Source organism: Lactuca saligna, chromosome 7, assembly GCF_052625555.1.
Source record: "Lactuca saligna cultivar CGN05327 chromosome 7, ASM5262555v1, whole genome shotgun sequence".
In the NCBI taxonomy this organism is placed as follows: domain Eukaryota; kingdom Viridiplantae; phylum Streptophyta; class Magnoliopsida; order Asterales; family Asteraceae; genus Lactuca; species Lactuca saligna.
Genome location: NC_136423.1, coordinates 177,140,776 through 177,284,509, shown reverse-complemented (window position 1 = coordinate 177,284,509; position 143,734 = coordinate 177,140,776). Strand labels below are relative to the sequence as shown.

The 143,734-nt window shown below is 35.7% G+C and overlaps 14 protein-coding genes, 1 non-coding gene and 1 pseudogene across 17 annotated transcripts in view; 7 read left to right on the top strand and 9 right to left on the bottom strand.

The window, feature by feature from the left end:
- The window catches only part of LOC145006362 (polyadenylate-binding protein interacting protein), a 4,257-nt gene extending 740 nt beyond the window's left edge, over positions 1-3,517 (bottom strand). Inside the window, exons 1-11 of one of the 2 annotated variants that reach the window (XM_078965449.1) lie at positions 3,067-3,517; positions 2,151-2,272; positions 1,899-2,059; positions 1,663-1,756; positions 1,495-1,529; positions 1,219-1,345; positions 860-1,108; positions 685-777; positions 544-594; positions 376-463; positions 1-209 (exon numbers count right to left, since the gene is read on the bottom strand). The exon at positions 1-209 is cut by the window's left edge and continues 149 nt beyond it. In XM_078965449.1, the coding sequence (XP_078821575.1) occupies positions 184-209; positions 376-463; positions 544-594; positions 685-777; positions 860-1,108; positions 1,219-1,345; positions 1,495-1,529; positions 1,663-1,756; positions 1,899-2,059; positions 2,151-2,272; positions 3,067-3,241 (1,221 nt within the window). In that variant the 5' untranslated portion in view covers positions 3,242-3,517 and the 3' untranslated portion in view covers positions 1-183. The remainder of the gene's footprint in view (positions 210-375; positions 464-543; positions 595-684; positions 778-859; positions 1,109-1,218; positions 1,346-1,494; positions 1,530-1,662; positions 1,757-1,898; positions 2,060-2,150; positions 2,273-3,066) is intronic. The other variant, XM_078965448.1, reaches the window with a different exon arrangement.
- A 5,299-nt stretch (positions 3,518-8,816) lies between these two features.
- Positions 8,817-13,917, top strand: LOC145005132 (DEA(D/H)-box RNA helicase family protein). The gene is made up of 8 exons (XM_078964184.1): positions 8,817-9,292; positions 10,240-10,512; positions 10,616-10,939; positions 11,412-11,603; positions 11,789-11,944; positions 12,219-12,643; positions 13,013-13,170; positions 13,410-13,917. Exons 1-8 carry the CDS (start codon positions 8,924-8,926, stop codon positions 13,748-13,750), a joined length of 2,238 nt encoding a protein of 745 aa, XP_078820310.1. The 5' UTR covers positions 8,817-8,923; the 3' UTR covers positions 13,751-13,917.
- Positions 13,918-15,604: 1,687 nt separating this feature from the next.
- On the bottom strand, positions 15,605-18,969 carry ATRBP45C (RNA-binding (RRM/RBD/RNP motifs) family protein). The gene is made up of 6 exons (XM_078963037.1): positions 18,444-18,969; positions 17,852-18,353; positions 16,777-16,832; positions 16,568-16,698; positions 16,221-16,497; positions 15,605-15,870 (listed from the first exon to the last, which is right to left on the bottom strand). Exons 1-6 carry the CDS (start codon positions 18,786-18,788, stop codon positions 15,868-15,870), a joined length of 1,314 nt encoding a protein of 437 aa, XP_078819163.1. The 5' UTR covers positions 18,789-18,969; the 3' UTR covers positions 15,605-15,867.
- Positions 18,970-39,529: 20,560 nt separating this feature from the next.
- On the top strand, positions 39,530-42,734 carry PAP18 (purple acid phosphatase 18). Its single transcript, XM_078963991.1, has 5 exons — positions 39,530-39,763; positions 40,706-41,374; positions 41,509-41,697; positions 41,975-42,063; positions 42,409-42,734. Exons 1-5 carry the CDS (start codon positions 39,545-39,547, stop codon positions 42,608-42,610), a joined length of 1,368 nt encoding a protein of 455 aa, XP_078820117.1. The 5' UTR covers positions 39,530-39,544; the 3' UTR covers positions 42,611-42,734.
- A 1,422-nt stretch (positions 42,735-44,156) lies between these two features.
- LOC145005731 (glycylpeptide N-tetradecanoyltransferase 1 pseudogene) lies at positions 44,157-46,151 on the top strand (annotated as a pseudogene). Its single transcript, XR_013662663.1, has 2 exons — positions 44,157-44,266; positions 44,719-46,151. The product of XR_013662663.1 is annotated as a glycylpeptide N-tetradecanoyltransferase 1 pseudogene (transcript).
- Positions 46,152-47,205: 1,054 nt separating this feature from the next.
- LOC145004289 (Transmembrane proteins 14C) lies at positions 47,206-48,582 on the top strand. Its single transcript, XM_078963181.1, has 3 exons — positions 47,206-47,590; positions 47,818-47,905; positions 48,355-48,582. The coding sequence occupies exons 1-3, from the start codon at positions 47,392-47,394 to the stop codon at positions 48,425-48,427; spliced, it is 360 nt and encodes a 119-aa protein (XP_078819307.1). The 5' UTR covers positions 47,206-47,391; the 3' UTR covers positions 48,428-48,582.
- Positions 48,583-48,893: 311 nt separating this feature from the next.
- On the bottom strand, positions 48,894-53,334 carry LOC145004287 (uncharacterized). Its single transcript, XM_078963180.1, has 7 exons — positions 52,928-53,334; positions 51,895-52,035; positions 51,187-51,552; positions 50,695-50,940; positions 50,305-50,397; positions 49,862-50,062; positions 48,894-49,397 (listed from the first exon to the last, which is right to left on the bottom strand). The coding sequence occupies exons 1-7, from the start codon at positions 53,276-53,278 to the stop codon at positions 49,182-49,184; spliced, it is 1,614 nt and encodes a 537-aa protein (XP_078819306.1). The 5' UTR covers positions 53,279-53,334; the 3' UTR covers positions 48,894-49,181.
- A 19,458-nt stretch (positions 53,335-72,792) lies between these two features.
- LOC145007489 (F-box/LRR-repeat protein At3g58900-like) lies at positions 72,793-75,058 on the bottom strand. Its single transcript, XM_078966418.1, has 2 exons — positions 74,138-75,058; positions 72,793-73,068 (listed from the first exon to the last, which is right to left on the bottom strand). Exons 1-2 carry the CDS (start codon positions 75,056-75,058, stop codon positions 72,793-72,795), a joined length of 1,197 nt encoding a protein of 398 aa, XP_078822544.1.
- Positions 75,059-78,889: 3,831 nt separating this feature from the next.
- Positions 78,890-81,459, top strand: LOC145007093 (F-box/LRR-repeat protein At3g58900-like). The gene is made up of 4 exons (XM_078966086.1): positions 78,890-79,025; positions 79,456-80,507; positions 80,598-80,753; positions 80,843-81,459. Coding segments are annotated over exons 1-4 (1,407 nt in total). The 5' UTR covers positions 78,890-79,024; the 3' UTR covers positions 81,041-81,459.
- A 3,637-nt stretch (positions 81,460-85,096) lies between these two features.
- On the top strand, positions 85,097-85,200 carry LOC145007828 (small nucleolar RNA Z103). The gene has a single exon (XR_013663190.1). It is a non-coding gene; the product is annotated as a small nucleolar RNA Z103 (small nucleolar RNA).
- A 3,182-nt stretch (positions 85,201-88,382) lies between these two features.
- LOC145005845 (F-box/LRR-repeat protein At4g14096-like) lies at positions 88,383-90,228 on the top strand. Its single transcript, XM_078964962.1, has 3 exons — positions 88,383-89,393; positions 89,535-89,693; positions 89,778-90,228. Exon 1 carries the CDS (start codon positions 88,461-88,463, stop codon positions 89,307-89,309), a length of 849 nt encoding a protein of 282 aa, XP_078821088.1. The 5' UTR covers positions 88,383-88,460; the 3' UTR covers positions 89,310-89,393; positions 89,535-89,693; positions 89,778-90,228.
- Positions 90,229-105,679: 15,451 nt separating this feature from the next.
- Positions 105,680-107,356, bottom strand: LOC145007488 (F-box/LRR-repeat protein At3g58900-like). Its single transcript, XM_078966417.1, has 2 exons — positions 106,397-107,356; positions 105,680-105,964 (listed from the first exon to the last, which is right to left on the bottom strand). The coding sequence occupies exons 1-2, from the start codon at positions 107,354-107,356 to the stop codon at positions 105,680-105,682; spliced, it is 1,245 nt and encodes a 414-aa protein (XP_078822543.1).
- A 1,440-nt stretch (positions 107,357-108,796) lies between these two features.
- On the bottom strand, positions 108,797-111,057 carry VPS22 (EAP30/Vps36 family protein). The gene is made up of 7 exons (XM_078965651.1): positions 110,888-111,057; positions 110,685-110,795; positions 110,419-110,554; positions 110,007-110,161; positions 109,475-109,582; positions 109,177-109,266; positions 108,797-109,066 (listed from the first exon to the last, which is right to left on the bottom strand). Exons 1-7 carry the CDS (start codon positions 110,936-110,938, stop codon positions 108,962-108,964), a joined length of 756 nt encoding a protein of 251 aa, XP_078821777.1. The 5' UTR covers positions 110,939-111,057; the 3' UTR covers positions 108,797-108,961.
- A 2,861-nt stretch (positions 111,058-113,918) lies between these two features.
- LOC145006537 (small ribosomal subunit protein bS1m-like) lies at positions 113,919-114,954 on the bottom strand. Its single transcript, XM_078965615.1, has one exon. It carries the CDS (start codon positions 114,829-114,831, stop codon positions 114,217-114,219), a length of 615 nt encoding a protein of 204 aa, XP_078821741.1. The 5' UTR covers positions 114,832-114,954; the 3' UTR covers positions 113,919-114,216.
- Positions 114,955-126,670: 11,716 nt separating this feature from the next.
- LOC145005226 (putative folate-biopterin transporter 4) lies at positions 126,671-130,673 on the bottom strand. Its single transcript, XM_078964289.1, has 7 exons — positions 130,436-130,673; positions 129,872-129,999; positions 129,564-129,785; positions 128,538-128,993; positions 127,899-128,096; positions 127,094-127,231; positions 126,671-127,008 (listed from the first exon to the last, which is right to left on the bottom strand). The coding sequence occupies exons 1-7, from the start codon at positions 130,514-130,516 to the stop codon at positions 126,747-126,749; spliced, it is 1,485 nt and encodes a 494-aa protein (XP_078820415.1). The 5' UTR covers positions 130,517-130,673; the 3' UTR covers positions 126,671-126,746.
- A 1,586-nt stretch (positions 130,674-132,259) lies between these two features.
- Positions 132,260-133,599, bottom strand: LOC145004011 (Pollen Ole e 1 allergen and extensin family protein). The gene is made up of 2 exons (XM_078962916.1): positions 133,405-133,599; positions 132,260-132,598 (listed from the first exon to the last, which is right to left on the bottom strand). The coding sequence occupies exons 1-2, from the start codon at positions 133,547-133,549 to the stop codon at positions 132,315-132,317; spliced, it is 429 nt and encodes a 142-aa protein (XP_078819042.1). The 5' UTR covers positions 133,550-133,599; the 3' UTR covers positions 132,260-132,314.
- Positions 133,600-143,734: the final 10,135 nt, after the last annotated feature.

The window sequence follows — 143,734 nt, the reverse complement described above, 5'->3', positions numbered from 1 at the left end:
TTCGAATACCCAAATATATTAAATAAAGAAATATAAAAACTAATTCCCAGAGTTAAATTCTCTTATTGCACTACATTCCATTTCATGTCAGCACAATGCATGACAGGTTATCATTCCTTGAGATTCCAGTTCCTTTGGCAAATTCCATTCCTTCCAGAAACATTATGCGAACCAATCACCCCATCAATTTCTTGGCATGAGACGAAACTCTATTTACATATATATATATATACACATAATAAGGGCATTTACGTCTTTTAACAAACAAGGAAATGAGTGAAATGGAATAGTGGATTCCATGAATCCGATGGAATTGAATTCCAACAATTAGACAACCACACAAATCATGGAATGGAATGTGATTGATTACATTACCTTGGTGTTTAGGGACATGTACTTGGTGTGGAGTCAAGATAGAGCATGTATTCACTTGAGAGAAACCCGTCGTGCTCGGGACCACATCCTTCAAGAAATTTAAAAAAAAAATATTAAAAATTGTCCTTTGTAACAAACGGGACCCACCAAAGGATTGAAAAATCTTACTTGAGAGACTGGATGAACATAGACAACCGGTCCAAATCTTCCAACCATTACCTATAACAATCAACACACAGATCAGCAAAACCCTAAACAACTACAGATAGATTTAGATTTACAGTATAAAATAAAAAATGAAATGTGTACATTTTGAGTGGCGGGTTGAACATAGGTTGGTGTAGTTTGATATTGATTACTATATCTAACCGGTTGACCTCTATTTGTCATATATCCAACAATCTACAACCAAAAATTTAACAACATACAATTTCAATATTTTGGATTTAAATTTAACAATCCAAAATTTTTCATAAAAACTTACAGGTGGAGGATGATGTTGTTGTACATCGCCACCTCCATTTCCACCATACGGAAAAAACTTAACCGGTAAAGAACGAGGAGCATACGGGCTGATTTCAACTTCCGGTGGTGGTGCCGCCACTTGTACCGCCGGATAACCGTCCTGAACGTATGCAAGATTTGCTCCGGTGGGTATCACCGGAGGAGTAGCTGATCTTTTATTTGGAAACGAAGGAGAAAATATTTTTGCTCCTGGATTAAGTTTAAATTCCTGAATAAAAAGTTAAGTTTAATCAGTTTTGAAAAAATTGATTATGAATCGTATTATATGCTTCAAATATATATATATATATATATATATATATATATATATATATATACCTTAGCAGTTTGATTAGAATTTGGGATTTTTGAAGTGATGGTTTCGGTTGGAGATGATGATGAACTCATAATTGATTCCTTTTGGTTGTTGGTTTTCACCCCATTACTTTGATAACTTTTCTTCTTTCTGCCATAACATAAGCAATTCATTTAAAAACTCAGTTTGTGCAAAAGACGTGAATGCCCTTTTTTGTCATGTTCATTACACAGGACATAAATTGCAAATTCTCGATATCCCAATTGTGAAAAAGACGTAAATGCCCTTCTCATCCTCACCTGTTATCATCTGAATCCTTCAAAGCTTCTTCTTTCTGTAGTTTATGAAGAATATATTAAAGATTGCAAACGAAACCATTACATAATCACTTTCAAAACGCAAATCCAAATACCCCTAAAATTCAATTCAAATATATATTCATTCATCAAATTTTCCAAAAATGTCACCTTTGTAGAAACTTTAGCATCTGCATTTTTATTGACTTCAAGAGTATTATTGGTTGAGTGAGTAGGAAACCCGTTGTCAGTTCCAGACAAGCATCTGCACTAATAAATATGAGTAACAACATATTCCATCTGAATAAAGATTCAAAACAATACTACAAAACAGAATTACAATAGCTTAAGATTTCCATTAAACTATTAACAAATTTTCAAAAAAAAACTTAAAAAGAAAGACATACTTTGTTTGATTAGCTTGAGGTTGGTCAACGTTTGACTTTGTGGACATTGTTTTATTTCCTTCAGTCAGTTGAGTTCCATTAGAAGGGAAAGAGCATGCAACTGCCCCTGTATCATCCCCTGTTTCATGTCCAGCAAAACCATCTGCTGGAAGCACTACTCTCTGAACAAAAAATAATAATAAAATTAAATAATTTACTTGTAATAAAGTTTATAAAGCATAAAAGATGTAAAAATGATAAATGTGGTGTTACCTTAGCAACCACTTGGACAAGATCCTCTGATTGAATTATAAGTGTTCCTATCACCCCCTCGTTTGCCACATTTGAATCACAACTCCCCTTCTTGATCATCCTTGCTTGCTTCAACACAATAGCTACACCAATACACAATGCAATCTTAAATAAATAAATAAAAAGATAAAATACTTTACTATATAACAGTAATCAGTTTCTAGTGTTTGGATAACCTATTTTTGCTCATGATAATCCTATTAGTTAGGGATCAAACTTTGAACAATCAGTTTTTGATACTAGCTGCAAGCCTGCAACTAAGGTTATTTTCTAACTATATATATCTTCTTATATCAGTTTCTTCTTTAAGATCCTTAGATAATTACAAGTTCAAATGGTAGAAACACATTTAATCACTATTTAATAAACAGTGTTTTATTACACCTAATCATTTGCTTTTGATTGTACAATATCACATAATCACTTTCATCTACTCGTTATGATACTTCATCCATTTGAGAAATTTAGAGACTTTAATTGAGGACACACTGATTTACCCTAAATGGTATGATTGATTACTATTAGTTTCTAAATTATTTGTAAGTTCTAGCAGATGCTAATGGTGGAAAAACAAACTTTTCTATTTTCAATTGCATTTGAAGATCAAGTATTGACTGCAAAAACTTATTCCAATGGAAATTATCAAGAAGCCTAATAGATTCAGATTCATAACCAAGACAAATGAACATGCAACTTTATAAAACCACCAAAAAGTAATCAAAAGATACCATAATTATACAACTTTTCACCATTGTAATGGCATTTCAAAATCAAATATCGACAAAAAACTACTATTGACAAGAATTGCGAAGAACGAATCAGGAGATTCAGATCATAAATCAATAAAATCAAATCAGAAAAAGAAAAACCTACATACCATAACGGTCGTCAACACAGGCAGTGTGAAAGATTCCAGAATAGATGGACCCATCCTTGATGTGAACGTCAACAGAGAGGCCAATGATACACATGGTTGTTAAAAGCAAGGCATCGTTTACCAGTGGCGATGATGATGGTGATCTTCTTTCATCTTCTTCATTCCTCCAACCCATTTTGAAATGGCGACGTGACGTTGTTGTTGTTGATTGTATTGATTTGATTTGATTTGATGGTGGTGTACGTAGTATAAAGTGAATCAATCGTTGTGAGTTGAAGAATCAGAAGCGAGAGAGATCTAGTGGTAGATGTAGTTCTTGAAATATAATGACACCATGGATGGATTGGAAGTGTGAGATGTTAAATCGAATTCTTTCGATTTTACGGAAGCATTTTATACCGGGGCCGGATCAGGGCGGCTCTGTCATCATATTGGAAGTCGGGGATTTGGATCGATTTAAACTTTAAAGTAATAATAATATGGGATTTAGGGTATAATTTATTCAAATAGAAAAGGGTGAATTTCGGCTTAAATTGCATGTGAAAAATAATATATTTTAAAATCCATATACAATGTTTATACTATATATTTATTTATAATCAATAAAACAAGTATGTAAAATACAATTTTAGTTTTGACAGGCCACAAAATTGCAAGAATGGTCAATTTGGTATGCCTAAAATTGGCACTTTGGTTAAATAGGTTTGGACTGACACTCATAATCAGTGTTCTAAAAAGTACGCCATGGCGTGAGACACGGCGTCGCCGTTACGAAAAGCTTCATAACATTGCTGTTAGGCGTGATGCGTGGCAATGCGTGATATGGCGTGTCATAGCGCGTTATACCGTGTTATGGCGCGTGTTTTTTCATTTGAGACACGTTTTTTTTGCTCTTTTTTATACATTTTCTAATCGGACATACAAGTACTGTGTTTTTTATTAATTTTTTGTTATTAGTTGTTGATATAATACTTCAAAAAACTATGTATATTTGATATAAATTTATATTTATGTGATAATATAATTATAAATTAATAGAAAATCGTCGCCTTACATCATGCCTTGAAAAACGTCATGGCTCGCCATAACTCGTTAAGCTTGAAGCTTGACCCTGCCACCACGCCACGCCTCACGCCTTTTAGAACCTTGCTCATAATCAAAACGTTTTCATTTTGTTGTGAGTTGTGTCCATCTTGGTTTAATTTTTTCTAAAATGATGATTTTGCCATTTGTATTTTCTTTTTTCATTTTTTTGTTACAAAAAAATAATAATAATAATTAATAAATTACCCTCTCTCTCTTACTCGCTCACCCACACATACATACACATACTCTCTCTCCCTCCCTCTCTCTCTCTCTCTCTCGTTTCCTTCTTACCACTGACCAAAAAAGAAGAAACTACCAATTGTCGCCGGCCTAAGTTGTGCCTTCGCCTCCTTCCGATCAGGTAGCACCACCCAAACACCCACTTCGATCGTTGTTGCCCTCCCTTAGAACCTTGACATTCGACGATGAGAGAAAGGAGATCGAGATATAAAGTAAGGCTTATCTCAACTCAACTTGATATATGTTATTTGTATGTTGGGCGGGGCCCGATCTATTACTGAGCTCAGCTTGATATTGGACGGGGCCCATTGTATGTTTATTGTATGTATGGTATGCGGTGGTTTGGGGAACTCACTAAGTTTTGTACTTATTGTTTTCAATTTATGTTTCAGGTACTTCCGGATGCAAAAGGAAGAACTCGGATTGACTGCATCGCACACTCCATTGGGATTCTGCATATGATGTTTTAATCTGATTTTATGGCAATTGATACATTGGTTTTTATTTGAAATGTTTTGATGATATTTGAAAATATTATTTTATCTACTATTAAAAATAAAATTGTTAGGACCATATTTTGGATGTTTCACTAGTTGTGAGACTCATGTATTACACGAGTTTATTTAAAACTAGACGAATTCTCGCGCGTTGCGCAACGAAGATTAAAAATATATTGTTAAAATATTGAAAATATATGTGTAAAATGGTTATGTTATTGACATTAACTTTGAGATAATATTTCTACACTAATGTGTGTGTGTGTGTGTGTATATATATATATATATATATATATATATATATACAGAGAGAGAGAGAGACACACACACACACATATATAATCTCAATTATTTTGAACAATAATATTCATTGACATCAACCTACATTCCTCAATAATAGAATTAAATATAATTATCTATTTAGTATTATTTTTAACAATTATTATTATTGATTAATTATAATTTTACTTATGCGATCATTTTCTAATTTCAATAATGATAATCATTTAAAATACAATTTATTTATAACTAAATGTAATTTATTATTTGATGTTATTATCATTTAAAATTGTTATTGATTAATTTTAAGCCACTTATTATTAATAATAAGTTAAAGAAGACTTTTAAGAAACACTTGATATTATTATTAAAATGTGAAACATACACTAAATAACAAAGTGACAATTTGTATTTCAAAAGAGACTTGCATGGATAATATGACATATCCATGTAATTTGATTTTATTATTTATAATTATTTCTTATTAATTTTAAAAAGCACTTATTATTATAATTAAAGTGTTAAACATATACTAAAATATAAAGTGATAAGATAGACGATTTATATTCTAAAAAACGCTTACATGGATAATATGGATAATATGATATATCCATGATTTTTAATTTATTATTTTTTTGAAGCAACATGAATATACAAACATGTATACAATAGTATATATATATATATATATATATATATATATATATATATATATATATATATATATATATATATATCTTTACTATCTTATAAAAGAAATCTAACTATTTCTAAAAATAGATAGATTATAATAATAATATTTTTTTAAGACGTCCAAATGATGAAGCTGATAGTACAAGTAATCATTAATAAAATAATATTAAATTTTAACCATATTTTGAATTCAAATATTTATCATCAAATCTCCCTATATTTCTCAACAATTTGATATGGTTTCCTCAAATCTCGGATTCATTCAAATTTTGAACCCTTTTAAATATCCTTAAATTTAGCATGTTGATTCAAATATCCCTCCAATCGCATATACCTCTTTGCTCCCTCCTCTACTATAAAGTCCACCGTCCAGGAACAAAAAATGACTTCATTTCCCAAATAACACCATAGTTTGATTATTTTGTCTTCGACGTGTACTTTCTTTTGTAACATAACATTTTTGTAGAGGAAACATATCACTAAAAGAATTTACACGCCCCGCCGCTTTGCGCGGGTGCACTGCTAGTATATATATATATATATATATATATATATATATATATATATATATATATATATATATATATATACCACGTTCCATAACATATGATCGATAACATAAATCTAATTTAATTTACATCAAAATTTCAACTACAACATAGAATGATAATTTTAAAAGAATACTTAAATTAAGAAAATACAAAAAATAATTAGTATATAACAAACTTACAAATTAAAAACTTCAACACAATAACATGGCTCATAAAGTTGTTCAAAGCATTCAAACCAACAAAAAAAAATTTAAACTTGTATTCTTTGTGAATTTTGTATGTGATTTGTATTTATGTGTCTACTAAAAAAGATTAATCTTTTTATAGTAGAGTATCCATTAATTGTTTATTAAATAAATTATATGAGTTATAAAACCTTTGAATTGTTAATCATTGTTAAGAGACTTTTGAGTGGTATTCATTAAAATAGGAGGTTTCAAATGCATGAGGTGTTTGCAAATTTTTATGGGGGTTTCAAATGCATAAGTTTCATGGAAAAATGCTAGCTTTATAAGTATGTATAAAAGTTAAATAAAAAAAAACATTTAAAATGTTTGAATTTATAAGGAAAATAAGAAAATAATTAAATTATTGAAACTGAAATGCTTATTTCCTTTTTAAATTTAAACAGATAAAAGATGAAAATAAATTGGTTTCAATTTAGGAATTTTAAAATTAGAAACAAAGTTTTGTTAATTAAATTACTATTTATTTATTTTTAACTTAATTAAAATTACTATATTTATATTTTAATTATGTATAATTTAATAAAATAAAAAAAGTCATAAAATGACATAGATATAATTTAATTCAAAAATACCATAAAATAACATGTGGCAAAACGTATAAGAAAGTAACATATATCGAAAAATTATTTTTATTTATTAGAGTATAATTCTATGTTTTATATAAAAATCTAAAATTTTAATTTATTGGCATATTTGACAATTATGTATCTCATAAAGTTTGTGTATGTCTAACTTTAATTTATTTTAGATATTTTTTTTGAATAAATTACTAAAATCATTCATATGTTTTAGTCAAATTGCACGTTTGGTCCATAACTTTTTTTTTGCACTTGGATCATTCGTGTGGTTTGATTTTATTTCGTTTTTCGTCCCTAAGGTTTGGTCAAAATTGTAAATTTGGTCCCTAATATTATGTATGTAAGGGATGAAAAATGCAACAAAATCAAACCACAAGGACGATTCGAGTACAAAAAAAAAAATAGGGATCAAACGTGTAATTTTGACAAAACCATATGGAGCATTTTAGTAATTTAGTATATTTTATTTTATATTACAGTTTTGTCTACTACAGGAGTTATAAAAATTCAAATTATATTAAAGTTAATAATCATTATATCTTCTACTCTAATAAATAAAATGTTTTTTTTATCATATGTCACAATCTCAGTTAGTTTGCTAAATGTCATTTTATGGTTACTTTGCATTATTTTCTTTTTCACATGTTATTTTATAGTTTTTTTTTTTTTTATTTTAATAAATTCGACATGATATTTTAATATAATAATTACAATAAATGTAGTAATAAATGAATATCAATTTTATTAATAGACTTACCTTCTTATTTCAAAATAATCAAATTAAAGCTTATTAGTTTATTTTGTTTATTTATTTAAAGTTAAAATATAAAAAAATAAATTTTAATAATTTATTATTTTTCTTATTTTCTTATAAATCCAAAAGTTTTTAAATATTTAGACATTTATATTTAATTAACCCATATATTATATATGAGTCTTACACCTAGTAAATATTAATTTAGATAATTTACTTTAAAAAGCATCTTATACTCTTATAAATGAAAATCTTTTTGCCACATGTCACACTCTTATTGTTTTTACCACATGTCATTTTGTGGTTATTTTCAATTAAATTTTTTTCACATGGCAATTTATGGTTTTTTTATTTTTATTAAATTTGACATAATATTTAACTTTCTTTATTAATTGTAATAAATATAATAATAGATGCATTTCATATCCATTAAACGACTTTCCTTCTAATTTTAAAATTTCTAAATTAAAACTCATTAGTTTGTTTTGTTTATTTATCTAAATTATTTATTTAAATTTAAAAGTAAAAAAACACTTTAATTTTAATAATTCAATATTCTTAATTTTTTTTTTATTAATTCAAGATTCTTAAATTTTTAAAATTTTATATTTAATTTATTTAAATAAACTCATGTAATACATTGATCTTTCCCTTATAATACATTGATGTTTCACCTGATATTATAAAATAAAAATATATAAGTCGCTAAGTTTAATCAAAAGTAAAATACTTTTAACTTCAACTAGCTTGCGATAAACCCTAGCTGCCTTGTGGTTACATAGAATTTCAATTGTGCCCAAAAGCCCTACCGCCTAAAACCCCAACTCTCCGCACCCAGAATTTTTTTTTTTTTTTTTTTTTTTTTTAACATAAAACAATCGATACCCAACTATTTCAATCACTCTCTGAAACCCTAGCAACTAATTTCCCAATGAAGAAGCCTAAATCCAAACAGTTACGTATACAGAGCCGCACATCGGAAGTACAGGAAATCGAATTACTGGAGAAATGGATAGAATTTGGGAAGCCAGAATCAGGTTCCAATCCATTATCCCTTCCGCCGCTGCCGGCGAAGTCCCCGATCGGCCGTATCGATGAGAGTACGTACTCTCAGTACGCCGGTTGCACGAAATTCCAGCAATTACCTCTGTCAAAGAATATCAAAGATAGATTGCGACAATCTGGGTATAAGAACATGACTAATATTCAGAGGGCTTCATTGCCTCATTCACTATCTGGTCGTGATATACTTGGTGCTGCCAAAACTGGATCCGGCAAAACTTTAGCGTTTATAATTCCTGTAAGTTTGTAATTTCAGCGAACAATCCAACATCTGATGTATATGCTTTTCTGGCACAATTGTAAGCCTAGTTAATAACTCCAATGAAGGCATACCCTATAGAAATATGTGTATTTATGATTATACTAGAGCTTATGCTTAAGAAAACATCATTTCTCTGATAGTTGGAGCTGATTGATGTTAGGATAGGTTGGTAATTTTTCTTTTATTTTCAAAAAAAAAAAATCTGTTTTAGCAACTTTTAGCTTCTCAAAATCTGATAGTTGGTCTCAAAGGCTGTGTTTGGCATGAATAAGCTAGCTTATGTTTGAGCTTTTTGCAATTTGTTTTTAGGCGAGACCCCTAAAGTAGCTTATAAACTAGCTTATAAGCTTAGCCTTTTAACAAGCTACTTGAAATAGCTTATTGATAACCTAGCTTTTCATGTAGCGCATGGAACACAACCTAAATGATCAGAAAATCATAAAGATAATCACTTTAACTCATACATAAAAGATATGATGATAAATACCTTATTTTTTTTTTTTAGAATTTGTTGAATGGTTGATTCATTTGCTGTGTGATGCTGGATACTGCAAACCGATGTTTCTTATTATTTGCTACTTTTATTACTTTATTTATTTTCCTGAAGTTTAAGCTGTCTTTTGTATTTGTATTGGCATATTTTGTGTATTGCATAGGCTATATGATATTTTATGAAAATTGTGATCATGTGATGCCAAATCTTTAAAACCATATGAATCTTGAAGGGGTGAAGTTCATCCATATGTTGTAAGTTATTTACCATTAATCGTTTGTGCCTTTGTGGTCAAGCTGGAAGTTGAATTTTTTTCTGCTCTTGTATGAAAAAGAAAATGTAAATCCCAACATTGTCTCTTAATCTAGTTTGCCTTCAACTTTTTATCATCTTACATCATGTTTATGATTCAAAACTTACAATTTGTCAGGTTTTGGAGAAGTTGTATAAAGCAAGATGGGGTGTAGAGGATGGAGTAGGTAGCATTATCATGTCTCCCACTAGAGAGCTAGCAGACCAGATTTTTGGTGTACTAAAATCAGTTGGCAAACACCATGGATTTAGTGCTGGTCTTTTAATTGGTGGTAATGAATATGATGAAGAGAAAGATCGTGTGAATCGAATGAATATATTGATTTGTACACCTGGCAGGCTTCTCAAACACATGGACACAACTCCAAATTTTGATTGTTCACAACTACAGGTCAAAATTCAAAATTCAATTTTCTATTTTCTTTTATTTCTCTTGTTCTTATGGAAAGTTCACTGATTTGGGTGTGTTTGAATGATTCATTGCTAGTTAACAGGTTTTGGTACTTGATGAAGCGGATCGTATTCTAGATGCGGGATTTAAGAAAGAAGTAAATGCTATAATTTCACAGCTCCCAAAACACAGACAGACTCTACTTTTTTCTGCAACACAAACAAAATCAGTTAAAGATCTTGCACGACTCAGTTTAAAGGACCCTGAATATGTTGCTGTTGATGAAGAAGCCATAGCTGCTACTCCAAGTAGACTACAGCAAAAAGTCATGCTTGTTCCTCTTGATCAAAAGCTAGACATGTTATGGAGTTTTATAAAGGCACATTTAAACTCAAGGATTCTTGTTTTTCTTTCCAGCTGCAAGCAGGTAAGTTCTTTATTTCTGTTTTATTTGAATGTAATGAATTCCATGATCATGGTTTGAATGTAGGAATTGAATGATTTTTTTATATTATCTATAATATAGTTTTAAGTTTTAAGTGTACTGTTTAGAATTTTTAGTTATACTTTATGAAATTTTTATTTGCTTAAACAGAACAAAGCTCATCCAACCCAAAGTTATCATATAAGAATGTATTTTGTAGTTGTCATTAGAAAATAAATTGTAACTGAACTAAAATCATGAAAATTAACAAAATGGTTGAAATAACATTCTCACATAGTCTTTACAAGGTAGCAAAATGGGTAATGGATTACTTTCAACTTTGTTAAATAATCAGAAATGCTAATTCTAATTGTATGACAACCAAACCAAACATTCTAATAGGTTCTATTAGGCCTTTTCTTTTTTTTTTTTTCTGTTTCTTTAATGTATTAAATTTGAAACCCATTTTTGATAGGTAAGGTTTGTATATGAAGCATTCAAGAAACTGCGTCCTGGGATACCTCTAAAGTGCCTACATGGAAGGATGAAACAAATAAAACGGACATTTATATTGCAACAATTTGTTGAACAAAGATCAGTTCTTTTTTCAACTGATGTATCTTCAAGAGGTCTGGATTTCAACAAAGGTGTTGATTGGGTTGTTCAGGTAACATTTTTTATACTTAATGGAAACATGACTTAATCCAGTAAGCTACATATATGAGTGTTCCTTTTTTTACTTACCACAGAAAGTTAGGGAAATGAGGCCTCCCCATTAAGTTAAGAAAATTTCAAAAGTTTGACAAGACTTAATGTGGAAAGAAGGAGTAAATACCATTTTGTTTTTTTTAGGTGGATTGCCCTGATGACGTGGCAGGTTACATACATAGAGTCGGTCGGACTGCCCGATATGATTCAGCAGGCCGGTCAGTGTTATTTCTTCTCCCTTCAGAAATGAAAATGCTTGATCGATTGCAAGAGAAGAAAATACCTGTTCAGGTTGACAAGGTAACATACTTATTCCCTTGCTTTTCTTAAGCAATTTTAATAGAATAGCAACATACTTTATACTCTTACTCTATAACAACACATACTTTCTTTTGAACTATTGTAATGGAGTTATAAGTACATTAGTATTTATGTGTAAAGAAATTACAAGTACATTGCTACTATAGGTAAACAAAATGTGTAATGAGAAGAAAAGTGTGTTGCTATTTCCTGCAATTTACTCTGCTTTTTGTCATCATGTGTTGGCATCTGAACATTTTGTTGCAAATTTCAGGCAAACACAAAGCGTTTACAATCGGTTTCTGGTTTATTGGCTGCATTACTAGCAAAGTACACGGATCTACAGCCTTTAGCTCAAAGAGCCTTTAAAACTTATGTGAAATCAATTTACAAACAAAAAGATAAAGAAGTTTTTGATGTTGCAAAGCTTCCCATTGATGACTACTCAGCCTCATTGGGTCTCCCAATGACCCCACAACTCCGTTACCTTGACCGTAAGAATATAGACAAAAAGAAGCTGCCCGAGGAGTCCACTTTGCTGCCCGAAGTGCCCGTGCAAAAAGATTTGATAAAGATTTCGAGTAAAAAGGAAAGTAACAATTTACTCGAGGAATCTGAAGAAGATGAAGAGACACTTGATTTACTTCAGAGAAAGGAAACGGAAAACGATGAGGACATGAAGGCGATTGAAAATATGTTGTATGTAATATGTATCCTTACTTTCTTATTTGTTTTTTTTAGTAAGTTTCATTTTTGGTCCCTGAGATTAGCTATTTTGGTCACAAAAAGTTTTCTTGCGGTTTGGTCCTTATATGTGTTTTTGTAACGTTTTAGTCCCCTTTCCAAGAAATTGACTATTTTTGGTGGCTAAAATGCAAAGATTAATATACTTAAGGACCAAGAATGATTCTTTCACTTGGAACAAGGACCAAAATTGTTACAAGAACCTCAAATGAGGACCAAAAATCAAATGTGATTTACTCTTGTTTTATGTACTTTTATGGTTAAAAAGTAATTTTTGAGATTTAATTGGTGTGATAAAATATAAATTTGACATATTGTTTGTAGGCCTACAACTAGGGTTCTTAAGAAAAAGAAGTTGAAGATTAATGTCCATAGACCAGTGGGGACACGAGTTGTATTTGATGAAGAAGGGAACACATTGCCACCTCTTGCAAGATTAGCTGCCATGAATGCTGACTCAGCACTTCTTGATAAAGATAAAGGTAATCCACACTTTTTTCTTAAAACAAAAGGGGTAAATGCAAGAAATAATCATAGCATTGTACTTTTATTTCTTATATGTACTTTATGCTGACTCAGCACTTCTTGGTTAAATTGTTTTTTTAGCTTACAAGGTTGTAATAGGAAGAAAATGAAAGTAGGACACTAAAATAAACAAAAAATGACATGTGAAAGTAGATTGTTATTTTTTGCTGATAACAAATGGGGTTTCGCATTGTAGTATTGAAGAGGTATGCAGAGATGAAACTGGATATGATCTCACGAGACAAGGAGGACAAGATTTTGGATCGCCAAAGACGTAAAGAAAAGAGACTAAAGGAAAAGGAAAAACATAAAAGGGCAAGAGATAATGATGATGACGTGGACGAAGACGACGACGGCTTTTCTGGGTCCGATAAAGACACACGCAACCTTAAAAAATCAAAAGTGTACTTTGATAGCGATGGTGATGATGATGATGTGGCAAGGAAAGATGAGGTGGCATCGAAGACGGATGCGATATCGTTGCGTGAACAAGAGGAACTTGCGCTTAAGTTGTTGAGCTCTATGCACTCATCATGAGTTGTTAACAGCTGTTTAATGTGTATGCCCCATTTTTGTACGTCTTTAATTGAAGTGAGAAAGTAAAGGTTTAAGTTGTTTTTGGGAGATCATCTGTGGTAGATGGGGTTGATACTTGATTGTAACTGTAACATTTTATAGAAATGACTGCTTTTTTTGTCTTTTTACTTTTTAGGGTTAAGGTTAATGATTTTTTTTTTCTTTTATCGTCGATCCTCAACATCTCAAAAAGCATGTCAATAAAGTCATTAGGCCGTGGTGTATAGTCGTATACCCACCATACCACCACCCCAAAAGTATATAATCATAACATTTAAACCATACCATTATAATGAACTTCTTTTTTTTAATTATTTAAAAGTATTTGTTTTTTAATTAATAAAAAAGTAGAGAGATAGAGAGAGAAATAAGATTATTGGGTGTGGTGGTTCATGGTCTACACCACAATTTGGGTATCAATGTGGGGGTGGGAATGGTGTTCTTTTCACATGCATATCAAATGACCTTATCACAAACTTGAAGTATTCATCCAGTTACCATGGTTATGTGAATATATTATTTGTAAGTTTTTCCGTTTTCCTGGACATGTGTGTTAATCCATGTGTAAAAGAAATTGTAAATAAATGCTACTCAAATACAATCCCAAGGCATCGACAACGCTTTCATATCCTCATACAACAAAGAAATTCATAATTCAAGCTTTTGGGAGTTCTCGGTAATTGTAAGTGTCCAACCCTTTTTCGAAATTTAGTTGCTTGAGTATACATGTTTGTAATTGAAAATAGTTTCTATGTAGAATCCAGATGTTGTGTATCTGAAAGTTGATCTTAACTTTCAATGAGTGTTTATACGTTATCCCTCCACATATTCTGATGGCAACATTTTCTTTTCACATACCATGATTTTGCTGGTGTGGATTTTAATGATTGTGTAAAACATTCCTCAAACGATTTCATGCAAGAACCTTGTGAAAAGCCTTAGTACCATGTCCCAAATGTACGTTATTGGTAAGAGAATATCCATTTATGTAGACAACTTTGGTGAGCTTCTAGAGGAATGGTTTGAAGACGATAAGGAAGAAGTGGTTAGTCCATATGAACATGTATATATTGTTGCCAATGGGTACCAACTTTGCTACCAAAAATGATACCAAAAAACTTTTGGTCAAGATATAAGCTTCACAGATGAGTGATCATGAATCTTTTCACATAAAGTTGGGATCAACTGTTAAATACTTGTGGATGGGCGAAGTACATTATGATATAAGAAGAGCAGGATCATCAATGAATCTAGAATCCGAAATGCTCCATTCTAGATTTCTAGACATACAGGTCATTATGGTAAATAGGGAAATACACGATAAAACCAATATATCTAATCTTTGATGTTGTCATTTTTTGTCGATATCTTTTCTTTTTCGAAGTAACTTTAAATACTCTTACGTTGTTTTTTGAAAAAAAATATAATCCTTCCACAATTGTTACATTGAATCGTAGAACTGCTTATAGAATGCCCATGGTATTGCAACTTAAAAGCTTTCCAATTGAACAAATGCCAATGAAAAGGAGTATCAGACCAATTAGTGCAACGTAAAATTTGTGGATACAAGGAGTTTACATGATTTAATAGGAAGTATGACAGTGTCTCTGAACAGCCGAAATATTTTAAAAAGGGAGTTCTAACAAGAAGCTAGAGCAAAAACCAAACGATTACATCAGAAAGTTTAACACAGGAAGTATCACGCTTTTGTTTTAGCATTTGTATATTCCAATGGGATTTTAAGTCATTTGTAGGACGATTTATGCAAACATTTAAAAAAAACATTTCTTTTTGAAAAGAAAAAAAAAAGGACGCTTGAAAAAAAAAACTAGGCTTACAGCAACAATCCAATATTCTTAACAAACATCTCTAACAATCTCAAACCCAGAGTTAGATCAGCAAACATAATATCAGGGAGAAGAAGAAAAAAGGATAAAAAAAAAAAAAAAAAAGTAACATCCACAATAGGAGATGTTTGTTTCTCTTGGGCACATATATCAAACTCCACGCACCATATATAGTACAGACTTGACCAACTTCATATAACAACTCACACCCCCAACCTTCAATGCTAATCATCACTGCAAAAAAAAAAAATAATACAATTCCAAGTCAACCCTTTGACCACCCACAAAACCTTAAAAACAATCAAGGGTATGCATAAAGGTCAGATTTTTATGGATTGAGACCAAAGGACCATTATACCCTTACATTTCGAAAAATAAAATTCTCCATAATCATTAAACAAAGTTTTCTGGCTCAACTCATTAAATCATTAAAAAAAAATGAGCCTCATGAAAAAGTAAACCCAAAAAGGTGGGAACAAGATGAAACAGATGCTTGTTCTCTCATCTCTTGTTTGTGTAAAAAGACATAAATGCCCTTTTAGTATGAATATAAAATATAAAAAGAAACAAAAAATGCATACTACCTGCTGTGGTTGTTGGTAACCACCATACCCTGCAGCCCCTGCATAGACTCCATAATAAGCATTTGGATCTTGAGGCGGAGGAGCATACCCATACGCCTCATACCCTTGAGCATATCCATAGTAAGCACCACCACCACCACCGCCACCTCCACCACCATAATGTGGCTGCTCCGATTGCCCCTGTTTGCTTGAAGGACTACGACCCCAAGAAAGCCGGATATTTTGGCCTCCTAATTCAGTTCCATTTAGAATCGACAAAGCTTGTTCTGCACACCCTCTGAAAAATAACAAACAAGGGTAAATATGGAAACAAAAAATAAACTTCCAGAGCGGCTTTATGTTGATACCTGTTGGCAAATTGAACAAATCCACATCGCTTGCCTACGGGAATCTTAACATGAATTAGTTCACCAAATTGACCAAATACCCCCCTTAGGGTTTCATCAGAAACACTTGGATCCAAACCACCAACAAATATCTGCACTCATCATTCTCAATTGTCAAACATTTAGAGATTCAAATAGAATAGCCACAAAAAAAAGACAATAATACCCACAGTTGTGTTGTTTGGGTCGCTCTCTCCCTGACTTCCTTGAGCACTTTGGTAAGGGGCTGCATGTTTCAAAAATATTTAGAAAAATAAAATAAAGTAAAGCAAAGAAGAAACATCTTATTCTTATCCAAATCAACAATGAAGAATTCCAGATGTTGTGCCTAAAAAATGGTCAGTAACTGCAATACCTGTACTCCAGCTTCTGTTGGAACTATACAAATACAAATACTAAAAAAAGCACAAGCCTTGAAGGGCAATACAAATTATTAAAAAAAAACACATAACAAGATTAGGGAAAGATTAAAGAATTAAATTTATTCTATATATAAATGTGGTCTTCTGTCTTGATACAAGAAAAATAACTGACAACACGTGTCCAAAGCCTAACGCATGGGTAACACAGCAGCAAAAAAGAAAGAAAACCCAATACTCAAAGATGATAATTGGATGTTGAAAGACTGAATATGACAGGAATATAAAGAGGTAAAAGACTGGAACAAATAGAAAAGATGGCATGATATGAAGAAAAGAAACTTGAAAAAAAAGAGTGCAACTACGAAAGAAGTAAAGCAATTTACTTAAGACTGGTAAATAATTACTGAAGGAACTCGGAAACTAAAGGGAAAGGAAATGAAAATTTAGAAAAAGGAACTGTAATAAGGAAAGAAACTCATTACATAAACAAAACCACTGACCTAAACAAGGCCACTGCAATAAAGTGGAATCAATTCGGCTGAAATCAGTTCCAGGCACCCAAAAATGAGAGCCTCTCTGGGTCCTGCTTTTGAGACAACATGAGCTTTTATAAGTTTTGTGTGTCTTTTACATAATTAAATGATCCCAGGTTCACAAATGCAACTACTGGAAAGAAAAGATATGAACTCCTGGTGTCCAAGGCATGAGTGACAAAAGCTATCTAAGAACCACCGACTATAGAAATAAAAGAGTAGACCAAAGTCTATCTAAAAAAGCAACAAAAGAAACAAATAAGATAGCATACAGTATTCCATTTCAACAAAAGCAATCGTTTGAGGGTAGTTACACAGGAATAATAATTCTAAAGCATTCGAAAACGTACCTTTCTGCATACCACCTCCACCACCTGCACCACCACCACCACCACCTCCACCACCACTCTTGGTAGCTGCAGGGCCAATACGCATTGGCCTGGATGAACATAAAACACCATTCATTTCAGACATGGCACGAACTTGCTCACTCTCCTCTCCAAATCTAACAAAACCATATCCTTTAGAGCGTCCAGTAGTTCTATCAGTGACAACTTTCGCTCCCTTGACTGACGGGTAAACAGTTTTGAACGTTTCTTGCAATATGTAATCCGAAACATCAGCAGCAAGATCTCCAACAAAGATTGTGTAGTCAGGAGTGTCATCATTGCGTCTCTCACCAGCACCAAGAGTTGCCCAGTTAAGGCGAAAATTCTGCTCAGCAGATGGCATCAGCGTCCCATTGTAGGTCTGTAAAGCATTTTCTGCACCAGCACGACTCCTGAACTCAATAAAACCATAGCCTTCAGGTTGTCCAGTTTGTTTGTTTCGAATAATCTTCACCGTGAGAACCTGAAAATAGAATTAGAAACAACTTAAATCGCAATTCCAATTTTTCAATACATACGTAAAGAGCTCATTAGGGAAAAGGATCAGTAGTACCTCTCCGGTGTTGTAGAAGCAATTAGTAACATATGTTTCATCCATCCAATACTGCAAGTCTCCGATCCAAAGAGACCGAATCTCATCGGAACTCGCCGGAGCAGAAGAATACTGCTGCGACTGCTGATTTGCTTGCATCATATGTTGTGCTTGTTGCTGCTGCTGAGGCGGTGCCTGTTGCTGGGCCCACATATGGGGCGGCAGTGGTTGTTGGTGCTGTTGTTGAGCCGGTGGGGGCATCATCCACTGCTGTTGCGGTGGTGCTTGTTGGTACTGCTGTTGTTGTGGTGGCGGCTGCATCGGAGCCATTGGTACCGGTGCCATGCCGTTTCCTGGTTGCATCATCTTGTGAAAGGAAACCTAATTGATTCGACAAATCAAACTGTTTATAGGGTAGAACAATAATATAGAAACCCTAACAGAATCTATCGGTAAAATTGAAGTATAGGGTTGATCGATAAGAACCCTAGACGGATCGCAGAGACCCTAAATCCAGATAGGGTTGATTCGTGCGAGAGGATATTTTTGTGAGAGCCGTAGCATTTTATATACCGAGATGATTTGGGCCGGTTAAATCGGCGGACAATAAGAAAGTAAAAGGCCCATTTAGTCGGATCCATTTTCATAAACCCATTAGGCCATTACAAGGATAATTTAGTGACATTATAAAAGTAAAAGGACCATTTAGCGGCACCCATAGTACTTTTATACATTTATTGGGCTTTTTTTTTCTTTTTTTTTGGAAAATGAACTAAAAACCTTTTAAGTTTTGTAGAAAAATCATATAATTTTTTTTTTCGGATTTTAAGTTTATTGAAGGGATAAATGACTTAAAGAGTAATTAAATTATACCTTTAGAACATATTCAATCACATAATTTTTTTTTTTGTGCACCATTAACCCTTAGACTTGTTTTTTTGTTTAAAATATACCACTATTACTAGCAATAACAGGAAAATCTATTTTGGGGGTTCACCTCCAGCGACATTTCAGATGGATACAAACTCCAGTGGACGCCTAAAATGTTTTTTTTTCAAATATAGATCCTACCTCGTCTGAATCTCTTCAAGTTTCATCAAGGTAAAATTAATCCTAATCCACCATAACAAATTCAAAATCATCATTTGGGTGTTTTATTATTGTGGATTTTGCTATTTGATTACAATTTACAAACAAAAAAAATGATTTGTAAGGATTAGGAGCAAGGAGAATCGGAGTGGCATCACTCCCACCGCTTGACTGCTTACACGCAATGAGAATTTTGTTCATATCCCATGGAAAGGGGTCTGTAGCGAAGATCAACATAGATGCTCAATCGTTCAACAATAAGATAAATTTAGTTGCGACCCAACTTGTATCATAACACCCATATCTCAAGATGGTTATTTTCAGCATCTTCAACCACTCTACGACCTAATCAAAGATCTCGCCTCCCATGGCAACAAAAATTAAGTCTGAAATTCCATATCCTTATAGTCAAAAATTGATTTCGTTTAAATGATTACATATAATCGTTTATTTTAGGGTTTGTGGAGGCGTTGAGAGGGTGTTGTAGGACAGAAAAATTGGAAATGATGGTGTTCTTTTGTAACACTAAATTGATCGGGACATGTCCCAATGCGACTCAGTTTGTGTTATGGGATGGTTTTCATCCATCTGAATATGCTAATCAAGTCTCTGCTAATCAATCGACATCACACTTTTTTTCTTATAAACTTTGTATCACTTCATGTACAAAATGTTCTATAATTTGAAAAGGGATAAATCAAGTTTCTATTACTATTATTATTGTTTTTCGTTATGTATGAATTCAAATCATCGATTATAGTTTGTATTCAAAAATCTCATATTGAATTTTACGGGTTGTTTCTATTCGTTCAATGACTTTAGATCTTCTAAAGCAAAATCTTTTTTGTTATGTTTGAATTCAAATCATTGATTATAATTTGTATTCAAAAATCTCATATTCAATTTTAGATGTATTTGTTTCTATTCGTTTCATGACATAGGATCTTCTAAAGCAAAGTCGCCATTACATAAGCTTGTTTTTGTTTCATTTACTTGATTATCATCATCTTTATGAACTTTAGTTTCCAAATATTTCTTCAAGTTTGCAACTTTATATGGGAGTGTGAAGGGATAAAGGGTTTGTAATCTACAAGGGAAAAACGAACCTAGTAGTTCGGTGGTGGCTCACGACGAATGTAAAGCAATATGTAACGCTCGGGTTTTCAGGGCTAAGCATTTTGTCAATGTAATAGTCTATGTCAACTATTGTAACTCTTTTTGAAGTAATAAATATGAAATATTTGAGTATTATGTGAACTATGTGTTTATTATAAATGTATAATTAACAAAGAATAAAAATGAGCGTCAAAATTAAAGTGTGAGATAATCCCGATATCTCTACATAAAGTTGTAGAATATGTCTCAAGGTTTCCATACATATAAAGAATGCCGAAATCCGAGCTATAATGAAGTAGTTATGGCCCGCCGAAGTTTTACGGCAAAACCGGCACGGCACCGGAAAACATAAAATAGTAAATTTACGATAGAAGACTTTTTAACCTTAGAAATCTAAACAAAAGTTGTAGAATATGTTAAACTAAGAACATCGATAAAAAGAACGCCCAAATCCGACTTCGTATGAAGAAGTTACGCCTTTTCGAAGTTTCGGACTAGCAGTGTACTACCCGAAATTCGAATGCTTGATCGAGCGGTTTTTAGCCGACACGACCTGAACGAGAATCGAAGATCTTGTTGAGAGTAGCGTAACGAGAAAAAGATGGGCAAAAACGGATGTCGGATGAATAAGTTATGAGGATTTAACGAACCAATCGTGTCCCGGCTCGTTAATAATATAAAATTTAAAATCGAGCCAAAATTAGCCGACGAAGTCTAAATGAAAGTTGTAGAGTACGTTCCCACCTTCGCTTGGATATAAAGAACGTCAAAAACGGAGCTCGTATGCGAAAGTTACGAATTTTTGAAGTTTGAACTTGAAAATACGAAACTGATGCGAAATCGGATGACGTGGCCGCTTCTGAACCGTCGCTTGCTGACCACGGCTTCGCTCTGGATCGTGCCACGACACCTCGCCTTACGCCGCGCGTACGAAGAGAACTCCCCGCGTCCGAGTACGCCTCACGTCGGAAGTCGCTACGCCTCGCGCCTACCGGTGTTGCGAGCCAGCTGGTGCGAAGCTGGCACCCTTATCCGAGCAGTACGCCCAGCGTACCCTCGGTACGCCCCGCGTAGAGGCGACCTTCGGCCCCTATAAATAGGTGCGAACTTCTCCGGATTTTTCACACCATTTCTCATTCTCTCTCTAAAATCTTTCTCTCTCTAAGGTTTTGAAGCCTCCCTATGGTCTAGGTGAACCCCTAGCACCCTAAGGAAGCCCCGAGGCTCCCGGAGTCCCGAGAAAAAGGAGTTTTTCGGTTTCGAAACGCTGCTCCAATTGAGTCCCGGTTTTCGATAAAATTCGCTGTAAGTATGCTACGCTTACGCAATTTTTAATATAGTTTCCAAATAATTATAGGAATGTTATTAGGTCCTTAAAATAATTATTTGGGCTATTATTATGAGATATATCGAGTATTATTAATGCGTAATAATACTCAGACTAATTAATTTATCGCGGTTATCATTAAACTAAACCCTAGTGGTACCGATACTAGGTTTTATCGAAGCGCTGTCCGAGTGCTGAGTCACCACCTAATCAGGTGAGTGCATAGTTACCTTCAACTTACACATAGATATGAAGTATTTTACGTGCTATGTGTGCATATTATCTGAATACTTGCTATCTATGCTAGATGAACGTTGTTATACATGTTTTCAATGATTTAAACTGTATATGTATTTTATATCTACGAAAATGTTGGGGTAAAACATGGGTAGATGTAATAGGTGATGTGTGATAAAATGATGAGAGGCCTCGATGTTGTTGTTGTTGATCCAGTCATCTAGCGGAGTATAGATGACGACCACGGACTCTTCTAGACAGTCCAGTGGAACACTAGCAGGCTCGCAACCTGTAGGTGTTGTGAACGATGTGTTCACCGGTGTACTCCATCCCCCACATGGTTGCCTATTAGGACATTTATTGCTGAGGAATCCCCTTAGCAGTAGTGTCCGTCCCGATGATGATCCTTAGGCTAGGTCCCTTATGATAGGTGTTTAGGGACGTAAAGTGAGGATAATATAAAACAAATTCACAGGTTAACAATACACGAAAAATAATTAAGTGACCAAATATGTACACATGCAATAGTCACGCAAACATATAGCATCATGTAATGCCCTATTCCGATTTGTTTCCTAATGTGGGGTGGTGACCAGAAGAACGAGTATCATCAGCATTAGGGCCTTTGAGGAAAAGATATTTAGACCCAATTGGGTATGGGTAAGGTAAATTGGGTGATCCGGGTGTTCGGATTGTGTTTGGAGCCAAAGGGTATATCGGTAAAGTGTTAATTTAGGCTTTTATGGAAATTGAGTTTTAGTTCTAGAAGTTTTAAGGCAACTATGAGTTGATATAAGTGTAGAGCTTCTCATTACCTTTCAGTGGATATAAGTCTCTTCAGAAACGGACTTATAACAAAAAAGTTATGGCCTTCGGAAGTTTGGTGGTTTTAAGTTTTAGCCGGATACGCGGGGGGTACTAGTGAAAAGGGCAGACGCGAGGCATACCTTGGCGTATGTTGGGCGTATTGACCAGGATGGTCGCGGATCCTCTATGGAGTATGTTGGGCGTACCATATGTACGTTGTGCGTACTCCAATCAAACATAAAATTTTAGGGTCTTGTACCCTATTTAAGCTCCTTATCTCCTAACCTAACCCTAATATCTTCATCCTCCATCCCTCTAAACCCTAAAAATCGACCCTTAGTCCCTATTTGAATGATTCTTGAGCTTCAAAGTGAGTTATGTGTGTTTTTTGTGCTTGATGATGAAGAAGGAACTTCTTGAAGAGTCATTGCTTGACTTAGAGCTTTTGGATCTAGGCTTTGTTCACCTAGATCTAAAATTTGAAGGTATAAAGTCTCAACATTGACAACTATTTCTTATAGATCTAAATATGTGGCACTTTGTTATGATTTTGGTCCCTTTTGTGGTGGTTCTAATGAGTAGAAGTTACTCCAAAACCTTTGAGCTTCATATTTGGCCCTTGTTAGGGTTATGGAGTCATAAAGTTTGGATCTTGATGAGTATACACCTTCCATACATGATTTGGTAGTCTTTTGGTGAAGCTTGGGACTTAGGGTTTTGATTTGGGTCCATTAAGTCATGCTAAGTCATAAAGTCATGAACTTTATGACTTTAGAAGTCCCTTTGTATCAAATCTGGAAGTTTGGATTAAGGTCTCAAGGTATTCAGAAGTTTTTAAGACATTTTGGAGTGATTTTAACCCGTGTAGTTCGTGTTTGGTGTTGGGATTCATTAAGTCATGCAAAGGTTTAAAGCCTTCGACTTTATGGATAAAGTCACTTATATTTAGCTATTCTGAGGTTGTTGATGTAGCACCTGGTTCCTGGTATGTAAATCTTAATTGGATATTTTCCTTTTTAAGCCTTGGACTCGGCGAGTCATAGGTCCGACTCGCCGAGTAGGGACGAGACCCCGGGACGCGTTTAAGTTGGCGACTCGGCGAGTCCATATCCTGGACTCGGCGAGTCACCGTTGTTGGATAAAAGCCTAAGTTTCTGGGGTTTGCATCCTATTTAATCCCCCTTTCCGCCCCAGGCCAGCCCCCATTCACCCCCTAAAGCTCCCAACCCTCGTTTAAGCTTGTTCTTTGAAGAGTTGAAGCATTTGTTGTGTGTTCTTGAAGGTTTTGAAGAGAAAGGGAAGTAGATCCAGAAGAAGGAAAGTCATCCAAGCACCATTGTGTTCTCTCAGCAGTTCCTTTGAGGTATATCCCATTTTCCCCATGTTTCTATGCTTAAGGCTTCATCTAAGGCATTCTTGGCTCATTTCCAAGCTTGTATGTGCATGATAATTCGAAATAAGTTGATTGGTCTCTAGATCCAAGCATAGTTGAGCTCCAGGAGCTCAGATCCACTACCTTTATGAGCCCATATTGCATATAAACCTTAGATCTACTCTTTTGGTGCATTTTGAACCCTAAAAATCCCATACATGGATATTTACACGTAAAGTTGGAAACTTTACGTGTTATTTATGCTTTAGGAGCCCAGATCTACGAATGACATGGATTGGATTCGAGCAAAATCACATTTTTAGCTCTTGCATGGAGCGGACTCGGCGAGTCGCTCATCTGACTCGGCGATTCGAGTCGCGAGTCTCCGGGTTTGTCCCCTTTTTGTTATGTCGAGTCGCATGGTGAGTCCAGGAGGGACTAGGTGAGTTGGAAGCTAAAACTCACCCATAGTGGAACTCGGCGAGTCGATGCCCAGACTCGGCGAGTTCAAGGCAATCTCCTTAGATCAAGATCAGACTCGGCGAGTTGTTCATACAACTCGGCGAGTCACAGTACAACTTGTTCATCGGATGAAGATGAACTCGGCGAGTTGTTCATACAACTCGGTGAGTAGGATGAAGGACTTGAACATCAGTTTGGAAGGAGAACTCGTCGAGTCGACGCCTAGCTCGACGAGTAGAAACATAATTCCGGACAGTCGTTTGGACATGGACTCGGCGAGTTGGCGAGCCAACTCGGCGAGTCGGGTCAACTGGAAGTTGACTCTGACTTTGACTTAGGGCATGATCAGGGGTAAAATGGTCATTTTACCCAAGGGTCAGTTAGCAGTTTTTGACTAAGTGTTTGGTGGGAATGCAGCCGGAGGATTTTCGAAACAGCAGCAGCAGCAGTCAGACTATTCCCACGAAGATCAGTAGCTACTCCGAGGTGAGTTACCTTCCAGTAGCGGTGGGTCTAAGGCCAAAATGCCGGCCCACCAGTAGGAGATGTATGATAGATGATTGTCTTTGTGATATCATCTAGGTTTGCTACTACCTGCTATGTTATATGCTAGCATGATATGTTGTAGGTAGTAGAGTTCGGTCGTTAGGACTGAAGGGTGGTCAGACGCCCCAGAATACGTCTGACAGTATGTGATGATATGTTTGCATGTTGGCTTGTTATGTTATATGCGATAGAGGTAGTAGGAAGGGATTAGTCCCCGAGTTCGGTTGTTAGGACCGAAGGGTAGTCAGCACCCCAGAATGGCTTGACACGGGTAGGTCAGCACCCCAGAATGGCTTGACATGGGTAGGACGGCACCCTAGGATGGCCGCACGGGTAGTCGGCACCCCAGAATGGCCGTACCGGGTAATCAGGAACCCCATAATAGCCTGGCAGTATGTATGTTATGTGTTGTATGTTATGTGGTATGATGGGGAACTCACTAAGCTTTGTGCTTACAGTTTACAGTTTTGGTTTCAGGTACCTCTTCATCGAAGGGGAAGGAGTTGGCTCGGTAGTGGCACATCATGCACACACATTGGTTTCCGCATTTACTAGATGTCCTTGGGATTTATACTCTGATGTTTCGATTTGTTGTATGACATGTCTTTGAACATGGTTTATGTTGTGATGTAGTTTGGTCAAACAATGTTTTATCTTTTAACATTTTCGAAAAGTAATGTTTTTAAAAATGAAATTTTTGGACGTGAAAATTGGGTCATTACAGTTGACATCCTAACTTAAGGGATTAAGACGTTTTTTAGGTTGTTTGTGGGTAGGGTCAGTACGCAGGGCGTACTGGGTTTCTTAGGCGTACGCTTAGAGTACCAACTGAGTACGCGGAGTGTACACAGTCAGATGAGATTATGCATTTTGGGCTTCAATTTGGGTTTTCTTTTGGGCTTGTGTGTTGGGTTATTAATGGGTCATCTGAGTACAATTGTTTTGGACTAGGAATAATGTTTGGGCTTTAGGGTAAGGCCCATATAAGGGGTTTGGGCGCAATTTGGAAAATTAGGCCATATTTGGGCCTTGGTTGATTAATTGGCCTTTGGGTCTTTCAGATTGTGAGTTTGGGCCTTAGTCTTTAACCAAGCTAGGTTAGGGGTAAAGTAGTCTTTTTACTCCAAGTATGGATTTAAGGTTATGGATTGGAACTCAATTATTGATTGGGTGTTGTTTTGGCTTTGATAGTTCGGGGATCTGTTAGCCAGCAGCCAGGGATTTTCTGTTTGATTCGGCAGTACGAGATGAGTCTTCTCACCGTATCCATAGGTCGAAGGCACCAAGGCCGACCCATTATCTGGTTATGTGGTATGCTAGATGTTGTGTGATACATGCTATGTTTGGGTTGAAATATATCCCAGGGCGAGGCCCATTATTTTATATTTGGGTTGAAATATACCATAGAGTGGGGCCCATTATGTTATAGTTGGGTTTAAATATATGTCAGGGCAGGGCCCACTTTGATATGTTCGAGTTGAAATATACCCCATGGCGAGGCCCCAGGGCGGGGCCCCATACTTGCTTTTGGTTGGAATGAACCCCATGGTTGGGCCCATTTATAAGTTTGGTATGTGGTATTTTTTGGGAACTCACTGAACTTTGTGCTTATGGTTTTCAGTTTATGTTTCAGGTACTTCGGTTTTCAAATGGTAGAGCTTGGGATGTTTGCAGATCACACACCACCTCGTTCCACATTATCTTAACTTACTCTGATATGATGTGATGATTGATACATTTGTTTTATTTGTACTTTTATGATGATGTTCTCCGGAATACTGGTTTTATTAATTTAAAAATGAAAGTTTCGGGTCTTATTTGTGGGAGGTTACACATACTAACATAATAACCCATGGGCTGTCATCAACCTGAATATCCTCCAAAGGCACCACTGTCGAATCATCTACTAGGAATTTCCGCAACTGGGAGACATGAAAAGTGCTATGAATATGACTGAGTTCGGCTGTCAGATTCATCCTATATGCCACCTTGTCCACCCGGTCCATAACCCTGAAGGGTCCAATATATCTGGGGCCCAACTTGCCCTGCTTCCTGAATCGAATGACGCCCTTATATGGCAACACCTTCAGGAGCACCATATCCCTGAACTGAAACTCCAGGTCTGACCGACGTGTGTCGGCATAACTTTTCTGCCGACTCTGAGCAGTATGAAGCCTGCTCTGAACCTGTTGGATCTTCTCCATAGTCTTGAGTACTACTTCGGTACTCCCCGTGACTCTCTGCCCAACCTCTCCCCAGCATATCGGGGTCCTACACTTCCTCCCATTCAACATATCGAAAGGAGGACGGTCAATACTCGCATGATAGCTATTGTTATAGGAGAACTCCACTAATGGAAGATAAGTATCCCAACTACCTCCGAAGTCTAAAATACACGCTCGAATAATATCCTCTAATGTCTGGATGGTCCGCTCGCTCTGACCATCCGTCTGTGGGTGAAAGGCAGTGCTAAAATGCAGTTGAGTACCTAGCTCGTCATGAAACTTCTTCCAAAACCTGGAAGTGAACCGCACATCCCTGTCTGAAATCACTAAAACTGGCACCCCGTGCCACGCCACTACCTCCCGGATATAGATGTCGACCAACTTGTCGGCGGAAAAACTCTCCTGAATCGGAATAAAAAGGGCGCTCTTGGTCAATCTATCAATGATGACCCAAATCGAATCTATCAATGATGACCCAAATCGGCCAAAAATTCTTCCAACTCGTCGAGGCCGAGAGAAAAACACAAGAAATGCTTGAATTAACTGCGTACCAGGAATCAGGTGTTGCACCTACCCATGTCAGGCCGTTCTGGGGTGCTGACTATCCTTCGGTCTATCTCAACCGGCAACGGGGACTATTTCACCCCTACCTCTATCATATAATAACAAAATATAATCATACGATCAGGCATATCTGGGGTACTAACCTACCCTTCGGTCCTAACGATCGAGTCACAGAAAAGTTATTCCCTGCTACTACCACTAACTCACATAGCATATCACATAAGCATATCACATAAACATATCTTATAGGCATATCACATAAGCATACCAAGATAATTACCACAAAGGCAATTACCTACCAATTACTCTTGTTGGTGGGCTGGCACTGTGGCCTTAGACCCACCCGTACTGGAAGGTAACTCACCTCACACTGCTGAAGTCCCACAGACATAATCCCCAGCGGTTGAATGACATATTCCCGAACTGTCAATATCAAAACATCACCCAATTAATAATTGGGTTCCAACACATAACCATAAATACATACTTGGGGGTAAATACTATTTTACTCCTAACTTATCTTTATTCAAGCCCTAGGCCAATTAATAATTGGGTTCCAACATATAACCATAAATACATACTTGGGGGTAAATATTATTTTACTCCTAACTTATCTTTATTCAAGCCCTAAGCCAAATCCAAATGCCCAAAAGTCAACTATGAGTCAAAGCCCAACATATGGCCTAATTTTCCAAATTGGGCCCAAATCTTTACAAGGTCTTACCATAAGGCCCAACCATTTAGTCCAGTCCAACATTCAACATTCTAATGACCCAATATCACATAATCATAAAGGCCCAAACTATGGCCTATCTATGACCCAATTTTCCAAATTAGTCCCAAACTCTCATATGGGCCTTACCCTAAAGCCCAACAACATATTCTAGTCTATATGATTATTCTTGGATGGTCCATTAATAATTCCATCACTAAGTCCCAATAGAAAGTCCCAACTAAACTTAGGGTTTTCACATAAAATGATGATTAGGGTTAAGTTTTCATACTTAACCCATTAAGAACTTAATCCATTAACTCCCACATGGCCTTAGGTTAATTGCCAATGGTTATTAATTAACATTTTAATTTAATAAATGATTCTAATGCGAGTCCCGATTGATCCACAATGCATATATCCAAATTCTTAGCCCTATAGGCCTAATAGTTAGGTCCTTTGACCAATTAGGGTTCATTAGGCCCATTATGATTCCACTAGGCCCATTAGGGTTTATTGGACCCATTAAGGCTTACAAGGCCCATTAGGGTTTTAGTCCCTTATCCAAACATCCCAAACTAGTCACTATCCAATAAGGCACACCGCCACCCGATACGGCGGTCGGTGGCGGCAAGAGGCGACAACCACCACCCTATGGTGGTGGTTTGATTTTTCCTTTCATTATTCCAATTTACAATTTACAATGAAATCACAAATAAGCACACACTACACTAATTAAACATACATTGCCACCTTATGGTGGCCAACGACGGCAGATGGTGGAAGCCACCACCGTGAGGTAGTGGTGGTGGCTGTTCTTGAGAATTATGGCCAAACAAGGCACCCAAACATCACTCCACTGAAGTAATCGCACACAAATACGGTTGTAATTTGGGCCTAGCCACCCACCTGGCGGCGTACGGTGGCGGCAACGACCCGAGAAGACGGTGACAACAACGGTTGCGATGTCAGCCACCACCTCACGATGGTGACGGTGGTCTTTCTTGATCCTCTGCCCAACACACTTCCGCATACACACGAACGACCTACAGTGGGCGATGGGGCACCAACGGCGACAATGATTGCGCCTACAGCCGGCATTGTCGGTGGCAGCAACGGTTTCTTCTTCATCAACCTGATGCATCGGCACAAGAATGGAGGATGAACATGGTGATACCGAACATAATAGCAGCGACAGCAGGACGGACACCCGTTGGTCGTCTTCGTCGTCACCGGAAATGAAACAGCGACAACGCTGTTATCTTGGCGGTTCTCGACTGATGAAGGTGCTTCGATGGCGGAACCATGGGTGGCGGATAAGAGCTTCATGTGGTGGCCGCTAGCTGCTATGAAAACGCATGGAGGATGGTGGCGACAACGCCGGAGATGGAGGGGGTATAAGGAGGGTGGCGGCTGGAGAAGGTTTGGTTAGGGTTAGGGTTCACCGGTTGAACAACTAATATACCCGATTCCCATTCAAACATTGATCCATAATGACAATATCAGTCCCCCCCCCCCCCTAATTCTTCAAAATAAACCCTTAATTTACCATTTAACCCCTCCTTCTGAAAATCCTTACAGATCAAGTCCCATATTTTACTAAGTAGCCCCTCCCTCTACAATTATTTCAAATGATGTCCATAATTTACTCTTTAGCCCTCAACATTAATTTTTTTTACCATTCAGATCTAATATTTACTAATTTCACCCCTGCTTCCATAAATACGTACATAATAAATATGAGACTTACATTTTAACCCTAACATCTATAATTGTGACTTTTAACTCCTTGAAACCAACACCTTGCTCAATTATTATTGATTTTAGGGCTTCTATACATTTATTTATTTAATAAATAAACGGGGTGTTACATATGTTATACGTATACCAGACTTCGATCCGATGCTAGACGGGGCCTGATGCCGGACTTCGGTCCGATGCCAGGCAGGGCTGATGCTGGGCGGGGCCCGATGTCGGACTTCGGTCCAATGCCGGACGAGGGCCAGTGCCGGATTCGTCCGATGCCGGGCCGGGTCCGATGTAGCGGGCTAGGCCCAAGTTATGTTTGTGTCATATGCATTGTTGATATGTTTATATGTATACCATATTTTAGTTCGATGTCGGGCGAGGCTCGATGTCGGACTCGTCCAATACCGAGTGGGGCCCGATGTAGTGGGCTAGGCCCAAGTTATGTTTATGTGTTTATGTCATATGCATTGTTGGGGAGACTCACTAAGCTTCGAGCTTACAGTTTTCAGTTTTGGTTTCAAGTACTTCCACTAGCAAGGGGAAGAGCTCGGGATGACTACATGGCATACACCACAACTTTTAGCCTGTGATGATTTACTATGATGTTTTGACATGATTTTGATATATTGACAATTGATTATAATATTTATGAGATACAAGATTTATGATTTTTATATGATGTATGATACTCATGGTTTTTATTTACGAATTAAAACGAAATATTTGGACTATATTTTTGGGATGTTACAGAGATCCCAAAGCAAACCTAAAATACATACACTCATTTGGAAATCGTTTTGACAAATCCTAGAAAAACGTTGAGGTTCTTGAGTTCTGGATTCAAAAATATTAACATAGTGCTTCAAGAAATCCCTGTAAACGTTTGTATATATATCCCATAAATCGCTTTTAAAAATTCTGGAAAATCAATCCTCTAGATCTATTACTCATTTCCATCGATCCTCTAGTTCTATAAACTCGTGCCCAAAAAATTATTTGAAGAAATTATAGAAATCATTTAAGAGAGTAAACCTACAAAAAAAACCTTAGAACTCTATGAACAAGAACACGAAGTTCATCCATGGTAGATCTGGAACATAAAGTTTTGATGTTCTATTTCGTTTTCTAATCGGGGCTTGTGTGTAGCTTAAGTTTTGGGTTTTGATTTTTGGGACATACGATGGTGGATCACAGAGAGAGAGAGAGAGAGAGAGAGAGAGAGAGAGAGAGAGAGAGAGAGAGAGAATTTGGGACAGTCGCATTCATCTGCCATGTATGTACCAGTAAAGTCTAGAACATCACCGAAAATGGTGGTGGTTTCAGGATGATGGTTTGGTTCTCGAGATGTTTTTCGCTTCCATTCTTCGTCTTTCATGTTGTATATAAGCTTCAAAATACATATTAGTGGAAGTGGTTTCCAAAGGATTCCAGTGGCAAACCACTGGTTTCCGACGGTGTTGGGAGGTGTTGGTGATCTATGACGATGATACGGTGGTGTTGGTTGGACCATTTACATTTTTAAATAAACAAATAATAAATAAATTAGAAAAATAACAAGGATAAATGAACAAATAAATACATTAAGGGCATTATGGTCAGTTTAGATTTGGCATGAACTACATTTGCAACAAAAACGCATATCAGGGACGATGCGTGCAAGTTTGAAGCAAACAAGGGACAATCCAAATTAATTTTTAAAAATAAAGATTAAACGTATGTTTTAACATACACACGGGGAACGAATGCTGTAATTTATCCTAATTAAATAGTAATGTTTGGAAAAGAGAAAGTAATCATAATAAAAGGGGCAAAAACACATATAAATGGTTAATGGTTATTAGTGATCATCTTTCATCACAAAATTTTAGCCAAATATACATAATAAATACTATAAATAACTTTATTAATACAAAAAACCAAAAATAGCTTATAGATTAAAACCTAATTAATAATTTTATAGGGGTTAACTAAAAAGACACCCTATTTTACCATTTAAACAACTCTAATTTGTTGGAACTTTATATATATAAAGGATTTGCAAGTTGGCAATTTCCTTTGTATCCCACATTGGTGGGGAGAAGAAACTTTTGGGGGTTTATAAGCCTATTCCCTTGATAAGCCTTCAAAGGCTTTAGTGGATCAAAGGAATGGGCCAAGCCCATGCGCGCGCCTAGCCTAGCCTAGCACTAGCCGACGCCGCGAGTGCGCGAAATGGCGCGATTTAGGCGCACGACGCATCGGTCGCTGGGAGCTGAGGAGCTTTTGTTTTTGGTGAGTTCGGGTCAAGCCGATTTGACCGACCCGGTCAAATGATTGACCGGCGTTGACTTCGTAATGGATAAGTCATCGGGGCGTTCTAGAAGGATAAGGAAACGGCTTGCTTGGAGAGCAAGCTGTCGCCCTAGGGTTTCTGGGGCCGCCTATGGGGGCCCGGTTTATGCCTTCTAGGGTTTCGATACCTATAAATATAGATCTCTAGGAGCCATTCAGAACACACACGAATTCTCAAAGCTCTCTCCCTCTCTCTGCGTTTCCGAGTAGTCGCTTTGTGTTTGTCGATTTCCAGTGCTGTTGGAATATTGATCTAGCTGCATTAAATCCTGGGGTTTTACTCTGTTGCTTACAGCCAATACAAGCGAAGTAAAAACCTTTAAGGACAGGAATCTGATCCGTGCAGTTGCTTCAAGATCAAGTCAGCTATCAACAGGTCGGTTTTATTTTTCAGTCTTGTGTTTCATTCGTCCAATAACAGGACAGTCTTCTTCTACCTTTCTTATAATCGGATCTAATCGAGAAGGATAGATTTGGTTTTGGACGAAACTCGGTAATATAATAATAATAATTGAATTTATTATTCGCAACTAATCGACATATAATTCACAATATTATTTGTCGGTTTCCTTGCGTGTCTTTTGATTTACAACAATCTTAAAGGTTTTTTATACATTGTGATCAATCAACAGACTAATGGACTCTACTGCTAGCCTCCACTTCATGAACCAAGAGTTTGCCAAACTTGACCAATTCGATGGTCAGAACTACACTCGTTGGGCCGAAAAGGTCAAGTTCATGCTTCATGTCTTGAAGCTCTCCTTTTTGTTGGACCCAAAACTAGCACCAATTCCTGATGATCCCATTCCAAAGGAAGGGAAATCTGTGGACCCAACGGTCATTGCAGAACTGGAAAAACAAAGGATTCTGCGTAGAGAATCCGAGGAATTGTGTGTGGGTCACATCAAGAATTCCCTATCTGATCGGCTCTATGATCTTTACTCGCCGGTCAAAGATCCTAAAGAGCTTTGGAGTGCGTTGGAACTCAAGTATAAGGCACATGAAGAAGGTACTAATAAGTACCTTGTGTCCAAGTACCTTGAGTTTCAAATGGTTGATGACAAACCAATTATGGAGCAAGTGCATGAACTCCAAGTCATGGTCAACAAGTTGAACGCACTCACCATCTCTCTTCCAGAACTCTTTCAGGTTGGTGCGATAATCGCAAAACTGCCACCCTCGTGGAAAGATTTCTCTAAGAGAATGATGCACAAATCTGAGGACTACTCCTTGGATGATCTGATGAAACACCTCCGCATTGAGGAGGAAACTCGCATCAGGGACAAGCGAGGTAAAGTTGGACAAAGTGTGCATCATGTGTCAGGTGGGAATTCTAGCCACAAAGGCAAATCTGGGGGACAGAACAAGAAGAACTTTGGGCCCAAGAAACAAAGCTTCAAGAAACCGGGTCATCAAAATCCTAACTCAAAGCCAAAAAGGGCCGGTCCTTGCCACTTCTGCGGAGAGATTGGGCACTATGCGAGAGAATGCAAAGATCGCAAATCCATACCGGTTGCACATGCAGTCGAGAAAGTTACTGAAATGGTGGCTAGTGTGAACCTTGGAGAGATTTTCATGATCTCCTCTCTTACTCGAGCAATTTGTGCTCGAGGTTGGTTCGTAGACACTGGAGCCACTGTGCATGTTTGTGGGCAACGAGAGAGCTTTCGCACCTACCAACCCATGCCTCATGGGACGGTTGTCGTCTGTGCTGATGGCCATAGAGCTGAAGTTCTAGGAAGGGGTGACGTTCGTTTGAAGTTCACGCGTGGTGAATGGGTGACTCTTCGAGATGTTCTTCATGTTCCTACCATCTCGAAGGGTTTGGTTTCTGCGGACAAGTTTGACAAGGCTGGGTTCAAGATGGTGCTTGCGAGAGGCAAAATTGTGATCACTAAAGGCAGAAGACATGTTGGGAGGGCGAACAATACTTCGGGAATGTATCGCTTGTGTCTTAGTGATGAGGGAAATGTGAGTGGTCCTAGTGTTGAGTGTGGTGTTTCTAGTGTTGCTAGGGTGTCGAGTGTTGGTAATGATGTAATTGATGGATTGGTTGCTAATGTGAATGAAGTGAACTTTTCTGGTTATATTGTTTGTTCAATTTCTTTATGGCATAAACGTTTAGCTCACACTAATGTTAAAAACATTGAAAAAATGCAAACTAAAGGTATGTTAAAATATGACTCAAAAGATTTTGAAAAATGTGAAACATGTGTAAAATCAAAGTTCACAAAGAAACCATTTCCATCAGTTAAGAGAAACACATCTTTACTTGAGTTGATTCATTCTGATATATGTGAGTTAAATGGAATCCTTACTCGAGGAGGAAAAAGGTATTTCATCACATTCTGTGATGACTTCAGTAGATATCTACATGTTTATTTGCTGAGATCAAAAGATGAAGCTTTTGATGCATTTAAACGATATAAGGCTGAGGTCGAAAATCAACTTGAAAGACACATCAAAATTCTTCGCTCGGACAGAGGCGGAGAATATTTCAACCAAGAGTTTGACACATTCTGCGAAGAGAATGGAATCAAACATGAGAGAACATCACCATACACCCCTCAACAGAATGGTTTGGCTGAAAGAAAGAACCAAACTCTTTGTGAGATGGTCAACTGTATGTTGAACCAATCAGGTCAACCAAACAATTTGTGGGGGGAAGCACTATTGACTGCTTGTTATGTTCATAACAGGATCACTAGTCGTGTGATTCCTACAAGCCCTTATGAGTTGTGGAAAGGTAGAAAGCCTAACCTAGACTATTTGAAAGTGTGGGGGTGTGTTGCTTATTATCGGACTCCCGATCCTAAGCGAACCAAATTGGGAGCACGAGCTAATAAGAGTATATTTATTGGATATGCTCAAAATAGCAAGGCTTAACGATTACTAGATATTGATTCTGGTGTTGTTGTGGAATCCAGAGATGTGGAATTCTTTGAGGACAAGTTTTCTAAGGATGAAGAAAACTCTAGTCATACAACACTTACAATTACCTCTCAAGAAATACTCCCACCTCCTCCCAGTGTGGAGGAACCAAGGAGAAGTACTAGGGCTAGAATTGAGAAAACCTTTGGAGATGATTTCTATTCTTATCTGGTCGAAGGAACACAAACAAAAGTGACTGAGAGAGGTCATTTTTTCAATTAATTTGGATGATGATCCTAAGACATTTACTGAAGCCATGACGTCTCAGGATGCTCCTCTGTGGAAGGAAGCAATCAATGACGAAATGGATTCAATTATGGGTAATGGAACTTGGGAGTTAGCTGATATACCCAAGGGGAGAAGACCCATAGGATCCAAATGGATATTCAAGAAGAAATATCATCCTGATGGATCCATATCTGCTTATAAAGCAAGGTTGGTTGCAAAGGGCTATAGGCAGCGAGAAGGGATCGATTATTTTGATACCTATGCCCCAGTTGTTAGAATTAGTTCAATTAGGACTCTCATAGCAATATCAGCTTTGAAGGGATTGTATATTCATCAAATGGATGTGAAGACAGCCTTTCTGAATGGTTATCTCAAAGAGGAGATTTACCTGGAGCAACCTGAAGGTTTCGTAATACCTGGACAAGAAAACAAAGTATGTAGACTTGTTAAGTCTTTGTACGGGTTGAAACAAGCTCCTAAACAGTGGCATGAGAGATTTAACACCACTGTGACTGCCTTTGGTTTTCAGCACAATAGTGCTGACAGATGTATTTACTCAAAACATACATCTGATTACATAGTAGTTATATGTCTTTATGTTGATGATATGTTGATCATTAGCACTCACCTAGAAGGTATTCTTGAGACGAAGAAATACCTATCCTCGAACTTTAAGATGAAAGATCTTGGAGAAGTAGATACTATTCTTGGTATCAAGGTGAAGAGGACGGGTGGTCAGATTTCTCTGAGTCAATCTCATTACATAGAGAAAATTCTGACAAAGTTTCAACATTTGAACATTAAGGAATTTAACACTCCTTTTGATTCAAGTGTGAAACTTAAGGTGAATTCTGGTCGAGCTGTGGCCCAACTAGAATATGCTAGTGCAGTTGGGAGCATGATGTATGCTACTCACTGCACGCGACCTGACATCGCATTCGCTGTAAGCAAGTTGAGTCAGTATACAGTTAATCCAGGGACGGAGCACTGGAAAGCAGTGGGTAGAGTACTAGGATACCTGAAAAGGACAAGTACTTTTGAATTGACATATTCGTCATCTAATGGAATACTTGAAGGTTATTCTGATGCCAGCTGGATTGATCACACTAGTGATTCAAAGTCCACAAGTGGTTGGATTTATACTCTAGCTGGTGGTGCTATTTCTTGGGCGAGCAACAAACAGACATGCATAGCTCATTCAACGATGGAAGCTGAGCTAATTGCCTTAGCAGCAGCAGGCAAAGAGGCAGAGTGGATTCGAGATCTACTTATGGATATACGTTTGTGGGATATTCCGATGCCTTCAATACCCATGTACTGTGACAGTGAGGCCACACTGTCTAAAGTATATAATGCGGTATATAATGGGAAGTCAAGACATGTAGGTATGCGTCACAATTTTGTGAGACACCTAATTGAAAGTGGTACCATCAAGGTTGTCTATGTCAAGACAAGTAGGAACTTGGCAGATCCGTTCACCAAACCTCTGACGAGAGATTTGGTTACGTCTACCACGAGAGTCATGGGTCTAAAACCACAATAGAATCGTTTAGTGATGGAAACCCAACTTGACATTAGTGCTCCTAATTTTCAAGTTTAAAGGGTAACAACGAAATCACTAACGATAGAAGGTACTATCATTCATGATAGATCCATGTGAGGTAGGATAGTGCGTCGTTGCCGAGAATGAGGTTGAGTTACGACTCTTAACGTGGTTTTGGAGACATCAAAGCAACGAAGATGTTGTAAAACTATGCCTATATGATCTAGAGGTGGTGCCGCCTCAAGTGAAGATTAGTGGTTTATCTTCTAAAGGGTCATGAAAAGGATTTATAGCGCATGGCCATAATAGCGCTCAGGGAGAACACAAATATGACTTGTGGTGTGTGGGGGTAAACCGGAGAGGTCATTAAGGTTCATGGTTTAAACCTATAAGGATACCATTGAATCGGTCTCTTCTTGTTTGTTCTCATTAAACTAGGGTTTAATCTTCGTGACACCCGAGTGACATCATCTGTCTGAGTGAAAGGAAACTTACCAACTTGGTGGGGGATTGTTGGAACTTTATATATATAAAGGATTTGCAAGTTGGCAATTTCCTTTGTATCCCACATTGGTGGGGAGAAGAAACTTTTGGGGGTTTATAAGCCTATTCCCTTGGTAAGCCTTCAAAGGCTTTAGTGGATCAAAGGAATGGGCCAAGCCCACGCGCGCGCCTAGCCTAGCCTAGCACTAGCCGACGCCGCGAGTGCGCGAAATGGCGCGATTTAGGCGCACTTTGCACTTCGCACGACGCATCGATCGTTGGGAGCTGAGGAGCTTTTGTTTTTGGTGAGTTCGGGTCAAGCCGATTTGACCGACCCGGTCAAATGATTGACCGGCGTTGACTTCGTAATGGATAAGTCATCGGGGCGTTCTAGAAGGATAAGGAAACGGCTTGCTTGGAGAGCAAGCTGTCGCCCTAGGGTTTCTGGGGCCGCCTATGGGGGCCCGGTTTATGCCATCTAGGGTTTCGATACCTATAAATATAGCTCTCTAGGAGCCATTCAGAACACACACGAATTCTCAAAGCTCTCTCCCTCTCTCTGCGGTTTTTCTTCTAGTTTCCGAGTAGTCGCTTTGTGTTTGTCGATTTCCAGTGCTGTTGGAATATCGATCTAGCTGCATTAAATCCTGGGGTTTTACTCTGTTGCTTACAGCCAATACAAGCGAAGTAAAAACCTTTAAGGACAGGAATCTGATCCGTGCAGTTGCTTCAAGATCAAGTCAGCTATCAACAGGTCGGTTTTATTTTTCTGTCTTGTGTTTCATTCGTCCAATAACAGGACAGTCTTCTTCTACCTTTCTTATAATCGGATCTAATCGAGAAGGATAGATTTGGTTTTGGACGAAACTCGGTAATATAATAATAATAATTGAATTTATTATTCGCAACTAATCGACATATAATTCACAATATTATTTGTCGGTTTCCTTGCGTGTCTTTTGATTTACAACATAATTAATGTTTGAAATATTTTTATCGGTTGAAATTGCATTGTTTTCCAAAAAAGATGATTACAAGAAGTTGATTATAGGTTGACTTTTTGTAAAAATGATTATAGGGTGTCTAAGGAGTGTCTTATTAGCAACACCCATTTTATATCATTTGTCCTTATATAAACAATATCAAAGCCTTTATAATAAAATGTGAAAGAATACTACTAATCACGATCTAATTTAAATAGTAATGTTTGAAAAAGAGAAAGCAATAATAATAAAGGGGGCAAAAAAAGCAAAAGTAAATTGACTATTTGGCTCTATGTTTGGACAATAATTGATGGTAGTCTAAAAAAGCTGTAATCCAGACATAATACAAGGTCTATTTCGAAAAGTTTCAATAATAAAGGGTTAAATGTGTAAGTTTCTATGGAACTTGGAGTGAACATGCCGTTTCATTCAGACCAGATGAAACCTGTCGAATTCACTCTGTTCGAAAAAGCGCAGCTGAAAATGGTGCCAAATAAGCTGAAAATACTGTTACCGTTGATGGCGGTGGTTGTGGTGGCCAACGCCATAACAGTAGCTGCTGATTACGTCCGGCCACCACCTCGAAAGAACTTACAGTTTCCGTGGGATCCGAAGCCTTCCTCTCAACCTCAACAGGTTTGATTTGCTTACTTTTTTCTAGTATTGTTTAATACTATGCTCGTCATCTTATGCTTCTTGTAGATCGAGGTGTTTCATATAATTATTCATCTGTTGATTGAACAGATTGTCCCGGAGATACCGAATACTTATGTTGTATTTTTTATGTTGCACCTACTTTACCTTTTCGTTTCCATTATTCTGTTGTTTTTTGTTTATTAAATATCAAAGAATCTAGCTTTTAATCTGTCATTTGCTAGTTTACATGGTTATGCTCAAAATTATTGTGTAGAGGTATTGTTGTAATCCTTAGGAAATACATGCATTCACTTCTGCAGATTAAAATTTGAGGTTGAAAAATGTAAATGTACTTACCATATAATGGTCATTCAAGAACTCAAATTATGTCACTGTTTGTTACTTGTTAGTAATAAATTTAGTAAATTCTGCTATCTGTTTGATATGCTTGCTCTTCACCTGGTTGTTGTGTGGTGTATATGGAAAAGCTTTCATTTATGGTGCTTACAAGCTCCATTTTGCAATATGCTGTGTTTTGTGACTTTTCTCAGATGTAAACAATACAACCCTTCTTGTTGACACATAAAGGACAGAAAAGTTTTTTCCAAAGTTTTCAATTGTTTTAAAAAGGGTATAAAGAATACACGAGGGCAATGATGAGAGCCATATGGTGGGCTCTATAGAAGAAGAAGTTCCTACAAGTTACACTAGTATATGATCAAGGATATTATGATTATGTGGAAACATGCATTAACACATGAAAAAACAGGAGAAAAATATACTATTCTTTTACAACAGAGTAATTCAAAAGGGTCTTTGTTAATTGTTATGTCCTTATCTCTACATTTTACTCATGTTTGATGACCTCATTGATGAAAACATAAAAGATAACAAATCATTCTGTATTAGTGAGACAAGTGCTAACAAATACAGTGATTTCAGGTGCATGTGTCATTGGCAGGGGACAAACACATTCGTGTTACATGGATTACAAGCAAATCATCTTCTCCTTCACTTGTTGAATATGGAACATCACCTGGAAAATACACCTCTAGAAGTCATGGAGAAACTACTTCTTATAGCTACTTATTTTACACCTCAGGGACAATCCACCACACTGTCATTGGTCCACTTGAACACAACACTGTTTACTATTACAAATGTGGAGGAAAAGGACCCGAGTTCAGTCTCAAAACTCCACCATCAGAGTTCCCAATTACATTAGCTGTGGCTGGTGATTTAGGTCAAACTGGTTGGACAAAGTCAACTTTGGACCATATTGATTTATGTCAATATGATCTTCATCTTCTCCCTGGTGATCTTTCTTATGCTGATTATATTCAGAGCAGGTGGGATACATTTGGGGAGCTTGTGGAGCCACTTGCAAGTGCAAGGCCATGGATGGTGACACAAGGGAATCATGAGAAAGAGAATATTCCGTTTATTAAAGATGGGTTTGAATCTTATAATGCTAGATGGAAGATGCCTCATGAAGAAAGTGGATCAATGTCAAATCTTTATTATTCGTTTGAAGTTGCAGGGGCTCATGTTGTGATGCTTGGTTCATATACGGATTATGATGTGAATTCTGAGCAATACAACTGGTTGAAGGTGCCTGTTTTCTTTCTATTATTTTATTATTAATTATAAATTTGAAAGAGATTTATATTTTTATGTACTTTTGGGATGACATTGAACTAAAAAAATAGTCTTCTGTTATTATTGGATTGAATATCTGGCAACAGGCAGATCTGTCAACAGTAGACCGAAAAAAGACACCTTGGTTACTTGCATTGTTTCATGTGCCATGGTATAATAGTAATTATGCTCATCAAGGTGAAGGAGATGATATGATGGAAGCAATGGAGCCATTACTTCATGCAGCTGGTGTTGATCTTGTCTTTTCCGGCCATGTGCATGCTTATGAACGCACGGTACTACTCCTATAACCTTAGGGGCTGTTTGGTAATATCTGAATAAGTCAGTCAGTAGTCAGGGCGTTTGATACAAGCTCTGAACGAATCAAAAGACTTGGAACTGCCTCTAAACGGTTAAGCAACATTACCTTCTCTTAACCATTAAGAGCTTGGAACCATTCGGTTCAACATACAGCGCGATTTACCAAACTGCCCCTTAATCCTTATTGCTAGTTTCATTATTTTCTTTAGTATTTGAAACTGACTTCAATGTGGTTATCTTTTTGTTTGTCAGAAACGTGTTTACAACGGGAAATCAAACCCTTGTGGTGCTGTCCATGTGACAATTGGAGATGGAGGAAACAAAGAAGGGCTAGCACAAAAGTAAGTCCTTTACTTTACATTAACATCTTTTTATACCAATGAAAGGAATATGTAAACTGAGACTTGAGACTTGTAGAATGTAATTTATTTTTTACTCATAATAGCAACATATTTACATTTCTAAACATATAATGGCAATGTACTTACGATTTCTTACCCATAAGTACATTGCCCATATTGGTAGGGAAATGTAAGTATCTTGCTATTATGAGTAAAAATATAAGTATGTTGCTGTTGCTTGTTAGATTGCCTAGATTGGTAGAGAAATGTAATTACAGGTTAAAAAATAAAGTAGGTATATGGGTAAAAAATAAAGTACATTGCTGTTATTGGGAAATTTGATAGGTACAAGGAGCCATCGCCAGAATGGTCAGTGTTTCGTGAAGCGAGTTTTGGTCATGGTGAGTTGAAGATAGTGAACTCAAGTCATGCCTTTTGGAGTTGGCATAGGAATGATGATGATGAGCCTGTGAAATCTGATGAGGTCTGGATAACCTCCTTAATCACTTCAGACTGTGTTGCTACTAAGGAAACAAAACAGGGTTAACGCGTAAATAAATACATGACAACATTTGTTAATCATGTATTATATAGTATTAGTAATTTATTAATACTTGTGTGTAATTACATAACCCCAACAATCATATATGTTATATGCCTTGTTGTTGTTAGTTGATTTGGTAAAAGGCTTTGTCTGCTATGTTATGTTATGTTATGTTACACATGATTTGTCAAGCTTTTTGGTGTTATATATGATGAGGATGGGGACCAATTACAATATAAAAAAAGAAGTAGTTAACATGAAAGAAGTAATACAATATGATTTTGACATACTTGGTTTCTAAAGGGAAAAATATGATTTTGATACACATAAAGGCATGCGATTGAAAAATATACAGCAAATGGATTTGTCCCAAGAGCATATCTTTTACAAAAGATTGTAGTTTTTGTTGTCACGGGTTTGAGTCTTATCAAGTTTATGCAAAATACGATATAACTCGTTTTGTTATGTACTACGTAATCAACTTGCACAGTTGAGAAAAAAAACACATTTTCATATATTATGGCCAAAGAACGAATCAACTTGCATATTTGAAGATATTTGAAGAACAGCATTTTATATTTGTATGCAATAAAATATGAAAAAAGTTTGTTGTTTACAATCGTTGATGAACGATGCTATCTCTTGTTGTTGGCGGCCATGTCCATACATGAAAAATGTTGGTTTAAGAAGACGACATATGTAATGTAATATATAAAAAGAGTTCGTCATTTACAACTCTTGATTGATTACTACTGATAAACTTTTTTTTGTCATTTAATTGACCCCAAGTAAAATTCACTGGTCATTTGTTTATTTTTTTTTATGTACAAACATTATGTTTTGGAATTCTTATAATAAAAAAATCTACTTTTATTTTGATATGCAGCGTCTATGTAATATCACATGACAATCATTATTGAAAAAATGCATATGATTGTATACCCATGAAAGATTATTATTAAAAAAAGACATGATTTTTTCATGGATTTAGTAAAATATATTATTTATACATTTGGAAGAAAAACACATGATAATATTATTTTATGCAGTCTCCCAATTAAAAAAAAAAATAGTTATGAGTTACAGCTTACAACATTTCCAATAGTATATACAACTTTCTACTATTTGAAAAAAGTTTTTTTGATATTTATTAAATTTCTATTATTTTTGAATAGTTATTTATCTATTTAAATATACAAATAAAAAGAAATATATTTTATAGTAATTTATATTATAAAAAATTAATCATCAAAACTTTCAAATATGCAAATATCAACTATTAAAAAAATTACATCCATGTAATTAATCTATCAATTTTTAATTATTTCATATTTATGTCAACTAATAACTTATATTTAAATAATGATAAATCATATAGAATAAGGATAAATAAGGATATATTAATAAAAAAAAATTATTGACTTGAATGATAAACGGGCCAAAGTGGGTGGGCCGGGGAATAAGTAAACCGGCTAACTTGTTAATTTACGAAACTACCCTCGAATCTCGATGTGTCGTACTACTGTAATGTGATTGCGTATATATTCCCTCAGATTTGCCGCTAGGGCTATTTTCAGCTGCCTGCCGTCGCCTGAGCATTCAACCATTAAAGCTCTGCATATCTCCGATCGCTTGATCAACTTGAGGTCTGCACCAACGGTAATTTCAATCTTCTTTGTTCACTTGGTTACAAACAATTTCAGTTGATCAAAATGGTTCCGAATTTCATGATATGTTATCTTTTTTCTTGATTCGATTGCTCTGCACTGTTAGTTCCGATTTCCGAAGATCGTTCATATGTGCACAATTTTTGAATTTTCTCAACTAATGAGAACTTTATCGTTTTAGATTTATCCGTGGAAAGATATAGATGTACTTGATTGTGATAGCGAGGGAGTAACTTTTGAAAATGAAATCGATTCGTTAAATTTGGAGAAAATTTGACAACTAACTCGACTTGTAAACCAAGTCAAGCGGATAAAAATGTTGACGTTGTGAGCATTCAAAATTGTTAGATTTGGCTTCTGAAATCACTGCCGAATTTTCTTTTCCTTCTCTTTTGGCATGATTTTGGTCCAATTTTAATATGTTCATCTTCCAATTAAATATAGGGTTCAGCTGACAATGGCAGACAATGGTTCAGTTAATGATGATACCACCAATCAAAATTCAGAGATTGTCAAAACTGAATCAGCACCAATTGATGAATTATCTAGAGAGATTCAAGAAACCCTCTCTGTTTCACAAAGGCACAAATTCTGGGAAACACAACCTGTAGGACAATTCAAAGATCTACGCGACACTAGCTTACCCGAAGGCCCAATTGAACCTCCAACACCATTATCAGAAGTCAAACAAGAACCCTACAATCTTCCAAATCTATACGAATGGGTCACTTGTGATATGAACTCTGAAGAAACATGTCTTGAAGTATACAACCTCCTCTCAAACAACTACGTAGAAGACGATGAAAACATGTTCAGATTCAATTACTCCAAAGAGTTTCTCCAGTGGGCCCTACACCCCCCTGGTTACTTCAAAACCTGGCACATAGGCGTACGTGTCAAATCATCAAAAAAGTTAGTTGCTTTCATAACCGGAATCCCCGCCAAAATCCGAGTTCAAAACGAGATCATAACAATGGCAGAAGTCAACTTCTTGTGTGTTCACAAGAAACTCAGGTCAAAAAGATTAGCCCCTGTTATGATCAAAGAGGTTACACGAAGGGTACATTTGGAAAACATCTGGCAAGCTGCTTACACAGCTGGAGTTGTTCTTCCCACCCCCATAACTTCATGTCAATATTGGCACAGATCTTTAAACCCTAAAAAACTTATCGATGTTGGGTTTTCAAGACTTGGTCCTAGGATGACCATGAGTAGAACAATGAAACTTTATAAATTACCCGATTCGCCCCTGACACCCGGATTTAGAAAAATGGAGCTTCGTGATGTTCCTAGTGTCACAAGACTGTTGAAAACTTATCTACTGGAGTTTGTTGTGGCACCTGATTTTGATGAAATGGATGTTGAACATTGGATTGTTCCTAAAGAAGGTGTTGTTGATAGTTTTGTGGTTGAAAGTCAAGAGACTCATGAAGTGACTGATTTTTGTAGTTTTTACAGTTTGCCATCTTCGATTCTTGGACACCCGAATCATTCGAATTTGAAAGCGGCTTATTCGTATTATAATGTGGCAACAAAGACTCCATTGATTCAGTTGATGAATGATGCGCTTATTGTGGCAAAACAGATGGATTTTGATGTTTTTAATGCTTTGGATGTGATGCATAATGAAGGGTTTTTGAAGGAGTTGAAGTATGGACCTGGTGATGGTAAGCTTCATTATTATCTGTATAATTATAGGATTAAGAGCATGTTAAGATCATCTGAACTTGGGCTTGTGTTGTTGTAATTTTGGATTTTTTGTACTCATTTTTCCTTGTTTTTTTTTTTTCGTTTAGATTTTTATGGATGTTTTTTGTACTCTTGTTGGTAATTTGACCTTATGAATTCATAATCTTCTTTTTAGTTTCTGTTTCCAATTTCCGTTTCTTGTTATGTTCTTCAGTCTTGTGTAATAAATGTTGCCCTAAATGGTAGTTTTTGGTGTTTTAAATGTTATCAAACCGAAGTTTACACCAGACTATAAAATCACGTTGACAGATTTAAGAATGATGTTATGAAGCCTCCAATCCTACAAATGATGACATTATCATGACTTGTATCATCTGTATAGATCATTGTCTGTAACCGCTATTTGCAATGCTTAATGGAAGTGCTTGATATATAATTTGAAATATATATAAATCTATCCAAAAATCTAACATATTTTAACACGAAAAATCTCTTTGATGATAGAATAAATCTTAACAACTATCTTATAATTAAAGAAGCTAAATGAAACTTTTGAGGTGCAAAAGTGGAAGGTAGAGAATGGTTACGGGGCTAATTATGTGATTCACTCTATTCTGAAAGTTTCAGTTGAACTTTATAACGTGGCTACTTACTTTACCTAATAAAGAAGGTTCTAGTGTTCTACCTTCATAAGAGGACCGATCCCACCCTTACGTCGGTTGCCCACTTGCACTACTCAAATTTACGATATTAACCCTCGTACATTATATGTTACAATATTATTTGGATAATTACCCAACTAACCAAAATGGTATAAGTATATCTAATAAATTGATCTTTTCTTGACTATTTATATAAAATGACTATCAATTGTGAAATGTGTCCAATTGTCAATTACAAAGTATCTTTTAAATGTTCACATCTCATAAGACCCAAGAAGAAGATCAAAAACCTAATATAATACAAAATACATAAATATATGTTTATATATTAATAAATCCATGAAAGATTTTTATCATAACGACCATAAAAAAAACAATGTGTAATCGGTAGTGCAAAATTCATAATGATTTTGTAAATATTATTAAAAATATAATCATTTGTTAAATATTAGATCATATACACATTTTTTTTTTATTAAAATAGTTCTGAAATTACAAGGAAATTTTAACATTTCAATCGTTTGGGATAATTTTGACCAAAAATCACGAGCAAACAAAAAGGATAAATTCGACCAAATAGTCTTTTTGCCGCGGCAAGCCAACCACTGCAAAACAGAAACGTTGACCTTCTAGATATCGATTCTTGGGAGACTTTCTCAAATCCATCTATTCAAATCAAACCCTTTAAAGATCTTCGATCGCGATCGTTGAAAACCCTAATATTCTTCCTAGATCCCCTAACTCCCTAATCTTGTTACACTAAAAAATGCATGATTTTTGCTTCACAATCCCCTACGGGATCATAGTGTTCTGCGGTGGGATTATTGGGTTTGCTAGAAAAGGGAGCACGACGTCGTTGGCTGGTGGTGTGGGCACTGGATTATTGCTGTTCCTCGCTTCGTATCTCACTCTCAATGCATTCCACAAGCGGAAGAACTCATGGTTTGGTATGATTCTTGAAACAGGTAAGTAACATATATGCGCATGGAAAGTGTTCGATGAAATGCCTAATTTGATGGATCCAAAAGATACCATCAAAATTTGTTTCTAAAACCCCCAAAAGAGTTTGTGGTAACACAAATATCACTTATGCCATGTCTGATGTGGAAAAAATCACTTCACAGATGGAAATAGTACCTTTTTGTTTGGTAAAAGATAGCTTGTTAACATGTTTGGTGAATTGATATCTCAGTTATTGCTGCTGCTCTTACATGGGTTATGGGACAGCGATACACTGAGACTGGGAAGATAATGCCTGCTGGTGTTGTTGCTGGTATCAGGTACATAATTTGGAAAATTTCTCATGTTTTTGACTTAATGTGTTAAGCATTTAATCTGGACAACTATATAAGGTTGTTTCTTTTTTTGACTTAATCTGAACAGAATGAATTAATAGCTAAGCCAATAAAAACCTGTCTCAATGTATTAAGACACTAACGCTGTATATATTTGCCTTCTTTTTTTCTCCCAATGAATATTGTGAAATTTGCTTTTTTGCAATGTATGGATAAAATGATCATCTAGTCTTTTCTTTTTTATTGAAAAACAAACTTTATGTATACAACATTTATACAACAAAATGTTGTATACCCATTCAGCCACTTTACAAATATGGGATGGGTAAAAAGAAAAAAGCAACAACCATTAAGTGAAATAAGATATAGTTTTAGTCTCCATCATGTATATAGTTTTCTAATGAAGTTGCTGTATGTTTTGTATCTTGTTGCAGTGGAGTGATGACAGCATTTTATCTGTACAAGATTGTCACTGGAGGTAACCATTTTTCAGCAAAGGCAGAATGAGAATTTGATTATAAATTGTGTGATCTGTAGTGTTAATGTGTATGTAATCCAAATGATTGTTGTGTTGTGTATACCAAATATGGTAATCATGTTTCTTGAAAATAGAATTGTATTGTGCTTTTGGGTTCACATACTAAGTAAGCTATTCCCTGTTAGTGTTGTTATTGCTTGATTTGCTGGCATGAAACAATCAAACATCTAATTTTTATTTTTCTTTGAGATGATCGAAATACAAGTATCTTTAATCTTTTTCTCAAATTATGCAACAAGTGGTTTCTTTATCTTAGACGAGAAATACAACCATGTTTCATTTTATTTATGCAACAATGTTTCACTGTTTGACCTATTTACATAACTGTAACAAGTATGCAATCACGTTTCAATTGGTAATACATGTTATCGATACAGTTTGGTTCTAAAATGAAGCCGAAGCTTCACTTTTAGGATTTCACTCAACCAAAGTACATCAATAAAGAGATGATACCCCTCCAAATTTTATAGGTATAAAAGATGGATCTTTACACATAAAATTCATTAGACTAGAGCAGTAGAATTACAATAAACAATCTACTACTCCATGTGTCTAACATAATCAAAATTATATACAACTACAAGTGGTTCATGTTATGACTTTTGTGTAATGTATGTATCCATGTTTCATGACCCTAAAAAGGATAAGCGAATTAGGATCCTAACATTATACCTACCATTTATAGGACAACACCATCAAATGAAGACAAAAACCCGTATAGCTTTAGCAGTATTCCGGCCTAAAATAGTCCGGAGGTAGTGATGGGCAATTTTCGGTCATATAAGGGTATGGATTCATAGTATTGTATCCGGGAAGTTCCATTCGATACTTGCCTTTGATTTGACAAAATGGAAGCTCTACTGTGTCCCCTTCGTTACACCACTTTGGCAAACGACTCAAATCGTCTTCAAAAAAGTTGAGCATGTACGCATCCTTTATCTGCAAAAACCAAAATCATTAAATATATACATCAATGTAAATCCACACATGGTTTCATTAGGGATGGAAAAGGAACACGAAAAACTGGAGTGGACTCCATGCATACAAAAGGACTAGTTTTTCGGTTCCTAAAGTGCCCCAATCAAAATATACTACAAAGTATTTGATTCATTTCTTTTCTTTTGTTTAAGAGTGTCCAAAGGGCGAGTTAAATCTTTGGAGAGTGGGGGTGTAATTGTGGGGTTGGGTTGAGAGATTAGTCCATGTAATTGTAAAATTTGTTCTCTCTTGAGGTTCATGGTTTTTGTTCAGTTTAGGAGTTTTCATATACATTCTCTTGTGTTTATCGGGAGGGTTGTTTGTGAATTTTGAGACCATTTTCCCAACATCATTACATCTTTTTTGGGCCATGCAATTTACTTTATTTACATGTATAAATCATGCTCTGAGATTAAACGACTCACTGTGAACTCGGTAACTTGGATTTCACTTGCAAGATTCCCAAAAAGTCCGGCTTCCTTATACATTTCAAGGACAAACGCAACACAAGAAGTTGACTTTCCATCAGCATAAACCCAATCATCTTGTTCAGGAATAGTCAATAATTCAGCAAAAGACGAACCACGCTTTTCAACTTCGACTAAAATATCTGGAAGATCAAGACCCTGTGGAGAAAGGAATAAACCAAAATCAAAATACACAAATATAAAATGATATAATGAAAACTCCAAGTAGCATAATGTAGGCCCCATTTGTTATGACATGACTTTAGAGACTGATGTCAATGAGACAAAAGTTGCAATTTTTTATCCGACGCAAAAAGGTGAAACAAGGTGGGATATGGACTCTCTCTCTCTTAATCTCTCGTGTGTAAAAGACGTGAATGCCCTTCTCATCACCAGCCCACCTTAGTACCAAGCCGCTTATTCAAGGCTTCGTTCCACATATTAGCCGCATATGCAGGCTGCAGTTGATTCCACACGGTCATAACTGAAGCAACCTGTACCATGATAAAAAGAAAAATATTAATTAAAGCACTCAAAAATTAAGAATGGCCCACTAAACATGGCATGACAAAAAGTTATACTGTATTTGACATGCATTGGATCACCAGACTAATGTTGATGGGACAACAAGTACAACTTTTGTCTTATTGACAAAAAAGTACAAATTATGTCTTTTTTAAATGGTACAAAAAGTACAACCTTTGTCTTATTGGGACTGAGTCCATTGCAAGCTAAATGCAGTGCAACCTGTTCTGTGTAATATTTAAATGGGCATTAAGGTAATTTGGTACCAGATTAGCATCCAACGGTGGTGGGTAGTTATCACTGATGGTGTCAATCCAACTAAATATTAAATTATGATAACCATATGGCAACCCTATCATGCTTTGTGCATACTCCCATGCTGCAGTCTCATTGAACTTTGAGCGAAGGTCGGGATGTAAAGGAAGCAATGCGATATGCGGATTAGAATCATCTTTTGTCACCTCAAATTCCCACCATTCGTCCCATGGCAATAAAGCAATTACATCTTGACCCTATAATCAAATCACAAATAGGTAATTTTGTCATTTTAATGATTATTTCTTTAATTTAGATATTTTTTCTTGAATAAAATGATTTAAGTGGTTTTAAGATTTAAATACACGTTGGGCAACTTTCAAGTTTCAACGTGTTTCATTTTTTCCCGAGTTTTAACTTTTCACCCGTTTTATTTTTACCAAATTTACATAACCCAAAATCGACTCACGTTTTGGTAAATGGGTCAAAATTGCACATTTTACCTCATCGTCTTCATGTCCAGATTCCCCGACCCATAGATTCCCATCCGGGTCCCTCAAGCAAACAGCAGAATGACCCGCATACGCCCCGGATACCCATTTTTCAAGGGTCTCAAACCCGCCCCATCGCCCGCGGATCTTTGATATTGCAAGAAAGTCACCCGAGTGTATATCATCAACCGTAACATTTGTTACAAATGGCCCGGATCTTTCTTCAAAATTAGCTCCCATATGTTTTTTGAGAAAAGCAAGATTAGAAGTTTCCCCCCATCCGGTGTTTGTGAAAAGAGGGAAAACCTCCCATAATGCTTCTAGGGTTCCTATCATCCCGGCTTCCATGAGGAAAATTGAAACTCCTTTACGTTTTACCTTTTGAAAATAAAGAGATGTAGTTGGTAATGGTATAAGTTTGTGTACTATAAATGAAATACAAAAAAATGACAACATACTTTCACCATTTTTAACATTTAGAGTTTAAACATTAGACTATTGTTCGTTTTTTTTTTTTTTCTTTTTTTTTTTTAATATTGTATTATTGTACTTTGCCAATATATCAAAAACATGTTTGGGAAAATGTTTTTTTGAACAGTATAATTGTTTAATCATTACAAATAGTAGTTAAGTGGCTACACTGATAAATGGAGAAAGTACAAGTTTTTTTTTTTTTTTTTTTTTGCTAATCATCAATAGTAATCAAATTTATTAACTTACATATTCGTACTCGGCTTTCCCTCCCCACTCATCAAACTCAAGGGTATGCTCACGGGATATGAAATAGTAGTCCCATGTCACACGATATGGAGTGGCAAAGACGTAAATATCCATACATGTCCAACTGTGTGCCTTGCTTACCTAAAGAAATGAAGAAAGTAACATCAATTCAAAACATGGGATAAACATAATCCGAAAGCAAAAGCAACGTCATTTAGGGTATAGGGTTTAGGGAAAATCTGTAAGAAGTTAGGACTTGATGAGGAAAGTCTCTTTTTTCTTGACGTTATCAATTAAGTTGTTTTTAGAACATTAAGTCAAAAAGAAACAACATCTTAATTTGAAACTAAGAACATGATAATCAGTTGATTAAAGCTAGGATAAGTAACTTTAAATTCATCTCAATAATCATTTTCTTCCAGGCAAATTCTTGCCTTTTATTCTAAATTTGATTATCTTCTGATCTTAATTAATGAAGAAATCATCATCATAATCACTTTACCTAAAATATTAGAAGCAGAAGTTTTTTCATCACATTCATAATCCACTAACTTCCAATAAAGGATATTTTTCCTTGTCACACAATTGTTCAAAAGCCTTGATCTTTAGTCACCAAATTGATGAGAAACAAAACAATTCATAGAACCACATGCTTATCCATATAACACGTATAAAGGGGTGTTTGGAGATCTAAAATTGTCAAAAACTGATTTTAATTATGATTGTGGTCATTATTTAGGGTTTAAATGATCAGAAATCACATCTAAACACCTCCTAAAACTTTAATTTGAACCAAATAAACTCAACAGCTTTCCAATATCTAAGAGCATAGAGCTTTAGAGAAAACCCTCGATATAGAACTTAGTTTTACCTCGAAAGATCAAATTAAATGAATATATTCTCCCTAAAAGAAATTTGAAAAAGAAGAAACCGCTAAATTGTTACAGGATTAAGAAACCAATAACGTACATGTCAACCACGAATTATCCAAATCAAAAGCGATCAAGAATTCATAGATGAAAAGGTAATAGACCTTGATATGAAGAGTGCCTCCACCAAATTCACTACCACTTTTGTTATGAAGCTCTAACCACGCAGTGTTCTCATAAAAGCAAGACCCTTTCCAATGCAACAGCGAATTATTTGCAATAGCCGCTGCTCCGACGAAGCTCGGCAGAAGATCGGCGGCGCCTCGGAAAGTGTTGAGAATAGGCCATGAAACTTGGCGGGGTAAAAGTGGGAGTATGTCTTGTGGTCTGATTGGTGCTTTAAGGGCTTGTACTCGTGGACTGTGGGTACAACAAGAAAGGAGGAAGACGATAATTAGGGTTATTGCGAAGAGGTTTTTGCAGGTGAACGTGGATGGAGAAGAAGGGAGCGCCATTACCGGTGGATTGCAGATGCAAAAATCGGTTGAAGAGCTTTTGGTCTAAACCTTGGTTATATCTTTAATTGTCAAACATTGTTTCTTGTTCTTTGCTTTTCTATTTATTACCAGAAACCCCCTAAGCTTCAAATCTGTTGTCATTTCACAAGAAAATATCAAAAATATTAATTTTTACTTTCTGTTTGTAATAAAAAAATCCGTTTTTCTAGAACAGCTAATTCACAACTCTCTACTTTACTTTTCAATCTATATATTTTTTATGAAGAAGAGGTATTTTTCAAACTACTAATGGTACTAGACTACAAATCGTTTAGTAATTATATCGTTTTTTTTAATTATGTTTGTTTTCAAGTTTCAAAAACACTTTAAATCATACAACCAAACACCTTTGAGATGACAAAAAAACCTTGTCATAATGTGATCATTGATTCAATTGATACAAGTTCTTATTTTTATTTACAAAAGATGTAAATTATCCGATTAAGAATCATATATTATTACTGAATTTCATATTCAACTTAACATTAAAGTGTTCACTTACAAGAAAAAATTAATCATCAAAGTCTACTGGCTATCTTCGCACTTTGTGTGCTTAAAGTTCAATGGCAAACATAATCTTTTGAAATAATCTTAGTATCATGAAAATTAATGAGATGCATGAGTTTTGTGTGGTTTATTTTAACATGAATAAATTATGGTGCATGTGTTTGTCTACTAAACTCTCATGGGATTAATTTGGGATTCTAAAACACGGTTACTTTTTGTGGGTTTAAACAAAGGAAGCATTTAATAAGCTTCGCCTTCTAGTATGCTATTAATAATTTAAAGTCAAATATAATCTACTCGCCTTGCAATTATAACCAAAAGACAACTAAACTTTACATTTTTCTTTAATTTAGACTTAATTGCAACAAATTACTCTTAACATTTGTTTTTATTTTATAATTTAGTCACCAACTTCTTAAAATCACAAAAAGAAAACCACAAGCTTACAGCAATTTTCATTTAGGCTGTTATATAGAACCAAACGGTTATTGTTCTTTGTAATTAAGCGTGGGTAGTAAGAACCATTATTCGTTTTCGAGGTAGGTTACTTCTTTTCATTATTCATCTAGTTGGAAAAGTGATAAAAAAATCAAACCTTACAATATGGAATTATCTGTTTATGAATCACACAACTATCAATACTTGGTTTGTATGATGTTCTCGTTTAGGTTTTCGGACTCTTAGGGCGCGTTCAACATACAGTTTTTGATAGCTTATACCTTTTATCTTTAAAAAATCTCGAAAAAAAGAAAATGTTTCATTTGACAGTAGGAACTTGTTTAATTTCTTCTAGATTGTTAATATTAATTAAGGGAAAATGACTTAAAAGCCTAACGAAGTTTCCAAACCATTCAAAAAAACTCAATCATATTTTGTTTGTTCAAAAAAACCCAACGAACTTAATATTTTATCTAAAAAGTCCAACAAAGTTCCAAACCATTCAAAAAATCCTAATTTTGTTTGTTTCAGTTCGTTAGGTTTTTTTTTGAACAGTCAAAAAATGATTGGAGTTTTTTAAACGTTTTGGAAACTTTGTTGTTCTAACAAGTCATTTTTCCGATACGGTAATAAGCCACATCATCTGTTTCTCTTATTTGACTTTTAGGAAAGTGTAACTTAGTTGGGCTTTTTAGACAAAATGTTAAGTTTGTTGGGTTTTTTTGAACAACAAAACATGATTGGGGTTTTTTGAACGGTTTAGAAACTTCGTTGGGTTCGTAAGTCATTTTCCCTATTAATTAATGGGAATCCTACAGAAAAATTTAGTTTGGAACGATGGCTTAGACAAGGATATTTATTGTCTCATTTTTTGTTCCTTTTGGTGACGGAAGGCTTAATGTGGCCATGTTTGATGCTATGGATGCATGTCTTTTTATTAAAGTCAGGGATGATGGTGTAAGTATTTCACATCTTTTGTATGCAAATGATGTTTTGTTTATTGGTAAATGGTCTCGGCTAAATGTCAAGAATTTAATTGCCATCTTGAATAGTTTTCACGTAGTTTCAAGTATGCAAATTGATGTTCATAAAACGAAGATTTATGGAACCGGGATGCGGTGGTGCAAAACATGGTTAATGTTGCGGGTTGTGAATCTGATCAATTCCCTTTTTTGTACTTAGGGGTTCCCGCTGAAGTTAGCATGGATAATATTTCTAGCTGGGATCCGATTTTGTCAAAGTTTAAGAAGAAATTGAATAGGTGGCGAGTAACAATAATGTCTATATGAGGAAGACTTTCTTTGTGTTAGATCAGTGCTTGGAGCATTGGGAATTTATTATATTTCTTTGTTCAAAATGCCTTGTAAGGTTGGTAATATTTTGGAGGCGGCTAGAGCAAATTTCTTTTAGGGAGGTGAATTGGATGAAAAAAAAAATTGCTTGTGATAAATGGTCTACTGATCTCGCTTCTAAAGAAAGGTGAGGACTTTGTATCAAGTCTCTTCCGGCTTTAAATGAGGCTTTACTTCTCAAACGGTGTTGGTGGTTTCAAATGTCTCCTTTGGCGCTTTGAGTTCAAGTGATTCGATCTATTCATGCCAATAATGGTGGTTTTGTGGATGATGACCATAAATTGAAAAAATAAAGGTATTTGTTCTTCTATTGTTGATTCACTGTTAAAACTCCATAAAAAAATCAGGTTGTTTCTTTGAATCTGATGCAAAAGGTGATTTGAGACAGGGGAGACACTAGGTTTTGGAAGGAGATTTGGGTATGAGACAGAACGTTGGAACCTGCTTTTCTTAGAATTGCTCTTTTGAACACAAATATTAATTGTTTTATTGTTGAGAGAAGGTCGGAAAAAGTTTGGAAGTGGGATTGGCGAATCGAACCTCAAAGTGGTGCTCAGGATTTGCAATTTCAAACCTTAAAAACTCTTTTGTTGCAAGTTATTTTCTCAAATAAACTGGACTAGGAGTTTGAATCTTAATAATGAGATGAAGTTTGTTGTTAAGGATGTCAGATTGCGTATTGATGAGATCTGTTTAGTTTCGGTTATCCCTAAAACAGAATGGATGTAACGACCCGTTCCCGGTATGTTGATTTATTGGTAATTATAGTGAGTTTTTCAAGAGGGACTCGGCGAGTTCTAGCCTGACTCGCCGAGTAGGGTCGCGCCTGAGGGCACGCGTGAGCCGGGGACTCGGCGAGTCCATATCCCTGACTCAGTGAGTCCATCCGTCTGGGTGAAACCCTAAAATCCCCGGGTTGCCCACTATTTTTACCACCTTATAGCCCCCATCCTCGCCTTCCCTCACCCTGAGAACGCAGTGAGAGAACCCTAATCCTCCCTTGAAGAGCTTATATGTGTTTTGGTGCCATTTTGTGAAGCTGTGAAGAAGGAGAAGAAGGAAGAAGCAAGGAGAAGTGTTGTAGTGCAAAGATCCAAGGCCAAATCAGAGTTAATTGAGGTATTTTCGGAGTTCCATCTTGTTATATGCTTTAAACTTCCATTAGAGCTCTCCTAAGAGCTAGTTGATGCTTGTTCCAAGCCTTATGTTTGCATGAATGTCTTAATAAGCCGAAATATCTATGGATCTGAATGTTGGGGTGTTGTAGAGCCCAGATCTACTGTCTTTTTGGAGTTATATTGCATGATAACCATAGATCTACCCGTTTTATGCATCTTTTAGCCTTATTTCCCTTATTCATGAGGTTGTACAAGTAAAGTTGGAAACTTTACGTGGTAAATCAGCTTATTGGACCCAGATATATCAATTGTATGTGTTGGATTCAAACAAAATCGAGTAAACATCAGTTGCATGGCGGCAACTCGGCGAGTCGGAAGAACGACTCGACGAGTTGGGTCGCGAGTTCCCGATTCCTTCATTTTTACCAGTGTCGAGTGAACCCAGTGAGCTAGAGAGTGGACTCAGCGAGTTGAGGGTGAACTCAGTGATGGAGGGACTCGGCGAGTTGTTCATCAACTCGGCGAGTCTAAGGCAATCTTCTTGGGATCAAGAACAACTCGTCGAGTTTGTTCATCCGGCTCGGCGAGTCGGATGAAGATTGTCTGAGTTCTTGGATCAAGAGGGTACTCGTCGAGTCGATGCCAGACTCGACGAGTAGCAGCGAGTAAGAGTGAAAAGTGAGAGTAGGACTCGGCGAGTTGGGTGGCCCAACTCGGCGAGTCAGCCCAAAAGATAGTTGACTTTGATCGAGGGTAAAAGAGTCATTCTACCCCAAGCGCAGTGTTTAGTATTTGATTGAGTGTGTTTATGGACTTGTAGCCGAGGAGATTCAGGAGCAGCAGCCGTTAGCTTTCCGAGCCACACACTCAGCAGCCAGCTTACGAGGTGAGTTTCCTTCCAGTAGGAACGGGTCTAAGGCCACAATGCCGGCCCGTTCAGTTAGCAGTAGTTTCCGGATTTAGGTCCGATGCAGTAGTTAGTATGTTCGATGCCTTCGTGGCTCGAACAGGATTTGTGTGCTATGTTTTATGTGTTAAGTATTATGTGTTCCGGGCCACGGCCCGATGTAGCATGTCGTATATGTGTTATGCTAGTTGATGTGTTATGCTATGCCATGTTCAGTCAGTCAGTTCCAGACTTCGGTCCGATGCAGTTAGTTCCGGACTTCGGTCCGATGCAGGGGACAAGGTCCCAGTCAGTTCCGGACTTCGGTCCGATGCAGTTAGTTCCGGACTTCGGTCCGATGCAGGGGACAAGGTCCCAGTCAGTTCCGGACTTCGGTCCGATGCAGTTTCCGGGCTTCGGGCCGATGCAGTGGGCAAGGCCCAATATGTGTTTATATGTTATTGTATGGTATGTGGTAGTTTGGGGGAGCTCACTAAGCTTCGTGCTTACAGTTTCAGGTACTTCCGCAAGCAAAGGGAAGAGCTCGGGGTGACAGCATCGCACACACACCACAGCATAGCTTTTATCCTGGGGATGTCTCTTGATGTTTTGGGTTGATGTAGTATGATACAGTTTTCCGCACAATATTTTATTATGTTTGAGGATACATCGCGTATGTTTTGTGTTATGTTACTTATATTATGGTTTTGATTATATTGAAAAACGAAAATTTTTGGGTCGTGTTTTTGGGTCGTTTCAATGGAATAAAATCCTTCCTATATTAAGGCGAACATTTTTCGATGGAGAGTTGTTTTGGACCATTTACCCACGGAAGATAATTTGCTAAAACGTGGCATTGACATTCCTTATTCAAAAAGTTCGTAGATGGTGTGGAGTTGATTTGGTGAATATCTTATTTATGCATGACTTACATGCTTTGTTGTTTAGGTCGTAAATTGGTTTCAGAGGCTATCCTAGTCACGACTGGGGGTGCTTATGGAAATTTAGGTTTAGGTGCGTTTATGACAAGATGAGACCGCAGGAGGATAGTCCTTTTTGATGATATTGTATCTTTTGCTTTTAGTTGGATGACACATAGGAAATACAAATTCCAACGAGTGGCTTCAGAATACTTTTTTAAACATCTAATGTCATTGTATATTTTTTTCTAGCTTGTGGTTAGAGCTTGTTTCAATGTTATTCAGCCGTTAAAAAAGCTTCAAATCCAAAAGATACTTCAAGTAATTTAACAAAAAAAAAAAATCTTTTTTATAGTTTTAAAAGTTAACTTAATTATGCTTTTTAAAAATCAATGACGTGCCTTCGATAAATAATTTTATATAATTTTACATGTTTTAATAGCTTATATGTTACACTGTAAATTTTCAAACAAAATTTTTATTTTAAAAATCACGTAATTCTCACAACATAGTTCACAAAACCCCCCAAATGATAATGTTTTCAAAACACATATTTAGAAAATGTTTTAAACACAATCTGGGATCCTCAAAATGTGACTCCGCCTCATGTGTACAATCAAGCTGGCGCCTTCCCGTGATCCTGAGAAGTACCTGAAACACATAACACATAACACGGTAAGCACGAAGCTTAGTGAGTTCCCCAAAATACCACACACATCACATTATCCTCTCACGGCTATACTCAATAAGACCTTCCGACCAATGTGTCTCAGTGGAACCCTCCAGTCCCACAACTCGGGTGGACCCCTTGGTCCTAACTCAGCAAACTCAGAATAATACACAATGTAAATCACAAAGACATAATGCAGGATATCACAATACTCAATATAAGAAAACAAGACCCTCCGATCACACAAAATTACCACTCAAGGTAAGTATAGTGAGAAGACTCACCTCGTAAGAAATCGGATAACCTTGAACTCAAATCACTGGTCTAGCCTCCGCCTAATACATACGATAATTATCTTTAATTAACAATGACTCTCAAAGAAGCTAGACTAACCCTTCTACAAACTCACAGAAGGATAAAAGACCATTTTACCCTTCCATGACCTTAATAGTCCACAAATTGACCAAACCCTAAAAGTCAACGACAGCGCGTACGCTGCGCGTAAAAGCCCTCTACGTTGGGCGTATTCTAGGGATGAGCATCGGAACCGGGTATCTACTTTCGGAACTGGAATCGCCTTGGAACTGCCGGTTCCGAAACTGGAACCGCCTTAAGCGGTTCCGGTACCGGTTCCTAAAGTTACGGAACCGCCTTAAGTGGTTCCGGTTCCGGTTCTCGTTTTTTAGGAACCGCTACCCGCTGGGTAACCGCCGGAACCGGTATATATATATATATATATATATATATATATATATATATATATATATATATATATATATATTGGTATCTAGTATGAATATATGTGTGCGCTATTTTGACCGATTTAGAAAATATTGATTCGATTTTGTCCGTTTTTGTTCCGAATTTATTCGATTCCGACCGAAATAAATTATAGTTTTATTGAAATTTTTTAATAAAGTTGATGTAACCGGGTTACCCGCTCCCGGAACCGGAACCGCCGGTTCCGGGACTGGTTCCAAAAATTGAAGAACTGCCTAGACCGGTTCCGGTTCCGGTTCTAACTTTCTAGGAACCGCCGGTTCCGGTTCCGGTTCTCGCCAAATGAGGCGGGTACCCGCCTACGCTCATCCCTAGCGTATTCCTTCACCATGCATGCATTGGGGATTCTCGACCCTACGTTGCACGTACTAGGATTACACTCAGCGTACGCCCCGTTTTTGCTCTTCCTACTCATTTGGTCTTAATCCGTTAAGACCTTAGCTCAAATCTCAGATCTGGACTCCCTAAAGGCTCATACTCCATAAAGTCTGTGACTTTAAGCCTTTGCATGGCTGATAAAGTTACAAACACCAAAACTCTCACTCTCTATTCTCAAGAATGCTCATATCTCATGCATGGGTTGGTTTAAACATCCAAGTCTCGATTTTTATGACTCTACACCACCAAAAACACTCAAAGGAGTTGATAATAAACTTTGGAGCTCAATATCTCATAAAGCATCCAACTTTCGGACCAAAACCCTAAAATGAACTAAAATGATGCACAAATCAAAAGGGTGAGAAAGCTTTGAGATTTATACCTCTAACTGAAGCTCTAACCACATATAAGCTCAAATCCAAAGCCTGGACTCCCACTCATTCCTCTTTATAGCTCCTTTTTCACTCCAAAGAAACCACAAGAACACTTAATAGCTCACAAATGGACACACAAGCTCAAGGGACGAGAAATTAGGGTTTGAGAGGGTTGATGTTTGGGAATGGTGGTCATAAATGAGGCCATCATGTCCTTTAAATAGGGACATACCCTAAATTAGGGTTTTCACTCTTGGCCTAGTACGCCTAGCGTACTAGGTGACTTCCGCGTCAAAAACACGCACATGAGTACGTTGAGCGTACACACGCGTACGCCCCGTGTACTCATTTACCACATTTTCTCAAATAAGGGCTCCAAAAAAAAACTCACTTAAATGACGTTCCATGGATGTTGGTCGCACGTGATTTAATTCTCGAGTCTGTATTAATTACCACAGACTTGGGTCGCATGTGAACGCGTCACACTTAAGTATTGGGTTTGGCATTTATGCCTTTGATGAAATGGATGTTGGAGAATTGTCTTCGCAGTATTCATCATTTTTTGAGTCCTCACAGGAACCGAACCCCATATATATATATATATATATATATATATATATATATATATATATATATATATATATATATATATAAAATTCACATATTAAAAACCTTGTATAAAATAATTTTTTTTAATAAGTTTACTAATATACATCGATATATATATATATATATATATATATATATATATATATATATATATATATATATATATATATATATATATATATATATATATATAATTCACATATTAAAAACCTTGTATAAATTTTTTTTTTTAATAAGTTTACTAATATACATCGATCATATGCATTATTAAGTATATGAGAAAATAGTAAATATACAAAAAACACTCTTTTTATACAGAAATTTGATTTTGACATCGTGTTATTTTTTGTGTCAATTTTGACACTGTGTTTTTCAATTTGTTACAATTCTGACCACTTGACCGGTTAACCAGGTTACATGTTGGCGTGACATGATGACGTGTCAGTTTTTGATGACGTGGCATGCTGACGTATCAAAATTGATTTTTTTTCTCACAAAAAACACTAAGTTTTCATTTTTTTCGATTTTGACACTAAGTTTAATTTTTTCTTTCAACTTTGACACTAAGTTTTTTTGTTCCAAATCGAACATTAGTTTTTTCAATTTTGTTCAATGTTGACAATTTTTTATTTGAAACCGTATAAATATTTTTTTAATACATTTAAACCTTATAAATATGTTTTTTTTTTCATTTAAAAATCATAGTTTTGTATAAATACATTTTTTTACACTCAAACCATATTTTTATATATAAATATGTATTAGTTATATAAAAATTGTATTTTATATTAAATATGCAACTTTAAAATGCGTTTGAAGGTTTGGAGGCGTGTAGTCGATCAAAACTCAGATATCAAGTTTGCAACAATCAAATTTTTACATCTTATTAGAAACTTATGGTTAGTTTGCAATAAATTAATAGAGTAATATTTATTATTAAACACAATAATATTATTACAGAAAAAGCAATTAACTTGGCAAACAAAACAAATGGTGCAAAAGATCGAATCGCGCACCTCTAGCATACAAAATACACATATTATCATTTGAATTGTATTAATCTTTATGTAATTAAAATAAAAATAATAATGCACGTCAATTATCAAGAAAACCTTTATTTAATTAAAAAAAAAGATGTATTAGTATTTGGATGAGCTAGAGAAAACATGTATGTGTGGATCTAACATGAGTTTTCTTTCTTGTGGGCTTGGGGAGTGAAGTTTTTACTGTGGAACAATCTGTTTTAAAAGCTGCATCAAACAAAGTGGAAAAACATGAGAAAACGTGCATTGAAAATCAACGCATGTTTATACCATTTGTATTTGATACTTTCGATTTCCTTACGTCAGAAGCTGTGGAACTATTCAATAGAGTCCAACGGGTCATGCATAGTAATGTTATGACTCCAAGATTTATAGATGTTGGTTTTAAAAGAATTAGTTTTGTCATCCAAAAATAAATTACGGCACCGTTTGTTGCTGGTTTACCCACAACGTCTATATAAATCCTTTTTATGAATTTGGTAATGAAAATAAACCTAAAATATTTATAGTGTCACGAATGAAAAACAAATGGACAACAAATTCGACTATCATATATATTTTTCTATATATTCCTCGGATGTAGTTTGAGATATAACAACTGAACTAGTAGAAAGTACATTACTTTATCAATCGTAGATGATCGTAGAAGTTTAGAACTACTAATTTAACATTTTTGTTATTGGAGGGGCAAAGTGAAAGTCGTTGATAAGTTCGGGGACCATATCATGAACTTGTCAAACAATATCTGAAAAAACCTTCAATTGCCTGGTAATCGCAGAGTGCACGGAAGCATCAAATACGTCTTTCTCAAGCATCAAATATGTCCTATCTTAAGGTTTGGAAGGATTGAAATTTATCAAAAAAAGAATCTTGAATTTGAAAGAGTTAATATTTAAGATATTTTAATATGTGTAAGTTGATAAGAATTGAATGATATTTATATGTATATTTATTCATAATTAAATATTTATTTACAAAATAAATATATAATATCAAATTTTATAATTTTATTTTAAAAGAGTATTTTGGTAATGAACAAAATCAAATTCCTTCTTAACTTGGAAATAATGACGAATTGATTGAATTCCATACTATGGAATCCGAAAGATTCCCAACAAATAAACTTCCATACATTTGACATCCTATGATCCTAACATGTCATGAATGAAATCTTGAATCCAATTTTGTCAAAGTTTGCTGCCTAAATGGCAGAATCCACAAATCAAACAAGCTGGAAGAGTATTTAGTATTCTAAAAATGTTCTATAAAAAAAACAAACACACCGTAGATGTGGAATTCAAACCTAAGACTACTCCATTTTAAAATGTTTAAATCTCAAAATATCATCATCATTATCACAACAAAACTTTAGAAGTGACGCAAAACAGAAGCAATAGACATTAGAAACATTGTATAAAACATAATATCACAAATTCCACACGATTTACTAGAAAAATAAAAACCTTAAACCTTATAAAAACAAATTGGCTACTATAAAAGTTAGTTTCTTTTGGGAAAATGATTCTTCGGGGTAATTAACTTTTGCGTTTGTACTTATTTGATCCCTTGACTTTTTTTTATTCAATATACCATCGAACTTGTTGTTTGCGTTCACGATAACCCTTTTGACCGGCTTTGACCTGTGATAGCCGGTCAAAGGGTTATGGTGAACACAAACAACAAGTTCGATGGTATATTGAGTACAAAAAAAGGAAAAGGACCAAATGAGAATGAACTCGACAGTTGGTTACTTTTCTGAGTCATTTCCCCCGAAAAGTTAAATGAAATTAAAGTTGCAAAGTTATCAAAGACTGCAACCTTCTTTGGCTATAACGTATATGAAGAGCGTTTCAAAGGGGTAACATTGTTAAAACATGGTCTATATTATGCTTACTATGGTTAACTGTCAACACCTCTTTGCAAAAGGATATGACTGTGTATGAGAGGTATAGTTATCAACATAAACGTTTACCTCAAGGTATATTATGGTGATGTGTCTACAAAAGAAGCATTATATTGTACATATTGATGTTGTATCTTATCCCATGAATTCGATCTTAAAGCTAAGTAAACTCAAAAATCACAACACTTGTGATTTCACTCGTTTGTAGACTTGTCTAGAATCCATGATACGATAAATCATTTGATTGGAAATGTAAATGTAGTCATGAAATGCGCCTGCTTAGTCAAGATTCCCCTAATTAATATTCAAGTGCATTACAAAGTTGTACATGTATGAATAATGTTCTTTCGTGGGTTATGTTTTGAAGAGAAACAAGAATGAATCTTATAAAGTTATTAATATTAGTAGGAGATGACGTGAGATTTGCTGTAAATGAGTAAAAGGAAAATGAATCAGGAGGGTAACCAACTGTTGCATTTGTTCTCATTTGGTCCATTTCCTTTTTTTTGTACTCAATATACCATCGAACTTGTTGTTTGTGTTCACCATAACCCTTTGACCGGCTATCACAGGTCAAAAGCCAGTCAAAAGGGTTATGGTGAACACAAACAACAAGTTCGATGGTATATTGAATACAAACAAAGGAAAAGGACCAAATGAGTACAAATGTAAAAGTTAATTACCCTCAAGAGTCATTTTCCCGTTTCTTTTTGCCCATATTTGTCATGCTCTGTAACATCCAAAATTTCAGGTATTATATTTATTCTTTTGAATTTCAAGTTTTGTGGAAGGACCCGGCGAGTTGATGCGTAGACTCGCCGAGTAGAGACGCGAATCATTATCCGGGTGGATGGCTGGACTCGGTGAGTCGCCCCGAGGACTCGGCGAGTCCACGTTGTTTAATGAAACCCTAATTCCTCGGGTTTGGGGCCTATTTAAAGGGCCTTATGGCTATCAATTGCGGCTACCAGACCCCAGAGAGAAACCCTAAGTGTGCTAGAGCGTTTGTTAGAGGGAAATGAGCTATTTCTTGATCTTTGTTGGTGTTTTTGCAAATAGAAGAGGACCAAGACAAGAGGAGGCTGAAGAGGGTGCTAATCTAGTGATTCCAGAGCTCAAAGACTTCATTTTGAGGTATTCAGTTTATGATGTGATTCTTAGAGTTAGGGCTTTTTAGCCCCATTAGAGGATGGTTATATGGAGTAATTGGTCCCTTATCGTGTTGGTGCTGTAGATCTGGACCCTTTCCCCTTGAGCTTTATGGGTATTAATGGAGGTTATGAACTTAGGGTGTCATTTTAGAGGCCATATCTTCAAATAAGGCCTTTGAGCCTTTGCATGTGCACCAAGATGTTAGATTTACATGATTATAATGCCTTGGGAAGCTGGATCTATGGTTTAGAGGAGTGGATCTGACCCCAAGAGGTCAGTTCAGCTTGAGCATGGCATGGACTCACTGAGTCCTTTAGCCGACTCGACGAGTAGGACGAGGGTTTTCCCGATAATCACACAGTTGGTGACTCACTGAGTTGGGGAAGTGACTCGGTGAGTCAGAGGGAATCTAGAGGACAGGGTGCACGATGGTACTCGCCGATTCAGGAGCCGGACTCGACGAGTTGGGTCAGGACATTTCACAGATTGTGATCAATGATGATTTGCAGAGTTGAGGTTGACTCAGTGAGTCGAATGAAGACTAGGAGAGTGAAGAGCATGTGTGGACGCGCCGAGTCACAGTTGCACACTCGACGAGTTTGGTCAAGGTTGACCGTTGACTTCGTTGACTTTTAGGGTTAGTCAACGTTTGGACCTTAGAGTCATATGAAGGGTAGGATAGTCTTTTACCCTTCCTAGTGGATGTATTGAGAGGAAGAGATTAGCCTAGCCCTGAGGGTTGTATTAATTAGGGTATTTATTTCATGTGATTGGGCAGAGGCTAGACCAGAGTTACCGAGTCAGAGATTTACTGAGACATCCGAGGTGAGTCTTCTCACTATACTTTACCTTGAGTAGGTAAATAGAATTATGTGATACAGTGTTATATATATTGTTTGTTGCACTGCATTCTTCTATGTGATTTATGCTGTGCATGCTTGCAGAGTTAGAACCTGAGGGTTCACAGAGTTTGGGTGCACGGACCCACAGAGTTATAGCCTCGAGTGGCTAATATGTGTTATATGTGGTATTTTGGGGAACTCACTAAGCTTTGTGCTTACAGTGTTTTGTGTTATGTGTATAAGGTACTAGTGAGGATCGCGGAAAGGTGTCGGCTTGATCAGTACACACACAGGATTTTATGCTATGAGATCTTGGGATTGATATATGTTATGAATCGAGTTTCAAACAATGATGTTTTTATGAATAATAAATGAATTATGTTTTTATAAAATGCGAAAAATTGTTTTGGAAATTTACGTTGTTACATGCTCACACTGATTACGGACGTATTTGATACGCAACGTTTGAGAGCTTCGGACTTCTAGCTTTTAAGAAAACACTACTTAAAAAGAAAAAGTCTTGTTCGGCGACATGGACGTTTAACTTTCTTTTTCTGGTTTTATCTATATTGCACACACATCAAGTTAATCTATATTTATCCTTTCATGTTTCTCGTGATCATGTTTCAAAATACATACAATACGAAGTTAATAATCCACTAAGACACTATAGATTTTATCTCAAGGATCTAAAAAGAAGAAAAACCCTAAATGAAATCATTGCAAGTTTCAAGCAAAAGAAAGAGGTTGGATTCCAATGCACCTTAAGGATTATAATATATTCAAACCACACATTCTCTAATCTCTATCCATGTGATGCGGGACAAATTGTTATAATCTTTCCCACCATCCATATATGATGACTTGCTACAAGAATTTGTGTATTGTACACAAAACATTCTCAAATCATAAACACAAATGAATTTACAAATTTTGCCTTTTTTTTCTTTGAGCTCCCAAAATTAAAAATGGAAGTCTTGGGATGTTTTTGGTGCGAATAAATGAAATTGAAGCAGAGAATGAAAAATCTTAGAAAGATACTTAAGCCTGAGAAAATGAATTGATTATATTGTTTACAACATATAGAGAATTCACCATAGATACATACCTATAACAATTTTTTTCGTTTGGTTGTAGCAAACAATGAAATGAAAATGATTTTTCTTATAATTTTTATCTTTCAGGGAATACTCCCCCTACGCCTTCTAATCTCCTAGCTAAACATATCTCATAGCTAAACATATTCATTAGACCATTAAACCATTATTAATAGTTCATGAAAATTTGAGAAAATAAAATCAACTATTTTAATTTTCCAACTTTTCATTTAGGTTGGAACTTATCCGACAAGGAATTTCGCTACATTAGGATCGTTATAGTTATGACCCATTCACCAAGGATTTGGTCGCCGACTCCCTTTTCATCAAGCCACCAAATTTCTTGACCTTCTGACACCGGGAAAACGTCTGTCCCCATACATGGTTTCATGACTTTGCGGTGACATGTGTTTTTGGCAAACAACCGCACACATGGATAGAGATTATATGGCTATTTTGTTGAGTTCATTAGAAAAAGTTGTCTAGCGCTCTAGGTATGCTCTACCTACATACTTGAAGTAATAATTCAACACCACATCTGGATGTGTAAGATGAATGAAGAGCATAACGAGTAATCTTGAGATGTGAAGTGATACAAGAGACGGGTAAGCGTTTAGACTAGACTGGAATCAAAACCATTTTGGGTGGATTCTAAGGACCGTGGACCAAACCGATTTGGGAAAAATAGTGTTGGTGTTGGTTATGGTACCCTTTTGGTTTTTCCAGTTCTTGGATTGGTTTGATCGGTACAACATTCATTGTGTATGATGCAAGTCTTTGAAGCAATAACTAAAGTTCTTTTTTGATGTTGAAGTTAAATTTTTAAGGAAAAATAGTATTACAAGGCTTAAAGAAAAACCATATTTAAGTTAATTTCAAATCATGTTAACTATTTTTTGATTGTTCGTTTTAGATTAAAATCAATTTGTCAGTAGTCATACCAATTGTGTCAACCAAAGTTAATTAATGACATTATCACTTTTCATTTATAACTTATCTAATTTTATCTATATAATATAACTTATAAAAGTAATTCTCCTAATCAAGTCAACTTCTATATGCATTATATTTTCCAAACCAAGTCCACCAACAAAAAATAATAATCCTAATAAAAACATACAAAAGTAATCATCATAACACCAAATTTCATATTTCGTAGTTTAAACTTTAAAATTATTTCAATTAAAAAAAATCATAGTCTAATATTCCTTTGATCTCTTCCTCATTCCTTTGTTATATAGTATGTTTGAAGTTTGTGTAATTTGTACATAAACACAAAACACACATGCTGTTTGTATTAAATAGAAAGTATGTAACACTCGGTTTTGAATTGCTTCATTATTCGGGCCGTGACCCGATCATCAGTGATCATAAGGCTTAGGGCCTTGGAGAAGATAGGATTTGGCCCCTTTTCGACGTTCTTTATATCCCCGCATAGGTGAGACTACGATCTACAACTTTCGTTTAGACTCCGTCGGCTAATTTTGACTTTATTTTTATTATTTATTTTTAGTAGGCCGAGACAGGAAAACTCCGTTATAAAATCATAATTTATTTATCCGACGTCCGTTTTCGCCTATCTTTTTATCGTTTTACTCCTATTAACGAGACCTTCGATTCTCATTTAGATTGTTTCGGCTAAAAACCGCTCGGTCTCAAATCGAGTATTCGGGCTGCATACCGCTAAGTCGAAACTTAGAAAAATCATAACTTTCTCATACGAAGTCAGATTTGGACGTTCTTTTTATGGACGCTCATGGTTTAATGAACTCTACGACTTTCGTTTAGATTTCTAAGGCTAAATATCACTCTAACGTAAATTCACTTTTTACGTCATTCAACGTCGTGCCGGTTCCGTCGCGAAACTTCGACAGGTCATAACTTCTTCGTTATAACTCGGATTTCGGTGTTCTTTATATGAACGGAAACCTTGTAACATATACTATAACTTAGTTAAGATTATTCATTCTAAATAATCTTTCATCAAAAATTCATTTTTGACGCCTATCGTCTCTAAATTGACTAGCCCGGATCTACGGGCGTTACAGTTTATCTCGTCCCAAATGCACCATACACCATATTGGGGTTTTGGGACAAGAAATGGTTCCATAATGATACAAAGGCTAGATCTATGACCTACAAGCATAAAGTTTGAAGCTTTTTACCTCTTGGAGCTTCTAGGGCACAACACAACTTCAGATCTACAAGCCAATCTCTTTCTTCAACCACTTATTGCAATGAATTCCCCTTCAAGAGCTCAAAATACCCACCAATTGACTCTCTCACACAAGAACTAGGGTTTGGGAACGTTTTTGGAAGATGGAGGCTAAGAAGGAGGAGAGAAAAATGAGCAATAAGGATGTTTATAGCTTCCAACCCGAGATATTAGGGTTTTCATCCTTTATAAGTACGCCCAATGTACACAAGTGTACGCCCAACGTACTGGGGCACGCCCTAGTATGCTCAACGTACCTTTATGTACGCGCAACGTACTCCTCCTGGTCTCAGAATTATAGTTTAGCACTTAGGCTTTTCATGGCTTTACCCTTCCATCCTTAGGGCTACAATCGACAAACTTGGGATGTTACACTTTAGCTGTAATTTCTGGTAATAAAGCCTCAACTTGATCATTCTTTTCTTAGATCTATTTATTTGCATTTTTATGTGGGTTTTTAGTCCAAGATTGATAGTTTTTGGCAAAGGATCAATCCTGGTGGGTATTCTTCTAGATCTAGTGTCTAGAGGGGTTGTGAGGACATAAAGGTGCAAACTTTATGCCCTTAGAGTCCCCATGCAAGTGCTAAGGACATTATAATGGCTTTTTAAGCTTAAAAAGGCCATGCATGGAAGCAAGCTTGAGACTTTTCGTGGTTAACTGGTACCTAGGCCCTAGATCTAGGTTTGCATGCTTTGGTTTGAGATGTTAAGGCTGTTTGGATAAGATCTATGTCTTAAAAGGAATAAGGGTTTTAGTTAAACCCCTCAAAAAGGGCTATCAACGAGTAAAGTTGGAAACTTTACCCTCATAAAGGTCATTTCCAGTGAACAATCGAAGTATGGACTTTAGATATATATAGAACAAGGGCTTATTCTGTTAAGATGGCCAAACAGACAGAAGGACTCCTCGAGTCCATGAGGGAACTCGAAGAGTCGGGTCGTGTTGTCTCGTTTCAGTTTATGGTAGAACTCGACCAGTCTGTAGAGGGACTTGACGAGTTGAATCGCCAAGTCGCGACCATGAGTAGCTCGATAGGACTCGACGAGTTAAGTCGCGATTCCATGATTTATGAGTTATAGAACTCGACGAGTTGAAAGGTTGACTCGACGAGTTGGTCAACCCAAAATGTTGACTTTGACCAGAGCATTGACTTTTACCAGGGGTAAAATGGTTATTTTACCCTTAGATGGATTTTCAGTTTTCTGACTAAGTATTATTGTATAGAGTTAGTCGGGGAGTCGTGGGAGCAGCCAACAGAGATTCCTCACGCACGAGATCAGCATCCACTTTGAGATGTGAGTCTTCCTTCAGTAGGAACGGGTCGAAGGCACCAATGCCGACCCATTTATGTATGTTAGTATGTACCGGGCTTCGGTCCGATGTCGGGGATAGCCCGATGTAGATTATATGTTCCGGACTTCAGTCCGATGCCGAGGTGGTCTCGAGAAGTAGTTATGTATGCTTGATGTCTTTATGATTCATGCGTGTTATGTGTTATGTGTTCAGGGCTTCGGTCCGATGCTGAGGCAAGCGCGATGTATGTTATGTGTTTATGTTATATGTTTATGATATATGTTATGAAATGTGTGTGTCGGGGTAAGCCCGATGTCAGGGCAAGCCTGATGGACGTGGTCTGATGCCGGGGTGAGCCCGATGCCGGACAGGATAAGCCGATGTCGGGTTCATCCCGATGCAGCTGGGCATAGTCCTAAAGTTATGTTATATGTTATATTTTATGTGTATGGTATTTGGTAGTTTGGGGGAGCTCACTAAGCTTCGTACTTACAGTTTTCAGTTTTGGTTTCAGGTACTTCTAGTAGTAAAGGGAATGGCTCAAGATGATCGCATGGCACACACCATAGTTTTATAGCCTGTGATATTTTACTCTAATATTTGAGATGATACTTTGATATTTTGACAATTGATATGATGTTTTTGAGATACATGTTTTATGATGTTCACTTGATGATGTTATTCATGGTTTTATCAATGAATTAAAAACGAAATTTTTGGACTGTATTTTGGGATGTTTCAGGTTTACTAATATAAACAGATTTATATTGATGGTTGATATTTAATGCTTTAATTAAAATGACTATTAGTAATATGTTTTTAAAGTTGACCATATTAAAACATTTATAATCGAAAATTCAAGATTTTAAAATATGAGAAACTTTTATTGGAATTAAATACATTCTATTTCAACAGATTTAAGTTAATTTTGTTTGACAATTGCAAAGTTTTTATTGGAGTTAAATACATTCCATTTGAAAAAGATGGTATCAACAATTTGATTTAAGAGTGAAAAACATAAGATTGAAATACAATTAAGGGTCTAGATTGTTTAAGGTGATGTCATAAGGTTTCTGTTTTAATATATATTAAAGATTTTTGTGGGCTAAAAGACAATTTTCCAAATAATAGTTAAAGACGAAACTATCACTTTATTTAAATGGAAAATAAAAACTCAATCACTCTATCGTTTTCTTTTAAAACTTTTATAAGAAAACCAAAAACAATCGAACATAATAACTCAATCAACTTTAACTAATCATGTTTTCTAACTTTATTTACTCAGTACAAAAATCCATCACTTTTTCTAAAGAGAAATTAAATTGTTTCCTACCTTTTATGACTATAAATATTTATACCTATTAAAATTATGATATATGTCATCATTTTATATATTTTTAATTATCTTATTAAAAGTATATTAGAAATATATCAAATAAAATTAAATTGAATGGTGGAATGATGATACTTCTCATAATTTTAGTGGGTAGAAATATTTGTAAGCATAAAAGGTAGGAAGAAACAATTTAATTTCTTTTTCTCCAAAATATTTTTCCAAGAAAACCAAAAACTATTTCCTACAAGCAAACGAGTCTTAATTAGTTCAAAATTATTTTCACTACTATGTGAATTATATACTTGTCTCTACCACATGCATGCAAGAGAGGCTGTGTCATTTGACATAAGTATACTTTGTGAACTTCATTTAAATATATCATCACAGAAAAAGTGCACTTACGACCCAAATGCAATGAAGTTATAAGCTAGAACAGCATCGACTCTAGACATAACATCAAGTGTAATTAACCTTAGATTCAATATACCGGAAATTAGCATCCAAAATCCTGAAATACTAAAAAAGGAATCGAAGTGGGTACAGGTTTCTTGAGGTTTCACGAGAACTTGATGACACAAGCAGGAGAGCTCCTTACAATCTTTTCCAATTCCTTCCTCGCCTTTGTTTTCCTCTTCAAATCTCGTAGATAAGTCTCAGACCACCTAATATCCATCCTCTCCAATACACGTGCAGTCTTCAAAACATGTTTTAGTAAACATATTTCTGAATTATAACCATGAAAGTTCTTCATGGACACTGTCTTTAGGCAATTCGACATGCATATAGGTATTGATGACCAGATTAAATTGTTCTCACCAAGGTACATGAGTCCCTGTACAACATTTATAGAAAACCAACATTTATAGTAAACCATGTGTTGATAATCATGATCATCGACATGATTTTTCAGTTTTTATTTTATTTTATTATGGTGAACTTTATTATTATTATTACTGTTATGGTGGACTCCACGGGCAACCTCCAGGCCCTAGACCCAACAATTTAATACTTGACACGAGTCACGACCGACACCGATACAAACACAACACATGTTTTTCGTGTATGGGTTTGGGAAATTCGTGTCGACATGAATTTAAAAATTCGTGTTTTGCGTCAAACACATGTCAGACACGAATTACCCTAGTAAGATATGAATAAAATATATGTAACATGCAATCCGTATAACACACGCGCGTAAACACGTATAGATAGTAGTTGGGAGCTTGTAATTTGGATTAAGATTGTTTTACTTGTTTTTCGAGCTTAAATATAGTATACGTGGTTTTCGTGTAACGCAGTTAAAAACGTATTGTATTCGTGCCTTGTCACGTGTTACACAAATTATTTGAGTGTCCTCTTCGTGTTTCACATCCGAACACATTTTACAGTTCTTATAATGTAAAATTCGTGGTTGACATGTGACACGACACAAAAATGAATTGCCAGGTCTACGGGGCCCTTTGTCCTTTGTCCATCTGGACTGTTTAAAAAATCCCTTTGGGACCCCTCAATTAAACTAAGTGGGGGTTGAACTTGTGTCACCCCCTTTTGGAGAGTGGTTTCGCAAGCCTTCCACCACTAGGTCATCAAGGTGATGATTATGATGTTAATTTCAATTTTGAGAATAGAGTAATTCACCTCAGAGAAGCAAATAGATTGTAGAACTGGACAAGAAGAAAGCAAACCCATCAGTACTCTAAATGTATGATTCATCCCGATTTCTGTAGTCAGCATTAAATCGGTCAAATTCGAGAACACGGGAAAACATATATTATCTGCAAATAAAAGACTTCGCATGGGAAAGAAACCACGCAAAACACAAAGTTAGTCTATCAAGGTTGGGCACAAAGAGTCGAGTTTCTATATATTCCATTTAATATGTAGATTAGATTGTAAATTACCTGCAAGGTAAGATTAGATAACCTCAAAGACACGACATATCGTAGTTGTTTAAGTAGATAAATAGCTCGGTTTGCAACTTTCTGTAGCCTCTCATTGTGAGTTGGAATATTAATGAATGATATGTCGATAGATGATGTATCACTAAACATAATCTGGTTGGATAGATATCCAATATATTCAAAATAAATAAGATTTTCTGCACCAATCTTGATCTTACAGCCACTAAGATCATCGATTTCCCCAAACCTTGACAGATCACGTATAGTCAAGCTCTTTAAGGAGGAACTTGAAATTGTAATGTTCGATTTAAAGCTGTTATTGAATAATACCAATTTTTCAAGAACCGGGCAGCCTGAGAGAAACGTTTCTGTAAAATCATCATGCAGGAACTGAACACATGACAATTGCAAGGCTTTCAGGCATGGAAAAGAAACATGTGATGGGAGTTGAATAGCACAATCCATTCTTATTTTAAGGCTAACCAATGATGTGTTATGAAACACAGACCGAGGAATCATAGATGGATCCTTTGAAAAGAGAAACAGATCAAGCTCCTGAACATTGTGCATGATTGCATGAGAAATCCATGAATGTATTTGAAATGCATCACGGAAAACACGACATGATAGACGAAACTTCTCCATCTTTGATGGATTGCATAAGCGTAGAACTCTTTCTACAAAGTTCACAAAGGAAGTCACATGAGGCCTACGCCAACCATCAACCTCTCTAGCACACAACAATGCATCATCAAAATCAATATTGGGAACAGAAACCCAGAGGTTCTTCCATCTTGTAGATAATATAGATGTCTTTACAGCATCTTTTGTGGGCAAAAAAGACAGGATCTGATCAAGAATACAATCAGGTAGATTGCTGAAATCAATATCATGTTGCTTGTGGCCTCTGTGTTCACTCATGGTTAACCTCTTTGATTTCCCACACACAGCCTACATGCAAAAAGTCAACTTTATTTAGCTTCCTTCAAAATCAAATAAACTGAAAACATTCAAGAAAAACAATTTAACCAGATCATCAAGGCTTTTCAGCATATCATCACTTAAACGGTTATATTTTAGGACTCAAAATCGATATAAATTACTTTCTTAACGCGAATGAACAAACGAAGAGCAGTCTTTGAGTTGTTCTAATTTATGGATGGCAATTATAAATCCTAGATACAATGGAATCGTATATATTGATCACCCTTATGGCAAATCGGTGCAGAAGGTGTATGACATACATAATACAAACCCTAGAAATATTGATACGGTAAAACTAATTGATATGCTAAATAGCTTGATAGTTCTTTGATTACTTCTTTTATAATTACTGGAGAGACTAAATCGAAATAACCAAATAACATGAATGAACTCAGTGGTTTCATGTGATAAGTACGAAAAACAACATTCAGCTTAATATAAATAAAAGAGGAGGGGATGCATTTACTAAAGAATGCTTTTTTTTTTATCAAATAAAATCTTCATAATTGATCTTACTATACCTTTGCACAAACTTGCATATAAACAAATACAGAAGAGAAATAGCTGACTTTGAGCGAATATTTGAGATTGTTGATGTGCTGTAGATTAACGGAATCGAAGATCCTCTCGTTTGAGACTATTTATTGAAGAATGAGGAAGAGTTAAATTGCCATTGGCGTCACCGCTAAAATCTTGAGAGTATGATCGAGTTTGAGGGAGAAATCGGTCATATATTTTGAGGGAGAAATCGGTCATATATTCGAGGGAGAAATTGGAGGGGTTTTATTTCCCTCTTCTTTAATTATATACATATACACCCTTACAAGTTATAGATTTAGTCCCTTAATTCCTAAGGTTAATGAAAAACACCCCTTTATACATCCACCTTTATACATCCACAAGCACAAACACTTATATTTAGAATAGATCATAGATATCTTTGATAATCCATTAATCTATTGTGTCATTAGTTTATTAGACGAATCATATTTACAAAATTAATTAAATTTTCATAATAAAAACTTAAAATTATTAATCAATTATTTTAAATAAATTATTAATTAGAATATATTTTGTAGTTATATAAAATTATAATATTGATTTAAATAAATATGTAAAATTATATCATATTATAATTTGTATTAATTTAGTTCTAACTGTTATTTTAATGTAATTAGAGTGAGAAATTTAAAATTTGAAATTTAAAATGAAGAATTAATATATTAACAAGTAACATGATATTAATAAGATGTCTAATAGGATAATTAGCAAAAGAAGAATAAAACTATTTTTTTATTAAAATAAAAAGATTTTGTTTTCTTGACTGTTAATGTGTGATAAAATAAACATTTTATCCTTCTAAAGTTGGACCAAACCATAAGGATAGTTTTAAGAAATATTTTGATAAATTTTTTTACAATTTTTTAATAAACATATTATTTGATACATATTCATTAAAATTTTAACCAAGATCACGTGTCATAGATTGATCTTCGTCTTCTCATCCGCTTTTTTAGGTATTGGTTGCACTAAAATGACTTTTATTTTATACACGTCAAACTGTTATGATTGTTTTCAACAAACATAGTCTGACGAACAACGGTACAACCGATTGAGATGGAAAGTGCCACATGTATTATTTTCTTTTAATTTTTTATTTAAAATTTTAAAAACATAATATTATATATTATATATATTACAATAATTATAAAAAATATACAAATATTTTTTATTTATTAATTCTTTACAATGTATATTTTGCTTTAAATAATTTTGTTAATAAATAATAAAATACTGAGTTTGGTGGATAGTATTTGTTGTAGATATAAATAAAAGAAAAATAATACATTTATGATTGTTTTCAATAAGCATAATCTGACGCCCTAACGTCACAACCGATTGACTTGGAAAGTGCCATGTTCTTTAATTTTTTTTTTTCTTTTAAACTATAAAAACATAATATTATACATTATATTTATTACAAAAAGTATATAAAAATATATCAATACTTTTATTTATTAATTTTCTTCAAACAAAATATAGTACTTATATATTTAAAATGTATATTTAAATCTGTTAAATAATGTATATTTTTGTTTAAATAATTTTATTAATAAATAATAAAATATAAAGTTTGGTGGATAGTATTTATTGTATATATAAATGAAAGAAAAAGTAATAATTCAATAGTCGGTTGGGTTGTGAGTAAATAGGGGTAATGACTTGATAGTGTAAGATACTTTTTGAAACGTATACATTTAGTCGTTATTTTTTTTTTGTAAAATAAACCCTTATACCTTATGAATATGTACACATTAAGTTATTTTCACCGGATTCTACAGGTTTTGCTGATGTGGAAGAGTTTATTTTATAATAAATAAAAAGAATAAGACTAAATGTGTACATTTCAAAAAGTATTTTACCTTATCAAGTCATTTTCCCTTTCTTTTATTTTGTTAAAATGAAATACCCAGGTGACATCCACATATCCACAACGAGATTTTTCCAACTTTTATTCATCATGAAAAAGAGGGATAACCCCGATATCCGACGACTCCTTTGTGTGTTCCTACACATCACTGGTAGTAAGGAGAAATGATGGCAAAAACAACAAGGCTGAAGGGGGTGACAGGAGGAAATAGAGACGGTAGTTGGTGGCGAGGAGCTACTCTGGTAGCCCCCTCGTCAATTCTTTCTTCTTTTTCTGGCAACATATCTCAAAGATGGAGGCAAAGAGAGACAGATCGGAGAAACACAACAGGTAAATGGTGTTTGGTTGTTGCTGTTCGCCCGGAAGGAAGAGAGACGAGAAAGAGAAGGGTTGCCGTCATTTTCTTGTTGCTGGAAGATCACCCACCGCCGGTGACTAAGCTAATTAATTGCTATTTAGTGCCACTTGTGCTTCCATATAAGCAAAATCTGTAGAATCCGGTGAAAATGACCTATTGTGTACATATTAATAAAGTATAAGGGTTTATTTTATAAAAAAAAAAGAATAAAGACTAAATGTGTACAATTCAAAAATTATATTACCATATCAAGTCATTTTCCCTAAAAGAAAATTTGTATATGACCGGTATATCGGGTATAGCCGGTCAAAAGGATTGCATTGTTACAAAAAAATAAAGTATAAGGGTTTATTTTATAAGAAAAAAATAATAATAACTAAATATTTATATTTCAAAAAGTTTCTTACCCTATCAAATCATTTTCCCGAAAAAATATAGACAGTTCAAATCGTAACCATTTCACACTACCGGATTGCGATTTCTAACATGGTCTAAAACAAATGTTTTTTTTCTTTAATTTTTACGATACGAACTACTTTTGTAACAGAAATTTCAAAAAGACCATATGTCGTTTCCTTTGTAAAGTAGAAGTTTTTGTGACTTTGTCAAAATCATATAAGATAAAAGAGTCATTTTTTTTTGAAACAACAAACTATGTAACTTATTCCTAAATATCACCGAATGTCTTCTAAAAGATTTAAACATATGAGCTCTCATTTAAGGGGTGTTTGGACAAAGAAAAAAAAGGTGTTTATTGCTTATTCCCACCATCATAACTAAGTTTAAGTGTTTGAATATGAATCCTTAATATTGTGATAGTAATAATTTAAATAAATTAATTTTAATATTATTTATTCACAAATAAACTAATTAGATATAATTTAATTTATCAAACACCGCCTAAAAGGATCACTCCTTCCTTACCAACACTTCAAAACCCTTTTAAAAAAAAAGTAAATTATTCTAAAAAATTGGGCAAGAGAGAGGGAAAGAAAGCCCGCCCCTTCTTCCTTCCTTCCTTCGAACTCACACACTCACTCGCACTCTTAACACGCCAATTTCCGGTAAAACTCTTGGCTATTCGTCGATAAAGAGTCACGAACGGAGCATCAAAAGTCAGCATCGCTCTCTCTCTCTCTCTCTCTCTCTCTATATATATATATATATATATATATATATATATATATATATATATATATATATATATATATATATATATATATATATATATGTCTTTATATGCAAGTCTCTGCGAATGTCTTACAGTATCAGTTATAAACATCTTATATGCAGAAACAAATCATGTCCTCGTTTATTTATATGGAAGCTGAATTCTGTTTATCGTATTTCTCTTAACAATCAAGAGATATCGTTTTTTTAGCATTCATGTCTAGGGTTTATGCGTATACTATGGTAGAGATATCATTAATTAGGGCACAGCTCAAAAAATACTCTTTGATGTGTGTGTCATATATCATGATAAAGTTATATTGTTTCCCGTGAATGCTTTTAGTTTAGTTGATTGACATTTTTGCCTTTACACAGTGAGTAGGAAATCAAAGAGGCTAATCATGGGTGCACACAGAGGCGATGAGCAACATGAAATTGAACATATAGGTGATATGGTCGATTATATCAGCAATCTACCTGACTGTATTGTTCACCATATCCTATCATTTATGCCAACCAAAGAAGTTGTAAAGACATCCATATTATCAACAAGATGGAAGAACCTCTGGGCTTCTGCCCCCAACATCGATTTTGATGATTTATTGTTTTGTTCTGTCTCCGACATCGATTTTGATGATCTATTCTTTTATGATAAAAAGGTTCATGATCGTCATCAGCCTGATGTTACTTCCTTCATGAAGTTTATAGAAAAAGTCCTCCGATTACGGGGTGTATCGAATATCATCAAGTTTCGTTTAACATGTGTTAGTAGCTATGAAGAATCTCAAATACAAAATTCTCAAATACATTCATGGATTTCTGATGCAATCATGCACAATGTTCAGGAGCTTGATCTGTCTCTCTTTCGAGAGGATCCATCTATGATTCCTTGGTCTATTCTTGATAGAACACCGTTGGTTAGCCTGAAAATAAGATCAAATTATTATGTTACTGAACTCCCATCTTGCATTTCTTTTCCATGTCTGAAAACCCTGCACCTACTTTCTGTTGTGTTCCCGGATGATGATCATGCAGAAAAGCTTCTGTTAGGTTGTCCAGTTCTAGAGGAGTTGGTTTTATCACATAACTGGATGAACTTGAAGAACATTGTCACTTCCAATTCCACCTTAAAGAGCTTGACCATAGAAGATATTCTACACTTTGAGGAGGATATTCTACACTTTCAGGAGCCATTGTATGATCCTATTAGTGTCTGTAGGATTAAAATCGACGCAGAAAATCTTACATATTTTGAATATATCGGATTTCTATCAAACGAGATTATCTTGAGTAATACATCATCCCTGGTGAATGCATGCGTTTACATTCCTCCCGAGTGGCAAAAAGAAGTCACTTGTCGAGTTATTGGTCTGCTCAAACAACTACAATATGTTGTTTCTTTGAAGTTATGCAGACGTACTTTGGAGGTAATTGGCAACCTAATTTTTACATCTTAAATGGAATATATAAGAACTCACATCTTTGCAGAATCCTCATACACTGAATTTTGTGTGCAGTCTCTTGTATTTGCAGATAACAACCTGGTCTGTTTTCCGGTGTTTCCAAATCTGAGCCATTTAATATTGAGTATGAAAATCGGGAAGCATACATTTAGAGTATTGATGGATTTGCTTTCCTTTTGTCCAGTTCTACAATCTATTTGTTTCTCTGAGGTGAATTACTCAATTCTCAAAAAGTTAAAAATATCATTCCCATGATCATGATATTAACACAAGGTTTTCTAAAAATGGTGTATATATAGGGATTCATACGCGACAGGTACCTTGGTGTGAACTATTCAATTTGGTCATCAATACCTAAATGCATCTCTAATTGCCTCAAGACATTGACCTTCAAGAACTTTCATGCGAATAACTCAGAAATAGGTTTCCTCAAATGTGTTTTAAAGCATGCATGTGTTTTGGAGAGGATGGACATCTGGTGGTCAAAGACTCCGTGACCAGATATAAAGATGAGAATAGAGGCAAGGGTTGAAATAGAAACAATGAAAAGGAGCTCTACAGCTTGTGTCATCAAGTTCTCATGACATCTGAAGAGAACAATGTGTACTTCCATTTCCCTTTTAGTATTTACCTATGTATGTTTCCTTTACATCACTTATGTTACATATTAGGTAAGTTTGTGAGGTTTTTCATTCCATCATGATCGTTTCAATGTGAGGTTTCATTGAGGTACTATGATTGGTGGAAGAATTTAGATAGGAAAGACTGCAGAAACTTTGATTTGGATCTTGAAGATGGATTTGATGATATATTTGCCCCATCTTTTGTACTATTATATTTTGAAAACCTAAACCTACTTGTGCTTGTTGAAATGATTGTGTTTTGTTGGTTATTATGTAAAGATGTTCGGTTAGAATGTTATGTTCTGTCATAGTATATAAATATTTTGATATACTGTATTTGTTACTATTATTATTATTATTATTATTATTATTATTATTATTGTTATTATTATTATTATTATTATTATGCTAAACATCAATTCTCAATATTCTGTCATCCTACTTACTAATGTGCAAATACCCAAATCCGAGTCTGTGACCATTATTATTCAACAATTTGATTGCCCAATGGCCGCTTTCATAAATGTGATGAATGAATTGCTAGCATACGCTATCCAAAGACAATATCTTATTAATGGTAATTACTCTGTTTTCCAGAGTTAAATAAAGGAAACAAGGAGATAAAAGAAAGAGAGAGAAATGAAAACATAGACTGTATTTTCATGTTCCAGAATACAATAAATAAATAAATAAATAAATTAAAGGTAAGGAATGAAAATATGCTGTTAGTAATACGATTTTTGTCTTTCTCTCAATATCTATTCACTTTTGTGAAAATGATAATGGTTCAGTACGATATCGTGTTTTCACACATTCCTCCAGATTCTTGGGTCGGTACCGGTTGTGTTTTGAATCATGCTCATCCCTAACCCAAATCATCATCACTTCTACCGAATCCCCCGATAACTAACGCCAAAAATGTTTTTGAACCATCTGTTTTGCTGCATCTATCGTCGGCGAGAGGACGCCCGCCCGGCCAAATACGAATTTTTTTTCGACGAGGGAGAGAATGGGCGGTTTGGATGGGAAATAATTGGGGGCAAGGGATAAAAGGTGGGACTGCCCAAGTTTTTTAAAAAATATTACAGACAAAATAGTCTTTTTACATCGGTTAGGTACCAACCACACAACAAAAACATATCATGAGGATTGTCAAAGTTCATATATGAATACACTGCCTTCCTCCACTACCAACCGCCACCAACCGCCACGATCTCCACAACCAACCACCATCAACAGCCGTCACCTCCACCACCACCCATCGTCGCCATATTTGTATATGAATGATCACTTCCGTTATACTTGTTCATATATAATATACGTATTCATATATGAATATGATCTATTCAGTCGGCCCGGTATATATATATATATATATATATATATATATATATAGGTGATGATTTTTCTTTTTGCGAGGAATCGTGAGGGTACCTTAAAAAAATTGAAAGAGAAAATAAAAATCATAAAATCAAGTATAGTACTACATTGGAAAGAAAAAATTGGAAAAAAATATGGATCATTAAAATTGAAACATGTATCATAAAAACTAAATCACGGATCATAAAAATGATCGATGCTTCAACTTTAATGATCCAAAAAAAAATTTTCCAAATTTTTTTTTCTCTCCAATATAGTACTATGCTCGATTTTATGATTTATATATTTTTTTTTTTTAAGGTGTCGTCACGGAAAAAAGAATCCTCACGGTGTTCAAGGCGAGTAGTCTTTAGATATCTCCTCTTCTTGGTTGGCGATGAGGAAAAATATGATGTGGCAATGAGTTGGTAGAGAAAAAGTGAGGGAATGTTTCACATTAGATACACCCTTTGGCCTAAACTATTTGGGGATTTATATACGAGAAGGGGTGTGTCATATTAATCTCCGGAATTTACGGACAAATTTTGTAGCTTGTAAGGGTGTATGTATATATATATATATATATATATATATATATATATATATATATATATATATATATATATATATATGGGAAAATTCCATATGTACCCTAAATAAATAGCAGAATATCGTATTTTCCTTATGTAATATCTAAATATCATATCTCCATATTCTAATCAAAGAAGAATTTTAATCTCCTTTTGACATGTGTCATCATATTAAACATCCTAATTAATGCATATTTTATTCTATTTTTGTCATGTGTCACCCTATTAGACTTCTTCATTAATGAATACCACTTATCAACCTATTACTTCTTAATTTTAAATTTTAAATTTCCCACGATAATTACATTAATTTAATTACATTAGAATAAGTATTAAATTAAAATTAATACAAATTCTAAATTGATATAATTTCATATATTTATTTAAATTAACGATTATAATTTATATAACTAAAAAAATATCTCTTAATTAATAATTTATTTGAAATAATTGATTGATAATTTTGAGTTCTCACTGCAATAGTTTAATTAATTTTGTAACCGTGGTTCCCACGAGTTATAAACTAGTATATAACGTACATAAGTTTCCAAAATATTATATTTCCTTAAATCTTATTTATTTATTTATTTTAAAATTTTTATACATTATTATTATTATTTGCTGTAATTTAAAATCATTATCATTATATTTTTTCTGGAATACCAATAATACCCCTCTTATATTTTACAACTTTCAAATTTTAAGAACAACACTAAAAGCTTGTTTGACCTTTCTCTACAGACATATGCTCTGTTCCTCGTTTGCTCCACCTTGCCCCTCATTCCAATTCTCTATCTCTCTCTCTCTTAAAGTCACTATATTGTTAAGGTATTTGGCTAAGCTTCTTAAAACAACCTATTAACTTATTAGAGGTTCCACACCGCTATAAGTTAAAAAAAATATTTGGATGAAAAATATCTTATTCCGATGAGGAACCTCTAATAAGTAATTTTTTTCATAAATTACCTCATACTTACTAATTAGCTTATAAGCTCATACTTACTAATTAGCTTATCTAATCTAATCTTAATAAAAGACTCTTTTAAGTTCCACGTGTCCCCCTTTTAAACGCATGTTTTTACACGTGGCAATTTCTCCAGCGTTGCTCAATTGTTTTCCCGCTATTTTTCTCATTAATGAAATGGACGATCATATCCCTATAAATCAACATTTCAATTTTGAATAGTTTATCTTATACCAAAATACTTGCAATAAATATGGAAACAAAAAACGTTTTCGACCAAAATTTGTAATCAATTAAACAATTAATCGACGTCGGCTTGTATCTTTCTTCCTCCTAAATCTCAAAGGATCAGAGCATCTCTCATATCCAACAAACATAAGTTGGTTTCTTTCCGTAAGAGTGCTTGCTATGGTTGCTTCTCTCAAAGCCGAGGTATAGATCACTACATGTTTGACAAGAACAATTGAAATGTCTTCCTTGCCCAACCCTTACGTAAGCAACCATCTAATCAATATGTATGTGAATTGCGGTTATTTAGATTATGCACGTAAGGTGTTCGACGAAATAGGTGACAAAACTATTTTGTTTTGGATGGATCTTATTTCCTATCAATCTATGTTTTGTGCCTTTTCAATTTAGAAATTTCAAAACCAAAAAAGGATTTTGGATTTAATCACGTGACAGTCGTCTGAAATCATATCTTTTTGTAGGGCTGTGATAAATTGATGTAGTGATCCTTTTTTTCTGATGGTTTTTCAATCACAATCCAATTTGGATGTCTATATTTATGCATGATGATGATTGTTTAATTATTCCAATTTAATTCAAGAATGGAATCACAATCCTCATACTTATTCTTAATGTTCGTTGTGATTAATTTCATGTCGATGTTATTTTCTTCCCAAATTGCATATTTTGTGTCAGTTTGATAATTCGTGAATGAATAACAAACCTCCTACTGATGACTGTTTGAGAAATTTGGTTTGTTTATTTGCTGTTAATTTTATGAAATTAAGATTAGAAGTGATGATTAAAGGCCCATTTGATCAAGTCGATTATAATGAGCTCAAATATTAAAGTTCTCTTTATAAGAGAGAATAAAAGCCAGACATATGATCCATCCTTTCCTTTAATTACTTTAGGTTTATTTTTTCAAGTCATTTTATTAGGTTATTGAGTTGCTCATTTTTGAATAATTAAAGTTGCAAATGTTCTATTTTTTTGTTAACATATTTTTAGAAACAATTTAATTGAAAAATAATCAACTCATCATTTAGTATGATAAGAGCTCTCGGTTATGTTGCACCTGTTATTGGGAGTTATTGTACAAAGATAAATGAATGATTATTTTCTTTGATTATAAAGGAACTAAATCGGTGCCTTTATTTAAAGTGTAATATTTATCATTTTTTGCATTAAAAGGGTAATTTCTGTACTTTATGTTTTTACAGAGTAAATTCTGCAATTTTCTTCATTTAAAAGATAACTTCTCTCATTATTTTTTTTTTCAATATGCATGACATGTATTTGCCTTATTTTGAAGATGATTTAGTCCATGATGCAGTTTGTTCATTATATAAATATGGTTTAACCCCTTTTATTCTAATTTATTTATTATACCAATGTACTATCAAATATATATTGAACATACATTGTTATATTTTATAATAATGGAAAATTTTATAAAGTAAATTACTATTTTACCCCTTCCAATTTTCCAATATAATTTGATTTTTTTGCTAATAACATAAATGCACTTTATGTTTCGCATTTGATAGGGGTAAAATGGTCATTTTTATGAAACCAATGTTTTAGTGGTAAAACTAGGACAAGAACCGATATAATTTGTTTTTTCCTAATAAGTTACCAACTATGGGAAAAGAGGTCAATGTGACATGCTATAGTAGGTATACAACATGTATTAGTTTTTTTTTTCCTTTGTTACAAATTTAGCCTAATTTCTTTTACAAATTTCACCCAAGTTTTTTTTGCTGTTTTTTACATATTTTTTTTTATAATACTTAGTCTTTTTTACAATATCATTTTTTTAGAAGATTATTTTTACAACCTTTTTTTTTTGCAAAATTACATTTTTTACAAATTTTTATCCAAATCGTTTTAGAATTTTTTTACAACTTCGTTTTGTGACAAAAACTAAAATTGAAGTCAAAATTACAAAAACTAAAATTGATTATAGCAAAGTCATATGGACCAATTCAGGACAAATTTCATGGTTGTTTACCTCTCAGTGTAATGCGTATGCAAAGTAGTATATTTTAGAGACATTTGGTATTGTCTATTGACCAAATTTAGTATTAACCATAAGTTTATTGGTCAAATGTGTATAAAATGGAAAATTAGTAAATTTGGATAATTGCAAAAGCTTGTTGCTCTCACAAGTTTATTGGGCAGTGAAAACCAGAAAAACTTTAATTATTAATCATAATGATATTTTTTAATCATTTTATGTAAGTTTATTGTTATATGTGCATAAAAAAAATTATCTAGATATATCAATTTCAAAACTTGTTTATCATCACAATTCATTATCCCTTGCTAAATTTAACAAATAGACCATTCAATAATCTAATTCAAATGGCCATTTCAATGAAGACAAAAAAAAATAATAATAATAAGGATTTAAGGACAAAAATCATAAGAAATTTATAATACAAGAAAACAATATAATACAAAAGAAGAACAAATTAAATATAACTCACCTTTAAATATTTATGGATTTATTCATATACAACTCCATGACCCTTATTATTCAATAATTTAATTAGTTTCTATTGGTCATTTTCATAAATATATGACAGGCAGACCATATAAACATACAAAAATGTAATAAATGGGGATTTAAACACAAAATAAGGATAAAATTTATATTGCAAGAAAATAAATATAGTACTCTAAAATATTTGTGGATTTATTCATATATGATAATAGAGGTGATGTATAAAATTTTGAAATTAAGAGACCAAATCTGCAAATGTGTAAATATAAAAAGCGAGAGAGATAAAAATAAAGGGAAAGTAGTGGGTGTTTGAGAGTGTTTTTCAAATTAACTTATTATTTTATTGGCTTTTCAAAAAACCAAAAACCTATAAAAGTATTTTAAAACGATTTTAGGCTAGGCAAAAATCCAAAAATTCAAAATGACTTGGTGACTTTTTGGTTATTTTAACTTTAAAAAAGTTAAGCCCAACATTTTTTACAACCAATTTATAGACTTTATTTTCCATCACAAAAGCTAACTTAAATATTTTTAAAAAAGTAAACAAATTTTACAACCACTTTTTAGTTTTTCCACAACAAAAATTAACCTAGAATATTTTTTAAAAACTCTTTTTTTAAAAGCTATAAGTTAAGGCTTTTCCAAAAAGTGCTCCAAATACAGCCATAATACCTTAATACGATGTTGCTAATAAGATGCCCCTTAAATATCCTATTGATCACTTTTTAATCAACAAATAATTAATTATTTATAATCAATTTTTTTTTAAAACAATCAATAAAAATATTTAAAAAATTAATTAAGGTATCATAGGTCTTTTTCGCCGATCTCAACCGCCATTCCAATTTTCTGCACACCGCCGGTAAACTCTTGTCTGTCACTGGTCGATAACAGAGTCTCGCACAACACATCAGGCAATCTCAAATCTCCTCTCAAAAGTCCGCCGTTTTTCTCTACTTCTCTCCGTATATGTTTATATGCTAGTTGTACGAATGTGTTGATCTTATACAAGGACAACGCATTCTTCAGGAAATCAAGCATCCCCCCCTTTATTTATATGGAAGTTGAGTTTTGGTTATCATGCTTACTTGATTAATCGACCGAGTTCGTAACTTTTATTTTAAGTGTTCCTGTTAATTAGTCGATTTAATATGGTTAGTAATATTCGGAGGAGTGAATCAAAGAACTACCAAGCTGTATAGCATTTCAATGAGCTTTACCCTGACAATAATGCTAGGGTTTGTATTTATATTATATTAGAGATATCAGTTTAGGTTAACAAAATATGATATTTTATGTACCTTCATTGCTGATTTGCAATCTGTGGTCAAACGGATAGATGTATCTAGGAATTATAATCACCATATCCATGAATTGAAGCTTATCATTAGCGCATAACTCAAAGATTACCCTGCATGCATCATTTCATTTGCAGTAAATTGAAGGTTGTTTATATCAGTTTTAGGACCCAAAAATTCCTGATTTGACACTAACTCTGTAAGGTTATGGATATGGCTTATGGCTCAGCTTGCTCCCTCTGTTTTAAAGCCATTATTATCCAATTAAACTGTTTTTTGTTTATGTTTTCAGTTTACTTGATTTTGAAGAAGCTGAAACTTGACATTTTGTCCATAGGCTGTGGTTATGAAATCAAAGAGGCTAACTATGAGTGAACACAAAGGCCATGAGCAAGTTGAACATGTAGACGATATGGTTGAGTATATCAGCAATCTACCAGATTGTATTCTTCATCACATTCTCTCGTTTATGGACACCCAAGAAGTTGTAAAGACATCCATATTATCTACAAGATGGAAGAACCTGTGGACTTCAATCCCCAACATTTATTTTGATGATGACTTGTGTCCTGAGGTGACTTCCTTCAAGAACTTCGTGGAAGGAGTGCTTCGGTCACGGGATTCATCAGATATAATAAAGTTTTCTCTATCATGTTGTGTTTTCTGTGATGCATCTCAAATACATTCATGGATTTCTTATGCAATCATGCACAATGTTAAGGAGCTTGATCTTTGTCTAATGGAAGTAGATCCATTTATGATTCCTTCGTGTATGTTTAACAGCAGATCATTGGAGATCCTGAATATACAGATGCATTGGGTTGAACTCCCGTCTCATATTTCTCTTCCTTGCCTGAAAACCTTGCACCTATCTATTTTCGAGTTCCTGGATGATGATTATGCAGAAAAGCTTTTCTCAGGTTGTCCAGTTTTAGAAAATTTGGTTTTATCAGATTGCATGTGGATGTCTTTGGAGAACATTGTTATTTCCAATCCCTCCTTAAAAAGTTTGATTATAAATGACAAGTCATTGTTTGGTCCACTTGATGATTTTGGTGGGTGTAAGATCAAGATTGATGCAGAAAATCTTACAAATTTTGAATACACGGGATATCTATCGAACGAAATTTTATTGAATAATACATCGAATCTAGTCAAAGCTTGCATTCACGTTTCTCCTCCTCCTATATGGTAAAAGGAAGTTGTGTGTCGAGCTGTTGAGCTACTGAAACAGCTACAAAATGTCATGTCTTTGAGGTTATCTAATTGCACTATGGAGGTAATTCGCAATTTAATTACACAAATGTTACCTGTGTTTTTTTTACATATTAAATGGCTTATATATATATAATAATAATTCACGTGAGTCCTTCCATGCATACTGACTTTTGTGTTTGTGTGTTTTCTTTTCCACGTGAAGTCTCTTATATATACAGACAACATGGCACTCCATTTTCCGGTTTTCCCAAATTTGATCCATTTAGTGTTGACCAAGGAAATCAAGAATTAGTATACTTTCAGAGCACTGATGGATTCGCTTTACTTATGTCCAAATCTACAATCTCTTGATCTCTCTCAGGTAGATTACTCATTTTGTACTCAAAATCAAAACATCACGTCAACGATCATGATATTAACGTATTATTTATTTATTTTAATACAGGGATTCAAACAGTGCTTGGACCTTGGTGAGGAAGATAGAATCTGGTTATTAGTACCTAATATGCATGACGAATTGCCTCAAGATTGTGACTTTCAAGAACTTTCATGCTACTGATTCAGAAATATGTTTTCTCAAACGTGTTTTGAAGTATGCAACTGTTTTGGAGAGGATGAACATTTGTTGGTCTAAGACTCAGGTAGGAGATCTAAAGAAGCAAATAGATGTCATAAAGGAATTTGATAAGATCGAAAGTAGCTCTAAAGCTTGTGTTGTCAAGTTCTCATGAAGTATTAAGAAACCCGTATTTACTTCTATTTCTTTTTTAATATTTCTTTACCATCTTCACAATGTACAATATAGCGTTATAATGACCTTTTAGCACATAGAGGCATAAGCAGGAATTTAGTGGAAATCGTTCTTTTTTATGTACAAACTAGGGGATGCATATGTTGTGACGTTGCTACCGAAAATTTAGGTTTAAAGTTTAAAAAATGTAAAATAACTTGTAAAATTGTATTTTCAAAAAGAAATAAGTTTTAGAAAACATATAAAAGACATTGTTAAAAAAGTTGGAGAAAGTTTTCAAAAAAGTTTGAACCAAATTCGTAATAAATTCAAAAGTTTTGCCAAAACTGTAAAATGTAAAAGTAGATGGTGACCAAATTCATAATAAAAGTTAAAAGTTGGGTCAACGTAATAAAAAATGAAACCTTGACAAAAACTGTAAAAAAGTAAAGTAGCATGGAGAACAAGTTGGTATTGAAAAAAATTAAATGTATGGGTTATTAGTAAAAAAATATGGGAATAAAAAAATTTGTAGTTATTAGTAGGGGTATTCATGGTCCGGTTTTTTCGGTTTTTATATCAAACCGTAGCCAAACCGTTAGTAACGGTTTCTATCAATCATAAAATGAAGCCGAACCATTGAAAATCTACACCGAACCAAACCGAACCGTTACTAACGGTTTGGTTCCGGTTTGGTTTCACGGTTTGGGCTTTATATATATATATATATATATATATATATATATATATATATATATATATATATATATATATATATATATACACACACGTATAACTATATAAAAATACTTAGTTTTAATCAAATTAATTAAACATTTAATCCAACATATTTACATATATATATAAATATATCGTCTATTAAATACAAAAAAAACTCTTTAACGACTGAAGACAGATTCTAAAACCCATACCATGTATGCACATCTTATATTCAAAGAGCATATACTGTGATATCATCTTGCCTAAAAAAACAAATATCATTAGTTGGTAATTATGAAAAAGAAAAATCATAAATGGATGATTGCAAATGAAGCAGGTCAATGTCTAAAATAATGTTTAACACTTCACTGTTAGACACGATGAAGCATAATAATAGTATAATACTATTTTTATTAATATAATGCTTCTTTTTACAAACGATGGAGCATAAAATTATATATAATTACATATAAAAAATTAGTTTTTATCTATAAATCATACGGTCCGGTCCGGTTTTTTACGGATTAAAAATTTTGAAACCATAAGCCAAACCGTTCATTACGGTTTCGAAAGTTTGAAGCCGCAAGTCAAACCGTAAAGAAAAATACAAACCGCGAAACCAAACCAATGCCCGGTTTGGCCGGTTTCACGGTTTCAAACCGAACCGTGAACACCCCTAGTTATTAGTAACCAAAACATAAAGTGAAGACCATAGGAGCAAATCATCATATCTATATCATCTTATTGGCCACGTAGACGCCATGTTGATTTGCCTAGTTGGCAGGGAATGAAGTTGGGGAAACTCGCTATAGGTCACATTGTTATAATCTAAACATTTTCTACTGGTTTAGTACTGATATGGTGCTAGTAGTTGCTAGTGGCCAATTTAATACATACAAAATAATTGCTTACCCGTTATTGATATTATTCCTTTCTTGTCCACCAACATAATTCCCCGTTTTTAATTCCTTTCAAAATCAGAACTTATCCCAAACAACAATATTAACAACTTAATCGAATTTGCCTAAAAAAAAGCTTTTTACCAAGAAACAACAATGTACTTTATAGCTTCAGCCAAATTTTCTCACATATGTTATAAGCATGCATTGCGTCTTCCTATATGCCATTTTATCTTCTTGTTAGTACTCATTATTATTAGAAAAAACTACACGAAGTGTCCCTGTGGTTGGCAAAAGGAAACCACTACAAGTCCTTATGAAGATTTTTTTAGCATGGCTAGTCCTTGATGTTTTGAAATCTTGCATCAAAGGTCGTTTTATCTAACCACAATCTTTTTGGCCGTTAACCCCATACGCATGCCCCTCTCCTCATGTGATGGCTTTTTCGTCGTTTCCATCTTCATTACCAAACTTTGTCGTGAGAAAAGGAACCCTGATGCAAGATCTCAAAACCTCAAAGATCAACCATTTTAAAAAATCTGCATACAAACTTGCAGTGGTATTTTTTGTCAACAAGGCCATTCGTGTACTTTTGTTGTGTTACTAATATAAAAGGCTCACTAGGTTTTCAAGCTCACTTTCTCTGCATGTGTGATATTCATCGTAGGTATAAAGACAAGGTTACAGTGTAGTGCTAGTACGAAATACTAAAGGAGAAGAACAAGTTTTGAATACCAACATGTAGATGCCCCATTTCATGGCTGATAACGCTTGATGTTATGTCTAGATTTGATGTGCAACTTTATTGCATTTGGGTTGTAAGTGCACTTTTTTGTGGATGATATACGAATGAATTTCCGAAACTATACAGTTGAACCTCTCTTTGTATGTTGTATGCACAAGTATATATAGTAGTGGAAATAAAGAGAGGGGTCAATAGCGCAGCTCACTAATTTAGAGGTTCTAAGCAAACCAAACCAAAAGATTGAGGCCTTTAAGTTAACAAAGGCTTTTGAACTTGAAACCTTTAATTTTATAAATTGGTGCTTTTACCACCAAGCCAAGCTTCAACTTGTCTTTATATCCCAAAAATACGTATACATATATATAACAAAATAAACTTTGAAATTGGGGGCCTAACCCTTGCTTTGTTTTTCATAATGTAGAGCCGGCCCTACTGATAAAGTATCATTATGATGCTAGTATATACCCATTTAATTATCATTTAGGTTACCCCACTAAAAACTAAGAGTAAACTACAAAAATAGTCTAGGTGGTTTGTAATTTTCTTCCAAAAAAAAGTTTTATAACTTGCAAATATCGTCATGTTGACAAGATTTGTAATTTTCTTTGGTGGGAGTCACCAAAAGAAAATCACAAAACCATACGGATCATTTTTGCATTTTACTCAAAATCTAATAAAGTATTTTGTTAAGTGAGATTGTGATTTCTGTTAAATTAAAGATGTATGGTTGATACAAGTTAACTTAAGGACTAAGGTGCAATTATTCGAACATTTTACAATTTAATGATTGATGAAACTGGTAATATCCTTGCATAATCGGTCTACTTGTACAAAAATGATAATCTATGAAAGAGGTTGATAAGATAGGGGTGTAATGAAGTTAAGCATAGACATTATTACTTTCGTTGCTTCATGAACATGAACATGGCGGTTTGCCTTTTTTAATTTTTTTTTAATTTAAATTTTACTTTTTGTATTGTCTTTTGGGTGGACGGTATGCTTTATTCTCATCCATTCCATGTTGGTACATGTCCTTGAAAACACACACAACACATACTACTCAAAACTCACGATGTGCACTGAAGGTGTTTTTGTTGGAGTTACTTTAATTAAATCAGAGATATGCCTTATATAGACTTACAAACTAGCAACAGATAAGCAATCGTGGCAACATAAAACAAACAATGTAATACTATCTACTAAGCCATTGCTACCTAAAGAACTGGTACAAGGATTGATCCATATTCTTAAACCCAATGTGCCCATTAAGAATTAGTCAATTAACCTTATCCTACATTTCCTTATTCAAATTGTGCATAAAGAAAATTATGGACCCAATTACCCTTAAACAACTGATAGTTAGTTTTGTTTACTTCTTTTTATAGTTTATTTTAGTATATTTCATTCATAATTTAGATAATTTCTATGCATATTTTCCTTTTTGTTATTTTATGACTATTTCGGGTACTTCCGAATCTTGTGAGCATAATTGCAGGTTTCGGGTCTAGCGGAGTGGGAGTGTTCGGGATGTATGGGAAGCGATGAGATTTGGTAGACAAAAAGGATGTTAGGCTTGGTGATTGTGGAGATGATGCATGGAGCGAGCTTGATGATTATTGGAAGGCTTGGAGAGAAATAAATTTTAAATTTGCAAGATGCGGGAGTTTATTCAAGCGTGCGTAGATTGTTAATCGGGAGAGTGCACGAGCTTTGGAGGATTTGGAGAGGTCAAATTGGGCTTAAAATGAAGAAAACTTGAAGAAAATGGGTTAGGAGGTGATTGGATTCGATCTGGGCCAAGTGGGATAAGCTATGGAGGCCTAAAACCTCAAAGATGCTACATCCAGGGACCACCCGCCCAACAGCACGCGGGTTGCGCAACCTCCTGCAGGGGCAGTTTCGGAAATTCTTCTTTTGAGCTATTTGAGGAAGTTTGGTGCGTATCTTTTGCATACTCTTGGACATCCGATTTTTGAAGATTCTCTCTGGAGTTTTGAAGACTTTTGAAGGCCAAGAACACCTCAAGAACATCACTTTTTTACCTCTTGATTCTTGCTTAATGTTTGGTACAATCTTCTCTAACTTTGTTTCTTTGAGTTTAGCCATGCTTGGCTAAACTAATCTTGGTTGACTTTTGTTGAATCCTTTGAACTTTTGTTGAATGTTGAAGAATCCATGAACTTGTTCTTATATCTTTATGAAAATGTTTTGTGTTTTATCATATTATCACTACTAGTATGTTTTTAGTTCATGAGTTTAAATGTGTTTGTGGTGATTAGTTGGCTAATTTCTTGATTAAGTAAATGATCCTCAAATTAGCAAGCAACAAATGATTTTTGTGTTGTTTTTGCTTCACACAATCATAAAAACATTTCTTCCAACATGTGGTGAAAGCATTTGATCCCTCTTGGATTTGGTGACTTTTTGGTTCTTAATGCTAGTTGACTTTCACTAATTACATGCTTAATGGAAATTGTGATTTTGACTAAGGAAATTGTTATGAGCTTCTCTAACCATTTTAACAACTAAGAAAAGTCTAGGTAATCTTAAGCTTCTTGGATTACTATAGCCAAATCGAGGATTTAAAACAAGTATTGCACCATTGAATTCTAATGATATATTCATCAAAAGTCAAAGTGAGGAAACTTTAAGTCAACCATCTCTCCCTTATTGATTTTACGCCAAACCCTTATTTTAGTTGAAATTGTCTATTTAAATCATAATTAATTCTAGTTTGTTTCAAGTATTTCAAAACACCAAAACCCCCCATTTTATTTTTATTGTTATTGTCACAACTAGAAATTTTATGTCTTGTAATCACTATACTCAAGTAAATGTTGAAATCAAAAACTCAAAAGCATGTATAATGCTTACTCAATGGAAAACTAAACCCCAATTCACTACATCAAGCAATTGGAAAACCCTAGAAGTTCTTGTTAAGTCCATTTTGGACTAGAACTTCCTTATTGGATCCAAATGGACCAATAAGCTTCCAATTGGACTATCATGGGTTTAGAACCCTAATTGGGCTCTAATTGGACCCCCATTCATTTATTTCAATATTATGGGCCATATTGGGCCTAGAATGAAATAAATTGAAAGCTTTGATCCATGATTAACCCAATCTAGCTTATTAAAACATAAAAATCACAATTTTATTTTATAAGGCCAATAAATACCTAAGACTAACTCTAATATTGGGCTTAGGAGCAAAAAGCCCAAATTTTTCCTTCCTCCTTCCATGTTCTCGGCCCAAAGCAAGCCCAAGAGAAGGGTTTGACTTTCTCATGCCACATCACTTTTATCTTTTGGACTTCCATGCAAGAGACTCATGTCTCCATGCAAACCTCACCTCAAACATCATTTCTTCTTCCTCTCTCTCTCACTCTCGGCCGAGCAACACCCACACACACACACATCTCTCACAAACACTCTCTAGATCACTCAAGGTTTCTTTCTTCTTCTCCATCCAAAATCTCGAGATTTAGGGAGCATTCAAGGAAGTTCTTCCACAAAAATCATCATCTAAGGTAAGGTTTTGCTTGGATCTATGAATTGTATTCCTTGTTTTATCAAAATCCCTTCCTAATCCATGCAAAAATCGTGATCTTGCACTCTAGAAAACTCCATAAACTCGAAAACTTCGTCAAGGAGTGCAAAGGCTAAAAATCACTTCATTTCTTCCATTCTTTCTTCAAAAACCGAATCAACACCCAAGGTGAGTTTCATACCCCCTTATTTTCGGTTTTCATAAGTTTTTGTGGGGGAGAATACAAGCACGTTCTGATGAGATCGGGATTTCTAGGGAACCTAAAACTATACCCCTACCACCGAAAAGAGAACGCCTGTTTAGCTTGTGCAATAGCGGTAGAGTCATAGGAAAGTGATAGCTTATTCGTATACTTTCTCCCAGTATTAATGGAAGGAGAGCATCAGGGCATTCAGTTTCACCAAGCCTTAGGAGCACACGGGATACTCGAAGACGAACCAGAGGGGAATCAGGAGGGAGTCCACGGCGTTGAACCTGACGAATACATGGATACCGACTACGAGTTCGAGGAGACCGACGATGACATGGGGAAGGATCAGGCCCCGGATATAGATCACGTCGCATCTCCTGTTAGCGAAGCGCAACAGGATCACCATGTCCCACCAGTGAATCCCGCGAGGGAAAATCGCTCCCCAGAAGCCGAGATTGCCGACTTGCGGCAACAACTGTTCACCATGGAAGCACGTGCCGTGCAAGCAGAGCTGGAGAGGGATGATGTCATTGTAGACATGACTGAGATGGCTCAGCTGTTGGCTCAGCACTTCGGCATATGATTTCACCGTTATAGTAGGACGCAGCTCATCGCGGTTAGGGATAGACTTATCATAGTAGGTCGTTAGGAAATATGCTATGTACTCCAACTCTATGTTTAAGTGACTACACTACTCATAGAGTCGTTATGCTGTCGAACTAGTATCACTCATGTATGCTCCTACGAGCAAATTTTCATGTATCAAATGCGGATAATATTAATAAATTTTTACGTGTTTTATTACGATATTGCAAATTGCTATGTGTTGAGATATTATTATTGATTGGTCAATGGTAGTAGTGTTTAAGTTCGTACCATGCACCTAGTCAGTAGGATCACGACCTCACCGAAACAACATACCCTCAACATCTTTCCGTATTGTGACAGAAAGATGCCTCCCCGACCTGCTCGCGGAAACCCAGGACCAACCCCACCCGAAGTTGACTCAGCCGCTTTCCAGGCAGCTGTATCTGCAACAGTCACTGCAGCGATTGCGCAAATTCAACAAGGGAACAATGGAGGAGTCAATGGGCAAGGAGTCGGAAGTTCAAACAATGGAATGAATCAAGGACCCACCAAGACATGTACCTACAAGGACTTCACAAACGCCAAACCACGAACTTTTAATGGCACTGGAGGGGTGATCACTCTTAAGCGATGGATCGAAAAGGTGGAGTCGGTATTCGAGATATGCGACTACCCTGAGCACATGAAGGTGAAGTTCGCAGCCTGCACTTTTGTGGATCAAGCACTCACCTGGTGGAATGGACATGTAGAATCCATGACACTCCCTGTAGCCAACTCTATACCGTGGACAGAGATGAAAGAAATGTTAATGGCAGAGTACTGCCTACGAGGCGAAATACAGAAGATGGAACAAGAGCTATGGAACCTCACTGTGCAGAACGCGAATATCGATGCCTACATATCGAGATTTAGCGAACTATCTCTGCTGTGCCCGGGTATGATCGCCTCGGAAGGAAAGAAGATTGAGCGATTCATCTGGGGACTCACATCACCAATTCAAGGGAATGCGATAGCTGCAAACCCTGAAACATTTGACAGTGCAAAGAGATTGGCAAAAAGATTGTACGACCATAACAACAAAAAGGGAGAGAAGCCAGTGGAGGCTGAGAAGATGAAGGAAGGAGATGGCAAGAGGGGAAAGAACAATAAGAGGAAGGGGCGCCAGGGCCCCGACACCTCCAAGAAGCAGCAGACAGTGACGGTTAATGCTGTTACCACATCGGTTCCAGCCGCACCACATGCTCCAACCTCAGCCACTTCAAATGCTTCCAAACCTTATTCCGGTAATCTTCCCAAATGCAACAAGTGCGGTTTCCATCACTATGGAGAATGCAAGGATTTTCAGTGCACCAGTTGCAACCGAAGGGGTCACACCGCAAAGTACTGCAAGGCTTACCCTCCCCATAACCAAAATCAGGGAATCAACAACAACAACCCTCGCAACAACAACAACGCCCATGCCAGCGGCAATAGCGCAGGGCCTAGCTACACCTGCTTCGGATGCGGGAAGACTGGACACATCCGCCGAGACTGTCCCAACAACAACAATTTAAGAAATGGAGGAACAGGAAGGATGTTGACCATGGGTCAGAGTGAGGCTATTCAAGACCCCTCTGTTGTTACTGGTACGTTTCTCTTAAACCACGCATATGCATGCATCTTATTTGACACCGAAGCGGAGCGAAGTTTCGTAAGCAATAAGTTTAAGCACTTATTAAAACAACTTCCCCAAAAGCTAAATGAAGCCTATACGGTGGAAATGGCTAATGGGAAAACCGAATCCACTGGGGAAATCTACACCGGATGTACCCTAACTCTTAATCAACACGTTTTTCTAATAGACCTAATGGCAGTGTCAATTAGGAGCTTCGATGTGATCATCGGCATGGACTGGTTAAGCCCCCACCATGCCGAAATTATGTGTCATGAGAAGGCCGTCCGTCTTCGCCTTCCAAATCACGGAACCCTAGTAATTTACGGAGACAAATCTAGCATGAACCTTCGCCTCGTTTCGTGTGTCAAGGCACAAAAATATCTACGAAGGAACAATCTGGCGTTCCTGGCTCACGTGGTGGACAAAACCAAGAAGGAGATTAACGTTCGAGACATTCCCGTAGTATGTGAATTTCTGGACGTGTTTCCTGAAGATCTCCTGGGAGTACCCCCAGAGAGACAGGTTGAATTTCGAATCGACCTTATTCCAGGAGCAACCCCTCTTGCTAAATCACCCTACCGGTTGGCTCCTGCCGAGATGCAGGAATTATCCAGCCAACTCAGCGAACTTTTGGATAAGGGATTTATTCGACCTAGTTACTCGCCATGGGGAGCTCCGGTGCTCTTTGTCAAAAAGAAAGACGGATCTTTTAGAATGTGTATCGATTATAGAGAGTTAAACAAACTCACAATCAAGAACCGCTACCCACTCCCACGAATCGATGACCTATTTGACCAGCTCCAAGGGGCTAGTTGTTTTTCTAAAATAGATTTACGGTCCGGATACCACCAACTCAAAGTCCGGGAAGAGGATATCCCAAAAACCGCTTTCCGAACTCGCTACGGACATTATGAATTTGTCGTAATGCCCTTCGGTCTAACGAATGCCCCTGCCGCATTTATGGACCTAATGAATCGAATCTGCCGACCGTTCCTCGACAACTTTGTCATTGTTTTTATCGATGACATCCTCGTCTATTCTAGAAGCAAGGAAGAGCATGGCCAACATCTCCGACAAGTCTTAGAAACTCTACGATCAGAAAAACTTTACGCCAAACTCTCCAAGTGTGAGTTCTGGCTGCGGAGCGTGAACTTCCTAGGTCATGTAGTCAGCCAAGATGGAATCCATGTGGATCCCTCTAAGGTCAAAGCTGTAGAAGGATGGGCAATCCCGACAACGCCCACGGAAATTCGTCAATTCTTGGGATTAGCAGGCTACTATAGGAGGTTCATTCAAAACTTCTCTAAGATCGCCAAGCCACTTACCTCGCTTACGCAAAAGGGCGTACCATTCAAATGGACAGACAAACAAGAGATCGTGTTTCGAACCTTGAAACAAGCTCTCTGTAGCGCACCTGTACTATCTCTGCCTGAAGGAACGAAAGACTTTATAGTCTACTGCGACGCGTCAAATCAGGGTTTAGGTTGCGTTCTCATGCAACGTGGGAGAGTGATAGCCTATGCATCCCGCCAGCTAAAGACGCATGAAGTAAACTACACGACCCATGACCTAGAGTTGGGAGCTGTAGTCTTTGCCCTAAAAATTTGGAGGCATTACCTTTACGGTACAAAGTGCACCATCTTCACGGATCATAAGAGTCTCCAACACATCTTAAACCAAAAGGAGTTAAACATGAGGCAACGAAGATGGGTTGAGTTGCTAAACGATTATGAGTGTGAGATTAAGTACCACCCATGCAAGGCCAACGTGGTAGCTGATGCATTAAGTCGGAAGGAGTACTCTAATCGTTGTACGAAAACTCTCTCGATAACCATTCAATCACACCTGGCCACTCAAATTGCAGTAGCCCAGTCAGAGGCCATGAAGACGGAAAATAGAGCAAGCGAAGTATTGCGCGGAATGGAAAAGAACCTGGAGGCAAAGGAGAATGGAGTATACTATTTCATGAACCGTATTTGGGTCCCTAAATTTGGAGGGTTTAGAGATGTTGTCATGAAGGAAGCCCACAAGACGCGATACTCCATTCATCCCGGTTCTGATAAGATGTATTTGGATATTAAACAACACTATTGGTGGCCTAACATGAAGGCGGAAATCGCGACCTACGTCAGTAAGTGCCTTACGTGCGCCAAGGTAAAAATGGAATACCAAAAACCCTCAGGATTGTTACAGCAACCGGCAATCCCTGAGTGGAAATGGGAGGGGATTTCTATGGATTTCGTGACTAAGCTACCCAAAACGTCGGATGGATTAGACACCATATGGGTAATAATCGACCGACTAACGAAATCTGCCCATTTCCTGCCAATTAAAGAATCGTACAAGATGGAGAGATTGACGCGTTTATACATTCGAGAGATCGTGAGACTCCACGGAATACCAACATCTATCATCTCGGATAGGGACAGTAGGTTCACGTCCCGATTTTGGCAATCACTCCATAAGGCGATGGGAACAAACCTCGATATGAGCACCGCTTATCATCCACAAACGGATGGTCAAAGCGAGCGAACCATCCAAACGCTCGAAGATATGCTCCGCGCATGCGTGATAGACTTTGGAAAGTCTTGGGATACCCACCTACCCTTAATCGAGTTCTCATACAACAATAGTTACCATTCGAGCATCAAGGTGGCTCCTTTCGAAGCACTGTACGGGCGTAAATGTAGATCACCATTATGTTGGGCTGAAGTGGGTGACACCCAGCTGGCAAGAACGCATGCGTCGGACAAAACACTAATGGGACCGGAGATCATCCGTGAAACCACGGAAAAGATCGTTCAAATCAGAGCTCGATTGCAAGCATCGCGTGACCGACAAAAGAGCTACGCTGACAAACGGCGAAAGCCCTTAGAATTTTAGGTCGGTGACCGAGTACTGTTAAAAGTCTCGCCCTGGAAAGGGGTTATACGTTTCGGAAAACGGGGAAAGCTGAACCCGCGATACATTGGACCTTTCGAAATCGTCGCTCGGATTGGTCCAGTAGCATACAGACTACAACTATCCGCAGAGCTAAACGGTGTACACCCCGTGTTTTACGTCTCTAATCTGAAGAAGTGTCTCTCAGATTAAACACTCGTCATTCCCCTTGACGAAATCAAAATCAATGAGAATCTCCTATTCGTTGAAGAACCAATCGAAATCATGGACAGGGAGGTGAAGCGTACTAAGCAGAGTCGCATCTCGATCGTCAAAGTACGGTGGAACGCAAAGCGTGGGCCAGAATTCACTTGGGAACGCGGAGACCAAATGAAGCAAAAGTACCCTCACCTATTCTAGCTTTCTCAAATCTAGCTTTCAAACAGAATTTCGGGACGAAATTCCCTCTAACGGGGGGATGATGTCACAACTAGAAATTTTATGTCTTGTAATCACTATACTCAAGTAAATGTTGAAATCAAAAACTCAAAAGCATGTATGATGCTTACTCAATGGAAAACTAAACCCCAATTCACTACATCAAGCAATTGGAAAACCCTAGAAGTTCTTGTTAAGTCCATTTTGGACTAGAACTTCCTTATTGGATCCAAATGGACCAATAAGCTTCCAATTGGACTATCATGGGTTTAGAACCCTAATTGGGCTCTAATTGGACCCCCATTCATTTATTTCAATATTATGGGCCATATTGGGCCTAGAATGAAATAAATTGAAAGCTTTGATCCATGATTAACCCAATCTAGCTTATTAAAACATAAAAATCACAATTTTATTTTATAAGGCCAATAAATACCTAAGACTAACTCTAATATTGGGCTTAGGAGCAAAAAGCCCAAATTTTTCCTTCCTCCTTCCATGTTCTCGGCCCAAAGCAAGCCCAAGAGAAGGGTTTGACTTTCTCATGCCACATCACTTTTATCTTTTGGACTTCCATGCAAGAGACTCATGTCTCCATGCAAACCTCACCTCAAAAATCATTTCTTCTTCCTCTCTCTCTCACTCTCGGCCGAGCAACACCCACACACACACACACATCTCTCACAAACACTCTCTAGATCACTCAAGGTTTCTTTCTTCTTCTCCATCCAAAATCTCGAGATTTAGGGAGCATTCAAGGAAGTTCTTCCACAAAAATCATCATCTAAGGTAAGGTTTTGCTTGGATCTATGACTTGTATTCCTTGTTTTATCAAAATCCCTTCCTAATCCATGCAAAAATCGTGATCTTGCACTCTAGAAAACTCCATAAACTCGAAAACTTCATCAAGGAGTGCAAAGGCCAAAAATCACTTCATTTCTTCCATTCTTTCTTCAAAAACCGAATCAACACCCAAGGTGAGTTTCATACCCCCTTATTTTCAGTTTTCATAAGTTTTTGTGGGGGAGAATACAAGCAAAGGTGTAGATCCATCATTATGTGTATGTTGTGGTTGATTTCTATGCTTATATGTATGTTTTGTATGATTTTGATGCTAGATCTAGTTATGAAATGCTAAAAACCGAGATATGTATTTTATTATAGCTTAAAATATACTACTACATGCAAATTATACTAAGAAAAATAGCCAAATGGCTTGACAACACTTAATTTGGGCTAAAAACTCATTTTTTTGACATAAAATGTTGAAAATACAAAGTTGAAGGGCCTAAAATGAATTATTTCGAAATCTGATGGGTGAGATGAGTCAAAACAGTTTACATAATGTATTTTCTGAAAATATACTATTTGGAGGGTTAAAAACATAAATTCCAAGCTTAATGGGCTAAAGATGACATTTTCGGCCCAATGAGGCCCAATATGCGAAATTTTCTGTTTTGGAGGGCCAAAACTGCATTTTTCTGTAAAACAGTGGACTATAAGTGATCCAAGTCCTTTTCAAAGGTTTAGAATGCTTTTTAAATTTAAAGGGGACTAAAGTTGCAAAAATTTTTCAATTTGGGCCAAAATTGTCAAACTTGCGAAAAGATGGGTTATAACCGAGAAAACTGAAATTTCAAGGACTTAAACTGTCTTCAATGAAAAATATGCTGAAAAATATTAATTTCAATAATTTTTGGTATTAAAATGTCAAGAAAATCGATTTAAGGACCAAACCGGAAAGTTTTAAATAAAGGATTGAAAAAGTAAATTTTTACAAATAATGAGGGGCTGAAAACAGAAAAATTCTCAAGACTAGTTCAATACATGCAATTTGATCAAATGATGGTACCTCGACGAAATACAATACATTACAACACCAAAAGTCGTTATCAAACGAATTGGTTCGGTCTCGGACCAATAAAAATCCGAAACTACTAACACGACGACACTATGACATTACGACATTACGATTCATAACTAATAACGATTGGGAAGTCACTATACATGCGAGTGTGCACAGACGTCTATGCACCACCTTTGGGCCCCAAAAGTGTAAAATCTTGTTTGTTGAGCCTAGCTAGCCCAATGACCTGATCTTAAGGCCCGAAGACCTCTCTCTCTCTTACGAAGTGTTGGGTTTTACCGATCCGACATAACGTAAAAGGACTTTCAATGGCAAACATGCTGCTGGTCCCCAAGGGTCCTTCAGTGCTGCTAGTAAAGTCGGGAACTCACGATTGCGGGATTGGGCTTCAGGCCCTTCGCAATTACAATAGTCTTGAACGACGCGGGGAAATACTGAGGGTTTCGCACCTTCTCTCCTTCCCTCCGGTCGTGGGACTACACAAGTCCGGGAGGATTGAGTTGTGTGAATAATTACGAGTGACGCCTAAGGGATCGCTTGTAAGGTTGTCGATGGGATGTTTTCATTAACGCACGTCACAACACTTCACCACCCACTGTACTCGCAATGCCTCCGGAGCTCAACGATTACCTCTAACGCAACGAAACAACAGTATACAAACTAAGTAAAGCAAAGTGATAGGAAAACGTCGGGTTTTCCTAGGGTTTTCAACAAGTACAATTATGAATTACCGGTCGAATTTCACAACTCTTACGCTTACATCTATAGAATTCAAACAAGCATACTCATGGATCTTCGCATATTTTTACACTATTCTATTTTTAGAAAATATCGGATTTTCTGATGGTTTTCAAACAATACATTGGATTTCAAACACTACTTATGAACTCATATGTTGACGTTTTTCAAAATACTTGTATTCTCAGGTAACAGATAAGGTGAAGGATGATTTGTACTCTATGACGTTTTGCTGTGGTTTAAGTAGTATCAAACAGTTATTTTTTTTTTTTGAGAATGTAATGTTTTGAACAATGCAATGAATGTAAACGCTACCAGTTGTATCATTCCAAATGTTGGTGATGTATAATGTTATGTTTCATGTATATGCATTGTGATGGTATTCAATGAGTCATGATAGCCCTCGGACGTTTCCGCCGTCCGGTTCGGGGGTGTGACAGTTATTTTACAACTATTTTTACAAAGAGATTTTTCATAGAGTTATAAATTGAACCAATCTCCGTGGATTCGACCCCTTCACCACTATACACTATTTTAGTGTGTAATATTTAGGGTATTAATTTTGTTGGTCTCGACAACCACCAACAACCGATTAATCCAACATTCCATCTCTAGCTTCCTTTGTTTTCCACGTCAGCTACTAGTCAACAATCTTCCATCCTAGAAAGATGTCCAAGTCCTAAAGCAAAATAGAATAACCTTCACTGGCACAAAATCAGAAGGGTAAGGCGGTGAATTTTTCTAACAAAATCAGGCAAAGAAATGTGGAAATTTTTTCTAATAAAATCAGACATGTAAAAGTGGAATTTTTTTTATTTTTTTGTAACAAAATGACATCTTATAAAATAACCATTCAGTAAGTACATTGTATGACTCTGATTTTAACAACTTGACATAACAATACATGATTTTGTTTTAGAAAAATAAAAAAAAGCTTTTGACAGATTTTGCGCATGGTTAGAATTTCGCAAACACTAAAAATCACTTATTAACTTATTATTACGTTTGATTTTGGTACCGAATAGAATAATCCAAACACCGTTGGATAAGTTAATAAACACTTTAACAAAAATTACAGGTTGTTTAAAGTAAGCAATCCCAAACACCCCCTTAATTAATTTGATAACGATTTGTTTCATGATCTTCACTTTATGTTTCAATTGATGATTGATATCTATTAATTCCAAGTTATTCCTATCATTTTGTATATTAAGATGAACAACTTCCTCTTAATATCTGCTTCGGCCTCTAAGAGCTAGAAGGTCCCTTAGAATGCCTAACTTCGAAAAATGTTTTTGTCCTAAATATTACAAAGATGCTAATGAAATACTCAAGTGCTCTTGAGATTTCATGAGAAATTGATGACACAAAATGCAGCCTTCCTTTCAATTTTCTCCAATTCCTTCCTGACCTCTATTTTCCTCTTCAGATCACGTAGATAAGTCTTGGACCACCAAATATCCATCATCTCCAAAGCACATGCAGTCTTCAAAATACGCTTGAGAAAACATATTTCTGAATTATAACCATGAAAGTTCTTCAAGGTCACAATCTTGAGGCAATTCGTTATACATATAGGTATCAATGACCAAGTTGAATTGTTCTCACCAAGGTGCATGTCGCACATGAATCCCTGTACAACATTTTTAGAAAACCTTTCATTAATATCATGATCACTGGAACAATATTTTAAAATTTTGAGAATAGAGTAATCCACCTCTGAGAAACAAATAGATTGTAGAACTGGACAGAAGGAAAGCAAATGCATCAATACTCTAAATGTATGGTTCATCCCGATTTTCACAGTTAGCATTAAATGGGTCAAATTTGTGAACACCGGAAAACTAATACAAGCTGCAAATGAAAGAGTCTTCGCATGGGAAAGAAAACACACAAAAACAAAAGTTAGTTTGTCAAGTTTGTCATAAAGAGGCGAATTCCGATATATATATATATATATATATATATATATATATATATATATATATATATATATATATATATATATATATATATATATATATATATATATATATATATTCTATTGAATACGTTTGCGAATTACCTCCATAGTGTGATTAGATAACGTCAAAGACACGACATATTTTAGTTGTTGAAATAGATCAATAGCTCGACATGCGACTTCATTTACCCCTTCTCCGGGACTAGGCAACTTAATGAATGCTTTGTCCAGAGACATTGTATCATTGAAGGTAATCTCGTTTAATAGGTTTCCAAAATATTCAAAATATGTAATATTTGCTGCATCGATCTTGATCTTACAGCCACTAGTAGGATGATTGAATACCACAAAGTGTGTCAGATCACGTATGCTCAAGCTCTTTAATGTGGAACTAGAAATTGCAATGTTCTTCAAGTTAATCCACCTGCAATCTGATAAAGCCAGTTCTTCTAGAGCTGGGCAGCCTGAAAAAAGCTTTTCTGTAAAATCATCATTCAGGAATCTAACAAAGGACAGGTGTAAGGTTTTCAGGCATGGAAAAGAAACGTGAGATGGGAGTTGAATAGCACAGTTCATTCTTATTTTCAGGCTAACCAATGATGTGTTATGAAACATAGACTGAGGAATCACAGATGGATCCTTTGCAAAGAGAGACATATCAAGATCCTGAACATTGTGCATGATTGCATCAGAAATCCATGAGCTTATTTGAAATGCATTACGATATACACAACATGATAGACGAAACTTCTCCATATTTGATTCGTCATGTAATCGTAAGACTCTTTCTACAAAGTTCACAAAGGAAGTCACATCAGGCCGATGCCATCCATCAGCCAATTTAGCCATCAATAATTCATCATCAAAATCAACGTTGGGAACAGAAACCCAGAGGTTCTTCCATCTTGTAGATAGTATGGACGTCTTTACAGCTTCTTTTGTGGGCATAAAAGACAGAATTTGATGAAGAATATAATCTGGTAGATTGCTGATATGATCCAGATCGACTATATCACCTATATCTTCAATTTCATGTTGCTTGTGACCTCTGTATTCACTCATGGTTAGCCTCTTTGATTTCCTAAACACAGCCTACAAGCAAAATGTCAAGTTTAGCTTCTTCATAATCAACTAAACTGAAAAACATTCAAGAAAGAAACAACGTATATAACTAGATCATAACGGCTGTATGAAACAGGAACTAAGCTGAACCATAGGCCATATCCATTACCTTAAACCAGGAACGTTTCATCACATAAATGGTCAAACTAGGCACTTGTAAGACCCAAAATCGAAAAAGGTTAAGTTCAATTTAAAGGAAATTAACTGAAGAAGTGTAGTCTTTGAGTTATGCTTTAATGACAAGCTTCTTATTTATGGATCGTGGATGACAATTATAATTCCTAGATACAACTAAAACTTATATATAAGCCCTGAAACTGTTGATCGGTAAAAGTGATTGATATGCTAAATAACTGGTGAGACTAAATCAACAGTATTGACTGTTTATCGAAGAATGAGGAAGAGTTATGGCGTAGGTATTGGCATGGCGGTTAAAACTTGAATGTGTGAATTTTGAGGGAGAAATTGTCTCTTAATTCCCAAAATTAATGCAAAAACATTTAGAGTTATATTTAGAATAAATCATTGAAATCCACCATCAGATTTAGTTCAATCTACATGATTCTTTACAACTCAGAAATTTTTACGTATATGTGATAAAATGATCAACCATAAGTACACAATTTCTGTAAATTACTATATATTTTGTTCCCCATTCTACGTATATTGTAAAACTTTCTCTTAATATAGGAATATACTTTTTTTTTTTTTTTTTCTTTTTTATATCTAACGTTATGTCCCTAGTAGTAAAAAAATTGAAAGAAAAGGGAAACTAACAGTGTCCCTAGATTTTTTTGGAAAGCAAAAGATGAAAATTATGTTAAATGATATTTTAATTTCTGTTAAATTAAATATGTGTGGTTGACTGCAAGTTAACTTAAGGTGGTGCGTTTTTATTTTAACATTTTTCAATTTAATGATTGATGAACCTAGTAATAGCCTTTCATAACTGGTCTAGAGTACAAAAATGATAATCTATAAAAGAGGTTAATAATATAAGAGTGTAACGGAGTTAAACATAGATATTATACATTCCTTGCTTCATGAACATGAACATCAACATCCCATCTCTAGCATCCTTTCCTTTCCACGTCAGCCATTGGTCAACCATCTTCCATCCTATAAAGATATCCAAATCCTAAAGCAAAATGCCAAAGTAGTACAACCTCACATGCACAAAATCAAACAAGGTAAGGCGGTGCATTTTTCTTATAAAAACGAAACATGCTGAAAATGAAGCTATGCCCTTTTACATCGGAAAATCATAAAAAGAAAAAAAAAAAAAAAAAATCATTGCAAGTCTCAAGCAAAAGAAAGGCGTTAGATTCCAATGCAACTTAAAGATTATAACATATTCAGACTATGCATTCTCTATCCATGTGATGTAAGACAGATTGTTACCACTATCCATATATGATGATATGATGATTTGTTACATTACATTGTGTATTGTACAGTACACCGAGCATTTTCAAATCATTAAACACAAATGAAATTACAAAGTTACCCTTTTTCTTTTTTCTTTGAACCCTTAATAGTACAAAATTAAAGAGTCTCGGATGACACAAAGGAAGAGACAGAAGAGACACAAGGGAACCAATATCGTCTTTTGCCATCTCTATGGCCATCATCAATCATCGCAAGCCCCTCCTACACATAAATTTAGTAAAACCTCACATGAGATAAATACATATTATTATTATTACTATTATTATTACAAATTTATAATTATAATTATAATAATGAAAATAAGCACTCACATCCAATAAAGTTTCAAGAGCATCAGTGGCACGACCAGTGGACCATGATAAACGTCTCTCTACTTCTTCAACTGTCACAAAACCTTGAGCCTAAAAAAGCATCAAATCATATATTTTTATCAGGAAGAACGACTTAATATATAAAGTAAAGGAAATAACTAATAAGGCTTTCCCGATAAAGTCCTAACTGTTTAAAATTTGCCTTAAACATTTTCCTTTCATTTCCCAAATGTAGTCTTGTATATGTATATGTCATTTCTCAAGGGTAAAATGGTCAATTAGAAGTAATAAAGCGAACCTGGGACAACTCTAGAATTTCATTGTGATCTTTCTTTAATTCAGTTGGGACAGAACGAACAAGCTTTCTTTTTCCAACAGTAATCACTTCAAATCCACTCCCTAATACCTGAAATAATAGTGCTAACAACCATCAATTAAGGTAACAAGCTTAGGAGAATAACAACATTTTAAATCTTGTTTATAATGTCATTTCTAAATAGAAGGGTAAACTGGTCATTTACACATATTTAAATAGTTTTTATTAGTTAAGAAAAGAAACAGTATTTATGTACACAACACTTTTTCTCCGCACACAACAATTTGTGCTTTAAAGTGTTGTATTGTACAACTTTATAATGCATAAATTGTTGTGTACGGCAAAAAATTGTTGTGTACGAATCACTTCCCTTTATGAAAACATACATCAACATGCCCTAAATCTGGTAAAGCTATAGTCATAATAGGCTACTGATCACAAAGATCATAAAAGTAGATCATATAAAATGAACATTTATTAACACAATTTTATAAAACAAATAAAGAAACATTACCTTAAGTTTACTAATCGCACGTAAGCAATCGTCTTCAGTCACTGCCTCACGAGCACCCTTTCGCCTCTGACTTAAAATCTTGCAGAGTTCCTCCAAGTTGATTAAACCACCATTATGGGGTCTTGTAGCCAAGCATATATCCACAATTTGTACCCCTGATAAAACCATATAAGATGTTATTTTCTATTTGCTTGATTGGGACATACCTTAATCTGGTAATCTATATATGAGTGTTTCTATGTGACTTAATGCAGAAATAACAACTTAACAGAAAAAGTCAGGGAAATAAGGCTTTAAAATCATTTATCAAGACAACACTTAATATGGAAAAGACTTAATTGCATAAGTAAAGATATAAACATCAATGGTGTCATTTTAAAGCAAAACATATGAGCTAAAAGCAGACACCTACCAAGTTCATAATAGAAATCACCAATCCCTAAGAGCTCAGCCCAGAAACCTTTATTTGATGCTAATGGGTCTACTCCTACTTTTGCACACATCTCATGGAATTGTGATCTGAAAACAGGGTTCTTGCGAATGTCATTCTGCACTTAGCATAAGAGAGTATGAACTATCAGAATAAAAAATTTCTTGAAAATGCAATCTGACCAAATATAAATAAGCGATTAGATGATTTAGAAAATGTAGGGAAAAAGTAGATAATCGATTGAGAACCTTGTGTTTGCGAGCAAAGTCTTCTAATTGAGAACGAAAAGTGGAAAGCTGCTCTTTCATAAGATCGGTTCTTAACTTGGCTACATTTTCTCCGAGTAATCGATATTGATCCTGATGCATCGTTTTAAAGAAGAAAGTATAATAAAATTATACATCAATTCGAATTTGTATGCAAGTATGAAATAAGGGAAATTGATACGAACCCTAGCAGCGGCAGCAGTCTGTAAACCACCGATTCCTGGTCTCCGTCTCATGGTTCAATAGCACGATGAATCTACAATCTCCGATAAATCTTCGATTATGCTTTTAATTGCTTTTTAGAGATTTTTGTTAGTGGATGAAGGCGTTCACAGATTCACCGGCTAGCATTCAGTGGACAGCTGTTTCATACTTTCATTCGCTCTTTGTTTTTTGTTGAACAAGGATTATTAAAATACAGTTACCACCAATTATCAACAATCAGAGTGGCGCAGCGGAAGCGTGGTGGGCCCATAACCCACAGGTCCCAGGATCGAAACCTGGCTCTGATAACTAGAGAAGCTTCTGCAAAGTTTTTTTATTAATTTTAAAAAAGTGAAATATTACGTATGATTTTGCAGTTCAAAATTTTCAAGCTTCTGCACACTTATTTTTATTTTTGCACTAAATTTACAAAGTTTACCATTGAACGACTCAAAATAATAAAATATTAACCAAGATGATTTTAACATTTTTTTAAATTAAAAAAAATGAATATTACGTATCATTTTGCAGTTCAAAATTTTCAGTTGATAATAATATGGTATTAAACATTTGATTTCGTTTATTGTTACTATGTTATTCAATTTTTAATCTACTAACCTGATTGAAAACTTAAGTTGCTATTCTACACCACACATGTTGGTAAAAATTATCCATATTGCTCTAATGGCATCCAAATAGTCTTATTATGTAAAAATTATAGTCATTAGTTTTATTATTTTAATTGGATAACTGATTATTTATATATTTGGTTGTTCACCACTTCCACCACCATAGTAAAATAGAATAAAAAAATAAAAAACTCTAAAGAAAATTCGAATCAATCAAACATCCAAAACTAAACACTAAATGTTCAAACCCTAAAACATAATTTTGTGCTTTCATTCAAATCAATCAAACATCCAAAACTAAACACTAAATATTCAAACACTAAAACATAATTTTCTGCTTTCTAGAACGCTCAAAAACCCCTTGATCATTCGGTGGGTTGTCGATGTTTTGCTAGGTTTTTTTTTTTTTTTTTTTTTTTGCAACTGCTTATTATGCTATTGTTGATGTGGATATCATGTAGATATGTCGGTTGACTAGGTAATGTTTTGGTTTGTCAACTACTTAGTCAACTTTTCAGTCCTATGGTTAAAGAAAACACAAAGACAAATAAACCAAAAAGTTAAAATTAAAAGGCACAAAATTGCAATACATTTCCAAATCCCAAGATTAAACAACAAAACTAGCTAATCCAATTGAATTGTGTTGCAAATATATAAAATTATTATCTTCATCCTTATACATCAACAAGTTAGTCAAAAATATGCATTAATTTTTCATATCTTGTTCTCATTTCTTAATAGTTTTGAAGGTAAGATGAATATGGGAAAAAGGTGAGAAAATCAAAATGTTTCTTAATACATCTCTGTATAAACCACCAAAAAGCAAGAATAAGAACACGAAAATGCGAAAGCATTCTCAACATAATTTTTGCAATGGCATAAACTTTATAAAAGAAACTAGTTAATAGGAAGAAATGGTTAAGAAAACCAATTTCATTAACCATCGGTAAAAAAAATTAAAAAAATCCACCTAATACAGCTATAACCATACATTTCACAATGATGTAGCCACTAGAAAATGCATTTTTGTCTACATACAACGTCATTTTTATGTTTCGAAATCCCCACTGTGAAATGAGGGTTAAAGAGCATGAAATAAGGACTTGTGAAATGAGGGTTAAAGAGCATGAAATAACCAAAGTTTAACAAAAGATAAAGGAAGAAGAGAAATGAAAGGAAAATAATTTTTTTGTGTTCCCAAACTGAGGAGAAATAGAACAAAAATTAATAATGTTGTTATTTCTTTCCAAATCCTTCCAAATCGGAAGAAAAACGATCATTCAATTTCCCTCCACTTCCTTCTTTTAATGAAACTCAAGAACATCATTTTTTTATTTATTTATTTTCTTCAATTTCCCTCCACCCCATTTCATTTTTTCTCTTGTTAAGTTAAATTCAAGAACAGGGTGCAAGTGATCGTTTTCTCAGATACCATGTCCTTTTTCTAGTACTGCAAAATTTGATCCGTGTAATATGATGTTTGTCTTCTTATTGTTATATTGTTAACATTTTTCCAAAAATCATGATTTTTTTTTATCAAGAACAAACATTTTAGTGAAATTATTATGCTAACAGATCTTCCAAAGTCCCATTTTCACAAGGAAAAAAAGAGCCATAGTCTGCAAAAACGAAATATTAGATTGAGAGTAGACATAGAAAAGTTGATGTGTTATGTCATAATCAAGCTGAAAAACTTCACCCTAAAATTACACATTTATTTTCTGTGGCGTCGTGTCAACCCAATCATTTCATATCGAATTCCCATAGGGTTTAGGGTTTAATCTTGTAAATTTGTTGTGTCAGGTCAGATTGAAACCAAATGAATTTAAAAAATAAAAATAAAAATAAAGAACTGGAAGGCTGAATGACGAAATACACATTAGGTCTAGAGAACAGCATAGAGAAGTATGAGTTTAGTGTTCCTTTAAGCTGTGTTTCTTTAATTACTTCAATAGGTTTTTTGTTGTTAAATGCAAAAAACATACAAGATCTATTTTATCATTTATTGGTCTATCTTCAGCTTCTATGGCTTGGTTGTAAACACGAACAGAAACCCTAAGAGATGAAAAAGAACACAAAGATGGGTTTATTTTTACTTTAATAACGACATAAATGACCACTGAGGCTGGAGGGAGTGAAAGTCGCGCTCCATTTTGACACATTGCAACATTTGTAGTTTCAACAAGCTTTCATAGTTAATAGGTTTCACCAACAACTCCAACACTGTTCTAATTTATGTATTAGTCAAAGAATGTGATAAATCAAGATGTGAATTACCAAATCTAACTTGCAATTATCATAGAGCCATGGCGTAGTATTACTAATGGAAGAAATCAATCACAAAAGCAAGAAACATCTTCATGAGAAAGCATGAACATAAAGCTTTACTTACACGTATGCGTGCCATTGATGAAACTTCAAAAGTTCAAATCTTTTTCAAGCTCAAGAGCCCTGTCATATATCTAAACAGAAAATTCATATCGGAATTCCACAATTAACAGAAGAGCATTTCCACCAAAGGCCTACACATGAAATTTTGAAGAAAATTTTGCTGTAGTGATTAAGCACTAAATTAATTAACAACAAATTTGTAAAACGGACCAACTACAGAGTCGATGAACATTAGCCCAAAAAACATCCATAAACTAAGATGATTTATTGTGAAAGAGGAGCTGCCATCACTAAAACACTGTAATTTTCTTCCTTTTCGAGTTGATTGTCTCAATGGTGAATCTATCATTCGATAATTTTCGCCTGTCTATCAACGGACTACGATATGGAAGAAAAGCAATGTAACCTGCGATTGCAACCGAATAACCACCTTTGACTTTCTCCATGATAAATCCTCTGACCTTTTTATTCGATTGCCAGATCTTTTGCAGTTCCATCCAAGCTTGATTCTGCGTGAATCTTCGTGGAAGAAGAATCGCCGGCTCACCAGCTACTGCATCAGTAGAGCCAGCCATCTCATTAAACCTAGCCGTAGCTCGCTCTTTCATCACCGGTTCACCGGCGACGAGATCCATGAAGAATCTCTCCAAGATCTGTGTTTTGATTAGAGATTCGCCAGCCGTTGCCTCCATGAATCCAACCTTATTCTCGAACCTGGCTGCCGAATGACTCCCCGGAACTCCTCTAAGCTCGTCTCTCATGGTCATTTTCGGGGTTCCAATTCCTGCATCTACCAGGAACATGTCGTCCTTGAATCGTGAAACTTCAGATTTTAGGGCCTTACCACTGGATAGAAGAAAACTTGAATTCGATTTGCGAAACAATCTATTCATGTAGATCGTCATCTTGAGTAGTTGCTTCGTTTTCCTCCGATGATCGTGAAATCGATCGAAGAGACCGAATACAGGTAAAAGTTGGAGATAGGGTTTTTACTCGCCAAACGTGAACAGGGAAAGCCTGTAATCAAACATATTGGACTTGGGCCTAAACCGGAGAACTTTTTATCTATATAATAGACAAAATTGCAAAAATGGTCCCTGTGGTTTGCATTTTTTCAGGAAAAAAGTCCAAACCACGAGTTTTTTGGTTTTGTGGTTCTTTTGGACTGGTTTGTTTGTGAGAATGGTCCCTATACTTAACACCCGTTAAATTCCATCCGTTAACCCCCTCATGTGCCTTGCACGTGAGGGTATTTCTGTCATTTTACTTACAGTGTCAACACTTCCTTCTACCTTTTATCCCTCATTTACAATCCCAAACACCCGTCAACTCCCCACCTCCCTCCTTCTTCCTTCTGCTCCATTAAACCTGCAAAAAAAAAAAAAAAGTCGTTATCGAAAGAACCTAATCGAAGCAAAAGGAGACAAGGTCATACTTTAAAGTCGAAATGGTGTACGTAATGTGGTAGATCAGACCAAAAAATGAAGTTGTCGACGTATCATCCTTATATGGTAAGTTGCTCTGTTTTCTTAAACATTCCTATTTTTCATTTTACCCTTGATTTATACTAAAATCCGCCAAATTTTGACTTTGTTATCATGTACAATTTTGACTTGTAGCGGGTGCACCCACATGGTTTAGTATTAAGCTTCATCATGGTGGGAAGTTTACTAAGTTACCTGACATAAAGTATACTGGAGGTGAAGTGCGTTATGTTGATTATGTGGATATAGATGAGTTTTCTGTACATGAACTTGATGCCATAATGCTTGACCTAGGTTACCCAGACCCACGGATGATTGAATTGAGTGTTGAATCCCCAGTGATATACTACCATTTCAGGATACCCAATGGTGACTTTCAATTTGGTCTTAGAGCTTTAGGGAATGATCAGGATGTTATCAATCTTTCTAAATTTATTCAAAATAACAAGTTGATTGAAGTGTACACAGAACATGGGAAGACAAATCTACTCACATACTTCATGTCTCCAAATGCAAAGGGTAAAGTTGTCATTGAGGAATTACCAGAAAATGATGATCAAGGGGCTAAATATGAGGCTGAAGTTCATGTAGAATCTCCATTGAGAAATATGAACCATGTCAATGATGAACCAATTGGTGAGTACATGTCTTTGATTCTTTTTGGGAGTAAAACTGATGCATTCTCTCCAGAGTATAGAAGGGGTAGAGTTGGGAATTCAAAAAGAGAGGAAGGTTCTTGTAGCAAGAGGCTTAATTTAGAGGATATTGATGATTTAAAAGAGAAGGAAAACACTAATGAGGGTGTTAAGGAGATTCATGAGGCTGCAACTGTTGTTGAAGGATGCTACAATCCATTTACTTCAAATATTGCTAATGTAGGGGATGAGATGATTGGGGTTCATGATAATGACCATATTGATAGATGCTACAACACCCCACCCATTAATGATGATGAACAATATAATGAACTTTTTGACAACCTTATGGAAAATTTAAATGGAAGTGATGAGTATGTTGAAGAGTATGAAGGGGATGTTGAATCTGAAGAGAGTGATGAAGAGTATGAAAAGGATGAAGGTGATGATCATGATGGGAAACAATCAGAAAATGAAGATAAAGTGGATGACATAATGGATGAGGAGAACAATATAGAAGATGTTGATGTGGACATGGCAGACTTCTTTTTAAATGTTGAAAGTGATGTTAAAGGAGCATGTATTAATGATGGTCATGAACCTGAAGATATGGAAGTGATCAACAATGAGGAGTTCGAATCATTGGATGAAGGATCAGACCAAGACAGAGAAAGAAGAGCTCTCATAAGAAATTTGGGAAAAGAAAAAAGGTGCAACCTTGGGTCAGTACATATACAGTCATTCTCAGTGGGGCAAAAGTTTAAAAGTAAAAAAGAATTAAAGGAGTTAATTGATGTGCATGCACTAGAAACAAGAAGGAATCTATTCTTTAAAAAAAATGACAGTCAAAGGCTTAGGGCACAGTGCAGAGGAGTTGTACCTGTCATCAATAAAGGTCAAGTGGGGACTAAACCTACCACTTCAAAAAGCAAGGGCAAAGAAGTAAAGACACAAAAAGAAACATGTGGTTGGTATAAACATGCATCTAGGTCAAACCCCGAATCTGATTGGTTTATAAGGACCTTAAACCAAACTCATACATGCTTACAAACAAGAAAACTCAGAGCTTGTACTGCTTCTTTAATCTGCAAGAAAATCATAGATCAAGTTGAGGCAGATCCGAAGATTCCTTTGAGAGCCATACAAGATCACTTTCAAAAGACCTACCAGGTGGGTATTTCAATGGATAAGGTGTTTAGGGCAAAAGATATGGCAAGAAAGCATGTAACTGGGGACTACACAAAACAGTTTGAGTTGTTGAGGGACTATGCTCTTGAACTTCAAGCTACAAACCCAGACACAACAGTCAAAATAGATGTGTGTCCGAATGGCAACCCTGCATCCCTAACAAGGCAGTTTAGAAGGATTTATGTATGCTTGGGTCCACTGAAAAAAGGTTTCAAAGCATGTCTTAGAGACTTAGTAGGTTTGGATGGTGCCTTCATGAAAGGCCTATTCCCTGGTCAGGTTCTTACAGCAGTTGGTCTAGATTCCAACAATGGAATTTATCCCTTAGCCTATGCAATTGTTGAGTCTGAAAACACAGCTAGCTGGAAGTGGTTTTTAGAAAACCTTGGGGATGACTTGGAGCTTGGGAGCAACTCAAACTATACTTTCATAAGTGACAGGCAAAAGGTAAATTAAAACTCATCAATTGATCATTTAGATTGTGTTTTTTTACCAAAAAATTAATTCTAATTATTGTATGTTGAGTCATGTAGGGATTACAAATTGCAGTTGATCAATTGTTTCCCAATGCTGAGCATAGGTATTGTATTAGACATATTCATGACAATATGAGAAAGAAGTGGGGGCAAACTGAGTACAGGGACCATTTATGGAGGTGTGCATCAGCAACCACCATTCCTGAGTTTGAACATTTGATGAAAGAGTTTAGTGAGTATGATAAGGAGGCATGTCAATGGTTGAAGCAAATTCCTCCTGTACATTGGGCAAGGAGTCATTTCTCAGGTAATTGTATATGTTTGCATATGGTAAAGATTATGTGTTTCAGTTATTTATCAGCATTAATTGTATGTTATTGTAATGTGCAGGAAGAGCTGTTTCTGATGTGTTGATTTCAAACATGTGTGAAGTGTTTAATGGGAAGATAGAGAAAGGCAGGGACAAACCTGTAATTTCATGTTTAGAGTTCATTAGGGAGTATCTAATGAAGAGGATATGCAATGTCATGAAGGCAATGAAGAAGGCTAAAGGTCCACTAACACCTACAGCAACAGACATCCTAGATGCAAGGAAAAAAGGTGCTTCACAATATATTGCTAGGTGGAATGGGGCAAACAAGTATCAAGTCACTGCAGCATTGCAAGATCAACATGTGGTGGATGTTAGGAACCAAACCTGTACTTGCAGAAAGTGGGAATTAATGGGAATACCTTGCAGGCATGCAATTGCAACTCTGAATGAAATGAGCAAAGACCCTGAGGCTGAGCTTGACATTTACAAGTGGGTACACAAGGTGTATTGGCTAGAGACATGGCAAAAAGCTTATTCATTTAAGGTGGAACCAATTAAAGGGAGACCCATGTGGCCTAAAAGTAATTGTACAACAAAGCTAATCCCTCCTCCACATCACACTCAGGTGGGAAGGCCTAAGAAAAAAAGAAGACACAGTGAGGGTGAAAGGTTAAGCAAAAGGCAGAAGGTAAGTGAAGGTGATGGAGTCAATGAGATGCAAGGAGAAAATTCCCAAGGGCCAAGAAATGATGGAGTGCAGAAGCTATCAAGGAAACATGTTAGTGTTACTTGTAGCAAATGCAAGAATAAAGGACACAACTCTAGGACCTGTAAAGGGCAAGGAGGGAATCAATCTAAGAAGTGATTGTGGTTATTTGTTGTGGTGCAATGACTATTTAGTTTCTTGTTGTTAAAAACTGTTTGTTTTTGAAAACTTTAGTTATGGTTTGATGATGTGGTTATGTATGGTGCACAGACACTTGTATGCTTAACTTGGTAATGGTTTTTGGTTCCACTCATGTGGTTAATGGAATGTTCATTTTGGTAAATTTATGACATGTATTTTGGTAATGTACTTTTGTTACATTTTGGTTCTATTTATGTGCTTATATCTGACAACTGATACACATTTTGAACACAACTGATACACATTTTGGAATTCATTACAAACATGATGAAGTCAAATTACAACAAAATTATACCATTTTTACCCTGCATCACTTGATCAACAAAAATCCCCACATTTGCCTAACCCTATCCCTTACATAGACCAAGTACTAAAGATAACAATCACAAACATAAACCAACTTGCACATAAATACATCTTCAGCTTGAAACCTTCATCCTTCAATGCATCACACCTTGCCTCCAACATGTTGTTCCTGCTCAAAAGTCCATTGCACTGTTCCTGTAACATGTTGATACTTCTTACCAGCCCATTACATCTTTCCTCCAATGTATTTATGTTTCTTAGAAGACCAGGTATGATGGTTTTACTCCTAGCACAAATAGGTGGGTCAACCCACCCGATAAACCCACAAACAGAATCCTTAGTAGGGCAAGCATAAAACCTCCTGCCGGGATTCAGTGGTGTCCAAGACGTTTTCACCAAAGCAAGCTTTCCACAAAAACAAACCACCATTGTTCGATTGCAAGTCAGGAAAGGAGAAATGGAAGATAATAGTCGTTGGGGAAGAACAGTTAAGAACGTTGGGGAAGAAGATTTGTTGGGGAAGAAGCTGGGAAAAGAAAACGATATATAAAGGATGTTTTATTTTTCCATATGCAAAAATGGTCCCTATAAGTAAAAGGACAGAAATACCCTCACGTGCAAGGCACATGAGGGGGTTAACGGATGGAATTTAACGGGTGTTAAGTATAGGGACCATTCTCACAAACAAACCAGTCCAAAAGGACCACAAAACCAAAAAACTCGTGGTTTGGACTTTTTTCCTGAAAAAATGCAAACCACAGGGACCATTTTTGCAATTTTGTCTATATAATATAATCACATTTTTATAATTTTATCATTTTGCCACTAATTGGCGAGATTATTTTTTAATAATATTTAATTGTCGATTTGAGACTATAATCTAGATGTTATAACCTGCACCTTAGCTATTTCAACTAGATTTTATTACTTAGACATATTTATCTTATCAAGTTGTGAATATTGAATTTTGTGAGTTTATTCATGATTTTTCTTAAAAAATGTTTTTTTTTCCATTATTATAAAATATATACAATTACAACTTCTCATATTGAGGGAGATGTACTATAGCTAAAAGTCCATCTCCTAAAGCACAATGTACAAGTATTATAATAAATAAAATACAACTTTAATCACTCAATTTTGTATAATCTATTACTTGCAACCTTTTTATTTTATAAAATTATATTTTTGTTCACTTTAGTTTTAAAAATATAACTTTCACCTTTTTACCTTCAACTTTTGTAAAAAGTAATTTTTTCCCGTCTATTTTGTAAAATGATATTTTTCATTCCTTTACTTTTTAAAATATCACTTTCACCCCTTCCACCTTCAATTTTATAAATTATCACTTTTACCCATTTGTTTTCTAAACTTTCATGTTTATATACCCTCCACCTTCAACTTTATAAAATATCACTTTTACCCATTTGTTTGCTAGACTTTTGTGTTTATTTCACTTTCACCCCCTCCACCTTCAACTTTGTAAAACATCACTTTTACTCTTTCGTTTTCTATACTTTGTGTGACATCTCCAAAATCTTGGCCAGAAAAGACCGATTTTCATTTATGCTTTTAAAATAATTTAAGAGTAAATCCTTTTGATTTGAAAGAGTTGCGTAATTTGTTCCCGAAAACAAAACGTGATAAAATAATATTTACCAAAGCATTTCATAAAAGATATATATTTTCATTATATAATCAAAACTCGGGATGTCACGTTCTGATACAGACCATAAAGCATAAACGATAACATTACAAGTCATTCAACAAATATATACATATACAGACTTGTAAACAAAACAACTTGATGATTCATCTATCTTATGCCTTTGCGCCACTTCCTGTAATACAAATAAAACTGAGTGGGTCAGACTTGGGAGCCTGGTGAGCATATAGGGTTTCAACCCACAATAAATAATTATATTTAATTCCACCAACCACAATAACCCAATTACCCATTCCCGTTATTCTCACTTTACGTCCCTAAAACAACTAACACAAGGGACCTAGTCTTAGAATATTTCATCGGGGCGACAACACATGCATTCGGGGGTTTCCCGGCAATATATGTCAAATAAGGCAACCATGAGGGGGATGGAGTACAGCGAACGAACACCCAAGTTCATTAACACCTACAGGTGGCGAACCTGCTAGCGTTCCATAGGACTGTCTGGAAAAGTCTATGGTCATCATCTAAACTCCGCTAGATGACTGAATCAAAAACAACATCGAAGCCTCTCATTTGTTTATCACACAACTATCTACCCATGTTCTACCAGACATATTAGTAGATAAAAATATATATTTTTATACATAGTTTAAAACCTGTATAGCATTCTCATTCAATACATATTCCAAACAACAGATGAGACACATACACATAACACGTATTTCATAGAGAATAAATCATATCTATGAGATAGAAGAAAGTGAATATACATTCACGCATATAACACAAAATATACATACAACACGTATTTCATATAAAATACTTCATAATTATGCGTTAGAAGAAGGTAACCACACACTCACTTGATCAGAAGATGATTGGACAGCACTACGGCTTATAGAAGTAGTATTCTTCGGCAGATCTTCACAAAAACCAGACTCCTCGCAGGCAGAGCTTCGGCTAGGGAATTGCACTTCTCGGGATCTTCAGGGCCTCGGGACTTGCTTCGGGGCTCGGGAATGATATCGGGGCTTCGGGATAATTTTTGCACGAAAAACGATGCAAAAACGCGAGAGAAAGGGAAGAAATGAGCAAAAGAATCGGCTGCCCTCGACATCCTTTTATAGGGGGCTAGAACTTCGATTTACGCTGGGCGTAAATTGAAATTACACTGGGCGTAATGAGGATAGGGTCGTTGACTCCCCCCCTGGATAATATCGGTATTTTATATTTAAATTACATATCGAAAATATTTAATAAACTTCAAAAATTCATATCTTCCTCATACGAATTCCGTTTTCGGCGTTCTTTATATCCACGCGTAGGTAAGACTATGCTCTACAACTTTCGTTTAGATTCCGTCGGTTAATTTTGATTTATTTTTATTATTTATTTTTAGTAGGTCGGGACAGGAAAACTCCGTTATAAACTCATAACTTCTTCATCCGGTGTCTGTTTTCGCCTATCTTTTTATCGTTTTACTATAATTAACAAGATCTTCGATTATCGTTTAGATTGTTTTGGCTAAAAACCGCTCGGTCTCAAATCGAATATTCGGGCTGCATACTAAGTCGAAACTTCGAAAAATCATAACTTCCTCATACGAAGTCAGATTTGGGCGTTCTTTTTATGCAAACTCTCGGTTTAACGAACTCTATGACTTTCAATTAGGTCAATAAGGCTAAATATCTCTCTAACGTAAATTTCACTTTTTACGTCATTCAGCGTTGCTGGTTCTGTCGCGAAACTTCAACAGGTCATAACTTCTTTGTTATAACTCAAATTTCGACATTCTTTATATCTTCGGAATCCTTGTTTCGACCACTACATCTTTAAGCAAAGATATCGGGCTTATCTCATACTTTAATTTTGACGCTTATTTATTCTTAATTCATTAAATTATAATAATTAAGAAATTAAACACATAATTCACAAAATACTCAAATATTTCATCATTAATACTCCAAAAAGAGTTACAAGGGTTAACCTAGACTATTACATCAATGATAATGCCTAACCTGAAAACGCGGGCGTTACACTTTGTAAAATACATTTTTTTCACCCCTCTATTTTTTAAATGTTATATTGACCCCTCAACTTTCAACCTTATAAAATATCACTTTTGGGCCTTCATTTTCTAGACTTTCATGTTTATTTCACTTTCACCCCCTCCACCTTCAATTTTGTAAAATATCACTTTTACCCTTTTATTTTCTAAACTTTGTAAAATACATTTTTTTCACCCTTCTATTTTTTAAATGTTACTTTGACCCCTCAACTTTAAACACTATAAAATATCACTATTTAATTAATTCTCATTCCTAATACGCAACAAAAATACATAAAAACCCGCGGAAAACACAGACTCACTTACTAGTTTTGTATATTCGCCAATTTTACACAACACTCGGAATTAGAGTATGTTTGCTAATTCATGGCTAAATTTAGTGACCCTTCTTTTGTTGGAAAAATTACCTTTTGTGTCAGTAAAAGTACCTCACAAAATACACAAACCTTTTTTTAGTGATTTACATGGTTATTTTGTGGGGTTATTGTCATTGTAGCCCAATAATGTTTCGTATTTTGGTTTAAATGATCATTCGTAATTTTTTTCCTTTGAAGGGTACGAATTTATGTTTTTAAGATTTAAAAAGTCATTTTGAAAAAATTGAAGGGGTCGTCCGATGAACCCTCCGTAGTCAGCAGGTTTAATATGCAAAGTCAGTTATTAAACTCCCACCTCAATTACCACCACGTTACTGGACTTGACAATAACCCTAAATCCAATAACGATGGCCATGAAATCAACGAAGTCTGCTTATCGTTTAGAGAAAACCAATAATCACGTATGAATTGCATCACAAGAAATCAGATGTTCAAATCAAAAAAATAGCAGCGGTGTCTCTTCTGATTTCAATCAATTTTCTTCTGGTTCTTCACTTTGTTCTTCATCTTCTTTGTTATCGAGAGAGCCGCCTGATCATGTACATCAAATCATGATCATCGACGTTTCTTCACTCTGTTCCCTATCTTCTGATTTTAACCAGCCCTAATCTTGAACATTAAATTTGATCGACGGCGGTGATTTTGATTGCGAGTCAGTTGTCGGACCGAATCCTAGATCAACAACTCGCAAATGGGTTAGGGAATGCTCGTCAAAATTACCAACATTCTCTCTACCATCAGTACTGCCGACGATTCCTGTGGTATCATCCTTGTCCAAGCCTCTCGTCGGCTGCTCCAATACCTGCAATTTCGTCACCATTACGAAGTATGCATATCGGTACTTTGAATTTTGTTTAGTGGGTTGAACCGGACAAAGCAGCATACACATCTCATTCAACTCGTTTTCATATACTTCTGTATTATAAAGGGCATGAAACAAAATAGCAAGTAACATCAAAGCTTATAATTTCATGAGTTTTAGAACTTTCTTAATCGCTAATTCTATAAGGTTAAGAAGATTCAAGTTACAAGTAACATTATTTTGAGGAATTTCTGTATCATGATTTCATAAGATATTAAACTGAGATTCAAGCTTTAATTAACATCGATGCTTGAAAATTCCAGTATTGTGACACTTCCTAGCGACAACCCCACCAAGGGCGGTGATGATTTGTTGCACTGTACTTTGTATGTGGTTGTTTATTGTGTTGGCATTCGAGAGGTTGAGTTTTGTTGTGGGTATGGAATTAGCCAACACTTGTAGTCTGACAGTCAATAAGTAGCCTCATCCAGATTCAGTTGAGTTCCTGGTGGTGGGGGTGATGTTATCATTAGGGTTTTGTTATTAATGGTTGAACTTTATCAGATCAGATACTTATACCAAAGGAACAAAATAGTGATGAAGTAGAGGTGCAGGCTGATGAGCATACTAGATGAATCATCTTAGTTCTTTGATTTTGTTTCAGGTTTCTAAGTATATTGATGTAGAAAGGGGATGTAGAAAGGGAAGCTCTGAACAAAAGCAATGTGGGTTTAAGCATGAATTTAAATGAAGGTGAAGGAGATGGAGACGATGGTGATGATGATGAACAAGACAGATTAAAAGTGGGGCCCATAAATTTATTAACAACTTCTTTTATTAACAAGGCAATGTAACCTTCAAAAACAGGTAAATGTACGAAATTAATAGGTGAAACACAAGTTCGTACCCTTCAGAGGCAAAAAAAATCACGAGAGACCATTTAAACCAATATACGAAACATTATTGGGTTACAATGACAGTAACCCTATTTTGTGATAAAAATAAAATATATTCATTTTTATTGTTCTCTTCTTCTCTCAAAGTTATGGAGTAAAAAAGCAACGAGCTTCCGATGATTAACACACTATAATTATAAAATAACCACATGATTACCAAAACTATAAAAAAACGACCAAACTTTAGGACATGTACCAAAATGACATATCATTTTTTTTAGATGAAATGACATTTTGGATTTGATTAATGAGTATTTCTTTTTTCACTTATACAAAACACTTAGACATTTTTCTATCTTTTGTACATCCGAAATACTAATATCAACGTATTTTCAATTAAGTGACATCTTTCATCCCTCCTATCGTAATACACTTCACTTTTGCTATGGTTAGTTAAAATTTTATTTTAGTAAAAACAAACATATGTTTTCAAATTTTCAAAATAGTTTTTTAGTGACCGCAATGTTTGGTTTGAAATCTGAAATGTGCTTTTTTATTAACAATTGTATTTTTGTTATGACATACTTTTAGTCTAAAATTACTTGGAAATGACATGGTAATCATTTTGGTAAATTCAAAAAGTTGGTTGCTTCCACGTACTTGTAGGGAAGTTAGGGTTTGTTGTGGAGATCTGAATACCAACTTGGATCATGATATCACTTTTCGAACTGATATTTCTACTCAATGTTTGGGTTACAAGAAATTCAACATAGGATAATCCAAGTGGACACCTACGATTCTAGGCACATAAATTGTAAGTCAATATGCTAGACGATTATGTGAAAGTATGATGAAAAATGAGAGTTTAAGATCGTAACCATCTTCTGAAGAGGAAGAACTGTTTATATAGTAAATGAGATTAGGGTTGGACCGTCATTAGTTGTTTTGGAAGCAAGTCATGGTAATCCGAATTTAGTGAGGATTTAGGGTTACCAAAACTAACGAGTTTTGTTAGTTTTACCATAATCACCCTCAAGAATTTGAATTTCTCATTATGTTCCCATTTGTAAATTTTGGTGAGGTTTTAGGGCATTGCCCCAAACCCTGCGGGGGCGCTGCCCCTAGACCCCGCCAAAGGGCGCTGCTCTTTGGAAACCCCGGACCCAGGGGCGCTACCCCCGGACCCTCGACTAGTCGTCAAACCGGCTTCTAATTCGATCGTATACATGCGTGCACTTCGCACAACCCCGTACATATATTAGAGTACAAATTTTGAAGCCCATTGGTTCACATGTTAATTCTAGTTACTTAAAATGACATGATGCCATTAAAATCACCAACAGTACTGCCATATTTCAGATGGTCACTAACATGTATCTCTAATATTTAACATATTAAATTATTGACAAAAATCAAAGGTTACTCGTTTCGACTTATAACCCGCTTTAGCTTATAAACGATGGTTTATTTTATAAAACAGTACACCAAGTTAGCCCTAATTCTAATAAATTAGGAGGTTGTGGATGTTTAATTCTACCATGGTAAACTTTTAACCCATTTTTATCCATGTGAATTGTTAAGAACAAAATAATATATCCAAATTTGACTCGTTTTAAAATGATGTGTTGCAACTATCTCCTCTCATTCCATAATCCATCCCATTTAACAATCAAGTCATCTAAAGTAAGTAATCTATGAATTATGTTGTCATCCCAGTAGCATCCTTTGGTATCAAAAACAAGAAAACAATTGGTATATATGTGCAAATGACTTGAATCCCAATCCCAAAACTAAGATTATTAAAGGAACCCGAAGATATGTTTAGAACCGAAGCCAAACCAGCACCAAAAAAGGAACTTATAGTGGACCCAAAATTGCTTATTGACATGAAGAGCGCAAATAGAGTCCCTTCTATTCCAGGTGGACATAGGTAGCCTGATAGAATCAGGAAAGGCATGACCCTGCGGTCAACAAAAAAGTCAACGTCTAAAGATTTTGACTTTTTGTAGTCAAATCAAATAAATTTAAATACATTACATTACATACTTGAATTGATGGATTGCATCAGAGAGAGCAGACCCAAACAACACCATTGCTTCATCCGAAATGTCAAACCCAACATTTAGTCTAGAAACCAATGCTATGTCTAGAAGTGTCGTGAGAGAGAGTATAACATGAGATAACCTGCAAGTATACGTATATTCCCCAAGGGTAAAATCGTCATTTACTCCCTCGCATTCAGATGCTTAATTAATTATACTGTTACGAAATGGAACATTTAGTCGAGAAACCAATACTATAGTGACAGACTACAACAACATGTCCGAAGGGTAAAATGGTCATTCAGATGATTCGTTATCCGTTATGATATGAAATGTAACATGTAGTCGAGAAACCAATGAAGTGTCAAGAGTGACAGACTACAACTATATGTTGGCAGGGTAAAATGGTCATTCAGATGATTCATTCAGCCCAAAAAAAAGAAGCAGACTTTTTGTATAAGGGATGGTTTTATTTTTTTATTTTTTTGCGCCATTGAGTCAGGGTAATGATAAGGTGTTGTATACATAAGGTCGGTTTTCCATTTCACCATTACACTCCAAAAAACAAATTCCACAATATTTATTAATTATAGCATGAGAGCAGTTCTAATGCATTAAGTTAGGTTTATTGGTTTAACCCATTAAGTCATTTTGTTAAGATTAAGTCATAAAGAAACATGCATCTATATATACGGGTGTTTTGTTTGACTTAGTCTGAACATAATAATAAGTTAATGAGTTTAAGGCAATAAAGCTGGGTTAATGTATTAAGAAGAGAGAGAGAGAGAGAGAGAGAGAGAAGAGCTTACGTGAGAAGTTTTCGTAACTTGATCTTCTTTAGAAAGCGGTTGTAAATGAAAGTTCCAAACATGAGGCCCATCCAGCCAATAACACGCGAAGTGCCCAAAAAAGAAGGTTCTAGATTCAGAACTTCTGTTTGGTAATAGAACTTCACTGTTGATAGATTAGGAATCGTCACCTGCGATAGGAAAAACCAACCCATTGGTCTGGTTTTGGTTTGCCCAATTTTCTAAATCAGAACTACAAATACAATTAATTAATCATACAACATTAACATATCATTATCTAATACCACAACCATATACTATATATTTGTTTTTTATATTAAAAAGAGAACCTAATCATCTATCAAGTACCTGTTTCTTCCTTAATTTTCAATGTCTAATAAATACTTCTCAAAAACAAAGTACAAACAGCCAGCATCATTTCTAGACAAAAGGGTAAAATGGTCACTAACACTGGTCCAAAAAGGAAACAGTCTTTTCTTCATTTACATTTTCAATTTATGAGGTTTTTGGTCAAAATTACCCACCACAAGTCAAATTTGAAAAGTAAATGGTCTTATTAATGATTTTCCAAGTCCAGTAACCAAAATAGAAAAATGAGTAAAAGCAGATTGCTATTTATGAGAGTTTATCAAGTTGTACCTTAAAATTATTGGCTGTCGAAAAGCTTCAAACAAAGTATAACCAGCCATTTTCAAAGACCAAAACCATTTTAATGGCAGAGATCCTTCTTTTTCAGGCATCTGATCTTTAATTGACTCTAAATATTTTTTCTTGCTGATTTTATGGCTCCTCTTTCTCACCAAAGAACCAGGTTTAGGAGCCTCATTTGATGATCTTTCTTCATCTGGTCCACTTCCACTATATATTTCAGAGGCATTAAAGCTAGGAAACTCGGTAAAATTTAAACTACTGATTGGGCTTTCTGTCACAAAACCACATGAAAGTAGCTGTATAGTTGGCAGAAATGAGAAGAGTAAAAATATGTTTCCCATTTGGAGATTAGTTAGTGCATATCCTCCAAACAAATTCCCACATATTCCCCCTAGAGCCATTGTCATCCATGATATTGATTGCAGGTCCCCCGCGTATTTAGCTCTGAATCAACACAAGGGTAAAATGGTCATTTAAATGGAAACAAATACCGGAAATTAGAGAGCTTTAGGTGTCATTTCTTTTTTTACGTAATAGGGAAGGGTAACACGGTCATTTACTCACAATCAGACAGTTTATTTAGTCTATAAAAGAAATGTAATTGCAAAATATGGGAAATTAGAGAGCTTTTAGTGTTGTTTCTTTTTTACGTAAGGGTAAAATGGTCGCATCGACCAAAAGCGAAACAGAGTTTGTGTGTATCTTACTTACAGTACTTACACTAGACAGACATCATTTAACCTTTCAGCACTTACTGAAAAAGAAAAAGAAATGGGGCCCTATAGTCTTACAATTTGGTTTTTGAGGTCAAAACTACTACTTCTCATATACAACTGTATACGGATTTTGTTAAATTTAAACATCTTTTTCTTTTAAAATTTCAACATCTGTTATCTACCGTCTTCTTCTTTGAAACATGATGTTTTCATGGCATTTCTGGAGTATATTATAAGTTACTTTGACTTCTAAAAGTCAAAGTGTACCTTGAAAATGGAGTGAGTAGAAAGAACATACTTTTCACGCCTTGCTGCTTCTGCAATCATTGCATCAATGACAACATCTGCCATCGCAGAGCCCAGATTTTGCAATAACAAGAAGATCATGAGTTGATGTTGAGAATTTCTTGTTGATTCCTGCGAGCCAAGAATTGCCCATGAAAAAAGGGAGAGAAGTGTTGCAATGACTAAATAAGGAACCCTTTTCCTTCCATTTACTGGGATACAATCTGATATAATTCTGCACCCAAGATGCGCAACCATAAATAAACAAGATTTTCAAAAAAGTACAGTAACCAAATGAAAGCGTAACAATTAGAACAATACCCGTATACTGGTTTTATGCTCCATGGAAAAAATGATATGGAGGTTACGAACTGAGAAGCTGAGGGTGATAGCTTTAATTTGTCTTTCAGCTGGTAGGAAACTGCTGTCCATACAAAAGATCTAAAACCCTAATCGAATAACAAATCTTGAAAAGGATTAGAAATAAGAAACCAAATGGTTCATATCTTGATTCGATTCATGTGTGAGAAATAACACTTTTGTTCTTCACGAAGAGAAACAACCATGGGTGGACCTAAATTGTGCATGTCCTGAGAAGAGTTTGTTGGCTTTTCAAGAGGTCTATTATCTATGGTAATTTGTAAACATGAACATAATATGAAAACCGAATGAACTAAATTTCGAAAGCAAAACTGACATGTCCTTCATTTAACCTTCAGAATTGGAATTATGTTGAATCCTATGCATCTAATGTTTGTGATTCTGGATAATTACCCAAGATAGTGGATTATCATGCTAAAACCCTTAATCCATGCATCATGAATGGTAATTTAAATTGGGGGAAATCATAATCGACAAAGAAGCAGATGAGACTGAAAATCAGACCTGGGTAAAGTAAATCAAGCAAACGAGCCAAAGAAACGAAGCCCCGAATGTGATCACCAACTGCTTTATCCATGCTATCATTTTAGTGTCGAGAAATCTGGCTTTTCATCTGTACAAACGGAGATGAAAACCAGAGAAGAAAGCGTTTCCCGTTGCATTTCCAACCGTTTTCTTTGGGCCCTCGGTTATTCCCCCTTTTGCGCCAACCTCCACCAATCACGTCTCGGTGTTGACTACCTGTTACAAGTCAATTAATTTGTTTTATCAAATAATCGACACTTTTTTTACGACTGCAAAAGTAATACTAGTTGAAAAAATATTTAAGTAAAAAATTGTGGGACCATATAGCGTGAAATAATCAAAATTACAAATTATTGTGTTATTTCGATTTTACAGGGTATGATGCCGATGGACATTTCATGTTCGAGTTTACAAAACAATTGGTGACAAATTACATTTTCTACTGGCCATTCATTGTGGTACACTGCATGGCCATGGAGTCGTTGGGAGTCATGCAACATCGCCAACATTGAGATCACAAACAGAGGGTGGGGTGTGTTATTGTCAAAACTCAAAATGTAGACGTGTGGTAGTGGTGGTGTGTTGATGGAAAACATTGGAGTATACATAGTGTCAAAATGTAGAAGTGACCCACCTTTATTTTTGTTATTAAGTAATATATAAAATTTAGTTCTTACCTATCTAAAATTTTATAAGTAACCTATCTTAATTTATTTGGCAAACAATTTAATATAAATCAAGACTTTTAAAGCCCAACTTTTATACATCAATAGCCCAAATACTTAATTACCCATTGAAAAAATAACCCAATACAATATTGAGTGATTTTTTTTAAACTAATAACTACTTAAATTAATTTTGCTTTATTTGTTGTTGTTTGTGTGTTTATAAGATGAATAAATGAGGGATAGTTTAATGTTATATATATATATATATATATATATATATATATATATATATATATATATATATGTCACAATATGAAAAGAATAAGTGATTAATATTTAAGTGATACTTAAATGTTATATATTTAAAAAATTGTTTTATCTAGTATAGTAATTATACATTTGTAAAATATTTCAAGATATTATACCTCGTCGGTTAAAATTGTAATTTTTTTTTTTGTTTATACGACCTAACTTGCTACTAATATATTCTTTTAACTATTTTATTTTTATAAATAGTGAACCACATAAGTTTTGCTCTAGACTCACTCGCCACTTATGGAAAAGTATGGAGACATGAATTAGGTTTAAAATACATATACAAGAATGTAAGCTATTTGTAGGTCTTTTGCAAAAAAAAGGTTAAAAAATATTATTATTATTATTATTATTATTATTATTATTATTATTATTATTATTATTATTATTTATCTTTTGTCTTCAGAAAAACAACCAGTTGGTTTCTCAAACATCTTTTGGCACAAAAATGATCAAAAAGATATTTAAAAAAAAAAGAACAAACACTGCCTTAGGTCTCTTTCCAACTACCACTTGTTAGGACATAGGCCCTTTGAATTTTGATACTAAATAGAAATATTGCATGTGTAACGGAGCAAAATTTCACCGATGTGCGTTGAAGGAATGCATTTCTATTATTCTTTCAAAAGACCAAAATACCTTCGTCATATACATCAAAATAAACAAAAATAAAACTATTAATTACAAGTGAAATTTTAATTCAACTTTAAATAGAATTTCATCCCATTTCTTACCAACCTAATGCCTAACATATAGTAACAATTATCTTCATATTCCAATTTCATTCCCATAATCCTATCTATCATTTAAACTTTACACATTAAGTACAACTACTTGTGCCATTTTATTATACTATAATCATACGCTTCATACATTCAAGCACAATACATTGGAATACTAGCGTGTCGATATACAAAAGGTCTAACAGCATGAGAGTAGCCAGATACATGATTATAACCAAATTTTACACCAGAAAATCCATCTCCAAGATGAGAGCAATGTTCATGGAAGCTGCTAATAGGTCTTGCCAAACAAGCATCCCAACGTTCACTTTCTGGCATAGTTTCAGCCACTGTATATATTCCCTTTGAATTCGTGAACGCTTGGTAATTTAAAACTTCCCCTGATTTTGTTATGCAAAGAACCGCAACTTCTGCGCCTACAATCACACAATCATAACATTTTTTCATTGAAAAGACTAACAGTCGTGACAGTTGAAAGTCGTGTCAAGTACACACGACTGGGGGCTATTTTGGATTATAAGGATGAAAAGGACGACATTTAGGTCTTTTGCAGTGTCCTTGTCCCTCCTTTTTGGGTGGGACCAATACTTGTAATTTTTGTCTCAATATATGTGTCAAATGCAGGACAATTTGTTCTATTTCGCACAAAATTACGTTCAAGGCAGTATAAAGATAAGATTTTTGAGAAAGATAATTTCCATGTGGAAGATCTTTAAGGGTTTAATTTCGATATGCTCTTTCATGTTTGATACATGCTCTAGAACTATCCGAATATGGCTACAAATGACAAATCAGGTGACATTAATGGAGTCCAAATTCAGAATAATTAGGTCTCTTACTTGTTATCTCTTAGCAATTACATTACACGAATATACAGTTGTTAATGGTGGCCACAATTTGTAACATAAATCAGAGAAAACAAACTTTGTGACCTCGAAAGCAGGAAGTTCAAAATCAATTGAAATTAACGGAGCAAGACAGATGTTTTAGACTTGAATAAAGTCAAGGTAAAATTGCTTGCACTGATTGAAGTAACCAATGAGCGAACTACTGACACCGACTCAACTTGCACCGACAAATTAAGCAAAATTCGAACTACATGGGTACTAAATCTAACAATTTTAAGGGATTGAAAGAAAATAAATCAAACAAATTGTAACAAAGTGTATGTGAATGAAGATATGATAGAGTTGATAGGGTTTAAGAAGGGATTGATGCCGACCTTCTAAGACGTGATCTTCAGGACCAACGGAACCATCGGCACAGACATCGCAGACAACTCTGCCATGAATTTCACCGGTCCAAGCTTTTACAGTCCACGCAGTGAAAAATGTAAAGAGAAAGAGGGCAACGAAGAGCTTCCCCATTGTTGATTTTGGTCTTTCATGGCTTCAATTCCTTTGTAGCAACTAGCATCAGCTTCGTAAAAAGGTCGGGTTGTCGGTCGGTGTTACCCTGGGTCCGATTACAGCCCGTAAGACTACTGGCCCACTTTCATTTATTTATGTAGCGTTCCTTACCGAGAACTGAAAACAACATTAATTCCAGTGAACTTGATGAATTATTAATAGATAAAAATGCAAAAATATCCCTATTAGTATGTATTTTTTTGGGTTATAGTCTAAACTCTAATTTTTTTGGGTTGAACGTCCTTCTGAGCTACTTTGCTTGCAGTTTTGATCCCTGTTCAAATTAAAAAGACTATTATACCCTTAATGAATTTATTTTTCATTTTTCTTTCACTTTTTAATATTATTACTATTATTATTAAATATAAAAGTGGACTCACTTATCCTCTCTCTCTCTCTCTCTCTCTCTCTCTCTCTCTCTCTCCCTGTAACCCCACCTCTTTCCCCCATAAACCATTTCCCCAACTCTCACCCAGTTCTTGAATTCTTGTTCATGCTATTTCCCCTCCCTTATCCGATGAACCTCGATAATCATTCCATTATCGGGAAATTAATCATCTCCTCCATTGAAACCCTTAGACTTAACTACCGGAAATCAATTCACATGGAAATAAAGTCACAGGTTTGCACTTTAACATACACCGACACACACACGAACATTCAATGTTCTGGGTTTGCTCTTCAAGAACAACATATGAAATTGATTGAATTTGAAGACATATCAGGGGGAAAAACGATTTCGAATCTATCAAGATTTAACCACGTCGATCTCTCAAGATCCAATCTTGGTAAGCCCTAATGCAATATGAAATCAATTTCGAATCTAAAATTGATTTTACGTGTGAAATCAAACCATGGATATCCTTTCTTTATCTTAGTTGGATCAATTAATAGGTGTGTGTGTGTGTGTGTTTGATCGCAAATCTCAATGATCCTCTATTTCTTATTTGATTTTGAACGAGAATATGGAACAGAGATGGAGATTCGATGTGTCTTTCTTCTTTCTTTGTGAAATTGATAAGCATGTCTCACGTTGTGGTGGTTGCATAGTCATGAGGAGGAGTGCCGACAGAAGGCTATCCTTGGAGCTTTCATTCCCTTTCTGTTGTGATCGGCAAAAAAACGTAAAAAAGGATGGAGGACTTCGATCCTTTGTTGATCCGAGAAGAAGGAAGCATTAACGAAGGCGTCAGTTGGTGGCAACGGAGGTGTTCTGTAACGACCCAATTTTCACGTCCAAAATTTTCATTTTTAAAAACATTACTTTTCGAAAATGTTAAAAGATAAAACATTGTTTGACCAAACTACATCACAACATAAACCATGTTCAAAGACAAGTCATACATCAAATCGAAACATCAGAGTATAAATCCCAAGGACATCTAGTAAATGCGGAAACCAATGTGTGTGCATGATGTGCCGCTACCGAGCCAGCTCCTTCCCCTTCGATGAAGAGGTACCTGAAACCAAAATTGTAAACTGTAAGCACAAAGCTTAGTGAGTTCCCCCATCATACCACATACCATACAACACATAACATACATACTGCCAGGCTATTCTGGGGTGCCTGACTACCCGGTACGACCATTCTTGGGTGCCGACTACCCGTGCGGCCATTCTGGGGTGCCGTCCTACCCATGTCAAGCCATTCTGGGGTGCTGACCTACCCGTGTCAAGCCATTCTGGGGTGCTGACTACCCTTCGGTCCTAACAACCGAACTTGGGGACTAGTCCCCTCCTACTACCTCTATCGCATATAACATAACAAGCCAACATGCAAACATATCATCACATACTGTCAGACGTATCTGGGGTGTCTGACTACCCTTCAGTCCTAACAACCGAACTCTACTACATACAACATATCATGCTAGCATATAACATATCAGGTAGTAGCAAACCTAGATGATATCACAAAGACAATCATCTATCATACATCTCCTACTGGTGGGCCGACATTGTGGCCTTAGACCCACCGCTACTGGAAGGTAACTCACCTCGGAGTAGCTGCTGATCTTCGTGGGAATAGTCTGACTGCTGCTGCTGTTCCGGAAATCCTCCAGCTGTATTCCCACCAAACCCTTAGTAAAAAACTGCTAACTGACCTTTGGATAAAATGACCATTTTACCCCTGATCATGCCCTAAGTCAAAGTTAGAGTCAACTTCCAGTTGACCCGATTCGCCGAGTTGGCTCGCTAACTCGCCGAGTCCATGTCCAAACGACTGTCCTGAATTATGTTTCTACTCGTCGAGTTAGGCGTCGACTCGACGAGTTCTCCTTCCAAACTGATGTTCAAGTCCTTCATCCTACTCGCCGAGTTGTATGAACAACTCGCCGAGTTCATCTTCATCCGATGAACAAGTTATACTGTGACTCGCCGAGTTGTATGAACAACTCGCCGAGTCTGATCTTGATCTAAGGAGATTGCCTTGAACTCGCCGAGTCGGGGCATCGACTCACCGAGTTCCACTATGGGTGAGTTTTAGCTTCCAACTCACCGAGTCCCTCCTGGACTCACCACGCGACTCGACATAACAAAAAGGGGATAGACCCGGAGACTCGCGACTGGACTCGCCGAGTCAGATGAGCGACTCGCTGAGTCCGCTCCATGCAAGAGCTAAAAATGCGATTTTGCTCGAATCCAATCCATGTCATTCGTAGATCTGGGCTCCTAGAGCATGAATAACACGTAAAAGTTTCCAACTTTACGTGTAAATATCCATGTATGGGATTTTTAGGGTTTAAAATGCACCAAAAGAGTAGATCTAAGGTTTATATGCAATATGGGCTCATAAAGGTAGTGGATCTGAGCTCCTGGAGCTCAACTATGCTTGGATCTAGAGACCAATCAACTTATTTCAAATTATTATTCACATACAAGCTTGGAAATGAGCCAAGAATGTCTTAAATGAAGCCTTAAGCATAGAAACAGGGGGAAAATGGGATATACCTTAAAGGAACTGATGAGAGAACACAATGGTGCTTGGATGGCTTCCCTTCTTCTGGATCTACTTCTCTTTTTCTTCAAAACCTTCAAGAACACACAACAATTGCTTCAACTCTTCAAAGAACAAGCTTAAACGAGTGTTGGGAGCTCTAGGGGGTGAATGGGGGCTGGCCTGGGGCGGAAAGGGGGATTAAATAGGGTGCAAACCCCAGAAACTTAGGGTTTCATCTAACAGCGGTGACTCGCCGAGTCGCCAACTTAAACGCGTCCCGGGGTCCCATCCCTACTCGGCGAGTCGGACCTATGACTCGTCGAGTCCAAGGCTTAAAAAGGAAAATACTCAATTAAGATTTACATACCAGGAACCAGGTGCTACATGTTCGTGGTGGCGATGGAAGCCCCTTGGCTCGCCGGTGGAGTTGTTGTTCTTGATGGTTACTGAAAATTCATCTACCTCCGACGGGGTTTTTACCATAAAAATGAAGAAGAAAAGGAAGAAATAAATCTGGGAGAGAGAGAGAGAGAGAGATAAGGAGAGAGAGAGAGATAAGGAGAGAGAGAGAGAGGGCATTATAGTCTTTTCAGTTTTCTGGGGGACCAAAAATGCAACAAAACTAGCTTAAAAGGGCCACCAATCCAAAAAAGTCGTAGTTTGGACTAAAACCCCCAAAAAATGCATACCACAGGGACCATTTTTGCAATTTTGTCTTATTAATATGACTTTTGGTTAAGACTAGGACAAAACACAACATAACACAAAAATTACTAGATTGTCCCGGAAAATTATCAAATCTTTTGTAAATTGTTTTTCGATAAAATTAAATGGTTGGTCTCTCTGGTTATAGCTAAGATACGATGATTCTATACAACTATCAATGTCTAAGTTTTTGATCTTTGTGGTTTTATTTTTTCTGTTTTTTTTCTATGTGGTGTTTTTATTGTATATAAAATGCTTTTCTATCATTTTTTATTCTTTTTATATATTTTGTATATTATCTATTTGTAACATCCGGACTTTTATCAGGTATCGCGTAAATGGTATTTTTGTTGATTTGTGAGGGGGGACTCGGCGAGTTGGAGCTCAGACTCGCCGAGTAGAGACGCGGATTTGGTCGAAGAATCGCGCCTGGACTCGGCGAGTCTGCGCTGAGTAATGAAACCTTAATTTCTCGGGTTTGAGACTTATTTAAAGGGCCTAATGGCCGTCATTTGTGCCCACCAGCCTCTTGAGTGAAACCCTAATCGTGTGTGAGCACTTGGAGCTAAGTAGGAGGCCATTATTGACCTTGGAGGTGCCATTTTTGCAAGGAAGAGAAGAGCTAGCCAAAGAGAAAGCAAGAAGGAGCCATTTCTATGGGTTAGGAGTCCAGGGCATCATCTTGTGGTAATAAATCCGAGTTACCTTCTTGTTTGTTGTTGTTTATTTAGATTTAGGGTTTGTTGAACCCTTTCATGGCTAGATTTGGTGCCCTTTTGGTCCCTTATGAGGTTGGAACCATAGATCTGGACCCTTAGAGGTCCAGAGTGTCCCTTTACCCAAGCTTTTTGGGGATCAATGGAGGCTTTGGATTGGAATCCTCATGCCTTAGGTCAAAAACTCCATTATGGAGCTATAGGTGGTGTTATGAGCACCAAGATGGGAACTTTACGTGATGAATCAGTCGAGGGAGGCCAGATCTATAGTTTTTGGAAGCAGATCTGACCTTAGAAGCGAGTTGGAATGGTTGCATGGCATGGACTCGCCGAGTTTGTTCATCCGACTCGGCGAGTATCTTGAAGATTGCCTTGGGACTGTTCAGCGGGTGGTCCAAACGAGTCATGGGTAGACTCAGTGAGTCAGGGTGAGTTGGAGGAGAGTGACGGGTGGACTGAGTCAACCTTGGACTCGCCGAGTTGTCCTTGAGACTCGGCGAGTTGAGTCGGGGTGGCCCCGCGATTCATTCAGGTGAAACTCGTCGAGTAAAGGGGGGGATACTCGACGTGTAGTAAGAGGATTTCAGAGGGTGGTGAAAACGTCTAGACTCGCCGAGTCTCCTCGGTACTCGCCGAGTTTGGTCAGAGTTGACCGTTGACCGTTGACCAGAGTTGACCTGTGTTGACTCCTTATTGATAGATAACCTTAGAGATATAAAGTATTAATTAGAAGCATATAATGTTATAGGAGGATTAGAGCTCGGAGGATCGAGCACGAGGGATTTCCAGGATTCGTGAGATACCGGGATACGCGAGGTGAGTCTTCTCACTATACTATATTACCTTGAGTAGGTAACCTGAGTTATGTAATAGAGTATTGTATGCTATGCATGTTATGTGTTGTACTGCATTGTTTCTATGTGATTTATGTAGTGCATGTTTATCAGAGCTAGAACCTGAGGGTTCACAGAGTTTGGGTGCACGGACCCACAGAGTTATAGCCTCGAGTGGCTAATATGTGTTATGGGTGGTATTTTGGGGAACTCACTAAGCCTTGTGCTTACAGTGTTTGTTGTTATTGTTTCAGGTACTAGTGACGACCGCGGGAAGGCGCTGGCTTGATCCGTACACACACACACGCTCGGAGTTTTGACATTATGATCTTGGGATTTTGTATTGACTTATTTGGATAATTAAAATGGTTGTTTGATGAATATTGATGGAATTATGTTTTATAAAAATTGAAAAATTTGTTTTGAAATTTACGGTGTTATACTATTTATTTTTGGATTAAAAAATAAAAAAAAACATCTCACTCCCTCCAACTTTCACTACCCATCTCGTTTGCGTTTTATGAATACATGTACACACATAAAGAACATTTTCATGAAGACACACACACACACACAAACACACTTAACACCCGTTTTTTAGGCATTAATTTTTCAACATTACTTTATTCAAGTCTTGATTTTAGGGTTTTGGTATTAGCGCGACAGAGTGGGTTGGTGTCTGCGGCGCGTCAACATCATTAAGTGGTGACGTGGTTACCTTATTGTTTGCGATGTGGTGACCGCTACAACCCAAGACCTTAAGTCTTTGGTTTTCAACCATATTTAAGGAAAGAGGTGCTTAGGGTTTGCTCTATTCCCATCCTTATCTTCAGAGAACATCAAAGCAAACCCTAGTCCTCTCTCTCTCTTGTGATGACTAAGCCTTGAAATCGTGTTTTTATACCTCTTGAAGAAGAAGCGTGCTGGTACAAGGAGTGTGTCAAGATAGATCCAATGGTGTGAACATCTTTTTGACATTCGTAAGTATTCAAGCATGGATCTTGTGGTGTTGTTATGTTTAGATGTAACATCCCGTTTATTAAATAGATAAATAGATAAAATTAATAAATAAATAATAGCCCTAAAATCCCTAATATTTAGCGGGGTGTTGGTTTTGGGGAGCCAAATGATATAATTTAGATTTTCGGGGGTTAAAATATAATTTCAGGATTTATTTTGTAAAGATTTTCAGAAGTCAGGGGTGGTTGGTAAAATATTGGACTTAAATTGAAGGGATTTAGGAATGCTGAGGGCTAAATGGTAAATTATGTACATAAGTTGAAAAGGATTTGTGGGTCAGGGGCTAATCTTGTACAAATGGAATAAAGTTTAGATTGAGTCGGGGTTTAAACCCGTCACCACCTTTCCCTCACCCCTCGTCGCATACACTACACCCTAACCCTAAAACTCCAACTGTTGCCACCTTATCTCTCCCATCTCAGCGCCACCATCTCTGTCGTTGAAACACCATGGCTGTGCTCCTGCTGCCGATGACAACAAGGACCACCGACGAAGGCAACAACCGTGAGTCTGCATCGTGCGAGTCAGGAAGATCGGGAACACGAAGTCGTGACTACCACCTCTGCTGCATCCCTCCGGTAACGGCGCAACCCGTTATTCTTCTTTCCTCTTTATTTCTGCCATTTCTACCCCACACCAGCCTTTATCGCCGCTCAAGCAGCTATCCCATCGCCACTCTCATCCGGCAGTCGCATGCCACCGTGAATGGGTGGCTGCATTGTATGTGTTTGTGTTTCTAAACGTTGGTGTACGTGTTTCAATGTACATCGGCGTGTGTGTGCACGTTGTTGGGCCGGAAAACCGAAGAAAACCCCCACCACCACAGTAAGGTAGTGGCTGCCACCTCATGCTACTATTTTGTCGCCACCAACCGCCACTTTGGGTGGTTGTGTGTATATGTGTGTGTTTGGAATGTTTTCACTGTTTTGGCCTAAAAATCGTAACCACCACCACCGTGAGGTGGTGGCTGCCGCCATGGACTACCGTCGACCACCACTGCCCGAGGTGGCAGCGGGTGGTGTCCAATTTACACACACACACACACACACACATATATATATATATATATATATATAATTAGCTAATTAACTAACTTATGTAAACTCTAATTAGGGTTTAGAAAACTCTAATGTCATGAAACCCTAATTTGGATGTTAGCAGAACCGCATTGAAACTATTTACTAGACTTAAAATATTAATTAATAATCCTTTGAAATTAACTTAACGTAATATTGGAATTATTAGATTAAGTCCTTAATGGGTTAAGGGGTTGTTTGGCATGATCTGAATTATTAAGATCTGAAATTTTAAGAGGTCTGAATTTTTAAGAGGGTCTGAAATTTTAAGATCTGAACATTTAACATATTGTTTGGTTGAAATATCTGAATTTTTATGCTGAATGATAAACATGAACATTTTACCATTTGTTTAAAAAATAATAATTAATAATAATAAATCCATTAAAAGCTTGAGAAATTCACATTTACATATAAATTTTTTACTGTACATTTAATCCACTACATATGTTCACGACTTTAAAACACAAATTTACCAAAAAATTCTACATTAGGGTTTGCATTAAACAAGAAATAATCTCTTACAAATTCAACATATAAATAAATGTTTGCATTCACTAAAAACTTCACATCCAACAAACATACAATCTTTCATTCTTTTATTCTTGCCTCAAAACTCCAGCTTTCAATCTTTGATTCCAACCTATTCAATACATCAAGTAAAGTGACGAGAAACTCCCATGTGAGGTCCTTTATTGTCCATCCCAAATGTGAAATAACTTATGCCACAACTGGTATTCAAGGTACCATGTGAATCTAAAATGAAATCTCAAGCATATAACAAGAAATCTAGAAAACAAAGGCTTCATAAAGGTGGCTACAACTGGGTACCGTCTAAAGAAAAAATTAACTTCTACAGAAAAAATTAACATCTAATTTCATCTGGGTATCATCTACAAAAAAAGTTGACATCTAATTTCATCTCTGATTTTAGAAAAAAAATACATGTCATATTTCAAATTCGATGATTATGTGAAGTAGGAAAATCAAACTTGATTACATAACATGAGAAATCAGAAAATCGAAGACATTACCCGAAGATCGAAGCTTAAGATTGAGTATGGAGGAATGGTGTAGCAACCGGAGGAATGATGCAGCAGTCGGCGACGACGCTGGAGGGTTGTAGCTCAACAGTTGGGGTCAGACACGACGCCCACGATGGCAGATAGGAGCGACGAGCAGATCGAGAATGGTGCGTCGATGAGAAGAAAGAAAGATAGAGGCGGGTGTTCTTTGATGACAGAGAGAAGAGGCGAGGGTAGGGATTAGAAAAATTAAGATACACGTCCTCTTTCTTCTTTTCAGACATTAGTTTTAATCTGATTCGGTCAGACATTTTTTTCCCAATTAAGATGATAAATTAAGTGCTAGCCAAACGCTCTGAATCTTATAGATTCAGAGGTACCTCTTTTAAAGAGGCATTAAAAGCTAAACAAACAGGGCCTAAGTGTTTTTACTTAACCCTAATCGTCATTTTATGTGAAACTCCTAATTTTGTTTGGGCCTGGAGTTGGGCCTTTCTGTTGGGATTTGGTGATTAGGTTATTGATGGGCCATCCAAGAACAAGAATATGGACTAGAATATTTTGATGGGATTTAGGGTAAGGCCCATGTGAGGGGTTTGGGCCTAATTTGGAAAATTAGGCCATATATGGGCCATAATTGGGCCTTGAAGATTATGAGATATTGGACCACCGAAATGCCAAATGTTTGGACTACAATAAATGGTTGAGCCTTAAGGTAAGACCATGTAGAGGTTTGGGCCCAATTTGGAAAACCAGGCCATATGTTGGGCCTTGATTTATTATTTGGCTTTTAGGCCTCCAGAGTTTGAGTTTGAGTTTGGGCCTTGGCCATGGACCAAGCTAGGTTAGGGGTAAAATGGTCTTTTTAACCCAAGTATGGACTTATGGTTACATATTGGAACTCGACTGTTAATTAGGTTTTGTTTTGATGATTAACAGTTCGGGGATCTGGCAGCTAGCAGCCAGAGATTTATTCGCGGGACTTCAACAGTGTGAGGTGAGTCTCCTTACTGTTTGTATGGGTCGAAGGCACCAATGCCGACCTATTTGGTTTATGTATTGTAGGAAAACCCAGGGGTTAGCCCTAGGCAATATGTATGAAAGACCAGGAGGCGGCTCCTGGCACACTGTATGCTATTATGTATGGTAGGAAGACCCGGGGGTTAGCCCTAGGAATTATGTATGAAAGAATAGGAGGTGGATCTTGGCACACTGTATGCTAATTGGCTAAGTAGAGTAGTATGTATGATAGTTGTCTTTGTGATGCTTGCATGGAAGACCAAGAGGTGACTCTTAGCATTGTCTGTAAGACCGAGGGGGTGGACCCCGACTTGGCAATAAAGACTACATGGCGACCCGTAGCATAATGGCAAGACTTTGTTCGACATATAACATTTTTATTGATTATGACATATGTATTGTTCATGGTTATGTATGACAATATGTGATTTATGTGCTTATATGCTAGATAGTATCCGGTTGAAAGAGACCGAAGGGGTAGGCCAACATCTAGATATGCTAGGCAGTATGTTGATATGTATGGTATATGGTATTTGGGGAACTCACTAAGCTTCATGGTTTTCAATTTTGGTTTCAGGTACTTCTTCTTCAAAAGGAAATGAGCCGACATGGTCGCGGTGCATCACGCTATGTTTTCCGCACATAAGATCTTTGAGATTATACTCTGATGCTATTTTTATTATGACATGTTTTGATTATTGACATTTTGGTTTGATATGGGATGACACTATAAATTTTTATATACTATTGGTTTTATAGTTACTTAATTAAAAATAATTTTTTTGGTCTTAAATTTTGGGATGCTAC

Excerpts from the sequence above, each read along its gene's own strand:
- LOC145007093 (XM_078966086.1), top strand. Across the intron at positions 80,508-80,597 it reads TATGCAGACGTACTTTGGAG|TCTCTTGTATTTGCAGATAA; the intron begins GTAATTGGCAAC and ends TTTTGTGTGCAG. Across the intron at positions 80,754-80,842 it reads AATCTATTTGTTTCTCTGAG|GGATTCATACGCGACAGGTA; the intron begins GTGAATTACTCA and ends GTGTATATATAG.
- LOC145005845 (XM_078964962.1), top strand. The coding sequence starts at position 88,461 with ATGAAATCAAAGAGGCTAACTATGAGTGAACACAAAGGCCATGAGCAA.
- LOC145005132 (XM_078964184.1), top strand. The coding sequence starts at position 8,924 with ATGAAGAAGCCTAAATCCAAACAGTTACGTATACAGAGCCGCACATCG. Across the intron at positions 9,293-10,239 it reads CTTTAGCGTTTATAATTCCT|GTTTTGGAGAAGTTGTATAA; the intron begins GTAAGTTTGTAA and ends ACAATTTGTCAG. Across the intron at positions 10,940-11,411 it reads TTCTTTCCAGCTGCAAGCAG|GTAAGGTTTGTATATGAAGC; the intron begins GTAAGTTCTTTA and ends CATTTTTGATAG.
- ATRBP45C (XM_078963037.1), bottom strand. The coding sequence starts at position 18,788 with ATGATGCAACCAGGAAACGGCATGGCACCGGTACCAATGGCTCCGATG. Across the intron at positions 16,699-16,776 it reads GCGACCCAAACAACACAACT|ATATTTGTTGGTGGTTTGGA; the intron begins GTGGGTATTATT and ends TGATGAGTGCAG. Across the intron at positions 16,498-16,567 it reads TTTGTTCAATTTGCCAACAG|AGGGTGTGCAGAACAAGCTT; the intron begins GTATCAACATAA and ends GTTATTTTTCAG.
- LOC145007489 (XM_078966418.1), bottom strand. The coding sequence starts at position 75,058 with ATGAGTGAACACAGAGGCCACAAGCAACATGATATTGATTTCAGCAAT. Across the intron at positions 73,069-74,137 it reads TATCTAATCTTACCTTGCAG|GGACTCATGTACCTTGGTGA; the intron begins GTAATTTACAAT and ends AATGTTGTACAG.
- LOC145006537 (XM_078965615.1), bottom strand. The coding sequence starts at position 114,831 with ATGACGATCTACATGAATAGATTGTTTCGCAAATCGAATTCAAGTTTT.
- LOC145004287 (XM_078963180.1), bottom strand. The coding sequence starts at position 53,278 with ATGGCGCTCCCTTCTTCTCCATCCACGTTCACCTGCAAAAACCTCTTC. Across the intron at positions 52,036-52,927 it reads GAGGCACTCTTCATATCAAG|GTAAGCAAGGCACACAGTTG; the intron begins GTCTATTACCTT and ends TCATTTCTTTAG. Across the intron at positions 50,941-51,186 it reads CTGGACATGAAGACGATGAG|GGTCAAGATGTAATTGCTTT; the intron begins GTAAAATGTGCA and ends ATTTGATTATAG.
- VPS22 (XM_078965651.1), bottom strand. The coding sequence starts at position 110,938 with ATGAGACGGAGACCAGGAATCGGTGGTTTACAGACTGCTGCCGCTGCT. Across the intron at positions 109,583-110,006 it reads GTGCGATTAGTAAACTTAAG|GTATTAGGGAGTGGATTTGA; the intron begins GTAATGTTTCTT and ends CTATTATTTCAG. Across the intron at positions 109,067-109,176 it reads CTCTTGAAACTTTATTGGAT|GAGGGGCTTGCGATGATTGA; the intron begins GTGAGTGCTTAT and ends ATTTATGTGTAG.
- LOC145007488 (XM_078966417.1), bottom strand. The coding sequence starts at position 107,356 with ATGAGTGAATACAGAGGTCACAAGCAACATGAAATTGAAGATATAGGT. Across the intron at positions 105,965-106,396 it reads TATCTAATCACACTATGGAG|GGATTCATGTGCGACATGCA; the intron begins GTAATTCGCAAA and ends AATGTTGTACAG.
- LOC145004011 (XM_078962916.1), bottom strand. The coding sequence starts at position 133,549 with ATGGGGAAGCTCTTCGTTGCCCTCTTTCTCTTTACATTTTTCACTGCG. Across the intron at positions 132,599-133,404 it reads TGAAGATCACGTCTTAGAAG|GCGCAGAAGTTGCGGTTCTT; the intron begins GTCGGCATCAAT and ends GTGTGATTGTAG.
- PAP18 (XM_078963991.1), top strand. The coding sequence starts at position 39,545 with ATGCCGTTTCATTCAGACCAGATGAAACCTGTCGAATTCACTCTGTTC. Across the intron at positions 39,764-40,705 it reads CTTCCTCTCAACCTCAACAG|GTGCATGTGTCATTGGCAGG; the intron begins GTTTGATTTGCT and ends CAGTGATTTCAG. Across the intron at positions 41,698-41,974 it reads TGCATGCTTATGAACGCACG|AAACGTGTTTACAACGGGAA; the intron begins GTACTACTCCTA and ends TTTGTTTGTCAG.
- LOC145004289 (XM_078963181.1), top strand. The coding sequence starts at position 47,392 with ATGCATGATTTTTGCTTCACAATCCCCTACGGGATCATAGTGTTCTGC. Across the intron at positions 47,591-47,817 it reads TGGTATGATTCTTGAAACAG|TTATTGCTGCTGCTCTTACA; the intron begins GTAAGTAACATA and ends TTGATATCTCAG. Across the intron at positions 47,906-48,354 it reads GGTGTTGTTGCTGGTATCAG|TGGAGTGATGACAGCATTTT; the intron begins GTACATAATTTG and ends ATCTTGTTGCAG.
- LOC145005226 (XM_078964289.1), bottom strand. The coding sequence starts at position 130,516 with ATGATAGCATGGATAAAGCAGTTGGTGATCACATTCGGGGCTTCGTTT. Across the intron at positions 127,232-127,898 it reads AAGTTACGAAAACTTCTCAC|GTTATCTCATGTTATACTCT; the intron begins GTAAGCTCTTCT and ends GTATACTTGCAG. Across the intron at positions 127,009-127,093 it reads GATGCAATCCATCAATTCAA|GGTCATGCCTTTCCTGATTC; the intron begins GTATGTAATGTA and ends TGTTGACCGCAG.